This window comes from Passer domesticus, chromosome 2 (assembly GCF_036417665.1).
Source record: "Passer domesticus isolate bPasDom1 chromosome 2, bPasDom1.hap1, whole genome shotgun sequence".
Lineage (NCBI taxonomy): Eukaryota > Metazoa > Chordata > Aves > Passeriformes > Passeridae > Passer > Passer domesticus.
Genome location: NC_087475.1, coordinates 108,040,088 through 108,165,389, shown reverse-complemented (window position 1 = coordinate 108,165,389; position 125,302 = coordinate 108,040,088). Strand labels below are relative to the sequence as shown.

The window sequence follows — 125,302 nt, the reverse complement described above, 5'->3', positions numbered from 1 at the left end:
CATGGGCTGGCAGATGCCCAGGCTCAGTGTGTCCCAGGTGCCTGCCATGTGTTCTGTTGTTGTTGATATGCAGTTGCCCCATCCTGTTCCTGGGACCTTGCATTGGAGACTGGTATGGCTTTAGTTGTTGTCACACACCCTTTGTGCCTGTGAAATGGATAGGCAGTGTTCCTTTCATGGGTCTCAAACCTTGCCAAAGCTACAAAAAGTTTTGGAAGTGGCAAACTGAAAAACCTGTGTTATTATGTTTGTTTAGAAGAAAACACTGCCTTCTCGTATGCTGCAAATGGCAGCAATGCCAGAGGTGTTGCACTACCTTCATTAAAGCCTGAGGAACAATCTTGCTCCGGTGCTGAGGACTGCAAGTCCATAGCCTGACACAGGCAGTGGTCTGAGCAGACAAAACCAAACTCCTAGAACATCCTGTGTGAAATGCTGGGGTGCTCTCTCACCTGGCTCTTCCTGTAACACACCTCCCTGGGGAATTCAGACCTCCAGGGTCAAACTTAGGCTCAAGCACATGTTTTGAGATACCATCTTTAACATTTAAGGGCACCACACCTTATTCTTCTTTTCCTTAAGAGTCCTGGATGTGGTAGGACAGGAGAAGAATGAGCAGACACTAGCTGCTGGCCTTTCTCAAGCTCATACTTAGACCTCTGTCTCATTTCTGTCTATCAATCTGCTCTGTCCAGCAAGTCTCATCATTAATGCTGGTGCAGTTCCTTTCCTAACTCAAAGGTAGCTGGCATGTGTAACTGTGTCCCACAAGAGTTTTATGAGATGGGTTTCTGGCTGATTGGGTTTTTTCCAGACCTGATCGGTCTAGGAATAGAGTTGAAAGCTGCCTTTTAGTTTCAAAACACTTAACTAGGCTACTAAATTATTAGCATTGGCCAGATGCCACCACGTGGGACAGAGTCCAGTTCCAGCAAGGTGGTAGAACTGCTCTCTTACTTAGGTGTTTTTTATTGAACAACCATCCAAATTTTTCCTTCTGATCTGATGAGAGCGGGATGTATAAATAGCATTGAGTCTAAGGGAAATGTGGGCTTTTCTCTCCCATGCCTTTCTCTTTTGTGTGTGCCAAGTTAAGGAAGAGGAGAATTCAGAAAATGCAAAGAATTCTCTTTTCACTTTTCTCCTTGCTTCTTTTAAAGTGCCAGAGTGAGAAGCCAGTACCTTAACATGTCTTCTATTTATTACCCTAGACACACTTCTTTGTGATTTTGATACCTGGAGTGGGAACATCCTCCCCCAGGGGTATTTTGGACTCCTGTTATTGTATTTGCTGATGTTTGTAAAACTCCATTTGCTGTCCTGTCTGTTCATTGTTCTGTTTCAACACACCTTTAGCTGACCTATGCTCCAGAGAACTGTTAAACATTGCAGGCATGCTTGAGGAAGGAAACTGATCTTTCTTTCAACTTGTAGTGCAGCACTTAGATTCACTGGTGTAGCAGAAGGAGCAGTAGATGTGCTGTGGGTGGTGCTAAACTGGTTTGGAGAGAGCTGGGAACAGCATGAAGAGTAGAACAAAAAACTTTATGCTGTGATGGTATGGATAAGTTAGCATCTGTGAGCTAGCAGACTTTGTTGTGTGGAGGTGTTAGAGCTTTAAAAGCATTGTGGGCTATAGAAGGAGCATTTTGGAAAGTCTGTGAGCCCTGGCTATGCCTTTGCCTTGGAGAAAGCAAAGGAGAAGGTCACCAGAGATGGTTAATAAAGCTTTAGCTGCTGACCTCACTAAACATTCTTCCAGTTCAATGGCCTGTGCAGGATGATGTGTTTAGTCAATGTTTAATTCCTAAGCAACAAATGGTGATTGTCATACTAGAAGGCACTTGTGGTGTTGACTGAAGCAATGGAGGCCAAGGATTAAAAAGGTCATGCAGGGAGATCACTTTGGCAGCCTCAAAGCTCTCCCCTCTAGGTCAGGTCCCTTCTCAGCAGGAGAAAACAAGAAGAAGTTCATGCTGCCTTAAGGCCAGAAAAGGTTTTCCAATAAGAAAATAAACTAGCTATCTAAAAAAAATAATTGGCTGTAGGAAACAAAACAAAGGGAAATGTGAACTGTGGATATCTGAAGGAAGGCAGGGGAAAGCAGGAAATTAAGAGGCATTAACTCTTCCCCTGGTGATGGGAGAGCAGGAGTGGAGCATGTAGCTGGTTAGCAGAGGCAGCCTGTGACTGACAACAGGAGGAGAAATTGACAGCAGCTGCTGAGGAGGTTGAGGGCTGCTTAAATAGACCTGGAGAAGAGATGAGAGGACTGCAAACAATGCCTTCATGGAGCAGAAGACCTGGTTGAGATGTCAGGCAGAAAATTCAAGAAACCTTCTTGTTGAATGAGTCAGAACTGAGAAGAGCCCTCTTAGCTGAGAGCATCTTAACCCTGTGTCACCTTCAGCCTTCTCCAAGATTTGATTGTCAAGGCCTGGACCCTGGGCTCTGAGCTCTGAGCAGTCACCAGGGCTGTTTATCTCCAAGCCTGGCCTGGTTTTGTCTGAAGCTGCTTTATCCAAGGATTCTGTTAACTCAAGTTTATCTCCAAGCCTGGCCTGGTTTTGTCTGAAGCTGCTTTATCCAAGGGTTCTGTTAAGTTTGAAGGGGGTGGGGGGATAGGCATGTGACATTCCTGCCTCCTATGAAACTAACTCAAAGCATGTGAAGTTTACAAGTCTTTATAAAGTTTGGCCCAGGCCAGCAGGACTGGCTTAGTCCTTTCCTGCATATAGCAGTTCACGTCTGTATCAGTGCTAGGAGGATTGGGATGATTTCTCCTTTATTGTTGTTTATATTCTATGTTTTATACATCAACATGCATAATAGCAATTATTTTGTGCTTTTCCAACTCTGCTGGGTAAAGTACGCAGGGATTTTGTGATATAGGCAGACAAAGAGTTAAGTGCTGTTCAAACCACTGCACTTTCCAGGTTGTGACTCAGTCTTCAGGATTGCTTTGTTTTAAAGACAGATAGAGCTATAAAGCTATAACAAATTTTTCTTTTCCTTTTTTTTTTTTTTTTTTTTTTTGTTAGGCTGTTACTGAGCATGGACATGTGCAATGCAGACCAGAGTTTTAGAAGATTAAGGCAAGACTGAGTAGGTTTTCTTTGATCTACCAAGACCTCCATGCTGATCTACTAAGAGAGGGCAAGATTGCAAGCTAATAATAGGGCTTACTTGTGGCCAGGACACACTACTTCTTCCAAGCTGGATATTGGCTCCAGTACTTATTTACTGGGCACCAGGAATAAGTTTTCACCCATGCAATTTCCAGCTGCAAATGGGCTTAGTTCTAAATTACTGATCTGTGATGATTTCAGTCATGACAGTGATTAATTTTGCTGATGAGTTGATGGTTTTGTAAACATGTACAGCATCTCTGCAAAAGTCATTGTTTATGAGGTATTTGATGCTTTTCCTTTTCAAATTTCATGCTGTTTACCTTGAGAATGAAGAATGAATGCTGTATGAAAAAATGCTGTGTAAAAGTCGCATGTCCTATGAGCCAGCTTGCTCAGTGTTAGCAGGGCTGAGCTGTTCCTGCAGTAAGGGTGCACATTCCAAAGCAATTAGAGCAGTTTCATAAGTAAATACTGCTCAGTAGCTGATAAAATGCCTTTCAGATGTCTTCCTAAAATAGATCCAGGTGACCAGTAAAGAACTACTTTCTTTAATCTTTGCAGTCAAATGTGAAAATACTTATTTTGATTCTTAACAGCTTTTTCTTTTAAAAATTGCTATGAATTTAAAGTACTTAATTTATCTTGTTGAAATAGCCTGCAAGTGAGTCACAGGGAAAAGAAATTGTGACGATCATGGATTCCCCACCCTATGTGCTTTGTCAGGGTCTCTGCCCTCTCTGAGCATAACCAGACATTGAAATAATTTCATGTTTGGTTTACTGTGAGTATGAAAATCTTCTAGGGAAGAGGAAGAACAAGTGGGAGGGTGGAAACCAAATAAAAGAATTTCCTCTGCCTATAAACTGGTGTTCAAAATTGCAATTCATCTGGAAAGCTTTGCAAACTGAAGCATACCTGTTTTCTGCTCAGAATGAGTATGGCTTCAAGCTGCAGCACTGATTTCCAAACTTCTTGGACCAGCTTTTACTCATATTATCTCCTGTCATAGAGCTTTGAATTACCAACCTCAGAACAGGGGTGTGGTCTCCAGGTCCCTTTGCAGACCCACCTCACAACTATCTGTATTTCCAGCTGTAAGAACACCTGCCCTTGGGCACTCTTTGGATAAATGCATGGGATGTTTGCCATTATGTACGCCAAGACCAAAGCTAAAGATCTTTTCCCAGAAGCATTCTTTCAGAAACTAAACAAAACAATATTTTAGATGTGGGTTTGCTGTTCTCTTTCATTACCCATGTTTTCCTGATTTTCATTCTCTACTACCTTTTATACCTCTTGGCTAGTGTTACTTTCTGGGGATTGTTTCCTTTTGTTGAATCATAAAATAAATGGACTTTTGAAGGTCATCTAGTCAAAAAACTCCTGGAATAAGCAGGGCCATTCTTAACCAGACCAGGTTGCTCAGAGACCTGTCTAGCCTAACTTTGAATGTTTCTAAGAATGAGGTATCCACCACCTTTCTGGGCAAACCACTCCAGTGTTTAGTCACAGTCATTATAAAAAACTTGCTCTTTATAGCTGATCTAAATCAGCCTTCTTCTTGTTTAAAACCATCACCTCTCATCCTATCACAACAGTCCCTGCTAAAATGTTTGCCTTAGCTTTCTTATAATCAGAGAATCATCAAGGCTGGAAGAGACCTCTAAAATTATCAAGTCCAACCATTAACCCAGTACTGCTAAGACCCTTTTAAGTACCAAAAGACTGATCTAAGGCTTCCCCAGAGCCTTGTTCTCCCAGGAAGAACAACCATGACTCTTTTTGCTTATCCTCACAGCAGAGGGGTGCCAGCCTTTAGATCATCTTCATGGCTTCTCTGCACAAGAAGGCAGGCAGAGGGGAAGGCAGGACACTCACTGGAAACTCCACCTGCAAGAATGAAGGAGGCAGAACGTGTGAAGAGTGTGTAGGGCTGAGTGCTGGCCCTAAGGAGCTGTAGAGAGTGGAGGTGGACCTCAAGCAAGGACAATTGAGCTTCAGCCTGGACAGTGCATGAGCCAAACCCTAAGTCTGTTTGCTTTGACTGGGTAACTAAAGACCTGCACTTGAACACTGTAGTCCAGGCCCTGGCCAAGCATATGGAACATTACCCTGAGTGTTATAGATGGATAATGAAATGATTGTCTCTCTCAAATAAGGGATAGCTATTGTGTGAATATTAAGAAAAGCTTTAGTGATGTATAGTTATGTTATTATAGTTCAGATGTCCTCTGTTCTCCCCATAGTTCCTTTTTCTCCCCACCTCTGTATTGTGACCATCAGACAGTCCAGGTTGTCTAGGACAGGTAGAGAGAAGGCATGCACATGTGTCCCTTACCTGGGGCAGTTGGGAATGGAAAAGCTTGTTGCTTAGGGGGTGAGGCATGGCAACATCTGATCTCCAGTCAAGTTACAAGAAAGCAGTCTCCACTGCTTTCAAATGGCAAAGAAGAGATGACTAACAGACTTTAGGAGGGTCCAGGGCTGGCTGATGCAACCCCCAGGGGTATAAAAGACTGAGCATCCATCTTGAAGATGAACTGGACACATGGTATCCACAAGGGCAATTCCCAGTGCTGTGACATTTTCCTTATGTAGTCCTTTGTTGTATTTTGTTAAGTTTTAATAAACCTTTTTAAATTTTCAAAGTGAGGAGTTGTTTCTCACAAGACTGAGTATGAGGAAGAAATAATCAGCTTTGGCAGTCCCTGAGCTTTAAACCTATGTGTAGCCCTTTTTCCAGTACAGCATTTGAAAATGTGTGCTTGCTCCAATGCTTCGTTCTGATGAAGAAAACAGAATTTATATACAAGTTTTTAAGCATAAAGTTGCCTTTTGTTCTGTATTGTACTGGAGCACATAGATAGTCATCACACACAAAGGTCTGTTTAATTTCATTTACTCCAGTTAGCAGAAGCAGAGCTAGCATTGGTTTGGGCTCTTGTTTTGGTTGTTTGGTTTTTTGGTTGTTTGTTTGGTTTTTTTTGTTTTGTTTTGTTTTTTGGGATTTTTGTTTGTTTTTTTTTGTTTTGGTGTTTTGTTTTTTTTTTGTTGTTGTTGTTGTTGTTGGTTTTTTTTGTTTTTTTTTTCTTGTGTTTGTGAGGTTTTTTTGTGTTGGTCTTGCTCTGTTTTGATGTGGTTTTCCTGGCGTTGGTTGTATGTGATGTGGTAGCATGAGAATTGTCAGTCAAAGAACTGGCTTGGCAATTTTCTGTGGATATCCAGGAAGTTGTTAATGGCATGTATCTGGCAAGATTCCAGATGTGATCAGCTATCAGAAGATATTCCTCCCCTTTCTACCCCCCTCAAGCTTTGTTCCAGAACAGCACCTCATATTTATACTTGTTAAATCCCATTTCTGCTAGAAACCTTAGCCAGCTCTGTAGAGTACCTGATGTGATATCCAGATAAGTCAAATCCACTTTTTATATTCCTGCCTCCCAAGTCTAAATATAAAAATCTGTGTTTCCTTCTGGTGTTTCTTTTATAATCCCAAGCTAAACTAAATAGAGAATCCTGTTGATTATGCTGTGCAGTTGTATTTATGGTGTGATTGTCTTCCTCAGCTAGACTTAGCTTTTTTAAAATAAAAAACAATGAACCAGGTATTTCCAGAATGAGGCAACTAAAACTTTCCAACACTTCTGGGACCTTCAATTCACAAGAAGTGTCGTGATTCTGGTTTGCTGTTAGTTAAAACCTAAACCAAATCTTTAGATCAACTTTACTTCCACCACTCATCTCCACTACATTAGAGACAAAGTACATTAGAGTACAGATTTTACCTGGATTATTTCCCTGGAAGAGCTTTAAAGGACCTTCCTCAGTTTGGAAACCTTGTGGAAAAAGTAAAAGAAAGTTTCTCTAATTTTACATTTAGTTTCAAGCTGGAGTCAGAGCCTTCATGGTATTTTCTGGTTTTGGTTTGGAAAGGGAGATGCTTTTGCTGTCAGCCAGCTGGCACGGGGTAGCTTTCAGCCCTCCCCACGGAGCCCTGCTCTCTGCAGGTCAGCAGCTGAGCCACAGAGTCTGGCCACAGGCAGGAGAGTTGGGTCCTGGCCAACTTGGAATGCTACAGCCCTGCTGGGTAAGGATGCAGCTGGCCAAGAACTGAGCCTCTAGGAATCAGGAAAAGGACCTGTAAGGAGCCCAGCCCCTGCCTCCCTCGGGAGGGTGCTGCTGCTTCACACCAGCATTGGTGTGGCAGAAGGGGGTGTCTTACATCATTCAGGACTGGATGGGAGGATTTTTATGTCTCTGTTTCTTAATCCCACACTGAGTGGAACAGGGTTGAAATCTGCAGCAAAATTAGCTCTGAGTCCTACAGCCCTGAGTGATATTCAGACTGTTAAAAATTTTTTTAAAGTCCTGTAACGGGTCTTAAAATCCATGTGTTCTTACCTACTTCAAAGATCTTGTGTTGGCATGACCAGCAGAAGTCCTATATGTGGTCCTGTGTGATGAGCAATGTGATTCATCTGCAGAGGAGGAACCTCCAAAGTGCTCTTCTGTTACAGAAACAGAATCATAGAATGGTTCATCTGGAAGGGACCTTAAAGATAATTTAACACCTGTGCTACAGGCAGGGATACCACCCACTAGACTTTTTGCTCATGACCCTGGGGATCCAAGGTGGCCTTGAACACTTCAGTAGATGGGACAACTTCCCTAGGCAGCCTGTTCCAGTACCTCGTCACTCTCACAGAAAACAATTCCTTCTTAAGGTCTCATCTAAACCTTCCCTGTTTCACTTTAAACCATTGCTCATTGTCCTGTCACTGTCTGCCCATATAAAAACTCCTTCTCCCTCCTTTTTATGAGCCTCCATAAGGTACTGGAAGGCTGCAATGAGGTGTCCTTTGAGGCCTTCTCTTCTCCAGGCTAAACAGCCCTAGCTCTCTCAGCCTGTCTTTGTAGAGGAGGTGCTCCATCCCTCTGAGCATCTTCATGACCCTCCTCTGGATTTGCTCCAACAAGCTGATGCCTTTCCTGTGCTGGGGACCCCAGAGCTGGATGCTCCCACCCCTGGTGGGGTCTCAAAAGGGGAGAATCCTCTTCCTTGACCTGCTGGCTAGGCTGCTTTGGATGCAGCCCAGGATGTGTTTGGCTTTCTGGGCTGCAAGAGCACATTGCCAGGTCATGTCCAGTTTTTTGTCCATGAGAACCCCCAAGTCCTTCTCCACAGGGCTGCTCTCAATGATTGCTTGTTCCAGTCTATGCTTTTGTCTGGGATTGCCAATACTCCATCACTTGAAACCTGGATAGTCCTGGTGGATCAGTGTTGCTGTTTTGTTCTTTGCTGTGGGCCACAGACCTCAGGTACAAATGTGTGTGGTGAGATCTGCAGCTTTGGAATTCTGAATGTGGTCACTAAACCTGGCCTGTGTTCCTTGTCCTTTCTCATATTTAAACTTGTTGGTTTTCCACTTTGGTATGCTTCTGTTTGAATTGTTTCCTGGGAATGAGAATGCTCTTTCACCTTTAAATTGGTAAAGTAGGCTGAGTGCTGCTGATATGCAATGCTTAAAGGGATTAGTTCGAACATTAACAGTTTCAGTTGCTAATCTCCTGTAGAACACAGAGGTTTGGAAGGGAATAACTGCTTCTCCCTAGTGACTTTCAATTGCTTGTTCTGCATGGATACAGGTATTTCCTCAGTCTCTGCAGAAGGCTAGCAAGCAGTGTGCTGAGGTAACAAATGGTGTGATGCTTCCACAAAAATTGGTAGTTGGCTGAGGCGCTGAGTTAGCGTTAAAATCATCCTATGGAAGACCACTGGTCATGGTCAAAAATACTAAATGCCTTGGGGCATGACAGTGTCTTCACTTCTCAGGGAAGCCAAGAGCAGCTTCTCAGTCACACAAGGCTCATTATGCCTAATCACTTCTCATGACTAAGTTAGAACAAATAGCAAAAATCAATTTCTTCTGAGTTGCTGGTTTCACTTCCAGCTGGTTGAAAAGTCTGTGCTTGCCACACCCCCTTGAATTTGGTCCATGCATGCATGAACTCCATGGTATTACTTTGCATTTGTTCTGTGTAAAGCTACAGAATATCTGCATACACATTTTTCAGCTGGGATGGTAGAAAACTGCTCTCTTTTCCCCATGTGTTTTTAGTTTCAATGCACAATGATAATGGGGATCTTGAATCTCTGGGTTCCTGTGGAACAGCTGTCTGCTGCTCAGATGTGGTAGGTCGTGAAGCAGAATGCTGGAGGGCAGGATACCTTTGTGGTGGAAGATGGACAGAGGAAAATGAAGTCAAAGTTTCCTCCTTAAGGAAGTCTTTACATGGTGTTTACATGTAGACACAAATTATTCACCCTATCTCTTCTGCTTTAAATGTATTTAAATTTTTTTTTTCCATTAGAGAAACAGACATCTCTGGCTACTCCTTCAGAAGGAAGGTATTGAAGTTCAGTGGGAAGCCAGAATTAAAATCCTCTTGAGAAGTACAGTGTGTTATATAACATACTGCATTCCCTCTCATGTGCATTTCAGAAGAGTGTTTGCCTGTAATCCAGAGAATGTTCAATCAGTATCTCTCAGTGAATTACACCATTTTTATTTTGAGTAAAGCTTTAACACTGTTTTCTCCAGTATTGCTTCCTGCTCTCAACCATGGTCTCCTACTACATCTCCTTAAAGCTCACTTGTGTTCCAAAATACTTAATTGGAAAATAAATATTTATGAAAAAGTGATGAAATTAAGGCCTTGCAGCACCTTCTGATGTTTAACAAAAAGTTAACACATGCAAAAATGGCTCCTGAAAGCTTCAGGCAATCTCAAGCCAGGTTTGCATTTTTCAAATTCTTGCTTTACCTTATTTGGCCATGCAAAATGGGATCCAGCGGTCCCCAGGGATTTGGCTGTGCAGAGATTGGTCTTTGTTTAGAAGAAAGTATGTGTTTTTTCCTTGGGAGACACATGGCTAAATATGGGCTGTGTTAATAACAAATGAGTCTGTTTGCTGGCAGAGTGACAGACTACCAATGTCCTCCAAGTTAAAAAGGCAGGCACACAGGAGTCCTCTAGCATCAAGCTTTTTGGCTTTGACTGCAACTGAATTGAAAGGTAGGGGGAGTGGAGGGATGTGCCAACATCAACTGCCATGGATCTTGGGAAGTAGTTTGGGAACAAGACAGCTATATTTGTCTAAAACAACTTGAAATGAAACCAAACAGAGAATCACAGTTGAGTGATTTTTGTGGGCTGAGACTGTATGTCTTCTTTTCTTCTTTCTTGCAAAATTTTTCTCTTTTTTAATAGTCTTTCCTATGAACAATTCATCTGAAAAATACAAGTAGATTAAACAAGCTGGCCAAATAATATGCATAGTTTTAGGGAATAAATATTGACTTAGTATCTGATATTGGTCAAGTGATATGTTTGAGGTGTGCCCTATAAAATGTAGCTCTTGGGACAGGATTGGTATCAGATCAAGAGCTCTGCTGACTTCAGGTTTTATTTACCTATTCACAAGGGAGAATTTGTTAGGCATGAAACCTGTTGATGCTTGGGCTGAGGTGAAGAGTGTAAGGTGGACAGCAATGGAGAAGTATTGATTAAAGTGTGTTGCATAAAGCGGTAACTACATAGCCACATTTTCAAAATATAACAAAAGGTTGAAGAACTCTTGCAAGAGAAACAGGGAAAGTCACAGGCAGTCAGGGAGCCATCAGTACCCAGGCAGATGTTAGGAAAAAGGTGTAAGTAGTTAAACAGCTCCTACTGCTTACTTGGGCACTGCTGATGGAACAATTTGCTTTGGACTGTTCTTTCTATCTCTGTTCAAAATGTTTTCTGTGAAAAGAGGATTTTTAAGTTAAGGAATGTTGCTTTCAGACTTCCTGTGAATCTTTGTACTTTGTGGTGGGATGGTGAGGAATATTGGTTCCCTTAAGTGTTGTGTGGATTAAAGACTTGGCAGAACTATGAACAAGGGAAGCATTACAAAATTTCTTTTATTTTTGATGTGAATGACATTCTCAGTTATCATGCAAATGGTTTTGAAAGCCAGAGAGCAAAGAACTCGAAAAAAACCAAATGTATTTGCATATCCAAGGGAAACATAACTACCGACCACTGGTTTCTTTGTTTGTTTGTTTGTTTTTTGGTGCTCAAGTTTGTACCTGAATATTTGTAAGAGTGAATGATTTTGGTTGGAGTTGGAGGTGGTTCAGGATTATCTCAAGTTATGCTGAGGCATCTCAGGCTCCACACCTGCATTAGGGATATTGCCCTGGAAGTTTTGCTGCAATTTTTCCTCATAGCTGGTGCTGGGTTTTTACATCACTGTTGTATGATAGTGAGCTGATATTTGGAGAAGATGACTGTGTCTGCTGAGGACTGGTTTCACTTGGCTGTATGACTGTTATAATTTGGAAATGTGTGACCAGTTCAGGAGTCTGCTCTGGTTTAGGTCCTGAGGTAGCTGGAGAAAGGGTGAATGAAGGACTGAGACCTGAAGACAGTCAAAGTTCCCTTAAACAGTGGCTTGTTTTAGTCCCTGTGGCCTGTACCCAAGGCTAACAAATTTGACTATTTTTTCTGCATCCTTTCTATGGACAAGGTATAGGATTTTGATAAGCTGAATCTTCTCATGCCCTTGGAGACTGTCAAGGAACCAAGTACCTGTGCAAAAGTGAGGATGCAGCAGGCTTGTGGCTTTTCACAAGAGCCAATCTATTCCTCTAGCTCAGGCAAAATGTGCTACAGGAATGAAACCACTCCTGCAGCCCCTGTGGGCTTTTTAATAAGATTCAGTCAGGCAGTTACCAGATTTCTGTAATACTGATGTTATCACTGTTCGGCTGCCTCTGTTTTGATTCCTAGCACCACCCACGTTCTCAGAGATGGTTTGTGAGGCTTTCACCACCAGCTGCCTGTGCCCACATTCTGGGGTACATTGGGACAAGGATGGGATTCGTGCCTGAAATGCCTGGTGCATACCAACAAACCCACTCCCATTGCCTGTCTGTTTGGAGGAGGCACTTTAGACCAAAGGGCTCTCGTGGCCTCCTGTAAGTTAATTACTGGTGACTTAAATGTTTATGGAGTGGAATGTGCCTCCCATTCAGCATCTGACCTATTCTGAGAAGCTGCCTTTGACATGTTGTTTCATGGGTGAATGGTTTAAAGTGTCCATGCAAAGTTGAAAGTTGTTTGAATGATGTGTTATCAGTGATTCTTTGTAACACCAAAGCTTCTTTGCTTTCTGATTTAAAATATGAATAAGCCAAATACATTGGAGTTGGGGATGTAAGCTCATCTGGCACAAGGGTTTCTCTGAAGCAGTCGTGTAGCCCCTTCAAACCCAAAATTTTTTGTGTGGTTGCTAATTACAAGGTAGTCATTGTTTATATCCTCATCTACCCTTTTGGCTTCCTCTTGGAAGAACAGGCACAGTTCCAATCTCCCTGAGGCAACTGGAGGCTGATGGTGGTTGGTGGCACCAGCCAAAGCATGACACTTGAGAGAGGAATGTCTGAGTTGGAACCCAGGAGTTGCCCTCAGATCATCCTAACCCAGCACAGGACACAGAAGAATAGCCCCTCATGTGGAAGTGGAGGCTTCCAGGGTGAGCTTAGGGAATGAGATCTTGTGCAATGTACAAAACCCCCTTTATTCTGCAGTAAAGTAGAATATGAATGCCATCCGAACAGTTAATTTGAGATAACTCTGTGGATAATTGACTTGAATTCTTGAATCGGGGAGTGGTTTTGATTTTAGTTTTTCTAAAAAAAAAATAAAATTGTTTTTAAGGAAATGAGAAGAAAGAAGGGAAGCATGCTTTTCCTTTGGAAACAATAATGAGGGATTTGGATAATCAAATAGCAGCTGTGCTGATGCAGACACAATAGCTGTCTGTCAAGAGCATGCAGACAGCTTACAGATGAAACTGCTGTGCTTCCAGCTCCCAGCAAACACTGGTATCCATTGTGGAAAAAACTGATGATGCCATGGATGAGGCACTTCCTTAGTAGGTTTTCCAGCATTATAGCTTAACATGCTGGAAAATTTTTTGATGAAAAGATTTTCTGTAGAATAGAGAATGCAGTTTCATCAAAACTAAAATACCTTATATGAAACTGTGGATCCTGGAAAAAAATATTTAGGAAAAAAAAAAAGAGTGATTTGTTTTCTCTGTTTGGTGAAAGTGAAATGTCTATACCTAATCAACTGTGTTTTGAGAAAGCAGTATGTTTCATTTTGTTTGTTGAAGAGTATACTCAACCCCAACTGCATTGGGTATCTTCAGGTGGATTTGAAAGTGAAGAAAGAATGTTTGCCACAAGGTTTTGCTTGACTGAAATAAGAAATGTGAATCTGAAAGACTCACATTGGTCTTAGAATTGGGAATATTTCAGTATTTTTTGCTTATTAAGACTGAATTACTCTTGAACATCACAATGATTTTCAAGAACAAAACCTGATTCTTGACTGACTTATCCACCATAGCATTTCATTCAAGTAGCTATCTAACTGCTAAACAGCCTTCAGGACATTTGTGTTTTAATTATTTCATTTAGGCTGCTAACCTCTTCACTTGAAATAACACCCCCTCTCCAGTCAGTGTTTTGTCAGGAGTGTTTTGTACCACATGGAACAGGCAGAGAAGACAAAGGCAGCCCAACATCACATCTGAACTTGACTTGCTTTAGATTCTTGGAAGGAAAAGCCCAAATGGTGCTGCCCTGGCAAGCTGGACAAGATCAAACCCCCCACCTGTGTTAGTGTGAATAGAACTCCCTTTTAGTAGCATCCTGAAACACAAGGGAACTTAAAAATCATCGGATTTGTGGGCACCTCTTTGTATACTTGATATGCTCATTGTCCTCAGACACACAGGGAAGACAACATGGATGCAGGTCTTCTGTTGTGCTGCACTGGTCCTGGAGGATGCAACAGTCAGGTGGAAAAGCCATGAGAAGAAAAGATTAAAAGTATGTTTGTGATGGGGAAATGAAGTGTGAGAGACAAAGCAGGACAGGAAAGAAGTCCATGACCAGCTTTAGAAGAAGTCAGTAGAGACACCCTGGCAGCAGAACCACTGGCTTCCAGCAGAGCGGAATTTGATTATGGGCTGAGCAAAACATAGGGCCTGGGAAAGGACATATTCTTCAGTAGGGTTTGGGACAGTTATTTCCCTCTGTCTATTCCTGTCTTGCAAAAATACTTTAAACTGGCACCAGTCTGCAGCCTGTTGCAGCCAATGTTGCATGTTTTTCATGTACCACATTTTGAAAATGTGACTCAGAACTGCCTTGATCTGAAATGTAAGTTTAATTTTAAAACTGGGAGGAATGGCTTATAAGGCTTTGTGTAAAAGGAAATGTTTTAGGACACTTATTTTAAACATGTTATGGCATTGCAAAGTAGTGTGAATCAAGTGCTGATTCTCATGTTGTGCCTAGAAATAGGAAAGTATGTATTGAAGAGTCATATAACACTGAAATTTAAAAGGTTAAACTAGGAGCAAAAAGGGGGTTAATGCAAGTAAAAAAATAACATGATTTCTAAGGATACAGAGCTGTTTAATCAGACCTGCTACTGTATCTGCATGTCTTTTTCTGCCTGAAAACTCTTTTTATCTATTGTCCAACTTCAGGTGTGATAGTGGGAGGAAGATATTCAAAGTGATTAGTTTTTGTCAATGAAATGCAGTAAAAGGGCGAAGATACTGCTGCTCCCCAGAGAGGACTTAGAGGTGATTACAGTCTTGCATAGACCCCAGAGATTCCATGCAGAGGAGCCCTTGTGGCAGGGAAAGCCATCTTGGGAGGTTGCAGAGGTTCCACCTTTGTAGTAGGTTAGGCTCTACTCTTTTAGCATTTTTATGGAAATAGTTTTAGTAGGACAGTCACACAGTGATGTGCTCAGCAAAGTGCTGTTTGTTGGAGAACGGAGATGGTGGAGTGTAGCAATGGTGATGGGCACTGACATTTGCATGCAAGCCCAAAGGTATTACAAACCCAAAGTACTATAAACACGGAGCTGAGATTGGTCAGTTGTCTGAGCAATGAGAAGCATGGCATGGGGGGAAGATTTGTGCCTCTAGCAACAAATGTGAAGTCAAGATGCGCAAATTCCCGGTCTGGGAATTGTTTTAGAGTATGGAATGACTATTAAATTGCAGAGATTAAAGGCTACCTCTGTGTTTAAAAGTTGTGTAAATATGTAAAAAAATGAAAAAGATGGTGCAAAAGACTGTGTGATGTTTATAAGGCTGCATTTCACAGATGCAAAATGTAACACATTTTTTTTTCAGGTTTTTCCTTGTACTGCTTTCCTGTTACTAGATGGTGGAGCTGTTTACTGGACCTGCTAAAGAGAGGTGCAGGTTAAATGTCCTGCCTAAGTTGATTCTCAAGCATCACATTGCAGGGCTCAGTTTCAGAGCACTGAATTCTTCTTGCCATGGGGATTGGCCATGGCTGCTTTCAGGTGACATGTGTGACAGCAGTGTGGAGTGCTGGGTGATGAGCATGGCGTTGATACTGAGCCTTCCTTACAGCTGTTCTAAGTCTCATCTTTGTGCCTACAGGGAAGAAACCTGCTCCAAAGTATTCTATAGACTGTGTGAGGGCAGGATGTGACAGTGCTGGGACAATGCTCAACAAGTCTGAACTTCAGGTATTCCACACTGTGGTGGCCAATAGTGAAATGGCATAAAGCCTGTTCTTTAGAAAACAGAGCTTGTCTGTTCCTGTTGATGGCCAGAATCAGAATATTGAGCAATGGCAGGAAATCCTGCTGAAGCAATGGTACAATGTAAATGGCAGTTTTGCTGCTGACAGTTCTCATTGTGGAAAAGCAGTGCTCTCTCTTTAAAGATTCTCAAACAGACCGAGTTACTACTTTATTGTCTATTTCCTACACTGTGGAAGTGATGTGCTCACCATATTATTTTATGAGATAATATGTAACAGTGTTAAACATTTGGCTTTAGCAGAATTGTAAGATTTATGAAACACTGAAATTTACAAGTGAAAGGAAAAATCTCAGGGTAATAGGCAGTTTTTAAATCTCTCTGGACCTGTAAGGTTCTTAAGTTTTTGTTATGACCGAGTGTCTCTAGATTCCCGAATTTAAATGCCTTTTGCAGTCAAAGATAATTGTTTTCTCATGCAAATCAATGAGGACCATGCTTACTTTGGTCCTCAAAGTGAAAGATGTACCAACTAGTGTTTTTGAAGAATGATGCTATTAGAGTCAACAAGGAACAGTTTCTGTAATGCCGTGCTTGACTGTGGAAGAGAATAGTACAACTGTGAACACTAAAACAGAAAATTGCTGCAAAAGAGTTTAACTTAGCAGTTCTGGAAATCTGGAGATTTTGAGTTTCTGTGGGACTCAGGCGGTGGAATGTTTTGGGTGCATCAAATAATACTTTCAGATCCAGACCTCTTAAAATTCTGGTTTTATTGTGTTATTATATTTCCCTTGGAATTAAATGGGAAATAAAACCAAGCATGTGCAGAACATGTTGATCATGGACACTATCAGCTGATGTTTTTCAACTTGAGCTGCACTGTATTTTTGGTACTATTCCTTTCTTATTCTTTTTATGTTCTTTTTGGATCCTGGCTTTGTTGAAACTGGTCAGACCTTAAGCCTTTACACTTGTGAATGCAATTCTTACACTCTGCCTTTTGCAGGGTGCAGCAAGCAAAAATGTTTTTGTTCCACCCAGCACAAACACCAGACATGGCCTGGCTGTGCATGTGGGAAGGGGAGCAGGATCTTTTGTGCCAAGGAGCAGTGACTGCCTGCAAGGAGGGCTTGGCCCTTGTGAGCACTCATTGCTCTGAAGTTACTGTGGGCTGGGATGTGAGCCAAAATTCCTTAAACTGGAGGGAAAAAAGGAGTTTTGTATGATGCACTACAAGCAGCAAATCAAACCTCTGTGGTCCTCTTGAAGAATGACCATTATGATGAGGTTCCCTGAAGATTGTGGATGCCTCATCATTGACAGGGTTCAAGGCCACATTGGATGGGGGTTTGAGCAACCTTTCCTAGTGAAAGGTGTCCCTGCTGATGGCAGAGGAGCTAGAACTAGATTTTCTTCAAAAATTCTTTTCAATTCAAACCATTCTATAATTCTATGAAGAGCATCTTGGGACCTGTCTTTCAAGGCATTGGTGGAAGTAGATGAGCAGTGGCTAACCCCATTTGCTGCAGAGAAGCCTCGGGAAGAGATGTTAGGAGATCATCTTTTGGAAGAGAGGGCAAAAGGTGGCTGTGTCTTCTGAGAGGGAGCATGGGATACTTTTCACTTCTTCTTCTTGGTAAATTCATGCTTGCTGAAGTTGTTTTAATCTGCAAGTTTTCTGTCAGAATTCTGCAGGAAAAAGGGCTTTGATTGTCCCTTTTCAACACCACAGTAGATTACATCAGTCTTTAAAAGATGATACAGCCAAATGTGGATGTGTCCTTTGTTAATCAAACGTTCTATCTAAATGTTGGTGTTGTCTTGTTGATCCAATCAAACAACAGATCAGAGAAGTGCTCTTCAAGTACTAGCTGGGGTCATCATCCAAATGAAAACATTCATCAGAGAGGTCTGAAGTCAGTATTTTCCCTAAAGATTTGGATGATAGAACTGTGATTCATGATTAAGTATATTTGATAAAGTAATATTTGGGCTGGAAGTGGGGCTCAGGATTTCTAGGCAATGAGTGTCTGGTTCAAAATAACTGAAAGAAATTTTAAAAATTATTTGAAAACAGATTATGAAGGCCAGAGAAGACAAATGTGAATTTCTTCACTGTAACAAGCAATAATTGGTCAGTTGGTCACAAGGTTGGAAACAAATGAATAGATTGCAGTTCTGCAGAAAAATATCTTAAAATGTCAGTGAGATTATATATATATATATATATAGTATTTTTTTCTCAGTAATATATTTATATTTATCAGTAATACATATTGTCAGTTATTCCACAAGGTTAAACTGACAGAGGTGATAATACATGCAAAGGGATCCTGCTCCCTCTAAAACCCAGCTGTAGAGGCTTGAAAGGAATAAGAAGAAAGACTGGGGCCCTACACAGGGAAGAGAAAGACATAAGTTGTGGAATTTAAGGAAAGTAAGGCTGAAAGAAACCAAATGAGTTGTTTGCAAACACAAAAGCAATGCTCTGTTCTCTGGTCCATGGTGGCCAAAGAAGGCATTAAGATGGCTTTGCTGAAAGTAACAGTGGCTGGAAAAGGCAAGTTGCAGATTCTTTGTTCAAACCATGTAGGTGACATCTATCAGGGGTGGTGTATAGTCAGCTGATTCTGCCTGGAAACATGACTGTGTGGTGGGAATTCAAGGTCCTGCTTGGTCTTGTGCTTCTGATCGTGCTGGGAGGCAGTGAGGGAGGGAGGAACCCTCAACCTGTGTTGGTCTAACTTTTTGGCCAGTGTTTGCTTCTGCCTTTCTTCAATCTCATGCTTCTAATTCCTGAACTCAGACTCTGCTCTGCCTGCTTGTTGACACAAACTATGCAGCCAGTCCTTTCAGGCAGGGGCTGTGTTTACCTGCCTATTTATCTGGCATCAGTGGGGCTGCAGTGTGGATTGGTGCTCCAAGCATAAACAATAACCATTGTCAGAGTGGATTATTCAGAGCAGAGCAATCTGAAGTCATTTGGTTGCGAAAAGCTCCCCAGAGCATTCCTGCTTGCTGTGACCCAGAAATATTGGCACAAAATTCGATTATATGGTAGGATTTATGTGGCAAACTTGTGGCTCTTCCTTGTGCAGAAAGCACATGGTGTCATGGAGATGGTACCTATTGTGTGAAATGTATGTGCAGCCTTCCTAAAGGGAACAAACTCCAGCCATGGGAAAGACAGCTGAAAGAGCCCATTTGTTTGGAAAGGGGGTGATGAAAAGAAAGCCTTAGGATTTTCCAAAGTGGGATGGTATGAACAATATTTGCTGGGGAAAGAGTGAGATATAAGGGCTAAAGATGCAGGGTATGAAGCCAATTGACTCCCATTGGACATGGTCTCTGAAGGAATGGCAGCTCTGTTGCTTGAAAGCTGACTACAAAAAGCACTGAAGAATCCAGAGCTATTTGAAATGGGCCAAAAGCCCTTTTTCTTTTTCCATTTCTCTGCCCTCCTGCTTTCTACCTCTGATTAACGCTCCTGCCATATGCTGCTTGGTTTTTGGTTGGTGGGGAGAAACTGGGAAAAGTTATTCCTATCACCTGCCCTGTGTCAGAGAGCTTTGCTGCTGAAGGTACAATATGTCTTAAATAGGGATTCAGGCTCTTGAAACTGCTGTTATATTGCCCACTAAAATTGTGGAAACTGCTAAGGTCCTGTCAGGGTTTGAGGTGCCAATATTCAAATCCAAGCACTGATTGGTTTGATCACAACCTGCCAAAAACTTACTTCCTTCTTAACCTACGACAGGTCCTCAGCTATTTTGCCCTATGAGTTTCTCAGAGTTGTAAAGGACAGTCACCTGGACAGGCAGACTGTAGATGCACTACACCAAAAAATAAAAAAAATATTTATAAAGTTTTGATTTCCCTAAAATAGCTTTCAAATGCAAAATCTGTGCCTTTTCGTGCCAATCAAAACCCTTCAAAATCAAAACGCCCCAAAATGACTAAAGGTCTTTATGGATACTATGCTAAATCTTAATCTGAAATGATGAATCCGTGGACTGAATCCATCTGAAGATGATCAAAGCCATTCTTCCAGTGCATTCTAACTGGCAGAGCAAGGGAATTTCCTAGCAAGTCATTATTGCTATGTGAAAGTGCAATGTCTGGAATATCTAAAAGGTATGCTCAGCTCAGAGCAAGGAAACTTGTCTTAATTTCTGCTCTGGACAAGTTTCAGAAACACAGAGACACAGAGCTAGAAAAGTAAAGCAGCAAGAAGAAATGCATGTCCATCATCCACATCTCCCTCTAGGGCAAATACCTAATTTTTGAGCCTACAGCAGACAAACCACTTCCAGAGCTATGAATGTGTGTGAACATTTCATATGCCGTGAAATGCAGTTTCTTTCCTAATCCATATGATGATCAGTTTAAGCCATGAAGTGTGAAATGTGATTACCCTTGTCCAGAGCTTGAATTAGGGGGCTGCAAGGAAAGACTCATTGCTCTGGTTTCCATGAAGAAGGAGAGAACAGGCACAGAGACGGAGCTGCTTCTACATGTTTCTGTGAGGCAGGGCAGAAATATTCCTCTTCCATTTATTTTTTGACATTCAAGGATGCTGAAATAGATAACATTCCCTCAGCAGGGCTTTAATACAGATCTGCCATGCAGATGCAATGCACTGACTTGGAGCCCTTTCTCCTACCCTGTCCTGAAAGGTTTTCTAATAGAAAAAATAGTGGGCTTTGCTGTTGATCTAACACTGGTACTTTTCAGACTACAAGGCTGAGAAATTCACTTTGGGGTTGCATAAGCTTTCTTTTGAATCTGTGCTGCCATTGGAGCTGTCAGCTCCATAGAGAAATCCTACTATACTGTATGTAAACCTAGAATGTGTAAATGAGAACAGCTGAAAACCAGTGGTGTTTTTATTGAAACACCTAGTGTAATTTTCTGTTGCTTCTTTACTTGCTTCATTCTTGTAGACTGAATTTCCATGTTTCTTTAGCCAGTTATGGTAACCTTCTTGAATCAGAAGAGTCCTGCCCTGCTCTGGAAGCAGCTGTGTGAAATGCTTTGGTTTTAACTGTGGTTTCATCTTAGTGCACTGGCATCCCATGATTGCATTTAGAGAGACAAATCCCATCATAGCTCTGTGCTGTAATTGCCTGCTTGCAAATACTTGACTCTGCAGTTGCTTGGACTTGGACATGTTATAATATTCATGAGATATTGACGGTATGTATCAAAGGAAAATAATTCATTCTGCTAGCCAAGTCTGGAAGCTAGACTTAAGGAAATCCACACTGTACAAAAATCTGATCTTTAGTTTGGTGGGCTGTGAATACATGATTGGTTTATCTGAGAACAGAATTCTTCACCTGCCTATAAAATGCTACACAGCAAATACATTAGAACAGTAAAGTAGTCTTTGTGCTTATTCTCTCTTATAGGCTTTCTACTGGCCTTTGACAACAAATTTCTTTTCAACATTTCAGTATTCACTCCACGCAAGCTATTGTGTAGACTACTGGCAAGCTACTTACAAAGAAATTCCAGTCTGTTTGCCTGTTGCCTTTTCTGTCATATTATTGATGTATTAATATCTTTCCAAGCATAAATCTGTGCACTGAGATTTTTTTCATTCAGGGCATTTTTTCCCAAGTCTGCTGTGTCCTTGAGGAAATTCTGGAGGGATGCTGGAGAACTGTTGTCATGCTGGGTGAGTCTCATTACTGAGAACAGGGATTTTTACTCATAAGATGGAGCCTCAGACCTGCCTCCTTGATCCAGTTCCGTGACTCTGTTGCTCAATAAGAAAAGATGTTGGGAGAAAGAGAGTGGCTTTGGGCTGGGATCCAGGAAAGGTGGGAAGATCCCTGTGTTTGGCCTGCTGGGGATTTGGCTAGGGTTTTGGGATGTCTTTTAGTGAGCCTCCCTATTCAGCAACAACAGTGTTTCCTTCATTCATTCTCTGTCCTAGGCTTGAACGGCCAGCATGTGGCCCAGGCTATGGATCCCGTGCTAATTAGAATATAAAAGGTCCATTGTTTATTGCAAAATAAACAAGTACAGATAGGAATGTTACAGCTTGAGCTATGAATCACATCTGGCTCACCTAAAGGTTACAAGTCCAATTCTCCTTTCATCTGTATCAAGTGCTGTTCTGCTATTGGTGCTAATACATGCAAAAGCAGGCGTTAGTACAAGAAAGTATTTAATGTGAGGTATTCATCTTATCTTGTTTCAGACTAGGTATTTCCACTGTGTCATCACTTGTATTTAACAGCTGTCAAAATAGTTGAATATGGCAGAGGGGTTATTTCTCATCAGCAGACTTTGCAGCCTGCCTGACTTCAGATAATAAATACCTTCATAGCATAAAATAATTTCCTATGGAGGAACCAGTTATTAACTTTTGCCTTTCTCAAAGTTTTAATAATATGCTGCATAAGGGAGATATCTGTGGTTTGGATAGAATAGAGATGAGAAGAAATATAGCAATTTATTTTTACATATTAAGCAATATGTCTGGATGATGGGGGATGTGATAGAATTAATTATGTAGAGCTGCAGTGACAGCTAAAAAATGGAGCATACAAATATGGATGTATCTTTTGACTGTTGCTATTCTAGCCACCACAAATAATAGTGACTATAAAGCTGGCCCTGCTTGGTTTGTTTATTATTTCCAATTAGCTCTAATTTCTTCCAGATGTATGTGGCATTAGTCATTTTTGTATGGTGTGTATATGTGGTTTGCTTAATTTTTTTTTCAGATAATTTGCTATTTGTACTCTGGGCTTGGTTTAGTAATCCTTATTATGCTATTTCTATTTCCTTACTACATGACCAAAATGCACTGGCAGAAGAGCATTAAAGAAAGAAAAGAAAGGCATTTAGACATCCTAAAATTCATAATCTCGTTAATATTGATCACTGTTTTAGGAGCCATGAACAGTTTTACAAATACTCAGTAATCTCCAAACATTTTCAAGCCTTTAATATTCTTGTCTGGTAAATGAACACAAATTAAGCTACAGGTTTAATTTCTTTTTAAAGGTATGCTTTATTTTAAGCTTTCTTTCCCCATGCTACTGTATTTGATGAAATTGCTGCTAGGCACAGGCATGTGTGTTTGTCACAGGCTATCATTTTCCACAGGAAGCCAGGGCCTTTGGGTTCCTGAGGCTGGGAGCTCTCTCGCTGCATTGCTGTGCTTTGTTCCCAGGGTCTCTGCCGTGCACATGGCCGCACTCACCATTGCTGCCTGGCTGCTTTTCTCTTTCTTTCTTGTAGCAGGAGCTCGACTATGTTGGGTTTGCATAGCAAGGGTTTGGTAGCAGGGGCTCTACAGGTGGGGCTTCTCTGAGAAGCTGCCAGAAGCCTCCCCCATGTCTGATGGACCCAAAGGCACACGGCCCCCGGATGGACCTGCCATGGATCAAGGCTGAGCCCATTGATGCCTTGTGAAGGCTGACCTAGAACAGAGACTAGATGGAGCTAAAGTAGGTATTTATTATGAGACCTCAATAGATCCACCTTGGGCAACACAAGAGCCCAGCCAGGGCTACAGCCCAGGTGAACCCAAAATGGTCACAAAATGGACTACTGGTCATGGGGTCTCACACTTTTATAAGTTCTGATCTATTAGCATATTGGAGCTAATTGTCCACTTACAGCTCAAGCCCATGAAGTCCCATCTTTCTTGTTTTTCTCTCTTCAGTCCACTGTTGTTTATGCTCTTGGGCTTGAAATTTGGATCAGTTGTCCTTGGGTCCCCGGCTAGAGAAGGAATTGTTTTGTCTACTTACTCTGTGAAGAGAGCTTACCATCCCTTAATATGAAGCTCAGAACTACACACTAAAGCAGTACAGAATCTGAAAAATATAAAAACTAAAACCTGAGGCATCACCATCAGTGGTAATAGTAATGCCTCTGTTACAACATATGTAAGAAAGGGAAAAATTATTGTGCAGAAGCAAATTGCAGCCAGAAAAAAACAGAGTGAGAACATGTGAGAGAAACATCTCTGCAGACACCAAGGTCAGTGCAGAAGGAAGGCAGGAGATGCTCCAGGCATCAGAGCAGAGGTTTCCCTGCAGACCACAGTGAGGCAGGTTGTACCTCTGCAGCCCATGGAGGTCCATGATGGAGCAGCTATTCACCTGCAGCCCATGGAGCAGGCCATGCCAGAATGGGTGGATGCCCAAAGCAGGCAAACACTGTGGCAAGCCTGTACCTTTTGCTGTATTTTGTCTCTTCTGCCCAGCTGAGGAGGGGAGGGATAGAGCAGCTTTAATGGGCACCTGGTGTCCATGCAAGATTCAACCCACCACATCAGCTTAGTTCAAGAAATACATTTTTTGGCACTGGCAGTCACTCTTGTGGTCCTTGTGCCAACTGGCTGGTGCATAAAGCACAGAAATCTCCTGACCTGTGCCTCCAGGCAGCTCTCATGACTGCTATCAGCAAGTACCACCTTCCCACATAAATCCTTATCTCCTTCTTCCCTCCAGCATCTCCTAAATGTTTGCTGATACATCTTAATTTAGAAGTATGGTTCTTACAACTAGTTTACACCATTATTGAGGCTGGTAACAGCAGCAGCTTTGGACTCTGTGCTTTGTGCATGAAGAGTAAGAGATAGTTGTTTTTCAGCCCGAGCTTCTGTAACATCTGACGTGCAGCTTATCTAGAAAACCCTAATGAAGACCGTTGTTCATCTACAGCTGGATGGAGAAATGAGGAGATGTCATGGACCTACCTGGAGCCTCAACTGTGAGTCTCTTATTTTTGGTACCAGACTTACATTTTCTGCTTCTCTTGAATCCATAAAAGAAAGTTAAGAAACAACTGACATCTGTGTTGCACATCTCTTCACATGTGAGTAGTGGATCTAATGACTACCAAAGGAGACCTTGAGTGGATCAGGCAATAGAGAGGCACAGGTTCAACACTTTGCAAAGATTTTAACTGTCTAGCTCCTTAGGATGTCAGTTTTATTTGTGTGGCTCCTAAATTTTAGGGCTAATTATTTTAAATACAAACTAAGCAAGACACATAATTATGTAAGTCCCTTAGCATCCTTTGGAAATAAAAATCATTTTGCTGCTAGTTCCCACAAACTTCAAGAGGAAAATACATCTTCATAATATTAGGCATTAAAATGAAACTTTACCCTATAAGAGATCTCCTTGGTTATTTCTAGAACTTTGCATGATATCTTAGTCATGTCTGATGTATGCAAGCATAATAAACCTCCTGCAGTGTCTCAGCTGTAGGCAAATGGCTCCATCTCTGAATGGTCCATGCAAGTGGTTTTCTATATTGAGGGGTAAATTGTATGATTGGGCAATTAATAGTAAAACTTTTGCTCTTCAGTGCAGCAATATTCAGCTGAATGTATTGGTCATTTGTTCCTTGTAGTTCATTTTTCCTTCTTAAACAGTCAGCACTGTTTGAATAATATTTTTTTCATATGAGAAAAACAGCTCCGATTGCAGAGTCACCCCTTTCTGTAGTCCCATAAAACATGTCTCCAAAACATGTCACATTCATTTCTCCTTTTGAACCTACCTGTAGAGGAGCCAGCAATGCCAGATATTGCAATTACTTCTTCTTGTTCGGAGAAGGGAATTAAGCATGTGATTCTTCATCTTGTAAAGTGATGCTTTGTCTTAGTGGGCCATTTTCCAAACAAATTCTGATGATCCATGGAACACAGAGGTTCACATGCTGCAGTCTCATGCTAATACTGATGCAGCCATAGGTGATATATAGGGCAAAGGGATATATGGGCAGTAGCAGTCTTTCCATAAGGGCATGTGCTGTTGCTGAGGGAGAAAATATTAGCACTGAAGAAAAAGGCAGTCTTCCATTTCTCACTGAGTCACTGATATCCAGAAGTAAATAACTCCCTGTCCCACTCTTTCTAGTGTCATCACTTCTGATAATATGGGCCTGTCTGTAAGAAGCAGTAGAACTTGCCTAAACAGACTCAGCTTTTTGGCAAGCCATTTCTTCTCCTTAGAAAGGATTATGTGTATTTGCTGACTTATTTGGCATAGGTACTTGATTCTTTTACCTTGTTAGGTAGTATTTACAGGTGTTTTTTTGAGACTATTTGGCTTGTAAGTTTAAACATTTCTTTCACTGTTAAAGGGAATAAATAATCTGGAAGAGGATATTTAATCTGTCATCATTCTTTATTAGTAGACAAAAATCTAAAGAAAAGAGTGAGGATGGACCTTAGTATGGCTGCATTTGTTCTGGTCCTGTGATATATTGCCTGCTTATTCTATATAGCTTGGGTTTCTCTTGCAAGCAGAAGCCCTGCCCAGTGCCTCCCAGCCTCTAGGGATGGCTGCTTCTGATCAATTAAAAAATATGTTTTAGTCATTATTGAAGAGTCAGTCAGAAAACCAGTCTTCAATTTTAAAATGGAGATACACCTGCATAAAACCTGCAGGCAACTTAGAGTTTGAATCTATAGGAACATTCTTTAGGCTATTTCTGTCGATAGATGATTTTTGTATAGGAACTTCTTAACTTGTAGAAGATTTCATTTTTTCAGTTGGTTTTCTTTCTTATATAGTTTTGAATATATATATATATATTTAGCCAGCTTTAAACACTGACACTTCTGACACATTTATCTTCTTAATATGAGTCTTCTCACTCCACCTCCTTTTCTCTGCACTTCTAGAAGATATTCCAACAGGTCTGACTAGAAGACATTCTAACAGGTCTGACTATATTACTTGGACTCATTAATGATGTCAGTGAACATGGGCAGCTCTGGTATGTGGGGGAAGTAGAAAAGGAGGTGGTTGAACACCCCTTTCACAGGAGTTTAGAGGAGAGGGATGGCCAGAAGCTGGGAGAAGGCAGCGCATGTATGTGCACACCCATCGCTTTTCCTGGTTTCTCTACAGTACCTCTGCCACTTTTAGGGACATGAGCATGCAAGAGTTGGATGTGAGGACAGAAAGGCAGAACAGACATGAGGGGTGGTGGGAGAGGCTGAGGCACGTTCTAGCCCCCAGTGCACTTTGGATGCTGTCAAGGTCAGTGACTACACTCCTGAAGATGAATGTCAGCTGCCAAAAAATCCAGGGCTCAGGCTGGATGCCTGCAGATGTTTTGTATCTCCCCAGTAAGTGCCAGGGTCCACTTCAATAGTGGGGCAAGGCTGAGAAAGCCTCCCTCAGGCAGGCAGCTTGGAGCAGGAGCACTTGGCTATTCCTTACATCCAAGATGTCGGGGCCATCAGTGGGTGCTGTACAACACAGCAGGGCTTTGTTTGCCCATGGCAGCCCCATGGAGCTCACATATAGGGCTCAGGCCATTGCTGTCCCAACCAACATGTGCCAGGAAGGATCTACAGAAGCAATTATTTCATGCTGTCACTTCGCTCAGGGAATTAAAATCTCCCTTGGACCGAAGTTATTCCATGGTATGGGAGGGGTATCTGGCCGTTCACAAAGGAAACAAAAAGGGATTCTCCTGACACAGCTCCCGCATACTGTATCGTCTCCTGTTCAAAGATGTATTAGTGTCACTGTTCCCTAATATATCCTGGATGGAAAGATCAAAGATGAAGGGGGGTTGCATGAGGAGACTGGTCCTGTAATGTAACCTAGACAGTGAAATGACCCCATCCTTCCCTTGGCAATGAAAGTAGCTGTTTACAATTGACTTTAAGTGTTGTGACTGAAAACTGCACGTGGATTATGTGTAATCCACAATGAAGTCACTGCTGCAATGAAGTCACGGGCTAAAATTGCATAATGTAATTTTCTGAAGTGACAGCTGGTGGTGTCTTCTTGAAATACACTGTAGGATCTGGGTTTTCAGAGGGAAAGTCTTCAATGCTGTCTGAAAAACAAGATCATCTGAGCAGTTCTGTGTGTTGCATTTGGCAAATCAGAGATCTAAACTCAGAGGTACTTTAGAAAATATGGACTAAAATATAAGAAAATTTATTCTTCATGATTTTATTTCCAGGGTTAATTCTCCTGAGATCACTACTGACATGGATGCTGTCAGTATTTCAATTTCATTCTTGTTGCTCTGGGTACCTAAGCAATGGGAGTTTTGTAAGACTTCAAATTCTTGTAGTGCGAAGAAAATCTCAGCCTTTTTAATAAGGTTTCTTTGTTCTGACTGAATGCAGAGAAAAATCATAGTCTTTGGTTTAAATGTTTGGTTATATGGTGACTTTTGGCAGTCTTTTTCACAGAATGAGTCACAGGACCATTTAGGTGGGAAAAGACCTCTGAGAAAGAGTCCAACCTTTGGCTGAGCACCACCATGTGAACTAGAAAATGGCACTAAATTTTTGTAGACTTTTCTTTTTTTTTCTTTTTTCAAATCTAGATTTTCTTGTATATCACAAATCAAAACCTAAGTGAAGTGTAGCAAGACTTCAAAAATATTAATTTTTCCATATATGACAAGTGAGCAAAAGATGTTAAAATAAAAAACCTTTCCCTTTCTACCAAAATGTCAATACATTTGTGATGAATTCAAATAAATGTTGCTAGTTGACAAAAACTAAATGGGAAAAAGCAAGCATTTGCAGCTATAGAAAATTATTCTGACTCCTTTCCATTACACTGGATGATAAGGTCTAAATTCCCTACTCTGATTTATGCAGATCTATAATAATTCTTCCAAAATCAATACATAGCTCAAATTTACATATTTACAGGCAAGTGAATGAAATATTGCCCAGGTAACTTCTGCAGCTTTGATAAAGACTCCAGTTTTCTCAAATGAATCACCTCAGATTAAACTTTGAAAATGTTTACGTAGGTCTTAAAATGTATATTTACATTGTCATCATGGAAAATAAAGCCATGGTTTAATTGATACTGGTTACATCCTGTTAAAATATTTTCTGAAACATAATATTAAGTGGAACTATATACTTAAGGAAAAGCTGCTTATTTAGAGTTACATGGATGTCTAATATACTGTGAATTAAATTTTAACAGCCTGGTTGCAGGAATTGAGCATTAGGAGTTGTAACCAACAAGTAGGCAGACCTTAAAATGGCAATAGTGAAATTTCATTTTGCATTAATCTCTGAAAGGACAACCTGCTAGTTAAAAACAGAATAATGGATGTCTGTCCCCATAGAATCCTTACAATGGTTCCTAGAAAATGTGAGTTATTTGCTTCAAATGCCCATATTAATACTTTACCAAGCTTCCCAGGCCCAGCAGGATACACCTTGAGCTCACCTGCTGAGATAAAAGCTAACATTTGAAATTCCCCTAAACCATGTCACTCGGCCAAACTGTTGGTTCTGTGCCCATGTCAGTGTTTCCTTGGGGCTGTCCTTCCTGGCAGAATCCCTGCTAGAGGCCTTGCCTTTTTGGCACAGCTGCCTGGGTGCAACATGGCCATGTGACAATGACCTGTCCAAAGGGGTCCTGCTTAGAGATAGCAAAAATCACAGAGGTTGGCTGCTGGAGATACTGATTGAGAACTCCATCCTTCTGAAATGTGACAGTAACAGGCTCTGAATGAGACAGGCAAGAAAAATGTCATTAATTTGTCTTCTAAAAAATTTCAATGGTTTGATTTTTTTTTTCCAACAAGAATGCATCTGCTGTCCACGAAGAGTAGCACACAAAGCTAACTTGTTAGCCCTTGTGCTCTTGTCTATTTGGCCTAAAATGGTTTAGCAAATTTGATCTAAATTTGGTTTGAGTAAATTTCTCACTATATTGTGCTAATACTTCTTCTCTTGCTAATACTGAATAAAAAAATAATTTTATTTATGCATCAAATTTCATTAAACAGGAGGGTAGAGCATGCTCTTGGATTAAATTATTAAATATAATGTATAATACAAGTGACAAAACCAGCAGAGTGTATATTTATATATTTAAATATAGTATTTATTGTATATTAAACAAGAAAAAAACCACTTCAGCCATTGTTAATACAGATAATAAAATCAGAAAGCAGAAAAAAGGGACATAAGGCTAGGTTTTTAAATATTAGTTTAAGTTAATGATTAAACACCCAAACATCTGTAGGATAGGTTATGGTGGGAGAAGAAACCAAGTGATAACAAATCAGTGGCTGATGTAGTCTTAAGACTTAGAATCTGTGGCTCCTGGCTCCCAAAACTCATCTTTGGAAGGAACAAGTTTGGCCCTTCAGTGAAGCTGTGCTGGTTTCACAGGGTCCTACTGGCATGGGGCTTTCTGGAAATGTTTCCTGCTTTGGTGTCATCTGGGTGCCTGTTACTCTTAATTGGGTTTTGACACCGCTTCGGTGTTTTGCAGAAATTTGAGAATAAAAAACAAATACCTCATATTCTGGTTTTTCTCCACTTGATTATTTTTAATAGAAACCAAAAAAGCCTGCTTTTCAGTTTTAACTATGGAAGAAACTGGACTTCTCTGAGGAAAAAAACAGGATAGCATGAGAAATGGCATGTTTAAGTATTTGCATGTTTTACACTAGATGAAGATGACAGATATCACCTGTTTTCATTTAGAAGCTTCTTTTAGTTAGAGCTGCCCTCCTTTCAGCGTGGGCTTTACCCTTAGGCAGTAATTAACTGAGTAAAATTAATTAATTTAAAGGGTATTGTTTGTATTAAGGCCACAGAGGACAGTTTTTCATCTGGATCTTCAAAGAGTCTTTGACCTGAGAAATCTGTCTCTTTCTTCTCCTTTATATTCAATCCAGTGTCCATTCCATTTGCCTCACTGCCTCATTCAGATACTGAAACACATACTATTCTTGTTTACCTTGGGCTGTAATTTCTGTACCCCTGCGGGGTTTTTTCCACCACCCAGCCAGGAAACAAAAGACAGGGTGTGCTTTTAAAGGCAGGAAAGTAGCTTTAAATATCCTGATGGAAGAGCTGTGAGGTTTATTTATTTATTTATTGAAAGGTATAATTTTCTTGAAGACTTTCCAAATTTGTGCCTTTGTAAAACATTTATTTTAGAGTCCCTTTCTGAGTCTAGAAGTGAAGCTTCTAACAACATAAGCAGGACTTCCTTTTCTTGTCTCATCCCTCTGCCTTCCTGGGGCCTTAAAAAGGGCATTTTTCCTGTAGAATAAATAACTGAACAAAAATAGATATATAAATCCTCTGTGGAACTCAGTCTGTTTATAGCTGAAACTCAACTGTTATTTTGCAGCTGGTCTCTGTAGTTTATGTTGAAGAGCACAAAAAGTTGTCTTCTCTGAGATCTTTGTATTACATGTCAGTTCCTTTAAAATGAGAAATCAACCTTCCCCTGACCTAAGCAATAGGTACAGGGAGGCTCAATACTTTGTGAATACTTACAAAGTGTGTATGTACACTTTCCTAACTGGAAGTTGCACCAGAGGCAGGAGCTGATATCAGGGCTGGATGCAGCTCTGGCAGCCATCAAGGTAATGATGCAGAGGAAGGTGGCCAATGTGACTGTGTGCTAAAATAATACAGACAAAGAAAAATCTCTACATAATTATCATTATTCCTGCTCTACTAAGATATGCTGCTTCGCTTTTTTGCATTTTTGTGGTGGTGGAAGAGAGACAGAGACAAGATTTACCAATTAATCTGTGTATGACCTTTTGTGGGTGAGTTCAGGACAGAGCTAGCATCCTCATTTTGTAACAGACTGTAGTTTCTAAGCTGGAGGTCATGGTCATAAAAGGTTCGTGATCCTGGAGGTGATGTTATGTGCCTAGAAGCATGAATAAGAAATGTATTTACAGAGCAAAATTTTTTGGAAGCAGCCCTCTCTTTGTGCCAGAGCTGCTTTTAGGTTCCTGACCACAAGAAAGCAAAGAGTGCAAACAACTGGAAAATTATGTTGCTGTTCTAGTTCAGGTGGTGTTGTCAGAATATACAAGACCTAACAAGATTACAGTAGTTTTGCCCTTTAATTTGAACAGATGCAAGTTGAAGTTATTAGTAGATCTGCATCATCACTCTGGTTCAACCCTGAGTCATGGGATTATTTCATTCTGCTATACTCATTTTTGATGAACAACTTTGTTCCCTTTTTTTTTTTTTTTTTTGTTTTGTGAGGGTGGGTTAAACAAATGCTAATTTCTCAGTGAAATATTTTTCCCCTGTTGGAACTTGAATGGGATATTACAGAGTGCAAGATCAGAAACCACCCTTCATACAATAGCTGTGCCAGAAATGGCTCAACAGGAAAACAGATTGCCAAGGGGCGGGTAATGTGAATGAGAGGGGCAAGGGGGGGGCTTTTCAAGGAGTACTTATATTTTGATGTTTCATGTCTTGTGATATTAATCTAATTTTTTTTTTTTTTGCACTGAATCAAGTTGGATGTCACATATTTCTTTAATCCAAGTTGTTAAAATTCCCAGCTCTTGCTCAAGCATGCTGTCATTTCTGCTTTTCATTTGACTATTTCACGCCATGGAAAAAGAGGTTATTCACATCACAGCTTTCCTGGTTGTTGAGGAGCAGATGGGACCTCTAGCAGTATCTACCTGACTGCTAGAGCAGCTCCAGGACCCCACATGTTCAGGTGCCTACAAGGCCAAATGGGTAGAAGAGCAGAAGCACAGCACCCACTTCACCCCACTGAGGAGGAGGCTCAGGGCACTGTCAAAGTGTGAGTCACCTGTGCAATTCCAGCGTGCAGCTGCTACAGCACCATAGGAAAGCACTATACTGAAGCTAGAAAACTATGGGAAGGGACAAACTCAGCGTAGAAATAAACTGTAAGTTAGTTGAAGGGGTGCCAAGAGGATTTTAATAGAGATTTCTAAGATCTTCTTGTGACTTCTACCCTTTAATGAAGAGAAGCACTTTTCCCAGGATAGGGAACAAGATGCAGCTATGTGTATAGTCAAAGTAGGCTTGACTGTGGTTGCTAATACAAATGTAGAATGGATTTTTTTTTTTTTTAAGGTGCGATATTTAAAACAGTTTAAAGTATGAAGAAAAATACCATTCTTGCCCAGCGCTGATCTTCCCTTTGCATTTTACCTACGTTTAAATCTATTTTGCTTTCTCTCCTAGAAACCCAAGTCTCCCCAAAGCAGACTATGTATTTATAAGACTGCACTACTTGTGGAAAAATCTGCATACCTTTGTGCTTACATTCCCCTGCTTTTGCATTTGAGCTGAGCCCCTGACAACTGAAAATATTTAAAGAAGAAAAACTAAACCCTAATGAATGTGAAAGGCATCTGCACAAAAACACAAGCCTTCTTTCTTCTGTCTCAATTGTATAGGCTCTAAAAGTAAACATGGCTACTCATTCCCTCTATGCTGTTTTGCACCAGTTTTTAAGGTCTTTGAAACCGTTTTTGTGTCCTTATTCTTTACCTAATAAAGCTCCTTAAGTAAAATTTCTGTCTGTGTCTAAGCTCACCAGCTACATGGTCATGTCTCTCTGTATCATTTTTCCTGTGCACTTTCCCTTCCTTCTGCTTTACTTGGAATAAAATCAAGCATTCTGTTAATGTCCAGAGGCCTGCACCAGAAGGGCCATACTACAGCTCATCTGGGCCTGTGGATGCAATAGGTGAAATGCTATCAGTCTTCTGGAATGGTGATGAGTATCTGTAAAGTCATTTTCCTATAATAGAAACTTAGTTTAAGAGCAGGAAAAGCATTAGTCTCCTTCATGACTTCTCAAGACATGTTTTTGCCACATAAAGTCAACTGGCTGTAAGCTGTGGACCCAGCTTGGCTTCAAAGTGTGCCTGGTTCTTCATTCACAAGCTAAATGCTCTAGAGAGCTGCCAAACTGGGGAGATTACTTTGTCTCATTTTCTGGCAAGCTGCAGCTGCGTGTACCACTTCATTTATATGCTAATTGAGGCCAAGCCTCCACATAGGCTCCATACAATATCAGTGTGACTTGGCTCTGACTGTATGGTTATTCTGCCTGCAGCAGCCTCTGTGTGTGTGCTCTGAGCTGGACAGGGTTTAATATGTCTTCATCAATGAAGTCCTGGGTCCTAACCCCGGCTTTTGGAGAGTGACAGCTTAACTTGAGGAGTCATTCACACTGAGGATTACCACGTCTCTGTGAAGGTGAGCTCATACCACTTCTTGACCGGGACTCTACACTTTTCAGGTCCGAGGAGATTTTAATGTTTCTTAGGTCAGCTGGTGTAATAAGAGGTTGCAGAGGGCACAGCTAATTATGGGGACAACATGTTGACAAGCCAGCTAAGTTGAACAGCCGGTTTTGTTGTCTCCTCTTGAGCATTGCAAAAGCTCACTCTCTCCCAGACTGCCCATTACAGAAGTAAGCATCCATGATCTGTCAGCCATCCCTTGAGGAGCGCAGTATTGTTATAGAAAGAGCAGATACAAATATGTGCATTCAAGGATACTTTAAAAATATGTACATTAAGGGCTCCATTTGACTGTTTTGGATGTTATGAATTCCAAATGTCAAGCATGGACTATTCAGTAAGTGGGCATATGGCTCATGCTGAATATTATAGAATGAATATCACTGAGGGTCTCTCAGGTTAGGAAATGTACATACCTTTTCAGAGAGTAATATTAGTACCTCATGCTTTAAGGCAGAGATGTGACATGTACTTTGCCATTAACCCTGAATATCAGGGATTCACCCTAAGTTCTGAAATTTCTATGTGATATTATTTCCACCCTTTTTTAAACTTTCTTTTAGAAACATATTGAGGTGTGTTTTTAGAATCTCATTAAAAGAGAACTGAGTGCTTGAAAGTTAGAAAATTCCCAGCTTTCAGTCACCTGTGTGATTCGTCTGTGGGTCTACTCTGCAGCACATGCCATTTTGGAGAACAGCAGAATGGGAACACGGAGTAGCAACATGTCTAACTTTTAAAAGCTGAGGGCTTGGGCTGCATTTCCAAGTCCTGGTCCACGTGTCCAAAATGGGGCTACTAGCCATAGCCTAATGAAGAGAGCAAACAGCCCAGGAATGGGGCTGTTGACAAGAACAAAAATGTACAAAAAATTCCAGTGCTCTCCCAAGCTGATTGCCTGCTCACAACTTTGAAATAAGGGATTATATGAAATCAAGATTCATAGCCTGGGCTCAGGCACTTGCATTGTCACTTGGGGGATTTGCTGTTCTCTTTGGAGTTGTGTGCCCATCTCTCATCCACTAAGCAGGAGAATCAGTTCAGCATGAGTTTCCTCCCCTTCCTGAAGAAACTCAAACTTACACCCCCTGTGCAGGATAATTGGCTTTTCCAGTTAAAGAATTGACACAGAGATCCTCTTCACCTCACCTGTGGATGTGAAGTCATGATTTCTCCAGAAAAAGGAGATTCATCAAAACACAGAGCAAAAAGCTAGAGGTAGCATGACTACTCTGCCTAGTGATGAGGCAATTTCCTGGGATGGAGCAGTTACGGGATCGGGTACTTCCCAGAAGTATCTAAGTGTTTTTGCAATCTCCTTGTAATTCATCAGGTAAAACTTCCATGGGATTTCCAAAGCCTGCCCATGCATTCACTTTTCTTTGTTCATACAAACAGCTTATTTGCAGCAGCATGTTGCCTCTAGGTTATGACCTGTTGGTTGACAACAATAGGTACTAGGTGAGGCTCCTGCCAGGGCATGACTGCCAGGCTGAAGAATTCCAAGGAGGTGGCTCATTTATTTCCATGACACTGTGCTCCTTAGTGTGGTCCATGGAGCAGGTCCTGGCAAGCAGCATTGAAACAAGTCTCTGTTTAAAGTGGAAAAGCTCCAAAGCTGATAAATTTCCTCTGTCAAATGGGTCAGAGAAAGGACATCCCTGCTCTAGGCCAGGCTGGTGTCTTTAGGTAAACGAGGGTTGTTCCTCAGCCTTGGAAGTGGTCCAACACAGAGCTGAGTATCCGGAAGCTGCGCTAATGGGGATGATTGGAAAGGGCAGGGTCAGGGTGGAGGATCTGCAGCAGCGCAGGGAGGAGAGCTTGCTGCTGCACTCAGAGCACCATCCTGTGCTTTGTGAAGCTCTGCAAGGGGCAGCAGTCTTTGTTCCATCAGGTGTCAGCGTTTGCCCAGGAAGCGAAGGCAGTAAAGAAACCTGGACAAGTTGGGAAGAGACAAGTTGGCACAATTTGGCTTCTAGGAGACTCGTATCTGAAGAACCATCCAAAAGTCTGAAACACCCTATGAACAGTTGAATCTTAAGGGCTTCTGCCCAAAGCCCATTGCTACCAGTGCTGCAGTTCTGTTACTGCTGAAGTACAGTGCTTGCTCCTCAGCAGTATTGGAAGTTTGAAATTTGTTTATTCAGTGCTGGAGTGAAAAGAGAACTGTTTGAAATGTTCTTTTTTACATATGTGTTTTTCTTGTTAACTCAGTTGCACTAATGTTTGCTTTTGGATGCTAATGGGATGTTTTAATTCCTGAATATTTGTTTTGTGGTATCAGGCACTGACCTGACACAGTATCCCACTTAAAAGTTCTGCCCAAGTCGGACCAGAGGTTTTTACTCCAGACCCACTAAGATAAACAAAGCAGGAACGTGAATGTGGGTGTCCCAATGTCAAGAGCTTACCAGAGAATGAAGCCAGCTTCTACTCATTGCCATAAAAGACAGTTTTGACTGAAAGGTAAAAATCTCTTTACTCTGGCTATGCTGTATCTTACCGCATTAAGGCTAGCTGACAATACAGGTTAATTTTGAAATGTGTAGAGTCGCATTTCACAAAGTTATGGATCTACAGTTAAGGCAAAATCCAGATCTTTCAGCAAAGAAAACAGCCTGTTGGCATACTTAACTGGAAAATAGATTTAGCTGGGGATAGGAAAATTATTTATAGAGCAAGAGGTAGAGTGGAACGGGCCATTTTCCCAAAGCACTCAGAGTCTAGTTTTGTCAAAAACAAAGGGAGCCACTGCTTTTAAATACGAGGTTTCATTACTGTACAAATGTAGAGGGAGATTGTCTGCAGCTCTAGAAGTTCCCTGGGAAGAGATCTGTGTATATGAGCAAACTTGTAATCCATGGTTAGTGTCCTGCTGAGTAGTTCTGAGGGACATAAACACAGTGGCTTGCCTGGATACTAAAAATGCATATCTTGTGATGCTGGCACTTGCTGAAGATAGCGGGTGTAACAACCACCATTCATTTGAATCAACTGCAGAGTGCAATTAGGCTTTAAGGAATAGATAGCTGAAACAATAGGAGCCACCACCCCAAAAAGGAGTGTCTGTACAAAGCTGTTTAAGAAAATGCCGTGTAGGAGGAGGGTTTGACAACAGGCTGAATTAACATGCAGGTGGCTGAATACTGTTCATGTGGAAGAGAAACCAGAAAGACAACAGGGCAGCATGCAGAGAAGGCATAAACAAAGTCACAGCCAAATAAATACTTTCTTTCTGACTGAATAAAAGCTGAATTTCAGAAGTCAGGCACCTGGAGCTTCAGGAAAGCAAGGTGTTATCTGCTCTGAAGTTCTCACTGATATGTGAGAACTTCTGTTTAATGAGTTAATCCAAAATCACAAGGCTTTGCATCAAAAAAATGCAGTACCAGATTCAAACTCTTGTCCACGTGAAAAGAAGTTATGCAAAAATTATGCAAAGTATTAAAAAAAAAGTATTGACCAGTTAGAACATGGCAATGCTCTGACAGATCTCATTATTGCTGTGGCAAAGAAGCGGGTGTCTCAGTTTTTAATTGTAGTTAAGCAAGTGAACCTTTTATTTGGAATGCAACTTCAGATTCCAGTGTGGAAAATATAAATTAGCATCAATTAGAAGGAAAAGGCCAGGTAAGAATAGAACACAAACCAGCCCCACCTAGCCTAAATCAATTCTACTGAAGCTTTCTGTATAGCAATATTTACTTGTTAGAGTTGAAATGGCAAAGTGAGAGCTGCACTTGGAGCTTTTGGTTTTTTTTTTTTCCTTTACTGTACAGTCAGCATGATCACAGTTCAGTTTTACTCTTTGATTACTAGTATCCAGCACGGTCTCTTCCTTGAACGAGCTTTCCTTGGTTATTCTCCTACCTCACTGCCTAGAAGGTTTTTTGCACAATGTTTGTTTTGTTGACTAGATTTAGCATGTGAATGGGCTGTCTGCTGTGACAGAAAGGTTGTCCCTTGTGTCTTTATTTGAAAAAACAAGGCTTTTGACAGTGTATTTATATGCCTGACCTTAAGAGATTTCTAACATTAAGTTTGTGAGACAAAGTTCAAGACTCTCTGAACTGTGCCTTTCACAGATAGTTCCTCTAGTCTGAAAGTGTCTGCAAGCTCCACAAAATTTCCCCTGCAACCCAGTGCTTTTATTAAAGCGCTGTCTGCATCTGTCTTTCATTAGTCCCATGAATGATCACTCAGTGTAGATTTAGATTCTTCTTACACTGACATTGAAGAAAATGAAAAGCAAATGGGTTCAAGGTAAGACTGACACAAGGCTGCACATGATTCTGCTGCATTCTTCTAACCCCAGCTAGCTCTCTGGTGATGCACTGGCAGGAGTACTGGCTTTTCTGAGCTTTCCAGAAAGCATTACCCACAGTTCAACATCTAGACATTTTTTCATGTGCATTAAACAAGTTTTTAGTCAATTTTCAAAGTGAGAATACAAAAAAGCAATTATTTATTTCTGTTAAAATAGTGAGCAGTGTGACATGTACACTGTACATGGATTAAGCCACCACGGTCATCCCATCCAATGCCTCACAAGCACAGGGGTCAGACCCAGAAGGTCTAGAAATCACCCATTCTGCACACACCACAAGCCACAAAACCCTCCCCAATGCTCTGTAACAGCTTGAAGTTGTACAGCACAACCATTCAAAGACATAGACTGTTGTTTGCCACAGTTGCAATCAGGGCAATTCAGCGGCTCTTATCACATACCACAAGAGGATAGCAAAGAAATCTAAGGCATTTTCAACAACCTAAGCACCAAACACCCTGAAGACCTCTAAATGAAAATGCACTAAGCAATACATCCTACTCCACTCTTCAGCCCTACTTTTGCACTCTGTTGGTATGACACATGCTCAGTATAGGACTTGTACCTTGCACTCGAGCATGCACATAAACATAATCCCCAGGAAGCTTCCAAAAACTACTTTTCTGTCTTCACAGCACAGTTGTGGTATGTCTTCTTGCCTCTCCAGAGCCAGAGAAGAGAGGTGGCACCTCTCTGCCCAAGCACTTCCAAAGCCTGTCAGCAAGGCACCCAAGGCTCAGCAGCCTTGGATGTGGTCCAGCCCAGAGACTAAAGGCTTTTTGGTCTCTCTGATCACTGGAAAAAACAAAAACCTGTGTTTGAGAGGAACAAAGTTTTGGGTCTCAACCATCAGAGCAGACACATCTTCTGGGACTTCTGCTGCTCAAATGCAGAGCTTGCTTTCCTTCTCTTGTCCTGCTGGTGACTTTTATTCCCATGAATAATTAGGTGTGAATTGCCAGGAATGTTTCTTCTCTTATGCAGAACCACCTTCTGCAATTTCAGGAACAGCTGTGTGTGTTTAATATCTGGATGCTTCTACTAGAGTCACTGTGCCCTACTCTCTGTATATGTGCAGAAGAAATGCAGAGTACTCCCACTTGCTTTTCTCCCCCTCTCAGAGCAAAACATCAAATACAGTAACCAAAACATATGTGATATGGACCCTACAGAAAGTACGTGTGTACATATGTTTTCAAAATGATGTTTGGTTTGAATTTTGAGATTTAATCCAATTTAGGTCTTCACTTACTCAAAACAGTTGCATCCACCTTAATTAAAAAATGGAAATAGCAGCTCTGCTAGTGACCAGAAAATTGATTCTAGAAAGCTTGTTCCAAATAAAATGGTTCAGGAAAAAAATAATCCGATAGTAGTACTCTTCTGGTAGCAGGTAGATGAGAGCTTTGCTTCACATGGAGGATACGCTTGAACTATAGGCATCCAAACAGATCAGCAACGTGACATTTGTTTCTCACAGGAAAATCCTTTCCCTAGGGTACAGACAGGAAATCCAAAATGAGAGGAGGTAAATACCAAAGGATCACTGAGGAAAGGGGAGGAGAAAGAACAAAAAGCACAGTGTTCACTTGTGTCCACTAAAGAAAGGCTCAGGAAAAAAACTGCATGAGAAATAAGTGCTTATTTTGATATTAAATGAAGTGCAGGATGAACCACTTCCGTACTGCAAAGCTGTAGTTCAGATCACTGCACAGCCCAGTGAAGTCTTTATTTACTGTGTTGTTTCCCCAGAAATAATTTAAGTCCCTTGGGGAAAAAAATAAATCAAAATTCACCTTATTCAACTAAAGAGATGAGACCCTTAATCAACATGAGACAGACCCTTAAGTTTGTTCACAGCATTTGTTTTTCTGAGTGCTGCCCACTGTGAACCAGCAACTTTTGTGAAGCTCTTGACCTTTTTGTGATAGAAATTTTGGTGCAAACTTAGTGATCCAGTAGTAGGTGAGGATTACAGCAGCACACATGTATTTAACTCGGGGACCTTTTGCTGACCCTACTATGTCTAGGCTCACACAGCCTCTCAAGCTGCTTCCCTCTGAGTACAGGATGCTCTGTTTCAGATGTAATGAGTGCTGGGAGGCACAGGAGCTGGCCCACTGAGCCTTCCAGTTGCTCCTTGAACCCAGTGATAGGAGCTTTGTTTTGCACTGATGCTGTCACATCAGCCTCCCCCAGAGCTCAGCGCACAAACGCCAGGCAGCAACAGGTGGGGAACAAGAGCTCCGCACTGAAACACAAGGAACAGAGCAAGGATAATTCCCTTTGGAAGAAAGGGCAATGCAAGGCTCTTCTGTGTGGAGCTGCTGAGATGCTCTGTCACACGGATCCTGTGAAACGGGGGCTCTGAAAATGACATTCTTCACACTGGAATTGCTGACTTGAGGTTTTTGTCAGCTGGATCTTTGGGCTTCTTGCCAGCCCAGAAAAAGCTAACAAAGGCCGTTTCTGCTGTTGCATATGATCAGGGAAGAAGGAAAAAAGGAAGAAAATAAATGAGGGACTGTAGTACTTTTAAAAGAGAAACATTTTTTTCAGAGATGTAAAAATGGAAAGTTAGGACAGCTTTGAAACTGAAGCTACAATCCTGCTGTGGTAAAAACTTGGAAAAGATTAAGACTCAGATGCAATTGTTTGAACTGGATTTGTTAATCAAAGGCAAATTTATTTTGAAGTGTTATTTTCACTTACTCAACATTTTTTCATTCAGTTTCCTATGTTCTTTGGAGGGTTCATACTGTCTTCATGTTTATCAGAATTGCATGACTTCTGTGCCTTCCAATAAAGAAATAGGATACTCATACATCCCTATTTTTCAAACTTCCATTTCAGTTTCTTAGCCATTTAAAAGCTGTCCAACTGAGATCAAGGATTTCATGGTGCTCATAGCCCCTGGTCATGGCATATTTAACAAAAGTTGAGCTCTCAGATAACCTTTCCCAAACAAATTCCAGTACAGTTACATTTTGACATTCTCTTCCTGAGCTTTGACCAGATACAAGTGGCACCATTTCATTGCCAAATTCTATCCAACTTTTACAAAAAAATGGAGAGGTGAAAACAACATTTTTAATAGGGAAGTATAACTAACTGTTCCTGTCCTTTCTCTGTATAAACTGTTATCAAGACTTTGAAGTTCTGCCAGCTTGTTTCCATTACAAGGAAAACCTGATACCAGCTGGAATTTTTGGAGTACAGAGAGAGCAATGGCAATAGTCCTGTTGACTTAAAAACTATGCATAACGTCCTGGGGCTTAGGAACACAAAATAAAGAAACTAGAAACAATTTTCTTCTTAGAGGTCTCTGCTTTTTCAACACCCTAAGCAGCTTCATCTGTTCAAACTCCTTTCTAATGTGATATCCACAGGAATTTTTCTCATTCTCTCATTTTCCAGGCTTTCATTCCTCGTCTTTCCTGCCCATCAGTACTTCAGACTATCAAATGTTCCAGCCCTGTGCTTATCTGCCCCTCGAGAAGCCTCACTGCTCACACAGCATAACTTCATGTTTTGGGTATTAGCTTCTGGGATTTCTCAGGCATTGCTGCTCCTGAGAGTCCTCCAGTCTGCCTAATGCAAGCCTGGGATTGATGAAAAGGATGACTTAACACTTGCAGCCTAACAGCTGGCTGCAGCTAGGGACATAAAAACCAGCTGCCACATTCTGCTGATTGCATGCACCAGCGTGCAGGTAAAGCTTTTTAATCAGTATAATCTGTGGTAAAGGTCCTTCCTTGTACACACACACAAGCTATAGCCCCGCTTCATCTGCAAAACAGAATTTAGTTTCAGCATGTGTACTGTATTAGGCTTTCTTTGCATCAATGTAAAAAAAAATCTTCTGCAATATGTCATGACTGGAGCCATATGGTGTGTAAGAAACAGGTGGAGCAACAAGCACTGAAAGAAGAAAACAGACATTTTAAATAGTCAAGATAAAGGATTACGTTTGTGGCCATCACTCTCCAAACAATTATTAACAGAATAGTCAAGCCTGAGAGGTGTGCTGCTAACAGTTCTGTGCTGTATGTTGTCTATGGCCAGGACTGCTACAGGACAGTTTTCTCTCATATTTTGAGTGTTCACAATCTACTGGTTTTGTTATGATTTTTTCATCGCCATCAAGGAGATTTATTCAAGTGTCTCTATTGTGTGATTCTCAAATTCACTAATGCCCTTTTCAAAGCGGTCATTGGAGCATTTCCCAAGTAAATATTTGTTGAAATGCTTATTAGCAAGACAATTTTCTTGGATATTTTCTCTTTCCATGAATACTCATATTAGAAATGTTAACAGAAATAAGAGACAATTTCAAAATTTGTTGATATTTCTAGAGTAGTGCAAAAAGATGCTTTAATTGGGGCATTTACAGATGCAAGCCTCCTTTTTATTTTGCCTTTTGCTTGACATCTGTTTTGTTTTTATAACCAAAAATCCCCTATGCAGTTGTATGTTCCTATGGCAAGTAAAAGCCAAAGCAGTCATCCAGCTGTTAAAATTAGTGTTAGATTGGAATTTTCTATGGATTTCCCACTGCATGGCAGGAAATCAGCTTTCATTTCAGCTTCCCCCTCCTCCCCATCCAGCCTCCTATTAGATTAATACCAGAAGCATGAAGTAACGTTTAACAGAAAGTTGTTGCTTTTAGCTCTGGGAAAATTTGGCAGCCTCCCCAAAAAATGAAGGGGGAGGGGGAACCTGAAGCCTCCATTAACTAAAGAGGAGATTGGAGGCATAAATAAACATTTTTCTCCCATTAAAATTCTGAAGTTTAAAAAAATACACTAACGACAAACTGTTTCTAAGTCTAATGAGGATCTGCTGTCATTCCTCCTCTCTCTTTGTGCATTAATTGCCCAGGTCCTGTGGGCTACTTTTGTGTCGCCATTTCATATTGCTTAGTAATTTATGTCCTGTTAGCAAAGTGTATCACTGAAATAGTGCATTTCTCTTTTTGTTTAGAATGGGTTTCTAGTTTACAGGATGCTCTGAGGAGCTTGCAACTAAAAAGAAGGTTGTTGTTCACCAACACTGAGATGCCTCCCCTTGAGTGCTTTAAGGTTTCAGTAGTACAAATAAGAAAAAAAAGGAACATGTAAACAAGGCATTGTGACAAAGAAGTCAGACTACCCCCAGCTTCCTATCTCAGATTTTACAGTGATCTTCAAACTACAGTACAAAATTGGAATTTATTAAAACAATGTTCTAAATATTGTCATATGTTAATTTCCTGTGATACTGTGGGATCAGCAAGCATATTTTATTGCTTCCTGTGGGCCTAATCCTACATCAGTCAGTGGGAATTTCATGGGAAACACGTGGTGTCATGGCCACAGCAGTGCAACCCAGAGCAAAGAGCATACATGGGGCTCTGTGCAAAAGGGGTGCCCCAGCTCCAGGAGCAGCATGACAGGACAGGGACAAGTGCTCTGTGGGGACCAGTGTAGACAAGGACAAGTGCATAAGAAGCAGACTTTTCATGGCTCAGCTCCTGTAAAACAGCATTTTCAAACTACGCATATTCCCAAAACATCTGTGTTTATTTGCTTTTCAGTTTACCTTGTACCATTAGCTGGTGTGCTGCCCTGTAAAGCTTTGGCTTCTGGTTCAAGAGCAGAGTTCCCACTGACCACCAGCTGGGCAGATGGAGAGATGTAGAGCTCTGAAGTACCCAAGTGCTTTACTTTCTTTACACTAAGCTCAGGTACCAAAAGCTGTTCCAGCAGTTTTCAGCCTGCACAAAGAGCAAGGTGATCCAGAGCCCTCCCACAGTTTCATGCCCTGCCCAGGCTGCCAGAGCCCATTCCTGTTGCTGGCCTGTGACAGACCCTGTGAAGCAGGCTGCACATCCAACAGCAAGCACGGGGAACAGTGTTACTTGTAGGATGGCTGGGCATGGTCCCCCACTATTCCCCAGGGTAACCCAAACTGGGCATGATGCAAGGAGGAAAGGGAAGAACAGAATACAGATTAATCTGGCACAGGGCATACATATCCTGGTCTCAAGAGCCAAGGCTTGTACAGCACCCATCTGTTAAAAACCTGTGGGGAAGTGCTGGACCATCTTCCCCTTTCCCTTGCACGTTCTGTTTGGAGATGAACGTATTGCATTCTGTGACATTCTCCGCTATCCTGACGTACCCTTAGGGTTGAAGGGGGGTGCAAGTGCAGTGGGAAAGCCACGTGGTGGTGGGTTGTCATTTGACTTCTATTTTGGTTTAGGCTGATTTTACCTTGGGTATTAGCGCATCTTCAGGATGTCTGTCTTTGGGTTTAGTATATTTTGTCTAAGCAAAAATATTTAAGGCAATCTAAAGTAAGGGCTGTGCAGGGAGAGAATTGTTATCATTTACGTTTTTCAGATGCTTTTAATCCAGAAATCTGAGGCTAAAAATCTATCTCTGCATCTTATTCTGCCCCTACTACTATGAGAAATTAGTAGCAATATTGTATCATCCTTTGTGCTGCTAATGGGACATAATTCCACATTTGGGAGCCATCTGCTGAAAAGAAAATCTCTACAACCCTTCTGTATGCACGTTTGTAGCAAAAACAGCTTAATGAATAAGTTGTGATAATATATTTTATCTAAATTTCATTAGACAAAGCTTTTTCCTTTACAAAAGCCCAAATTACTCCAAACAGAATGAAAAAAGTTTTGGCAACCATTTTTCTTTTTGGTACAAATACATTGTGTTACCTCTTTTGACTCCATATTAATTAATTTAATTTCACTTGAAGGGAAAGAATACTTTTTTGCAGGAGGAAGAAAACAAATTTATTTATTTGTTTTGAGAGAATTTATTTCAGCAGAGAGAGATCCAACTTTACACAGATTAACTGTGAAATTAAAGTAGTAACTTTGGTTCTTCTGTTCCATACCATGCCCCTACTGAGATTTCTTGTGTAACCTTTGGCAAATAGCTTAAATTGCTTTAAATTTCGTCTCACTTCATATTAAATGAAATACTGTCTTACTGACACGACCCACAGTACTGTTATCTATGCATCCAGCTTTGATAAATAGAGACAAAAGGAGAATAGAAAACTTTCCTGGCTTGGAATCAGAAGGAAATCATACAGTCCCAAACTTTGGTGCATGTTAGGACTTATGAATCAGCTTATTGCTTGCTGGGTAAAAGATAAGACTAGAAGGGGAATGAAGGCAACTATGGAATGAAGGTACCCATGTATCCAACCACTACTAGTACTAACAGTGCAAAACTATTAGCTGTCCTCACCTGTGACTATAATTGTAAGCCAGTGTAGCTACAGAATTTGCACCATGTCTTGTGCCAACTGCTTTCCTACTGCTTTGGCATCAATGAGGAGCACTGACCAAGGTTTTGCTAGCAGTTTTGCTTGTAGTTTTCAACGGGTTTTCTCACAGATCATGTATCAAAAATGTACTTGTATACAGGAAAAAAACACTTTACTAGCACTGTCGAGAGCTTAGCAGCAGTAGCAGAGCTGGCTGATGAAGCCCGAAGCCACCCCCACTGACCAGTGCACACACTGATTCTAGGAAAGGGAAGCAATTAATCAGCTGTGAAGACAGAGAACCATACACAAGCTAATAGGGGAGTGCTCTTGTGATTTGAAGCAATGTCCATACTGTGGTAGCAAAAATTCTTTTGATTACTAAAGTACCCTATTCAATGAAGAAATAGCGTGCTCTTCTGTTGTATTAAATGGTCCAGTTGCTTAATAAAAATGGTTACCTCTCCGACAAATCTTGTCTTGTTTATATCTCTAGGCCATTAGGAATACAACAGTGCTGCTACTTAAATGAGTCATTATGAGTTGTGCAATTATAGACACAGGGATTTTTTCTAAGGTAAGTACTGATTATTAAGAGGAAAGTAATTGTCTAAATTAGTCTTCCTTTCATGGTAGTTCTGCAACAGAGTTTTACTGTGGACTCAGCAGTCAGCATAAAAGAAGAGCAAACCTCCCAAATGTACTTTAAATCTAGGCAAAAACTCACAGAAGTGCAACAAAACCCACCCACTAGACCTGTCCCTTAAGCTCTGAATTCAGCTGCAAAAGCAGTTAGTGCCTGATGATTCAGAAAACATGCAAAATATAATCGCTTTTTTTGCCTTGCAATTACAACCTAGTTAATTGTGTTCAACTGTGCAAAGGAAGAGAGTAAGGAAATTCCTTTCTTGAGCCTTCCAGCAATTGACTTGTGCCCTGAAGCATGAGATTTGATTACTCATGTAACTTATTTTCCCTAGGCAGTTTCTTCTTGGTAGCTCTTGTGTGACAGTTCAAGAAAGTTTCAGGATGAATCACAAGAACACTCCACTGGTTGCACCCCAACTTCTTTTATTACTGATATACACTTCTGTTGATTGCTACATTAAGAGCTTTTTAGATTTTTACTTAGGATGACCAGTGTAACTACAGGGTGTGAGGTTTTTTTTCACCAGAATTGTACTGATGAATGCAGTCATCCTCCACACTGCCTTTTGATTTTGCAGATTCCCAATGAACCTTAAAAATCAAGATTCTTTCATAACCTAGAATCCAGCCTACTACACTGCCTCAAAATGTCTTTGAGGAAGTTACAGCAGAGGAATCACTGCTTACTTTGAAGTTTCACTCAAAGTTCTGGTTTTCAAACTATAGTCTCGTGGTTCAAAATGCTCTGGTTACATCCTGGAAAGCACTGAATCCTTATGACTTCAATTGTTGCAACAGGTTTGTTCAAAAAGTGTGCAACTTAATAATCTATTGGTGGGTTGGTGATGCTGGTTCAAGAAACAAAGGTTCAGTCTCAAGCACAGTTGCTCAGATCTAGCTGTTTCTCTTCTAACCAATCACTCTAATGCAAGTAATTTTTTGACTGTTTACAGACAACGTAGAGGTGTTTGGAAGGAGGAGCTTTCACCTGGATCATTTTCTTGATCTGGTTTTAATAAATAATTGCATCACCCCACCAAAGAATGTAACAAATCATAGACTATTAATCCAAATGAGTAGTTAAGGCACAAAATGGAAGACACCAGACCAGTTCTGCCACCAAAGAAAAGGCTGGGTGTAACAACAGCACCCAGCCATCAATAGGAAGCTTTATTTCAACCTACTTTGTCAGGCTGGGAATGGCCTCTCCTCCTGCAGGTAACTGTCCTGAATGAGGGCAAATCTGGGAGAAAACCTCCAGAAGGGGCACCCCCCAGAAAGCAAACCCACACAGCCCCTTCCCCCCACTGGTTCGGGAAAGATTCCTCAGAGATAAGTGGAAAGAACCTGTTTATTTAACAGGCAAAACACCCCCAGCACACAAAATGAACAATACCAGATGACAACACTTGCACCAATCTGAAAAGGATGACAAATCCAGAAAGTCTTTCCTGGGAGTGGTCGCTCTGTTGTTGCTCCCTCCGGCACTGGGGATGGCTGCTGCAGCCACCAGATGTAAACTCTTGGTGTTTCCCAGGTCCCAGTCTGGAGCAGGTTTGAATGGTTCCAAAAAGGGAAGGGAAAAAACAGTCCAGGGAAAAAAATCTGGACCGCTTAGCTAAACTAACTAACAGAAGCAAAAAAAAAAAAGCAAAAGCAGAGCGGGAGCAAAGCAGGAGCGAAGCAGGAGCAAGAGCAAAGCAAGCAGCAAAAAGCAAAGCAAAAAGCAAAAGCCACACTATGTACTGCCCCGTCTCTGTGTCCCGCCAGCTGTGGGGGAGCAGGCTGATAACAAACCAAAACAAACCTTGCTCTTCAGAGCCAGTCTGAAGGCACAGTACATAATATCCAGCACTAACAGAACACACGATTGGGGATACAAGCTTCATAACCTCACCCTAGCACAGTAACAAAAGGCTGAACCAACTCCCAGCTGTGGGCTCTGGCTCATTTGGCAGAAATGCAGTCTTGTCCACACCTAATGTGGATAAAATCTGTGAAGGTTAGGGACCAGGTAATGCAGAGGTTGTGACTGTGGGTGCCTGCTCGGAGATTACTTCAGCTCTGAAGCAGCTGAAGTGACCTCACCTATCTTACAGAAGAATAGCATTGAAGTATGGTAACAAAATGGCATTTTGTTACCATTTGCAATGCTCCTGAATAAAGTATGCCTTTTGTAAACATTCCCACATTCGATTTCTACTTATATGAATTACCATGGAAACCAAACTTTTATTGGGCATGCTTGCATACTGAAGGGTGGAGAATTTTAAAAGCCTCTGCAATATGCAGTACTGGTGATGGTGAAGTACAATTGCCATGAAAACTGTTAATGCTAGCTAGACGGACTGTTGAACCCATCTATGACTCTATGCTCTCGTGCAAGTTTCCATACACTTTTTCCTGACATTTTTTAAAATAGTAGCATTGCTTCTTTTGCTCCAACAGGAGTTTACAGCTCTTTAGTTTATGGAGGTTCTCTTGTTTCCTAATTTTTAAGTATTTCCTATCCATAAAATGTAAGATGGGGTTTTTGTTGTTGTTTTATATTGCCAGACTCTTGCCTGTTATTTTAGATCTTCAGCTATGGCTGAGTACTTATTACTATTTTGAATATTTATTATTATTTTAGAAATAAGTCCTATTCTGTATTTTTATTTCTTTTGCTGAAAATAAGCAGATGATACTGATTTAGACAAAGTTTTCACAGCACACAGGTAGCAGGGGAAACACATGGTCTGCCTTACCCAGCTTTGCTGCCTCCTCACCTACTGGGTAGGAACTAAGTGAAGGAACATTTCAGCTGACTTATCACAAGTCCTTCAGAGCAACAGTTTGACCACAAGAGCAAAGTTGCAGCTTTCCATATTCCTAGGCTTCACATTCCCTAGGGAGATTTTTGCAGACTATTACTTACAGTTTTTCCCACTTAAAAGGAAGAGGAAGATCATGTGAAATGATGGGAAGGCTGGCTGCTTTTGGTTCTGGCTGTGGCAGCATTAGAAGTAATTCTCAGTTCTACCAACTGTGAGCATGCCCTTAACTCTGCATTTATTACACACATGTGCCTTTATTTTTTAAGTGCCTTGCTTGCTCAGTGAACCAAACAGAAGAGCCAGGTTCAATGCTAGTGGAAAATGAAACACTGGTATGTTTGTGGAGGTATCACAGAAGAGACCATCTAGGTTCTGGCCTTTTAGAGTAATTAGTCTCAATGCATGTCCTTTTATAGTAAACCAGAGTAGACACTAGGACAGTCAAGGGCATCTTTTTAAAAATATTCTCTAGTATTGTGAGTATCACTATACACGTTGCAGGTACTAATGAGTTATAGCAAAGTTTATACTGTAGGAAAGTTATGGTTCTAGCCAAGTAAAATATCCCCTGGAATACACAAGGCAGTAAGTGTATCATAGCAAATCCATTTGCTCGTGGCACACAGGAGCGGGCAGCAGCCGCGGCAGTGGCTTACCTGGCGGAGTGCTGGATGAGCTTTGACCCATCCCACAGGAAAGTGCATCTATTCCCGAATTCCCTCTTTGGGAAACAAACAGGGAAAGGTAATGTGACGAGGCCACACAGCACGAAACAAGATCTCTATGCAGGATACTCTGGCTCGCTGCCCTGAGTCCTCCAGGCTGGCTGGCATCTCTCACCGCCGGGGTTTCCTTACCAAGCCTGACACTGCACAGGTGCTCGGAAAGCAAAGCTTGGTCATACGCCCGGTGCTGCCAGCACCCAGTGATCCCGGGCGAGGGACGACCCCTCCCCGGGAGCTTTATTCCCTTTTCTTTCCCCCTTGTACCAGCTCCGAGCCCACCGGTGCAGCCTCCTGAGCCAGGACCCCTGAAGGTCAGGGCTGGCACCTCCAGCCGCTTGCAAAACACACTGCTCTGGCAAACACGCTTTGCCGAGCTGGTGCTGGTCTGTAGGATCGCTCTGGTGTGAAAACCCCTCCAGCAAGGGCCGGCCGGTCTCACCAGCCCGTTCCCGGCTTTGGGAACAGCAAAGAGCTGGTGGTGGCAACTACATTCTTCGGTGATGCATGGGGACTGGACGGGGGGTCTCTTGGGAGCCGCGTGTGTGTACACACACGAGGGTGTCTATGTATTACACACATACTTTCATGGGTGTATTCTTCTCAGGTGAGAGAAAATCCTGAATTTTTGGACATCTCAGGCACAGCAGGGTGTGACCCCCGGGCTGGGTGAGTGGCAGAGGCGCCCCAACCAGGGAGGCGACCCGGGAGGGCGGAGGGCAGCCCCTCTGAAACGTGGCTTCCCCAGGGATGAGGAGGAAGATGAGGCGCAGGGCGGGCGCAGGTAAAGCGCGCCCCAGGCACGGAAAACGGGGCCCGCGCCCTGCCAGCGCCTCCCTGTTTGCTCAGCTAATCTCGCGGGCAGGAAATTGCCTGGCGACTCATATTCACGGATCGCGAAGAGCTCCCCGGCGGCCCCTCCGGGGACACCCCTGTGCCCCTTTCCCGTTCTCGCCGGCCCACCCCCTGCTCCGCCTCCTCCCCCCCATCCCGGCCGCTCTCTGCCCGCCCAGCTCCCGCGACCCCGGCCCGGGGGGAGCGAACCATTCCGCCCGCGAGGGTGCCCGGGCCGCGCCGGGGGGCGGGCACTGCGGCGGGGGCGGCTCCCGCGGGCGGCGGCGCTCCTGCGGCCGGGCGGGCGCCGGGATGCGCGGGGAGCGGCGGCGGGAGGCGGCGGTGAGTGCGGGGGAAGCGCCGTCCCGCGGGGTGGGCGAAGCCCCCGCGGGCCGCCAGGATGAAAGGAGGCGGCGGGGCCCCGCGGGGATGGGGAGAGGGTCCCTCTCGGGCGCGCCGAGCCTGGGCTGACGCCGGCTCAGCTGCTTGCAGCCGTCCCCGGTTTTTGGGCTACTTTTAAGGGAGTTTGTGCCACCGTCACCCCCATCCACCCCCCCGGCTCTTCGCACGTCTGGCGGGTGGGGGCGGTGGAGTCCCCCCTCGCCGCCCGGCTCGGCAGGGTCCCCGCAGTCGATAGAGACGGGGCTCCCCTCTTCCCTATCCCTTTCGTCGCCAGGCGCTTCTCCCTCTTTGTCCGGGTGTTTCCCCCGGTTCTGCCGCGTCCCCGCTGGCGAACAAAACCTCTGCCCCGGGGGCGCCGGGGACATCCGTCCGAGGAAGCCAGGGAGGAACGGCGGGGCTTGGCTTTGCTTGGTTTGGTTTTCCATCGTAAATAATCTACCTGGTGGAGGGGAAGACGTGGGACAAGGCTGTTTGTCCGCGATCCTTTGTTCGGCTGGTGGCTTGTAAAGGCTCCTGCGGCTGTGCGAGGGCTGCCGTGCCCGGCGGGGATGGGTTCCCGGCGCCGAGCCGGCGATGGATGCCGTCTCGGCATCGCTGGAGTTTAGCGACAGGAGCACGGCGGATCGGCTTGCAGACGGAAATCGGGGTTTGGGCTCTATCTCTCCTGACAGATTCAGAGCTCTAAGTCCCCCCCGTGTAGCCCTGTCTGGTGAGTTCAGCTTGGAGATCAGAGCTTTTCTCGGGAAGATCCCTGCTGCCCACGAGCAGAGGGAGCAGCGGGCTGGAAACTATAATCCCCGCTCCTTCTCCTGCCCCAAAGGTACCTGAGGAATTTACCCATGTGCATAAGTGTAGACTGTCTGTGCTTACATAAAGACTCAAGAGATGGGCTTTCTGCTCCTGCCACGGAGTGCTTGCTTGCTCTCACACACACGGCTTTTGTCACCAGTTCCTTCTTCCCCCAAATGCTCAGCTTGTCAAGCTGTCATCGTGTCTCTGTGCCTTGACTCTGCACGTGCCTGAATCCTCTGTGTCTGCATCTTCAGGGCATCTGGGTGAACATGTTGTCAGTCAGCACATGGTGAATATTTCATTTTTGTGCCACACCTTCACTCTCTTTTGGAGGAAGAGCAACCTTTTTTTTTGCACATTTTCATGTTTAGTGAACTTTCTAGTTTTTGCATTCTCCATACTCTTGTGGATAAAGTCCTCAAAAATAAGTTATTAACTTGGGAAAGGATCAGAGATGGGAAGAAGTAAGGCATGATAGAATGGAATTCCAAAGGGTGAGGATGGACTTGCTTTCCCACAGCAGAAGGAAGCAGTGTAGGAAAGAAAGGAGATAAGTGATGAGAAGATGGGAGAGCGCCTACCTTTGTTGTCATGGGGAGGGGTAATCTGAACTAAGCAGGTTACAGAAAAAGAGATATATTTAAGGCTGTTAAGTAGTAACATCCTACACTTTCTATATCGTTCAATTTAAACAGTTCCTTTAACACACCAGTAATTTATTCCGCTTCCATTTTGACAAATTCTAAATCGACTCATTAGTGTGTCTCTTTTTACTGAGGAAATTGAAATCTTTACCATCAGCCAGGGCAGGAAGAGTGGTCATTTTTTTCCATGTCAGTTACTGCTTGTGCTTATCAGATACAATTATCAATCATGTCCTTGGAAGTAGTCAAAGGCATTAGTTGACTATTGTTGAGAAGCAATAATGAAAAATTTAAAGTATTTTGGGTTTAGATAGGAAGTGGAGATTGGGTGAGCTAAAGGTAGCAGATCCATCTTGAGGCTGGAGTTGGATGAGAAGGACTGAAGATGTTTAAATGGGAAGATCTTTTTTGTCTTTTCTACTTGAAGATCCAGAGAAAAGCTGAAATAATCAAAGTAGGTGTGGGCAAGTGCTGGTGATTGTTAACGAAGAGATTAATGCTGTGTTCTCTGCACATGTAGTGTATTATATACATTTTAATTTGTTAAAATGAATGGTTAAATCTGGTGTGTAGTAACTGCCAGCAAGACAAACAGTGTTTCCCACTGAATTAAACAAGTAGCTATAAAATTATGTTCGGGGTGTTTTGAGCAGGTGCTGTTCATTTAGGGTTTGTTTTAGACTGGTGGAGCACATCCAAGATGCCATAGAAATCCAAGGGGATTTTTCCCCCATAGAAAGGAGGTCCTCTAGAGACTAGAGTGAACTGTGTAAATATGACCAAGATTGGGTTTTTTTCTTGCTTGGGTCTCATGCAGGTGGAGTCAGTTTTCAAGTGAACTTCATTTAACTTCCTTTATTATAGTAAATAGCGTAACTGCAGGTGTAGCACCTCTGTCCCTCACCTGAGGGAACACAGTTCTGGGACCTGCTGATAAATGCTGCCCCGTGTTGGTGCAGCACAGCAGCCACGGCGGGTGCCACTCGAGCTGTCACTGCTGTGGTGGTGTTTGCCAAGCATGTGTGATGAGAAGCATTTAGTCTGGAGGCCTGCTTGCTGCCCTGAGAGAGAGCTGGGAAATGAAAGAAGTGTTAAAGAGCTAGAGGGAACGTTTGGAAATAGGCAGCGAGCATCCCAGGAAGGAGAGAAATTGAGGAGAAATGGATGAGCGAAACAGGGGAGACAGAAGCTGTCAGAGTAAGTGGGCACTAGAGACAACTGATTCGTGGAAGGAAGTGACAGGCACAAAGTAGCAGTGGAGGAAATCAGCGCAGAGGAAAGCAGATCATGGACAAAGGTTGCCTGAGAGTGGGAAAATGCAATAGATGGGAGAAAAATGGTAAGAACATGCAAGAAAAAAAATAGTAAGAGTGGATGAAGCTGTTTTTTTTATTAGTTTTTCTATCTGCTTAGATTTTCTGGGTCTTACCTAGCTGTTCTCATTGGATTTGTCAGGGGTGCCCTAGGGGCAAGTTCGTCATGTCAAGTAGGGTGGGAACAGAGAAACTTTTCTTTAAGGTCTTTCTGCTCTTGTACAGACAGAATTTTTGCTCCTGGATGATATGAATTTGGATACATAATTGTTTTGCACTCAATACCCTTCCTGAAATTTTAGATAAGAAAGTCTGTACTTATTTGGCTTCAAGAGTGAGAATTATATTGGTCTAGAGTATTTAAGTGTATTTATTTGTACACCAGCTATGTTGTTTGGTTTGGGTTTTCTTAGTCTGCACAGTAAGCAGTCACAGCTCACCAGCAAAGCTTTCTATTTGCCATCTCTGTGAAAATTTAAAGATTCAGTTTGCAGATCTTTTCAGCATATTCAACTTTCCAATAGAAAAGGAGTTAATGAAATAGCATCAGAATGATACCAGGGAGCTTGTCACTACTGTCATGAGATGATGCAGTCATTGGGTCAGATAACTGACTCTGGAACTTAACTACCAGAAAGGTACCAAAATAGAAGAGATGAGTGTGTCTGGAGTTTGGCTTGTCCTGTGTCAACCCTCTCTTTCTGCATGATGAAAGGAGTTCATTGTTTTAACAGGAATCTCTCCTAGTATGTTTCTGCCTGTCTGGGGCTTTTGTTCGAGCAGAAAAGAATTAACCCTCCTTCTTCCTTCAGTTTATCTCAGTGAGCTACTTCAGATGAAAAGGTGGTTAGTGTGACTCTAAGGTAAGGAGGGACAGTGATGTCTACTAAAGTGATGCTGTTTGAGTAGGTGGTCTAATATCTTGTTTTACCAAATGCATAGGAATTAGTTTAGATTCATTGAAATCACTGCTTTAACAGTTTCAGTTTCAGGTAGGAGTAGCTATGTTATGGCACAAAAGTTAGAAAGCTTCAGCATTTTTCCCAGCATTTTTATTTGTGTCTCATATGTCAATGGCTTGACCCTCAGTTTGCAGTCACCCAACCGTAGTGTTTACATGGTAATTAATGTTTTCATTTTTGATGCACATTTAAAATTGTCAGCTGTTGTGACCTGATTAAAATGATGATGTTCATCTATTGGAAAGAGCAATTGATGTGGCAACATCAATCCTTATGAAATAGGAGAGAATCATGTTATAACAGTAAGACAGAGTAACTAAAAATGTCATATTTAAGTGCAATTTTTGGAGTAGTCAGGTGGGTTGTTACAGTAAAATATATGTGGTTTATGAGTGGCATACTGTTATTCAGGGTGTTTTCTGTTGCACTGTTTTATTTCTTCTTCTTCTCCAGTATCCAATGTGACAATTTCTCAGAGAAAGAGATAAGCTGTAAGAGCGACTTCCTCTGCCACTCCCTCTTCCACATCGGAAACCTGCAGGGTTGCAAGGGAGTGACTTAGTCAAATATGATTCACAGATATTTGATTTTTAATTTGTTTAGTGTTGCTGAAGGTGCCAAGCTCAGTTTTAGGAACGAAAACAATCTGCCTGTAAGGAGACCTTATGCTCACTTGCATGCAAAGACCTATGTGTTGCAGGATTTATATCTTGAAAAGACAGGGACTGAACAGATTTCAGAACTATGCTGGCAAGATATTAGGTGTAGTTTAGAGTCTAGTGTATTATGTTGTGGGGTAAGAGGAGGAGGAAGTGAAGAAGGATGTTTAAGGCAACCTTTAGATCACAGCCTTGCTGAGTTGTCCAGTTTTTGGCAGAGATGACTGCTGTCTCATAAAGATGTGTCCTTTCATGGGTACAGAATCTCCACCAAATTATGCAGGTGCCTTTCTGTGAATATATTTTTTCTGTATGACAGTGGGCTTGGGGAAAGGTGGATTTCCACGTAAGTGTTTCAGAGGTAAACAGTAGATTCCAGTGAGTTTTACTTTGCCATGAGATCAAGCCTATCAAGACTTTTGTTTGTAAATAATCAGAGCAAATCAGGGATAAAAACAGGTTTGATTTAATCAGGAGTAAGTACATTGTCCTTGGATTATGCAGGGAAAAGGTAAATGAGCTTGGTGATGGAACAGTCTGTTTATGCACGTAGGTGTGCTATACTGTGGAAAAATGAAATCTCCAGGTGCTGAAGCCATCACCACTCATTCACCAAATTCTGTTCAGAGTGTGAAAATTCAAGAGGCTTTCTTGTTTCCAAAACAGTGTGTCTTTTATTGGAATAGTTGAAACAGATCCTAATAATTTGAAGATCTTGTGGCGGAACAAATGAAACTCTAATGATGTGCAGGCGGTGCCAGTGATGGGCTTTTGTCCTCGCCCTCCATCAGCTGGGGTTTCATCTGTTTTCCAAGAGTGGCAATACAGTGCTATAGGAGTTTCTGAACAGAAATGTCAGAGACAGTAGAGGTGCCAAGAGCTGTAGGGAGCCACTGTTAATGTTCAGCGAGAAACTGAAAATTAAAAAACAATGAAGAGCAAAAAAGCCTTAACAGATAGATGGCCAAGTATGAGAGTTTTGTTTAAAACTGTTTATTATCAGTCAGAGAAGGGCTTTGGCGATGCCTGGGGCACTGCAGCCCTATTGACTGGTAACATAAGAGCAAAGTGGGTGCCAGAGCAGACTCTGCTAAAGTGTGTATCAGCCCAGGTAAAGAATATGTGAGAAGCTTATGTGCTGGGAAAACTTCTCCCTAAATCTATGGATGAAATGCTGGGAAGGGCTGTGTACACATGTAGTGTACTTGTGGCTTGGTTGAGCTGCAGCTTTTGGCTCCTACACTAAAGTGTCCTGGTTTTGTCTGGGGTAGAGTTAATTTCTTCCTGCTAGCTGCTACAGCATTGTGTTTTGGATTCAGTATGAGAATAATGTTGATAACGCACTGATGTTTTCAGTTGTTGCTGTGTAGTGTTTCTGTTGAGTCAAGGACTGTTCACTTCTTATGCCACACCAGTGAGGAGGCTGAGGGGGCACGGGAAGTTCGAAGGGGATATAGCTGGGACAGCTGGCCCAAGGGATATCCCACATCCTATGGCATCACAATCAGCATATAAAGCTGGGAGAAGAAGGGTTTCCTAGGGGTTTAATTATTTATTTTGCTTTGCTTTGTACATGACTTTTGCTTTATCTATCAAACTGTCATTAATTTAATACATGTTTTCCCTCTTTTATGATTCTCTCCCCCATCCTGGGTAGGGATTAGCAAGCAACTGTGGGGCCTGAGTTGCCAGCTGGGGTTAAACCACTGCACAAGGGAAAGGAGTTCTTACTGTAAAGGCACCCAGTGTCATAATATCTTAAAATTTGAATCCTTTGTTTGACTCTCTGCTTGAGTTGTGAATCACTGTTTCTTCTGGTTGTTAGTGAAACAAAACTTAATTTGGCCTGGGCACTGTAGAGATGAAACATGATTGGTAATGCTGTATACATTCACTTCAGATGACTTTATAAATCCCAGATGAAATAATTTTGCTTCATTCCAGACACGGCAGACTGTGGCATGTGCTCTGTAACGAGAGTCAGCCTTGCTGGAGGCCCTGCATAACCTCATCTAAAAGAATATGATTTCATGAGAGCAGATATACTGTGGATTTTGAGCTCTTTGTTACATTAGTTCATTAATTTATTGGTTGTTTCTTGGCTTTTTTCACAGTGGAAAGTTTTTTAAAAAGTTCTTTCCCCCTTCAAATCCAATTATTACTAAGTGATGACTTCTCTGATCTCTCATTCTCTAGAAAAGGAGATGTGTAATGAGTTCTCAAACCTGAAATGAAACCATATAAATATTTAACCATAAAAAAGGTTATTAGAAAACCCATGTATTCACCAAACTGAATAAAAGATTGCATTTTTAATTGCATAGAAAATCTTCCCTTTCAGCTGTGCTCTCTTTAATGTTTGTCACATTGATTAAGTGGTAGCTGTCACCTCATGAGATAGGAAGGATGAGGTTTTTGGTGATTTTTACCATAAATCAGTAATATTAGAGACATGGGAAATGGAATGAATCTTCCTGTTTGTATCCAACCCTTTGTTCTCTCTTCTAATTTCAAGTTGTCCCTGTTTTGTTTTTCTGTTCAATGATACAGTGACAGCTTTGTTGCAGTCATCTGTGAAATGTTGAGTGTCACTAGCTTTCTGTGTTAAGTTGAACACGGCCTGAAAAATTAAATTTCTGGTTCTTTTCTGGGGACCTCTGGGCACAAAGTGCAGTATTTTTAATAGAGGCAACACAAGCAATATGCCAAGGTGTCAACATAGTGGCAGTATTAACTGGATTTGTGTCCTGATCCTTCAGTGTTTGGTCTGCAGACAAGTGGGAGAGCTGCTGTCACCTCTTGCTGGGGTCAGCTGCCTGTGGCTGCAGCCGTGCTGGGGGTCCAGGGACAGTCCCCAGCCCTGCTCCAGCAAAGCTGGGTGCCTGGGATGCTGTGCAGGCTTTGAGTTTGGAGGATGTGAAGCAAGCTGGGAGGAGCTAGGGATGGGGTCTGTCAATGGGTTGGAAGACAAATGAGGTAAAAAGGGTGGTAAATGTGTCATGTCAATAAAATAACCTTTTGTGGATGAAAATTGGGTTGAAAAGCTCTCTGCTGCCCAGGTTCTTCCCCATCAGCTGCTCTCAAGGATTTCAGTCCTGTTGTGCTGGAGAGCCTGGACATGTGGGTGACTCCCTTCCCTTTGGGGGGCTCCTGTTCTCTGGCTCCTTGGAGAGTAGTGCCATTTTTGGGGAACAGCGGATTTTGTGATCTTAAAGGAACCTGCATTTTGCTGTGAGGGGCAGAATATGCACAGTGGGGTTAAAACTTTCCTTAGGACTGAGAAATGACCTCTACAGAGAAAGAAGAAGCATTGCAAAGAGAGGCCAGCTCAGGGGGATTCCTGGGTGAACAGAGAGAAAGGTCTGGCCTCTCTTGGGGGAGCAGCTTGCAGGGAGCAGGAGAGGCAAAAGCCAGAGGTCAGAGAGAAGGAGCCTCCATCTGCAAGGATCAACAGCTAGCTGCCTTCTCCCAGGCCTGTCCTCCCAGGAGAAGAACATGAAAAAGCACGGCACAGAAAGTCTGTGCAGCACAGACCTGCAACCTTGAGGCTGTGATGACTGCAGTTAATTAAATAGGTGGCTTGTCTCTAGACAGTCCAGACATCTGTCTCCATTCTTTACTTGTTTTTTTGACACGTTTCTATTTGCTTGTCCAGAGCTAAGCCCAGAGGACCTACAGATGGTCATCATTAATTCTGTCACTTGATGCAATTAATTTTTTTTTTCTCAACCTTTTAAAAACAGATGTGTATAAAAAAAAAATAAATCTGTTAATAAAGCAACTCACTAGAGGTCTTCTATTTGGATTTAGATTTAATTTTCATTTTTAGTGGCTTTTCTTTTAAACCAAATCTCTCTTGTAGCCATATCAATTTTTAAATTTGATCTTAAATAAACTTTCAAGTTTCCCTTTGCATTCCTAGTCTGGCTTCTTTGGAAACTCAGAAATCATTGCATGCCAAAACATTTTCTTTGTTTTGGATCACATACCTGGTTTTGCATAGGTTTATTTGTGATTGCAGGATGCTGGTGTTGCATAGGCAGAACTTGGGCCGTGGCCTTTCCAAATAAAGTCTTCAGCAGCAAAGTGCAACCTTGTTAGTGATTTCTTAAGGAAGCCACAGGATTACAGACAAAACTCTGGAGCTGTGACTAGTAACTGCCTGTAGAGAGTCAGGATCATAGATAATGGCTTGTTATGAAAATGAATTATATATACTTTTAAAAGGATAAACTAGCTGCAGGCAAGTTTGGCACTTTTTTTTTTTCCACAGTCGCCCAATTAAACATGGAGTGTCCTTTACAAATAATTTTAACATATTTCCCTTTGAGTTGTCTCTAGAAATTTTACATAAGAAAAGCTAATTGTGTTGTATATTATGCACTTGAAAAATGTTCCCAGGATACACTTCTTAACACAATGCTGGTTATTGTCCCTTTTTTTACTTCATTTGCAGGTCAACATTTATCTGGTTCACTCAAATTAGTGGCATTTAAATCATCCAATAGAAGAGAAATATGATGCCAAACAGAAGTAACCTCTCCTCCTCCCAGAATGCTGGATCAGGTAATCAATTAAAATGAAGTTTATTTGTAATGCACTGAGATCTTTCAGAATTTCTTATTGACTTTGGCCCTTTAATTCTCCTGACACATGGATAAGATCAGTGCTTTGTTCTTATTCCATGTCTAACTCCATTTACCAGGCAGAACAAGGCACAGCTGGATATGCTGCAGACAGCCAACCCTCCCCCCTCACTTTAATGTCTGTCTGGAATAGACATCAGTGACCCCCAGCTAAACAACTCAGGAAAGGAAGAAAAGGAAGGAGGGAGGGAAAATAAAATTTTTTTAAAAAAGAAGAATTTCCTTCTGTAGCTGTAGGCAGCAAATACTTTGCTAAACAGAGGACCCTTGTGCTGAGCATGAAAGCTGGGTCTGACCTAGATGTAGGATGGGTTCAGGGCACGTCACGAGCTGAAGCTCCCATCCTCAGTCTCTAGATGCACGCAAAAACCGTATCAGCCTGGATGTTTGACACATCCTGGATGTTTGCCACATCCTGGCATATTCATCAAGTTTCTACTCAAACATTACCCTAAAAATAAACAAAATGAACAAGATCTGGTTGGTGGGAAACAGCTGTGATTTACTTAAACATGTGCTGTCCTCCATTTGGGATTTAACTGTATGACTGTGGGCACTGTGGCACTGGAAGCAAAAACACAGAAGGACTGGCATAAGGGATAGTAGAGAAAAGCTGAACTGGAGTGGCTACATGAAGGTGTCGTGACCTTTTCTTACTGTGCTTGCTTGGATTTTAAGTACAATGAACCCTTCACTGCTGTGGTGAACAGGCATGAAAGTTTCCACGAGCTAGCTTGTTTTTTGGCTAAAGCATCCAGTCATTGAAGGATTAAATGTGTCCTACTGCTGTTGCAAGGGAGTAATGAACAATTATTAAAGTCCCATTAATATGTCTGCCAAGCTATTTATAGAGGAGCCAGTGAAATTTATGCAAAATATTTGAACTTAGCTGTGTTACTTAAGGTTTGGACAGTACAATTGTCATACAAAATTAGATTTCAGTTTTAAGAAAGATTTGGAAGAGGCGAGGAGAAAGAGAGACTGAGATGGAAATTAGGGTCAGTTCCACAATGAAAGGTTAAGTATAAAAGGCATATACATCGTGCTTTACATCTGGGCTCTTAAATTCTACATCTTATTCTTTTTCCATAAAACACCACTAATATTATGAATACTTGATTTATCCAGAAGATGTTTTCTTGTCCTGACAAGAGTTCTTTTGAATTTGGGTCACATTTATCCTTTTATTCTTTTGAACTTCATCATTGCTGTTATCAAAATTTATGAAAATAGCTAAAAAATGTCAAGTAAAATATCACAATATAAGAAACTGCAGTTTCACTGCTCAAAGTGGTGATGGTGTGATGGAGAACTCTGTGAGCTCACTGGTTCAAAGGCGGCTTAGTTGTATCATCATAACGAGTGTGTTAAAATTACAAATATAATATAAATCCCATAATTACAGCCAGCATAAAAATATTAAATTCTGTGTAGTGATAGACTTGAGATTTAGTTTTGAAGGTGCAAGTTAATGCTTTTGGCTGCTACCAGAGCTTGTAATTAACGACAGTTTAACCAGGTCCACTGTGGTCAAGAAGGTGTTGTATTTTACTTTGATTTTTGTGTTTGTGTTCCCTAATGCTGGCTCCTTTTATCTTCTGCCTATCCAATTCCATTACTAGTGATGATTACCTTTGTTCTCAAATGTATGGCTTTCTTCCTTAATAACCAAGGAGAAGCTGTTGTTTCATACCTGGGTGGTGCAGGGGAAGCCTGGGCAGCAGAGCACTGCTGATGCCCTGGACAGTGGTGAATTTCGTGGCATTGTGCCTTATCAGCAAGGAAGGTCCCAGAAACCCCTGTGAAGAATGCATTGTCACCTTCCACAAGATCTGAACCTAGTGATTCTCAATGAAACCAGGTCATGTGAGCTCTGGTGGAAGACAGGAGTCCCAAATTCTGTCTCTTAGTTCATGTAATTGCCTGAAGCAGTACTTGGACTAAAGTGTTGCCTCTGAGGACGTTGAGGGCATTTTATACACCAGATTTTCCCATGGAGGAAAGCTGAAATTCAGTTTCTCATGAAGAAGCTGAAGTCACAGGTCAAGTGTGACTGAGCCAGGAGTAAATCCCAGAACTGACCCTTATTTTCAGAAACACTTGCTGGCACTGCAGTAGCTGACACTCAGGAGTGCTTTATGAGTTCAAAGTGTAGACTAGTACAAACCAGGAGCTGCTGTAAATATTAATGGTGTCATTTTTACATCAGCTGAGGTCTGAGTGTAAACCTGCTGGGGGTCCTGCTTATCTCCTGCAGTAACTGGCACTGTCAGGAGCTGAATTCCTTTCTTTGCTTTTGGCAAAGTGGATCTCAGAACTGTATGCTAGAGCTTGATACATTGTTGAACAATAACATCCACCAGAGAAAAGGCTTTTTTGGTCTGTGCTCTCTCCTGAGTATAAATTAGATTTTTGCAAAATCATTAGGATCTGTAACCTTTCCCCCAGCAGCATTTTTAAGTTATGTGGTTTTGTTGTTTTGAATGAAGTCATGCAACCTAGCATTCTGCTTCCTTAAGGTTATCTTTTAACCAAAGTGCTCTTTGCAGATGTAGTTGCAGCCTTGTATTTTTAAAGCAATAAGCTGAACCACCTTGAAAACTGTGCCTTGGTTTTGTACTTTCCCATTAAGCTTTGCAGGACCATCCACTAAGGAAAAAGGTGACAAACTTCTCCTGAGCTTTAAATTGAGCTCACTAGTGTGTCGGGGCTCAGATGCACTCTCTGCACAGATTAAAGGGAGAGGTGATCCACAGCAGTGTCTTATGTCTTTGGCCCTGGGAGACCTGAGTTGGGTTCTTTACTCTGCTGTCTGCGTTGCATATTCTCCCTGTGCCTCAGTTCCTCAGCTGTAAAACATCAGGGCAATAATTCTTCCTTATTCATCAATATCTCAAGAGGCTCAGTTATATAAAGCTAAGCCACAGGCTCCTGTAAAGGATAGGACGGCAAAGAAAGAGTCTAGCTTCTCTCCAGTTGTGTTGCTGATTTTGGTATGGTTTTGTGCCTCTACCCTTCTTTTTCAGTCTCCTATCTTTTGGAGAAACAGATGGGAAAACTGTGCATCTCCTCCTTTGCTTAGTGATCTGAGACACATTTACTACAAGCACAGTAATTATTGCAAAAAGTGTTCACATTATTTTGCAAGTATGCACATGCAAGAGGCTATTTACTTGCTAAATTTTTTTTCTTGTTTGGTCTTCTTTACAGATTCCAGTAAGATTATGGCAGACTATAACCACTCACAAAACCAGATGGAATTACAAAATGCTAGTTTGGGAAAGGGTTCTGTGGTGAATTCCCTTGAAAATGGTCTCCAGGATATTATGGAAAACCTCAACACGAAGAAATATTCATCAACTCTTAAATTTAAAACAAATGGGGACTATGCTGGCTCTTATTTAACCCTTTCACAACCTATGCCTATTAAACCTAATCCTTCCACCAATTTTAAAAATACACACTCTATTAACAAAATTCAAGGAGGGAAGCAGTTCCCCTGTGAAAGCCCATATCTTCCAGATAAAAGCATCTCTGTAAAGCATTTGGGTTCCATATCAGGCATGTCTCCATCCCTCAGCGGGTATAGTTCTGGAAGGACAGATTTTGACATTTATGCCAGCAGAGAAAATGAAAAATCCCTTGGACACATGGAAAAGTTTCACTACTCAAAGTACAGTCAGAGAAATAAATCCTATGACAACATCTATTTCCCAGGAATGCTGGAATCAAAGAAAATCTCAGGCTCTCTTCTGACTATGTGGAATGGAAGCTCAGGGAACGAGCTGATGCTTTCACCTGGCAGCAATTCTGGGGCAGCCAGCATGCCTTCCAGCCCAAAGCAAGGCAGGAGGATGAATACTGAAAACAGTCTGGCCCTTCACATAAAGCCAGTGAAGTACAAGGATGGGATGATGGAAACTTCAGGTCTGCGGCCTAGGAAATACTCTGGTGGATCTCTAAGTCATATGGGAATGTACAGTCGTTCCCTACCCAGACTTTATAAATCAACAGAAAACCAGCTGGTGCCATTAAGTTTGCCCCCCAGAAGCTCTCTGGGTAATAGTAAAAGGAAAAAACTTGGAGAAAAAGATCTACCTCAGAATGCTTGCGATGCTGATAATTACCTGAACTTTTCTTCTTGTAGCTCAGGGCTTTCACCACATGCAAACTCTGTCTCCAGGAGTAATCCCTATGTCAGTTCAACTCTTAGTGTTCCTGCAAGCCCTCGTATTGCTAAAAAAATGCTTTTAGCACCTTCTTCCCCATATCTCCCTGATGATTTTGACAGACTTGGACTCTCAGGAACAAGTCCCAGTAGTTCTTTCTCCCCAGTGGATTTTGACAGGTCGTTCTCTATGCGAAGAAACCTTTCCACCAGTTCCATGGAACTTGATGACCCAGATCTGGAAAGTTACAGGCAGACGCCAAATTCTCTGCAAACGTCCATGCGGGAGCGGAAGAACAGCATTAGCTCGATTTCAGGAAGGGAAGACCTCATGGACTATCACAGGAGGCAGAGGGAAGAGCGACTTCGGGAGCAGGAGATGGAACGGCTGGTAATTTTTTCTCTTCCTCTTAGTTATCTGTGATATTTAGCGTTTGCAAAACACCCATCCCTGGTCTAGCCATCAGGAAGGTACAGCAAAAATTAAGCTGCTCTGTTTTGAAAGTCAAATGCTGCCTGCTACAGAGACCTTGTTTATTATCACAGTCCATGAAGCTGACGCTTACAGAGCGTGCTGCTTGGATAGAAAGTACCATTCAGCCACCCTGGAAAAATGTTGGAACCCATGTAAATTGTGTTCAATTATCCTGCAGGCTGTGTTAAAATGTCTGCGTACATAAACCCCATAAATTATACTGCAGGGATCCTGCAGGACCTTTTGTTTTAGATTATGGCACTGTTTTGTGATCAGTGGGCAAAGAAAGAGAGACTCTGCTCAGCCTTGTTTGCTGCAGAGTCAGGTATACATTGGTGTGGGCTAAACAGGCATTTGCAGAGTTTTTTTCTGCTTAGTTTTCATTTTTTCCTTCTGAACATGTTCATTAAAATAGAGGCCTCCTTGCTTCTCCCTCTCCCAAGATGGAGAGTAGCAGAGGGGGGCAGTTTCTCTCTTTGTCTCAATCAGTGTAAAGTGGTGCATACTGCCTCAGTTTGGGATTATCTAGACAGTAAAATGTAATTTATGTATACTGAAACAACTTGTGTGCAGATGTAAAAAGATCTTCAGAACCCACAGAGGAGTTTGAAACACTTTTGTATTGAAACCGTCTCTGGAAGAACACGTAACAGTTCTTTCAAAGGGTTTTCAAAGTGGCTTTGGGACTCTCTGACCCTATTAACATGCATTCATATTTTATCATCCACATAGAAACAGAGGTCATTCGATGGGCCAGTTGGTATTCCTGAGTCTTAAATTTGAGACACTAATTTTACATTTGTGTGCCTTAATTCACATCTTATGAATTTGAGCAAAGTGGCAATAGGATACTCATGAACCTGTCTAGTTTGCATACAGACAGCAAGCCTGCAGGAAAATTCACTTCCTGGGCAGGCTGGAGGTGGAAAGCCATGGGGAAGATGGATGCAGGGTGGTGGGAATGTGGGAGAAGGGGATGCCTGTCAATGACCACTAGCAACAACCTGGTGCCTGTGCAGGGCCACAGTTCCCATCTGGAACCACACGAGTGAGCAGGTCAGGTTCAGGCTAAAGAACTGTAACCCAGTGAGATGCCTCCCCCTTCCCCATGTCACCTATGTCCTTGATGCCAGCTGGTGAGGAGCCTGTTACACAGACAGGAGCTGCCTTTCCCCCCAACCCCACTCCACTGATCATTGTAGTTTATAAGACACACTGTTGTTTGCAATATGTGAAAAAGTCTTTGCCTGCTCAAAGGCTGTAGTGTTGAGGCTCAGGTGTGAGAGGCAGGCAGGCACTGCCCCCTCCCCACTCCATGAGTGTCAGGGCAAGTCCACCCCTGCCCTGCTTTGCTCCCCAAAACTTCTGCTGGCTCCCCTTGAAGCTACAGCTTCTGGGGAGCAGAGCCCCCAGGGCAAGAATGACTAGCTGTGAGTGAAATGGCTGGATGGCTTAGGACAAGGGTTTTGGGAAACATCTTTCTCCCTCTTCTTGCTGCCTTTGTCCTGCCATTCCTCTGCTCTTTTCAGTAATCTTCTCCCATCCTGATGTGTTGTGTGTGCAGTGGTGTGCAGCTTCTTTGCTTCTTATCGGAAGGTTCTGCAGGCAGTCATGCTGTAAAACCTGGGATAATCAGTCTTAAAAGCAACGTACTTGTATTTCAGAGAGAAGTCCCTTTTTTTTTTTATTATTATTATTTGTAGTGAGGGATGAAATATACTGGGTTGTTTCAGTATTCATTGATGCTGATAATCGTTCACATATTTGGATGAAATGGCTACATTCCCACCCCTGAGTATTTCCTCTTGCTTCAACAATACTTCCATCAAGTCCCAATTCTTCAAAACGAGAATTTGCTTCCTGTTTTTCCAAAGCTTTTGAAAACAAGATGATGTTTTGTGTGTTGTGTATTTGAACATGAAGGATTTTCCTCCTGCTTGAGTTCATCTTATACTCAAGATACTGCTCCATATCTGCTCCATTCTCCATTTATCAGAGCTATCGGATGGAAGAGTGAAATATCAGGACAGTGCCTCCTTCCAATGGTTTGAGAGTCTGAAAAGTGCCATAAGCAGGTATCTAAATCTCTGAGAAGCAGAAAGATATATATTAAAAAATCCACACATCAGTTCTTTGTATATCAGGGTCTGTCCTGTTCTGGTGTTATTTTACTTTGTCCTTCTTTCTGTATGGATCCCTGTCCAAAGGATAGTCAAGGATCTGTCCACATAGGGTCTTGATATATCCAGCCAGAGCTTCCAAAACAGTTTTGTTTGCCCTTGTGTACTGACATGGGCACAGGATCTATGTCTGCTCAGGTCTCTCTTTTTTTATGGGGTTGAAGGAGGTGTGAATAAAAAACCCCAACTAAAGAAGCACTCATGGATATCAAAGCTCTGTGCTCTGAGCTTTCAGTACTGTGTAAAAGCCCAGGCTGAGTAACTGGTAGGTAAATAGCAGGGGAAAGGCAGTCTCTCTGTGCACAAGTGTTAGGATTTTTCCTACTGTGTTTTTGAAGACCAGTAGGGAGAAAAACAGTGTAGGAATAATCAAATAAGTCCGTCAGAAAAAATAACACCCTTTTTTAGAGGACTAGACTGCTCTGTGGCCCAGATAAGAAGTGGAGAGTGTCTTTCTTTGCACCAGCACTGCCCTTGTAGCTATTCTGCTGGCACAGAGTGGCTCGAAAGCGTTCTACTTGATAGCTGATATTCACTTCTGGATTTTTTTTGGTAGTAAAATCCCTGCACTTGTTGCAATTTGACCTAGTATCTGCCCTTGAACTCTTCTGTTTACTTTCACTTGTTTACTTTTTCTTTTCCATATAAATTATTTTATGAGTTTTACTTGTGTTTAGTTTGCTTTCAAGTGTCAGAGGCTCATCTGGAAGTTTGCGTTTAGAGTCGCTGCTGCAGCCTGCATATGAAAACAAATGATCTGCCGTCATTGCCCAAAGAAAAAACAGTACAAATAGTAAAAGTATGCAGGTTGTTTTTTTCTTTAATCATTTAAAAGTCCAAGTTTTAATCTGTTCCTGTGTACCAAATATAAAAGACATAAGTACTTGTGCAGGATTTGGTGGTTTTCCATATCAATTTCTTTAGATCTGCTGTCTGTGGCTGGATTCACATAAATTAGCTGAAGATTTGTGCTACTTCTGCCTTGCCAGCCTGATCCTTTGTGACATGAAGAGCAGGGGGAGCTGGCATTCTGATTCCTGCCATCTCCCTGCTGCTGGGGGCTGATGGGCTGTGGGAGCAGGTGGGGCAGCCACGGCTGCTCCTGGCGCAGGCAGCCAGGTCACGACCTGCTCCTGCTTCCTCTCCAGCCCAGCTGACCGGACATTGCATCCTGGCATGGGATGTTTATATGAGCTGTACAAAAGTAGAAGTTGGAGCAGCTATTGCTGACACTAGCCCAGGAGCATTATAAACAAGGGAGAAAGTTACTGCTGTGATCTAATAATGTTCCATGTGATTCAGTTAGCTTTTTTTTTTTCTTTTTTAAAAAATTATTATTTAAAGAGGAAATCTCACTCTTTTTTTCCCCCCTGAGATGAAAGCCCAATTGTAGCTGCTGGAACTAAAAGAGGCTCTTTTTCTTCAGCTGATAGGGTGGTTGGGAGTGGAACTCCACAGGCAACATATTTTACTAGAAATTAAGGGCCATCTGTTTTCTTTGATAGCTACTTGTTTAAATAGCACTAAAGTTTTCAGTGCTGGTTTTTAGGCAGTACAGTGTATTTCCTCTAGATGGTGGTAGTTACCTAAAAAGTGGATGTGCAGTAGGTTCATGATGCCTTCCATTGCCCAATTGTCTATAGGGATCTGTGAACATACATAAACATTGTTAATAAAGTTTTAGTAGACCCAGGATTTGTACTGCAAGAGGTTTCAAGTTATAAGTGCCTGAATGAGCAGTAATAAAATTCAAGGGGCTTATTCCACAGTCCACTTCATCACAGTCAGAAGAGCACTGAATTTCATTAGTTTATTCAGAAGTAGGCAGTAATACAGAATATCACTGTGCCTGGTTTGCATTGATGCCTTGCAATTTAGTAAGATGTGCTCACGCAAAGGGAAAATGAAATTAAACTATTTTGGAGTTTTTAAGATGGTACTGCCTTAAAATCATGGTTAATGGAGCTTATGTAAATCTTCATACAGTTTGTGGAAAACCTCATATACATGTTTTATAAATCTATATTGGCACTGTGTCTTTCTGTAGACCCTTTAAGCATAAAGTACCCAAGCTGTATGTAAAACTGTAAGTGATTAGCTCTTAAAGGAGCCCCAACCAAGTAGATAAAGGGTAGGTTCAATGTATTTTTTCCCACCACTAGTATTTGACAGTCTCTGTAGTTTTAAAGAATAGCTATTTAATATAATTTAGTTTTGTAATTGAACAAGTGCTGTATAATAGGATAAAACCCCCCACGGAATATAACTAATATTGATGACTCCATAACTTTCCAAGAACATTCAGTTTCGATTGTGTTGTTAAACATTTCTGTGGGGTCTTTAATAAGCCCAAATCTGGATTACATAAGCTTAATTTTTGCAGCTATACATATTATGCAAATTAACACTATGGTCCAGGAAGAAATCAATTACAGGAGACCTGTTCTCGTTTGCAGATCTTAAGTACTGCTCTGCAACTCTGGTCTTCAGGCTCCTGCCCCGAGTGTGGTTTGAAAAGGAGCATCTGCGTAGGTGCCATAGTGACAAAAGGGCTGAACAGTGCTGTTATTTTGGCAGCCAGTGGCATTCCCTCACCAGCAGAACACGTCTCGGGTACAGGAGCTCATTCTCGGAAAGTCACCTGCTCAACTCCTCCCTGCAGGCTGTCTCTGCTGTCTCTGCTCCGTGCCACTGTTCTCTCCTGCTTTTACCAGTCCGTTTCTCCTGTGCCTGCTCTGGGAAGGAAAGGGTGTGGCACAGCTCCTCTGCTGTCACCTGGGCCTCTCCTCACTGCTTCTCTGTGCAGGTGTCCCTGCTGTCACAGCTGCCTCTGAGAGTGGGACATGAAACACAGGTGCTGCTTCTGAAAGCTGCGCTGCTGCTGGTAACTTTGGAAGCTGAAGCACTAGCTATAGCAAAACAAGACTGGCAATGAGAAAACAAACTAGTACGGAGTGAGAAACTGGTGCAAACTGGAAGGAAGGGAAAGAACACTTGGCGAGCTGTTCTCAGTCCCAGTTCAAGTTTACTATTGAAATAAGCTCCTAGAAATGTAGCACAGAAAAAGAAAGCTTTCTCCTGCCTCTTCTTCATGAGGCAGTGAATCTACGTGTAAGAAATGTTTTAGGGGTTTTCTGCAGCTCTCTTCTCCAGTCTCTGCCTCTCTCCCCACCATCCTTTTTGACTAGCTGCTGTTGACAGGTTTTGCTGAGAAGGTGGTGGTTTGTCTGTCTGAGCAGCAGTAGGAAACGTTGTTCTTTGGCAGCTGAAAAATGCAACAGCTTCTTCAGGCAAAGGGAACCTGGATGCATGGACTAGCCATACTTCATGTTAGTCTTTGGCACAAGGGGTAGACTGCATATGTATTTTTAACGAAGTTTGAGGTTATCCATTCCTAGTGGCACTTACCTGCAAAGCTTCCTGTTTGCCACAGCTGATTAACCAAGGCTTGCCAGATATCAGTCACTTCTACACATTTGTAAAATTCATAAAGGTGATATGTAGCAGATGAACAAATCTAGGAATCACCACATGGTTGCTGTTAAAAAAGTGTGATATTTATCTCTGCTATTTTAGAAATTTTTTTACAAGGTACCAGGGATGTCTCTTAATGTCATTGATAATCAATGACAGAAGAAGGTTATTGTCTCCTTATCCCATCCTTGTCCTTCAGCACTTAAATTTGCAGCCAGCTATAGGTAATATGTAGTTTTCTCAAAGCCAAGAGTAGTGAAACTGCTCAGGCAGAAACTCAGACTTGTTACCCCTTTTTGTATTGGGGAAGAGAATTACAGAAAATAGACAGAGATGTTTAAATAAAGGACATTTTATAGGGAAACACACTGACCAGCTTACAAGGCTTGATTCAACATCCCCCCCATCCCACCAGAGCCAATTTTAAATCCATTTCCTGCTTTTGATGTACTTTTTTTTTTTTTCCCTCTGCTGTGTTCAGTGTCACAAATAACTTGTGTGGTATCTCTTGCAAAATTATTGACTGGATTTTCCATTTGCTACTCATTCTGTGTTCTTCATTGCAAGGGTGCTGTCCTACCTTGCTTCTTCACTGAGAAATTCATTCTGGAAACAGTTACATGCAGGTGTGAGGGAACTGGAACGAGCTGGCTGCTGAGATGAAATGATGAGAATAGTGTGTATAAAATAACCACAGAGCTTCCTGTCCATGAGCCTCTCAGCACATGTCAAAATAGAAGTGAGAAATATCAGTATTTCTGTAATGTGTCTGAAAGCTCATCGGGAATTTTTTGAAGACTGGTTTTCATGCAATTTTTAAGCTTCTTCAGAGCAACTGAGACTTGATGGGGGAAAAAAAATAATCCCTTTTTTTCCTGACTGCTTGGCAAAGGGCTGGTTTGCTGCCAGAGCCCCTCACCCGAGCACTTCGGCTGGAATGAGCAGTGGCCCGCTTTGAAATTTGCTGTTTCCTATTATTGCCCAAGAGATGGAAGCTTGGTGTGAGGAAACCCGATACAGCCTGTTGTCACAGGAGGGGTGAGACCTCCCTCGTGTCCTGATGTCCGTGTTCCCATCTGTAATCATTGCGACAGGCGCGATGCCGTCACAACAGGGAGAGCTGCATAATTACCGGCTGTCCCAGCCAGCACTTGCACAGGCCTTTAGGAATTAGGTTCCCTGGCCAAAACTTTTAGTGAGAGGGAGGATAGTGGTGTTGGAAGGGTAAGGGAAGAGGCTTATAGGGTCTGGCAGTAGTTGCCTGGAGGGAAGAAGGCTTTGGAGAGTTGTAATTATGTTGACTGTTTGGGGTTGAAGGATGCGTGAGAATCTGCTGGACCTATTCCTTGGAAAACAGAAGTTTTCAGTTTCTGCTCCTGGCTCTGTTATTTCAGCGGCTCATCTTGACACAGGAGGATTCCGAGGAAAGCTGCAGTGGGAACCTGGGAATAAGCCACCCAAAGGCAAAAGCGCTCTCTGGTTTGGGTAGTGCTTGGAAAGGGGTGGGTTCAGGCAGGTTCGCCAGCTCAGAGGTCTGAATTGCAGGTGATGTACACGTGCGGTGTACGCAGCCAGGTAATCTCTCAATAGCCCTATAAAACTCTGGGTGCATGTAACCAGTGTTGAGTTTTCATACCATGCAATGGATTGCTGCAGGGAAAGCTGAGGCAGGGCATTGCCTGCCTTGCTTTGCTTGATCCTCGCTTGCTGTTGGGCAGAGGAAGTGTTGGGGCTGGCAGAAGTAGCTGCTGTGCAAATCTTCCTTGCAAATGTAATGCCAGGTAGAGCTGGGAAAGAAGTCTGTCTGTGGTGATTCCTGGGGAAGGAGGCTGAGGACATTGGTTTTTTGGCATTTTAAAAAAATACTACTGTAGAAGGAATTCCTAGAAATCAGAAATTAGATCATTAGTGCAGATACTAATGCCAAGCATGAAACTCTCACAATGGTCTTTTTTCCAGCAAAATTTTCAATAGGCTTATGGTAAGCAATTTTTCTTTTTTTCTTTAACATAAATAACATGAAATTGCATAAATGCTTTACCTCTTAAAAATGAAAACCCCATTAAAATGAAAACCCCGTATAAAAAAACCCCATCTGAAATAGAAGTTACCAGAAGCTATGCATACAGTAAGATAAAACAAATATAACTTGCTAACAGTTGATAAAAGGTGTCATAGAGATCTAGAAATCCTTCAGAAATTAAATGTTTATCAAAACCTGAAGCATATCAAGTCAAAATGGCACAGCTACTCTGAATCTCAAGTTTGAAATGTTGGTATGAATCCATAGAGAATTTGAGTAAACTGGTAAATAAAGATTTCTTCCACTTCTGTACATTTGACAGATTCTGTATTTTAGATGTGATGCCTCTTTTTTCTGTTAATGCTCCTGAAACTGTGTTTTTCAAAACGTGGACTAATTTCTCTCAAAAGGAGGAATCATAGTTAACAAAATGGAAAATCTAAAAAAGTCGGGAATACGTGAGTTCATGGAAAATCTGTGCAATATTTTGCAGCTTGGTAGGAATATAGCATAAGTGTGAAGTGGAACAGTTAGTGATTTATGTAGTGAGATCACTGGATATGTGTACATACAAATGGGGTGTAGACACAGAAACCTCAATAAAAAATTTCAAAGTACATTTAATAGAAATTAATAGCTAGTTAAATAAGATGTCCTAACACTTATTTATTTTTCCAGTGTAGAAAGTTTGAATATTCTTAAAATCTTCTTTCACATTAATTTTGATTCTTCATCTTGCACCGTAATTTATTTATTGCAGTTTATTATCTCTAAGTGGTAGATGGACTTTTATCCTTCACTCTAAAACAAAAAAACCAAACCCAAAGCACCCAAACAAACAAAATCCTAACCCAAACAAAACAAAAAAGCCCAGAAAACTTTTTTAACTTCATCTTTATTTTAGCACACATGTGACACTCAGTGCTATTATCTTTTTCTGAACCAGGAACGACAGCGGCTCGAGACAATCCTCAATCTGTGTGCAGAATACTCCAAATCTGACAGCGATCCTACTGCAGCCACTACAGTTGCTGACGTTCAGAAAATTAACAAAGAACTCGAAAAACTTCAACTCTCTGATGAGGATTCCGTGTTTGAAGACTCCCAGGTGAATCTGGAAACGAGGTTCAGAAGCCACTTGAAATCATCTGTGAGCGACTCGGATTTCTCGGAGCTGAGCAGCCAGAGCCATGGCACTGCTGCTTACCTGCCCTCGCGGGGGCTGAGGGCTGAGGAGCACTTCAGTGAGAGCACCAAGCCTCCACCTTTTGCTGCTCACAGCTTCCTGAAGGATGCCACCGAGTCATCCTACCTAAGCATCACACCAAAGGTAGGTGTAGGGGGGGGACAGTGTCATCCAGGCTTGAAATCCTCCACTAGGAGTTGGCTGTCCTAGCAAGGGCCACAATTAGGCTGGCTTAGGTATGAGAATTAATCTCAGAACTCATACAGCTTTATAAGCCATCAAATGTAGAAGATAATAGCCAGCAAAATGTAGCAGCCAGCAAATAATTATTCCATATCTTGTGGAAGCTAATGGTACTGGAAGTTGGTTTGGTTTTTTAGTGGGATGTACTGTTCAGGAGGAGTTTTAAGATCTTCCAAGGGAGAAAGATTTACTTGAACAATTATAGCTACTTAAATAAAGGTTTCCAGAACCCTGCTTTTCATCCTACTGAGATGTAGGAGGGAAGAGATGCTCTGCTGGTTTTTCCCAACTTGATGCTCTTGTAAGAAGAATATGTTTTATCACACTCACCTGGGAGATGAAGAGGAGTTGCCTGAGCCGAATGTACTGTCCTGTCTCTTTCCTGGGGTTGGACCTGAGCCATTTGCCAGATCAGCTGTTATCTCTTGGGGATGATGCAGTAGCAGCAAGCCTTCTGCCCCTCCAACCCAACGGCTCCCTTTAATAAGCTGCACCTCCTTTCCTGTGTGCTTCTCATTGCTGTTTCATTACCAAAAGGAAGCTTTCCTTTAATAAAGGAGTTAACCATTTCCATGCTAGTGCAGCAGCAGCCTCCTCCTGGCTGTGCCAGAGCAGCAGTGTTGCAAATCCCAGTGGCAGGCAATGTGTTAAATAACTCGTCTAAAGAGCTGGAGTCAGGAGTGAAATGAGACCAAGCAAAGCCATAAAAGCAGGTTTCTGTTTAACAAGTTCACACCTTCAAAATACATTCTCTCTTCTATTTACTGTTATTTACACACTGTATGATCTTAAACATGGTTATATGCCTCAGGTGAACTGTATTTAACCTCTGTTACACTCACAACTTGAGAGTAGTGTGTGTGTGTGTGTGTGTGTGTGTGTGTAGAAGAAGAGAGAGGTGTGATAGTAACACATTTTCATTTCCAAAGGGTGATCTCTCTGGAAATCTGTCTGCCGAGTCTTCTGGTGTGAAATTGTGTTGAGCAGGAACATGCTGTTATGGCTTGACTTGCTCTTTCCACGTTGAAAACATGGTAACACATTTCACTAACAAGTTGTTGTGGTCTTGCATTTCTTTCCCGTTTGTTGCTTTCTTCATGCAAGTCAGAGATCCTATTTAAAATCCTTATTAGGAATTTGAAATCAAAGATGTTATGTCAGCATTATCCAAACAGGAGACAGGACAAAAAGAGGCTTTGCTGCTAGGACTACTATTGCTAAATCAAGGAATACCATTCATTCATTCATTAATTGTAAAGGGAGTTGTGTTAAGCCCTGAGAAAAGCACCAGCGAGCAACTGCATTAATGAAGTGCAGCTCGTTTTGAAATACTGAGCTCACATTTGTTCAGAATAAAATGCCTGCTCTCAGAGTAGCAATTCAGTAGCTGAACTGAGCCTCTCTTGAGCAAGGCTGTGTGGCCCAGAGGTGACTGCAAAGCCCTGCACGCAGCCCACCTCTAATCCTGGTTGGGGATAATGAGCCAGTAGCCTTCCCAGAGGAAGTGGATTGCAAACCCCTGGGGTCAGGTGAACGTGAAGAATGCATTTCAAACTCAGTACTTGGATCAAACACTCAGCGTTTGATCTAGTGTTGGATGGTGTAAGATCCCAGGTATTTTCTACCTAATCTTGTTTCATTCTTGACACAGGTATCTAGTAAGGAAATAGCAATGAAAAAAAAAGCAGCATTAAAGGTGCTACTTCCTCAGTGCTACCTGGGGAGATGGGACCAACTTTTGTCCTTATTTTACAGAAGCCACCCATCTTAAATGCTGGTTACAAAAATGTCCTATCCTACCTCCTGCCCTTTATTAAATGAACAGCTGAAATTTGCATAAAAAGCGTCTTCATCTGTCTGTGTTATTTTTATAATGGAAAAATTGGATTTTCACAACCTAAATAGCACAGCATGTAAAGTATTCTCAAAGGTTAAGTTTTAGTAATTCCTTTAGAATGAATAGTATTTACTGTTAAGTATGGTATCTACTTCCAATGCCTGGAAGTAAAGTATCGTGTTTGTTTCTCTTGTACACCTCCTAAATATAGAAATAGCACTATAGTAGATGGGAAATATGTAATGGGTTCAAAACCAACAGTGCCACACTTGTCTAAAATGAAAACCATATGAAAGGGGATAGAAAAGGCAGCACTTGCCTCTTTTTCTAATGAACCTCTTGTGATGTCCAACTGCAGATAGCAGAATGCACCAGTGAAGAGCAGAGAAGGCAGGAGCTTGGTCGACTGGAGGAGGAGCGCATAGTAATACTGAATAACTTGGAAGAACTTGAGCAGAAGATCAAAGATTTAAATGACCAGATGGATGAATCCTCACGAGAGGTATGAAAACATGTTTTTTGTTTTCCATGTCTTGGCTGTTACGTGTGCCTACATAGCAGAAGTCTGGTGGGTTCAGCAAGTACAACATGCAGGAACTTGTGGATGTGTGTAGTCTTCATATTCTGTGCTTTTTCACCAGAATCACAAACCTGGCAGTCTCCTGCTATGAAGGGTATTTTTCTCCAGCTGGGGGATGCTTATGGTGCTTGGATTAGCCTTTCCCAGCTGTAACCGTTACACTCTGAAGTGGAATTGGAACAATCTTGCTTGTTTAATGGTCACTCAGTTAATCCAAATACCTTGTGTCACTTGGGAGTTTTATGGTGGTATCTCCTGTGACTGTTTAAAGAGAAAGGAAGTGAGACAACTTCCTTTCAGTCCTCCTTGGCTTTACAGTGGCAAGAGGAGGTTGGCACCCTGTTGACTTCTGGAATCTCACAGTTGCAAACTAAGCTGGCCAGGCATTTGGGTTGTGCCTGTTCCAATTATCAGCAACAGGAAAGAAACAGCTGTTCCAGAAGGGTTTCCTATAGAGCCTGGACACAGAGACAGTATCATAACAGGAGGAAGCACAGAGAAGAGTTAGAAAACAAAAAGTTTTGGAAAAAAGAATCTTCAAGCTAAAGTTGGTTTGGACTTTATTTTACACTATTTTTTGCTGCAATTTCACTTTTTCTGAAATTTGTGACCTCTTTTTAACTTCCGTGGCAGAAAAACTTACGGGATTATTTTTCCCCTCCCCTTTTTAAAAAATATTTCTCTCTTGTGAACCAACTCATTCCCCTCCCCCCTGAAAATAATGTGTATCAAGATTTCTTCTGAATCTGGACTGCTTCTGAAAGATGTTTTGTGTTCCTAGTTGGATATGGAATGTGCCCTTTTGGATGGGGAACAGAAATCTGAAACAACAGAGCTGCTGAAAGAAAAGGAAATATTGGATCATCTAAACAGAAAAATAGCTGAACTGGAGAGAAATATTATTGGTGAAAAGACAAAGGTAATTCAGTTGTTGTTGCCTGATGTGTTCTCTGTTCCCCTTGATTTTCAAAATATTTTATAGGATTAATATTAATGGAGCTTATTTGATGAAATACTGCCTGTAAGTAAATTTGTTTGATAAATATGGAAGAAAAAATTATTGTTTCACTATCATTTCCCTTTCACAGTGTTATTTTCCAAGGTATGATTGACAAGCAAAATATAGTAAGCTAAAATAGAAAAACCTGACCTACTGTGAAGATATTTTTAATAATAAAAACACCTCATATAGAGCTTGTTCTTGGGTTATCAGTTGTTTAAAAGAACAGTATTAATTGAACTGTTCCAGTACCCTCCTTTATATAATTTGGAGGAAAAAAACCAAATTATTTTCTCAGCAAAGGAGCAAAATGAAAAAGGGTGCAAGTTTTTATCTAATATCATATAGAATATATAATATGAGACATCCATCAAGTATGTAATTTTAAAGTCATTATATTGTTTTGTTTGCTGACTGACAATTTAAGTACTGAAGAATATTCCCTCTGTAATTAAGTCTCAGAAATTAATTAGTTTTGATATACAGTCACCTACTTAATTGCTCTCAACTACACAAGAAATAGATAGGCATATACTTCCAAAATAAGATAGCAGTGTAAGAAGATTTTAAGTGCAGAAATGGAAAGGGCCTGCAAGATGAAGTTGCATCAAGCAAGTCAGGGAGTGCTGGTTCCCTCCAATGGGCTCTTTGCTGGCCTCTTCAGGCATTGCTCTTCCCTTCTCCACAGGGGATCTGCCATGGCCAATAATACCTCAAGGTCAGGAAGTTTTTCCTGGGATTTCAGTCAGTGTTGTTCCTTTTAAAATGTCATTCTCTACCTCATAATTTAGACCTGTCACTTGTGGAATTGCTCTAGCTAGTCTCTCTTCTTTTCTTAAGCTTTCCAGAAATATCTGGAAGTCGTCTGCATTTTTTGCTTAGAAAAGCTGCATGTTTTTAGCACGTTCACAGTTCCAATTCAATTCACATTTTACAGCTTGCATTGTTTTTCTCTGAGTTTTCTGTCCTCAATTTCTGCCTGTCCTGTCAGGGGCCTGGTTGCTGTTTCGTGGCTCTTCTTATCAAGCTTGTGTCTGAAAAGGAGAATGGTGCTCCCACATCTCCACTTTGTGGGGAGAGAGTGCACATCCAGTTTGAGTTTGAACCTCCCTGAACTTCCCTGTCTGCACTTTTCCTTGTGCTTGTGTACCCCTCACTGATCCTTCAGCTTTCAGTGTTGCTTGTGGTCACATTTTAAGTTGCCTACAGGACATGTTTCATACTTGCTTTTTAGCAGAAAGATGAGTTTAAACTGGGTATCAGCAGATAGGGTGTGAAACCACATGCTGTTCAAAAGAATGCTGCTGGAAGTTGTGGTTGGTAAGTGGTAATAAATAACACGTTCAGAAATTCAAGAGATCTTTTGTATTGGCTTTCCAGTAGCCTGAAAGTTCAGTTAAAGTAATGGAAGTTATTGTAAACTCTGCATGAAATTTAAATTTCCTTGCAGCCACCTGTTAATGTGTAGGTAACAAATGACAGGTCTAGTTTAAATTTTCAGGTGAAATGAAACATGGAAAGCAGCCTATAAAAAACACTTTTTGTTTAAAAGGCAAGTTCACTGAAAACATTTTTTTCAGTATGAGGCATGGCACCAGTCAGATCAGCTACAAAATTTTAGTTGTGTTTTCTTTTGTGTTCCTCTTTGTTTTAAACAAAGAAAGCCAGCTGTGATTGTGTGCTCTAAATGTTGAGCCATGACTCAGTTAATACTGAAATTATCTTTGCAGGAATACACTCACAGTTGGGTGTTTTTTTGGGGAATATGTCTGAAAGCATTGCATAAAAGTGAAAGTTGAAAATAGAAATGGGAGATGGGCTGCTACAAAGGGAGTAAAATTTAAAGTGACAGCTGAAGTGTTCTGGGGAAAGTAGTGTCAGCCAGCAAAACAGATGGCACTGATCCTGTCAACAAATAACAGTTCTGGCTGGCTTGAAATGGTAGCATTTTTTAAAGCTTGCTTATTGCATCTGTGTTGAAGTTCAAGCCATGCAGATCTGCTTCAAGATACATCTTGGCTCTGTAGTAATACAGGATCAACCCCCACCCTCAAAAAGGGGGCTCGGGTGGAGGTAATAGGTGGTCCCTTTCGCTGAAATAATTTGAATCTTAAGACAGAATTAAGGCTTGGGTTTTCACCAGGAATTTCTACTCTACTGATGGTACTTTTTGTGTTATGTCTTGCTAAAGCAAGTATCCCAGTGTCCACAAGTTGGTCACAGTTTCTATTAGTTGCCTGAATATTTCACCCCTACCGATAGCTGGGGTCTTGGTTTTGGTGGGGCTTCAAGGCAAGAAGCTGTTGGAGTCCCATATCTTGAACAATGGTTACATTTCTGCCAGGGTAAGGGAGTGATATCTGAATATACCACATGGTGTTCATGGTCTGGAGGTGAGAGGGAGAGTTCATTCCATGGTGGGGGCATTACTGCTGTATATGAGGGCACTTGTCTCTGGAGCAGCTTGAGCATCTCATGGAATTTGCCACTGATCTTGGCACCTGTTTGACAGGAAACTCCTGCCTGCTTGAGTCTCATCCTTAGCTGTATGCCTGTTTGAAGAACCTGTGAAATTCTTAAAAAGAGAGATAATAAACTACAATCGAATTTTTGGGCATGTTATGTACTTGAACTGTTTGTTGAAGCTCTTGCACTACCTTCTACCTAAATATTTGGGGGGTTTTAAATTATTTTTTAAATGCCCTGTGCACATTTCATTTAGGTGATGACACAAAGTTTTGCCAACTTTTTCAGAATATTAAAGCCACAATTTTTAGTCCTTGCAAGGCAAAAGAATTGACTGGAAAACATACTGGAAGTCAGAAGGCAGGAATAAGTTCAGGTTTGGGCTGTCAGTGTGTTTTTTGCTGTGGTGCAATATCTCAGTGTCCCAGTCCCTTGCTTGTAAATCAGGGATGTATTTTGTGAGTGGGTTTGTACATTATATTTTAAGGTGCATGCTGGTCTCACCCGAGTTCGTGCTCAGCCCTCTCAGATTATGAGGCAGGACTAATGGGGGGAGAGAACAATGAACCAGTGGGGAAGACGATCTAGTGCACACTCTCAGGGGAACTGGAAGCATTTCCCTTGCCATTGTGATTCTGCCACCACACACATTGGAAGCAACTTCTATTGGTTTACTTGGGTTTTGAAAATCAGAGCTATGGTTGATTGTCATTTCAGAAAGATAACAGAAACTTTCTGTCATCTTTCATGCCACCCCTGCTGGACTTGGCATAGTTTTGGTGTGGTACCTGGCCTGTCTATGAGCTACAAGTGCTGTCAGGACTCAGTTGTCCTGGCTGGAGTAGCTACTTCCAGAGCTGTTTTGCATAGCCTGTACTTTCAGCTATGCTGGAAACCATGCTAGGATGTGGAGAACAGTCCAACTTTGCTTCCTTGTCTGGCCTTCTTGAGATCAGCTTCCTTTCTTCTTCCTTTCTTCTTCCATTCTTCTCTACAGAAAAAGATGATGACCTACATATGTGAATATCCGTTATTAAGCTATTAATCACGAGTTCCATTTATGCAGAGAGAGCCCTGATAAGTCCTTCCTAACACAATTTGACAGATACAGCTTGAAGCTCTCTGGGAAAAAGCTTAGTTATGGATCTTGACAAAATTAGTTTGAGTGCAGCTTGCTCTAGAGGGAGCTGAGCTGGGCAGTAGCTGAAACAAGCAAGCAGGTGAAGCTTTTCCCTTTTCCCTGCCACCAGTGCGTAGCTCCCTGCAGTTACCATGGCAATACTGTGGGTGTGCAATAAGGATGCTGTTGTTTCCAGTGGAACAACACCTCAGGCCCAGGGTGCTGTTTATGTTTACAACTTCTCTCTGATGAGCCTTCGCTCGTGAGACCGGGATTGACATTTGTCCATAAGGAAATTGGAAAAATTGTATTTGCCTGGATGTCATCCAGCACTGCATTGTACTTTGTTTTCACACAATGGTTCAATAATCTGTGCCATCTTAAAACATGCAGTCCAGCATATGTGGAGAAGGATGGTTAATGATTCCCTACACCTTGTGTCTCCAAGTGAAGCATGAGGCTGAAAGTAACAGCATAGCCAGGGAAAGAAAAAATAGATCAGTAAGCATGAATAAACAAGAATAACTGAAAATTAGTAGTGATTTCTGCTTTCAGAATGTGCTTTGGGATCACAGCTAAATGGGAGTTTTGGGAGACCATTTCAAAACAAGTATTTATGCAAAAGTTGAGAGTCTTAAAAAAGAGAGGGAGATTATTCCTTTTCTTCTAGAGGACCTTTGCCTTATGTCATGGAGAAATATGTACTATGGAACTCCTTTATCAGCCTGGGTTTCCTGTCCTTTTTCAAGAGCAGAAATCAGAAGCAGCTGGCAGGGGATAACTCATCTTTTTTGGAATATGTTTAATTTTGTCCACATGCTTTAGTGGAAATATTTTTTCAGTCATTAACAGAATATATCAGACATGCCAAAACATTTGAAGCTCAGCTTCTGCTGAATTTGAACTGCAAAGACTTGCAAGAATAGAGTAAAGGAAAGAGCAGCTGTCTGATGAGCCATCAGCAATCAAAGTTAAATATATTGGTTGCCTCTCTCCTCAATCCTTCCTCTTCTGGATGCAAAATTCCCACTGCTGGATTTTATCCTGAAGAATGTGACAAATTTATGTCTTACAGCATAGCCTCTTAAATATTTACTGGTCAGATTCCAGTTCAGCAAGATGTAAGCAAGTATTTTAAAAGGATGAGCTACCATGCCCATAACATTATCTGCCTCCTTAAGATGCAATGAACAAGATTAGATATTTAGAGGAATACTTGTATCTGCTGGATATATCCACATAAGGATATCCTGTAGAGAGAACACTAATGACCACAAAGAGGAATACAAAGACTCATGGAGAAAAACCTGAATTCACGAGCTTTCTTTTAAAACATTCATGAGAGAAATATCAGAATGAGTTATACCCCTCATGGGAATTCCTCTTACTGTCATCTGGATATTGAAGACTATAAGAATATGAATTTTCTAACTTGAATGGTTTTTTCTTGTGGTTTGGATGATTGTTTCCTCTTTTATACTCATGAAGGAACAGTGCTTTAGAATCACAGACTTTCTTTTGTCCCTCCATGTGTTCACTGGGACTATGCATTGCAATGGTCAGAGAATGAGCTTAGAAATTCCAAAATACTGGAGTAGTCTTAGGAGCAGGTTAATGGGTGCACCTATTGGAATTTTTTTACTTGAAGCAGAGGGATCACTTACTCTGCTTTAAAATGCCTATTAGTAGATTAATACATGCATCTGAAACAAAACTCTTGAGATCTTCTGTATAGATGCCATCACTGAATACAAACTGTTATGTAATAAATTAGTTACCACTCACACAGGGAAAAAACCTACTATGAACAACCTTCTTCTGTCTTACTATGTTCCTTTTCATATGCCTGTTATTTTCTTAATAGCTTTTGTCATGAAACTGACTGGGATTTAGTGACAAAGAATAAAATTGTGACAAGTTTCATGCATCTGTCCTTAAAGAGATAGAGGAATGCAAGAAAGAGTAGTCAGCAAATACAGAAAAGGAGCATGTACAGTTTGCACAGGAGACTGTTTTATTTCAGTGGGGTTTTCTGGTCAGTAATATGCAATTACATTTCTTAGAAACCTGTGAGACTGGCTGATTCCATACAGAGAGGGACTGACTGTGCATGTCTGAAGTCTAATGTGGTTTATGAGATGTTGCTACCTTAAAACACGATGATTTATAGGTGAGTTGGACTGAGGAAGATCCTGGAGTATTTCAGACTAGATAATGAAAAGTATTAGAAGTGAATCATTCAGCTTGTTGGGATTTTTCTTTCATTTGCCTTGTAGGCTTATTTACAATTTCTCTCTGAAACTAACACATACCTTGGGGTTTGGAGAGGGTTTTTTTATTTGTTTGGAGGGTCTTGGGGGTTTTTTGTGTTGTTTTGGAGGACAGGGAGATATGGAACATTGGTGAGTAAGCCCAAATCACCAATGCATTTTACATTGAACTGATAAAATGATAGTGTTCTTACTTGTTTATGGAGGTTTTTGTCCCGTTTTTAGCTGGATTTTCATAAAGTTTTCTCTATTCCGTCCAATTTACTCTAATTTCTTCAGTTTCGATGAGTTTATGGTTGGTTCACAGAGCATATGTCCATGCAGCCACATGTTGGTCTACATTTTTAGCCAGCCAGCCTGCATGCAATAGGAGACTGGGACGAAAGACAAATTGAAAAGCAGCAGCTCTCTGCAGAAAGGGTGTGGAAAACCACTAAGGCTTAAAGTGGCAGTATTGATCAGGCATAGGGCATTTCAACCACTGGAGACAGCACTGAAGCAATTTTGTTTCTCCTTCCTATTCCCATTCCTGTAGGGGCTACGATTTACCTTTAATACATCCTTTTCTCTCCTCTCTGTCCTGATCATCTATGAGATGTGTATATATAGTATTTTTTTTTCTCTTTCTTTGCCCTCAAATCAATCTAAAGATTGGTTTCCTTTTCTGACTCACTTAATGGTTGGTATTCATACTGTGTATTCTCTGCTGACATCCCATCTCTGCCTCTGGGGACAGTGTCACATGTCAATTCTTTTTACTGCTGTCCTCCACAATTCCCAGAAGTCCTCCAAAACTGATCCAAGCACTGCCCCAAGCATGATCAAACCCCAAGTCAGTCCTGCTTTGTATTTGGGCTGATCCTCACGTTCGTTCATAACATTCATGTAGAGGCAGACCATAGGCCAAGTTGGGCAGTAGGCTAAGACCAAATGTTGCACTTGTTTTCTCTGGAAATAGGATGTTAAAAATTCGGCCAGACTGCAGCTGATGTGCCTCTAGCATCCACACTGGGGCTTTCTGTAGAGAGGTATTAACCAAGTCCCAGCTCCTGTGGTTAAATGAGGAGGAGCAGCGTGGCTTGGGTTCTGTTCTCAGCCAGTTGCTCTGGAGCAAACAGATATGGAGTCAGCCACAGACTGCGACAGCTGCATCTTGCACAGGCTTGCAAGGTCACAAATCTTTCCCCTTCTAGAAGAACTTGTCTTGATTCATTTATAGAAAACACTGTATGAAAAATTTCTCATTCAAATACTTTTTGTGAATTAAATGGACTTCACCAGTGCACAGCCTGAGCCATTGGTGAACTTAACTCCACAGCTGCAAAACATGTAATGCCTCTCATTGCTGAAAGTGATATTTCCTGTTAAGACTGCACATTTTGAAGGAGCCAGTTTGGCAGGATATTAGCACTTCCTATGCTATAAATAGACCAGGTGAGTATCGCTTTCAATCTCAAAGGAATACATTTCTAATTTCTTGAGGCATGTAACAGTATCTCCGGCAGGATTCTCAGGGAGTTTTATCCTTGTTGATGATGGCTCCTCACACTGGAGGTTCGACTTGCTTGTTGATGAATGAGCATGCTTATAGCAGTGCAAAGACATTTAGAGAGCTATTTATAGCTTCAGAGGCACTGCAGCTAAGGTGAGAGAAGTCCATGCTGCTCAGGATGGCTAGGTGGGCAGAAAAAGCAAGTGTGAAACAAGGTGGTAGGCTGTGGGCTGAATGTTAAATGGACAACAGAGTTTGTGAGGAGGGAAGCTACCAGTTTATTCATAGCTTTGTTTCTGTATTGGAAGTAAGGATGATTCAGCAAATGGGGCTTCTTGGGAACAGTGGTCTGGAGGTGACATCGCAGGAGTTGCATGCTTCTCCCTCATTGTGCAGATCCCTTGCATACATTCTCTATATTTCTGATGCCTGCTGCTGCTGTTGTAAGACAGAGTACAGGAAGTTCAGGTATAGAATATGCTGGCTCAGTTGCTCATTTTCACAAGCTTAATAAAATGTATTTATGTTCAGCATAATGTTCACTGATTGTATGAACTGAGGAGCTGCACATGTAAATGAACATAGTGGAGCTGGGACTCTGATTGATGTTGAACTTGAATAAAAATTCTTCCTGTTGTTTTTAAATACTGGGAAAACTGAATCCCAGCTCCTGGTCCCATTCAGAGACAAAACCATAAAGAAAGCAGGCAGCTAACACATGTTTATTACTATGCTTCTGCCATGCATAAGGGTTTGAGAAACATGTCAGGCATATCAAAGATGAAGTTCTCCCACAGTTTGAAATGGCAAGTACTGTGTACTGAAAGACATTACTTCTCTATGGCAAAGGGTGATGCAATGTCCAATCATACAGTACCTGCTGTACCACACATTTGATTTCAAAATTAAACAATAGTTGGGACTGGAAAAAGTGGAAATGAGTAGACGCTGTGAAAGAACTCAACTGTTTTTGGAATCATCAGAATACTGCTAATTCTTGAGTATTAAGGAGAGCTAGAGACCATCTGGAAGGAGATGCATTACCACAGAACAAGTTGGAAAAGAGAGCTCTACAGGTGTAATGGTAGAAGATAGCAGAGAGCCTGGCTTCAGGGACTTACCTGATTATTTACGCCTGTCATATCAGGCATAGATTGTTTTTTCCAGTTATTAATTTCTGAATTGGAGAAAATGCATCTGCCATGTTGGCTAGTGAAAGACATTGAAAAAACGGTCTGTGCTCTGATTTATTGGTTCCCAAACTTTGGTCTATAGATAAATAACAGTCTACAGCCAAGCTTTAAGTGATGTGCAGCCAGTCTTTGGAATAGTATTGCACAGGAAATCATGTAGTATTTGATTACAAAGATTAAAAGTCCAAAGGCTTGGGAGGGTGAGAAGCAGTGTTCTGAGTACTGCTGCTTGAGTGGAACAAAAGGAAAGCTGAATTAGTTGAAGGAGACCAGGAAAGCTGTCCCCTGTGATCCCCATGGACTGGTTGCAGTTCCTGTATCCTGAAGCAAATTTGCTGGATCACTTGGTGTTTCTGCTGCAACAGGATTTCCTGGTTGAGAGTTATTTCTTTATAATGCTCTGTCTCATTCTGGCTTTTCACTGCTTCCTGAATGTACAGAGCCACACAGGCATGAAATTGATTCTCCTAGGAAGGTCCATTTCTCTCTCTCTCTCTGCAAAACTGCAGTAATTTTCCATCTACTTTGCTTCCTAAAAGCTACTCTTTCTCTCTCAGCTTCATCAGTTACCTCACTGACATGGCTACAGTTCCCTTATTTATTTATTTTTTTACATTAGTTGAGACAAGTGTTTGGGTGTGGGTCTTTAACAGCATTGTCCAGGCACAGGTCCAAAGCACAGTGATGAGGGAGAGAATTAATCACCCCACTAAAATGATGAATGTTTTGTTTTGTTTCTTTTGCATCCCACCACTGCATTTCAACTAACGAGTTTTCTGTCTCCGACCTGCGTGCTTCAACTGTTTAGTAAGGTTTTGCCACACTGTCATAATCACTAACAACTGCTTGGGTTTGAAGGTAATTGTCTTTATTTTCTGGTTCATGCTTCAGGAAAAATTAAAACTTGATGCTGAGAGGGAAAAACTAGAGAGGCTTCAGGAGCTTTACTCCGAGCAGAAGACGCAGCTTGATAATTGCCCTGAGTCCATGAGGGAACAGTTACAGCAGCAGCTGAAGAGGGTCAGTAGCAAGTTTCAAGATTGCACTAATTTTTTTTTATTTTGTTAATTTTTAATTTTCTTTTTTTTTTTTCCTTGTAGCTAAGTGTAACATTTTCTCTTTCAAGTATCCAGTGTCTGAACATATTTGCAACTTAGAATTGTAATAGTCATGGGAGTTATGGCTTGGGGTTTTTTTGCAGAATGCTTGTAAGATATTATGTGCATGATTGCAAACAAGTAACGTGCAAATGTGTGGATTAGAAATCATTTGGTGTTGAATGCTTCTAAAGCTGTGCGTCACTTGCCTGTAATTAGCCCTTTAGGCCTACTGGGTGATGTGGAAGCTGTTGTGATGTTTAGATGGATGGTAGAACACAATTCTTTACCTGTGTGAACAAAGACAGGAATTGGCCTGTAAATTACCCTCTCAGTGAAGCTATGGATAACTTCTTTTTTTTCAATATATAACTTAGCTGTTAGCCTGAACTGTAGTTTGAAAATTTAATTTTAAGATTTTACCACTTTCTAAAATAGCTTTATTTTGTTCTGTATTTTCAACAGTGTCACACTGGTATAAATAAACTTTTCATAAAGTCTGATTGCAACTTGATTATAGTTTGTATTATTTGTAAGCAAAAAAATTAGAATATCGTCAGTGAAAGCACCCTTAGTTTCTGTGAAAAAAATATTAGTATTCATTAGGCTTAAGTACGTTATACAGCACATATAGTTAGCTTTAGTTGGTGGGGGAAATAATTTTAAAAGCATCAGTATGGGAAGCTCAAGAGGCCATCTAAATGTTAAATCTTTTTTTCTGTCTTGGGTGTTTGTATCAGGAATAAAGGCTGTAATAGCAATGATGAAAAAGGGTTTTCTGCTTTATAGGAAATGCTCTTTAGATGTTATTTTATTTGTAGAATTCTATTTTGTTTTTTCAAAGAAAAAAAAAAAAAGCCCAGCTTTGGAAACAACGTTAAATTCTCAGTTGCTACAGAAAATTTGCTTATTCTGAGACACTTAAAACTTTTGTGTGTTACCTTAAAAAAAAAGGGGGGAGGATTATGTAATATCTCATACATATTAAAAGGAAAGGAAGCTTTTCCTCTGCAGTCACATGCTTGAATGTATTAAATCATGAGATGCTGCAGTCTTGTTGCTGTGGGATGGTAGTAAATCTCTTTTCACTATTGACCACCAAGATTCTTCTAAAAATCTGTTTGGTTAAATTTTTTAATTTCTATTTTTCAAATTATTTTTGTTCCTTGCAAGTTGTCTTAACAATTAATTTGGATTTGAAACTGAGACAAAACTTGAAATGTGGAGGTATGGTTTAGTGTCCAGTTCTATTGCACATTGTTCTGGGCCAGTTGTAATGGGAGTTTGCTGTGGCTGCTGTGGCCCATGCAGTAGAAATTATCACTGAACTAGTGCCCGGTAGCTCTCAAACTGATCTCAAAATGTGAGGGCAGTCATGAAATGATTTTAAGTATTGTACCCAAAATAGGGAAAATACCTTCCCCAAAAATAACTGGGGCTCCCAACAAAAGAAGGACATGGACCTGTGTGAGTTCAGAGGAGGCCAGAAAGATGACCAGAGGGCTGGAGCACTGCTCTTGTGAGGAATGGCTGACAGAGCTGCATTCAGTCTGGAAAAGAAAAGGCTCCAGGGAGCCCTTACAGCTCCTTCCAGTTCCTAGAGAAGTCTTCTACAAAATTGGAGAGGCACCTTTTAAAAGAGCAGGTAGTGATAACCCAATCACTTTAAATTGAAAGAGGGGAGGCTCATATCAGATGTTAGGCAGAAATTTTTTACTTGGACATCAGTAAGGCTCTAGAACAGGTGGCCCAGAAAACTTGTAGACTCCTCATCCATGAAAGTGTTAAAAGCCAGCTTGGATGGAACTTTGAGCAGCTTGGTCTAATGTAAGGTACCCTGCCCATGGCAGGGATTTGGAATGAGGTCATCCTTATGGTCCCTTCCAACCCAAACCATCCTGTGAAATACCTGAGTCTGCAACATGTTCTGTTGTGCTACTTTACTGACAATGAGGAGGGCATGAAGGAGACAAATTACCGGTATCAGTAATTTTTGCCCAGAGGAGTGGGCTGCCAATTTCATTGTAGCAGCTAGCTGCAGGGTGGGTCTGGAGTATGGGTTGGAGTGGGCAGATGACAAATTCTTGCTTTCCTGTACCTGAAACACATATATCCTCTCCCTGTGGGGCAGGAAGGGTATTTTAAATGCCCCCAGTTGGCTTTTTCATCATCAGTTACCTTCTCTGAAGTCTGTTCTACTGCCTCAGTAGCAATTACTGTTGTGTACAATAGGCTGCATTCACTGACTTCCATGGCCCAGGCAAAGCCCTTTTGGTTTTTTTGGGCATGCTGAAGATGTCTGGCTAGTTCTGTATTGTAGGTAACTGCTTTCCTGTAAATTTTAGCCCACATCTTTGCTTTTGATCTCTTCACTATCTCCTGCAAGTGAAGAGCACATCTTTGGAGAGTAAGGGAAAGATGTTTGTATTCCATGTAGGAACTTGTATTCTTCAGTTTCTGCATCCTGTGTCTTTCTCTGGTACATTGGAACCTGCTTTTGAATTCCTTTTGTAGAGACCTATCTTAGTAGTAGCTTATCTTGGCCACTAACCTTTGCCTTAGGTTGAAATAAGAGAAGGAACAAGTTTGCATTCTTCCAGGATGTAGTTTTTCTTGTGTAGCAAGTCATGTGCTTGTTTTAAAGAGCCTTACCATTTACTAATGCTGCAATTATTGAATACACCCTTTTCTTCAGGACTCTGAAACTAGTAAGCAGGAATTCATATTATAAATGCACAGATGTTGCAGGAGGGAAGATTATCATTCATTTCTTGAGCTGAAAAGCGCCATGAGTTTTATCTCATCATCCCTAAGTGGAAGGCAGATGTGTTCTTTTTCTTGGTTCATTTCTGCAGCATTTGACTTATTCTTTTTCTGACAAAACATGGTATCAGTTCAGGAGAATGCATAACAAGTGGGCTGATACTTTTTCTGAATTACTGTCTGTACCTATTGGCTAGGGTGGATGACTAGAGTACTTAATTGCACAGAGAGCAATTTTCGGCAGTTAATTCCATGTGCAGTTTTCTGGGGTACTGGTGCAATACTTTGTCCTTTTTGGTTGGAAAGCAGATGTCCTCTGAGTATGGCATGTGACAACCTCACCAGGTGGGTTCAGGCTTTGGTGGTGTCCAGCCAGGCTACAGCAGAGCCCAGCCAGCCTGGGAGGCTGCACTTGCTCTGAATGCTGCAAAACAGCTCCCTTACAGTGCAGGTGCTTCTTAGCAAGAGGCACAGTAGGGGTGATGGAGAAAGCAACATCAAAATAATAATTAGCCCAGTTTACTCTCTTATTATGCAAGAAGGTCATTAAAAGTATTGAGATCCCGGTGAGATGTGTTGTAGGAAATATATAAATATAATTTTAGGTCAATTTTTGTGTTTGTTTGTAAGTACCTCTACTGTGGTGTCAGCAAAAGCATTATTATGTTTTTTTATATAACTTTTTTCTTTTTTTTTCCTTAAGGATGCTGATATTCTGGACATAGAAAGCAAACACTTTGAAGATTTAGAATTTCAGCAGCTTGAACATGAAAGCAGGTTAGATGAAGAGAAGGAAAACCTGACAAAACAGCTCCTGCATGAAGTAGCTGAATATCAGCGCAGCATTGTCAGTAGGAAGGTAACAGCACCAACACTCAATTAATTTGTTATTTGTTGTTGAGCATAAGGGCAAGGAAATGGATCTACAACCTGCCCATCTGCAAGAAATAATGCAAAAGGTTCCTCCTTGAAAGAGTTTTTGGAGCAGAGCAAAGACAATGGCCCAGTGACATCCCACACAGATCAAATAATGCACTCTTCTAAGAAGAAAGAAATTAATAACATTTCATGCCCTCTTTGCATATTTCATGTGAAAATCAAACCCTTTAATTTGCTCAAAAAAAGTACCAAAGTTGGTGGATTTTTTTTCCTCTTTAAGAAAGGAGATTTGTACTCTCAGGACAAAACTGCAGTTATTTTAGGCTTGATACTGATTTTGCTGTTAAATGGTTTTGTTAAAATAATAGTAGAACACAAAATTAAGAAAATACAGTAATTTAAAACATTGTTTGAAAGGTCCTATCTCAGTCAATTAATACCACTTTTTTCAGAAATCAGAGGTTGGATCTCTAAACCAGTTCTGTTCAGTATATAGATGCTTGTCACTATATTATCAAAGAATACATGCAATTATTCTTTTGTCTCTTGAATAAGTTTTCACTTTACTGTCTAATTCTTATTTAATTATCTCCTTCAGAGGAGTGAGCTGTCTTGTATAAACTTATTTTCCTGCTGCTTAGTCATGCATATGAATAAGTGAACTTTCATGAACAGGATCTTTGATGCAGGTTGTCTTGAGATTTGAAAATAAATCACATAAATTGTGATTTTCTTATATTAGGAAAAGATTTCTGCTCTCAAAAAACAAGCCAATCATATTGTCCAACAAGCACAAAGAGAACAAGATCATTTTGTAAAAGAGAAAAACAACTTAATAATGATGCTGCAAAGGGTAAGTATTTTTTGTATTTTTTTTAGCAATAAAGAGCATTTCATAGAATAAATAATGTAGAGCAGAAGCAGAGTATCAGTTGTGCAGAAGATAGCAAGTTGGTAATAATGTGACAGACATTCACCTTTAAAAAAAAGGAAATCTTTTGCAGTCAGTCAGCAGATGTTCTTAAGAGAAAACACTACTGGCATTTGATAATCAAGAGCGTTTTAGAAGTGCCCTCTTTCCCAAGGACTCAAGCAGAGTCCAGGTGCTAAAGCTGGAAGCCTGTGTTCCCTGTGTGGCTAGGGGGACTCTGTACAGAGTGCTGAGATTTTTGGCTTGTAATGGCCCCTGCAAGGCCATGAGATGAGCTACTTCCCATCAGCTAACATCTGCTTAATAAGAAGCTGGCATGAGCCCTTCATGTCCATTTTATGTTCTGCTTTTAATCATGAGAGAAACCATGTTTAGATCACCAAGCAGAATCATCATTTTCAAAATGCTGAAGGAGCACTTACTTGGTTTGGCTATGGTTGTTAAATAAAGCGTTTCATTTGTTTTTTGTTCTGTACATCCAATTTTGTTCAGTTCTGTTCTAAAAGGATGAAGCTGAAGCTCTGTAGTTTCAGTATCCCAGTGTGTTTCTTCACATAGTTAAGGAAATGGCTAACATTTATTTTCATTATGTGACTGTTGGTATTTAATATAAAGTGTTTGGTTTTAACAGGAAAAAGAAAATCTCTGTAATCTGGAAAAGAAATATTCCACACTTTCTGGAGGAAAGGGATTTCCTGTCAGTCTCAATAGTCTGAAAGAGGTAAAGAGTTTCTCTGCTTTTGACGTTACCATAACTAACTTTTAATAATGCTTCATACAAAAGCACTTCAGTATGTAGTATTGAGTGAAGTCCTAGTCATCAAATCTTTACAAAGTAATTTCATACAAATTTTTAAACTTATTCATAGAAGGCTAGATTCATTAGTGAGCAAAAATGAGCTTCTCTTAACATTCTTCCAAATGTAACTGGCATCACTTTAATCTCTTGCCGTGGAGAAATTATTGGTTTTATGTGTGTGGAGTGTGCATGTATGTCTAATTTTCTCAAAATAGACAATTAAACCTCATTGAAGAAGAATGAGATCTGGGAATAACTGTTCAAGTACAAATCCAGTTTGGTCTTATTTTTGCCCCGTAGATTTTATTATTGCCTCCCCTCCCTCATTCTAAGGCTCTTTACTAAAGCATGACAAATGTACATTTTGTTCTTTTTAAAAAGCATTGATTTGAAGACTTCAAGCTATTTCGGTTTCTAAGATACATATTGAGCTATTTATTTCACTTTTTTGAACAGTTAGAAGAAGCAGAAAATTTAACATTTAAAATACACTGACAGGCATCTATGGCTGCTTCATTAACTTCTGCTTAAGAATTTTGACTGAACTTGCTGGATGTGCTTGTATTGAAGGCCTGACCAAGGTCTGCCACATATAATGATGTAGGTGCTACTCTGGGAAGTTGGGCTCTCGAAGTCTAAAGCAACCACAACCTTTCAGCACCTGGGAACTGGTGTCTTACTTGTCTGATCTCTGAGTTCCAAGTGTGCAGTTTCACACTTGCCTGTGGGATTGAGCACCCTTCCTTGTTTGCTTAGACTTTTAGTGTCCTAGATTGTGTTCTGACCTGGACATCTGACAAGTCTAAGATTCATTTTTTTTCCTTTTGAGATGTATCTGCCCATTCTCTCACTAGAGAGAGGGTGCTGTCTGGTTGGTTTTTTTCACGTAGACTTGATGGCTTGTTTATTCACATACTGCAAAATGCAGCTACATTATGTGAGGCTACACTCTTTTAAATGAAATGGATTATTCAGTGGCGTCAGTGTAATCAACATAGTAAAGTCAGTCAGAACTTCCTCCAGGGTAAATAAGAGAAGGAAAAACACAGGTTATCTGTTTCATCCTCAGTGTTTCCATAGGCTCTATCCTACAAAAGAAATACGTTTGCCAGATGTCATGTTTGCCTTGGTCCAGTTTAATTCTTCTCTGACTGTCCTGGCACTTTTGAAATCAGGCACCAAAGACAGGCTTGCAGAGACTGCTGGCACAGCAGCTCATTTCACCATAGGGTTGCTATGCATCAGCCGAGTCTGTGGTCTAATGTTTGCCAGTCCTCTTCATCAAAGCACACATTTGTAACCCTCTGCCATCCATCGGGAGCTGACTCACAGCCTGCACAGCAAGAGAGTAACACTGCCTCACGTAAAGAAGCTGGATGCTTAGCCCAGTACTTAAATGAGCAAGGAAAATCAATGCTGTTTAAAAGTTCAGCACTGAAAAAATTACTTGGATGACTATTCTGACTTGAAGCCATTTATTTAATTAAATGTAAGAGGGGTCTGATCTAGTGCACAGCACAGTGATTTGTTCCTTACTTAGTTTTTTATTTTCCTTCTAAATCCTGACTGGCATTATGAGTCAGAACTGAATGTTCTTCATATAAAGGTGAACGTGTTTACAGCTTTAATATTAATCATAATATTGCATTGCAGAATTGCTGAGTTTTGGTTACTAATAAACTGTCACTACAAGTTGGTTAAGCAAGTTTCATGTTAATTCATGCTGGATTCTATTTTACTGTGCTGTAGTCATATGCTTTGAGAGATAAACTTTAGTATCTTAGCCAGTTTCCTCAATTAATGGCTTATCAAATTATATGAGAGTTAAGATTTGCCTCCTGTTTGTAGAGTGCTTTGTTCACTGTATGATACATAATTTTACAGGATTGTCTTCTATGCTTGAACCAACTTATATCATATATTGAAAATTATGCTAATAGATAGTAATGTTAGTATTTCTTTTCAAGTTGTCTTCTATGATCATTGGTAAATTTAGGCATTTCTAAAAAAAAGAAATAGTATAGCAGTCTGTGGCTTCTCTTACAGAATTGCTGAAGTATATGTTGGTGCAGTAATAGGAACACAGCCCTTGCCACACACTGTCAGTGTGAAAGCAGCTTTACATCTTGATTTAAAAATAATCATATTTCTAGCTCTTCTTTATGGCATTGCTTCAACGGTGATTTACTCTTAATTTTGTATAGCCTTGTTTTCTATGGATAAGAAATTAGGACATTTGACTTTTTACAGCCTGGTGTCCTATGCACAATGGATTAGAATCCATATTTTACTTTAAAAGAAAAAAAATGTGCAGTTAACACTGAAATACATGAAATGATCACGTTTTGCCCTCGTATCTTAAATCTGTTTACATAAATCTCAGCAGGCAGCAGCACACTGATGTTCCTGCCATCCCTTAGTCCATCACTTTCTGTATGACTGTTTAATTAAAAAAAAAAAAGGCAAATTGTAATGGCTGCAGGCTAACACTAACAGCATCTTACTTGGTTATTCTGGTAACAAATAAAACTTGGAAGTTTGTTCCAGGAGATGCAAATGGAAGATGTGTTAGTGTAATTTTTGAGAGTGGCTTGTCCTTATAGAAGTTCTTTCCAGTTCTGTTAGTCATTTGCTTTACTCAAATTAGCCTAATATTTAGGCAAGAAACAAATCAGGTTATTTAATCAGGGACAAAAAAAAATCTCAGAATAAGATTTATTCTTCCATTTCACCCAGTCTGCTTTCCTGAGAAAGAGCTACATAATTTCTAAAGGGTATTTGCATTTTAGTAAAATCTTTTGGACGCTTAATGTACATTTGCATTTTGATTATACAAATGTTTCTGGAATTAAATTAAGAACAATTTTCAGAATCCAAGTATTTAACGTTTGAAAATCTTGATGCTAATTTTATTTTACTTATTATTAAGTATTTCATTTATAACAAATATTTGGCTGAATCACTCTAAACTAACTTTCATTGTACTGAATACATTAATACTCTTGCATGTCTTTTTTGGCTTTTGCTGCTTTTAACTTCTGAATTCCTCCTTTTAGGGCTATATCAGTGTAAGTGAAATTAGTGAGCTGTATGGCAATTCCACGAATATATCCCCTTCCACTCAGACCCCCTCAGATGTTGAAGCAGTTGCCACTGAGTCTTCCACGGCTGTGCTGACGAGCCAGCCACAAAATAAAGAGGTTTGTTTGAGAGACATTTCCCTTTGTTTGCATTGCTCTTTCACAGCTGTCTTTTTTATTTTCTTTATTTTTTTATTTTTTGGTAATTCAACATGTAACAAACTGACGCTAAAGCAAACTGCCTCTGCCAGTTACCAAGTCAGGTAACAGGTTAATAGTAAAGCTGAAGGACTGCTCCAACTGTAAAGTGTCTTTAATGAAGTAGATGGGACTCTGAAGGCCAAAAAATGTGAATTCTTATGACTCAAGCAGCTCTAAGTGATAAACTTTGCCTGCCCAACACTATAATGTAATGCACCTTTGGGAAACCGTATGTGGACAAGCTTATGACAACTTGATTAGTGGTGTTCAAGTGTTCATTTTGTTTTGTGGCTTCTTTTTCTTCTCCCCCTGTAAGGTGGTAGAAGTATATCTTGAATAGTTGTGGGATATTAATAGTTTCTACCCATCTTAGCTGTTCCATGGAGTCTGTCTAGTCTGTTTTCTAGCTTACTTTCTCTTCCTCATTCTTTGTGAAATTTTTAATAAATCCCCTTTTAAAGGAATGGAATAACCTTATAATTGTAAATCAATGTACTTTTGCATTGCAGTAAGTCAGAAACTGGTTTAGAATTTGTCATTTATGTGCTGCTTCTGGTAGCTCAGTATGCCTTGAGAGTTGCAATAGAGTACACCTCCTTTCCTGCTAAACACTCCAACAAACAGTGCTAAAACTGCAGCTTTTATGTGCCATATCTTTTGAGAAATTCCAAAAAGAAAACTCTGTGTGTAATTTCTCTTTTTTCTATAAAGCTAAGATCACCTCTCTGTTCTGGATTTGTGTTTCCTCACTCTCTTTCTCCTCGCTCTATTGCTCAACTTCCATCAGTCCATTGGCCTGAGGTCATGGCTACTCATGTAGATCCTATTCCTTTATCTGATACACCTCCACCTCTGCCAGCTAAGAAACACCGCAGGCAACAACAGGTAACAGATTCAAAGCTGATCAGTTGGGATTATTTTGTTTTGTTTGCTTTTGAGGGCCAGAAAGTTGATTTATACATGAGGAGTTTAGTGTGATACACTGTAAGTTGAATGTGCTTGCAGAGTGTTGTACTTAAAGGCACTGCTCATTTAAAAATTAACATGATGTATTATAGAATGTTTCTGAACAAAAATTCACCTTAAAATGCAGAGGCAAATATTAATATTCAGGACCCATTGTAACTTTCAGAGGACTTGCAGCAATAATGTATGTGTGAAATCCTAAATTAATTTTTCGTATACATTTGAACAATGCCTTTCAAAAGCTATATTGGTTTTAAGTCACCAATTCATTAGAATAACTTATAAGGAAAAGTTTTCCTTTATAACTGGGTTCCACTTCTACACTAGACTTGAATATTTAACACAAAATAAAAGGTACAGGGACATTATTATAAAATGTGCACATGAATTTAATATGATGGAAATTATTTTAATGTTATGGAAAGCACTGTGAAGCAGGAGGTGCTCTGTATGTTAGATTTTGTTTTTTCCAGACTATTGGTATTTTCCATATAGAATATAACTGAGCAAGTGCATCAATTCATTTTGTCAAAACTGTAACAAATTCCCCGTGAAGCATTTCAGAAGCCTGGAGGAGCGCAAGAAGCAGCACAGGGAGGGCACGTACCTCAGCGATACCCTGCCCCGCAAGAAAACCACCCTGTCTGTGTCTCCCCACTTCAACAGTGCCACGCTGGGACGCAACATTGCCAACAAAGTACGTGCCTGCAGCTCTTTACAGCCTTCCAGCCTCTGCAGGAAATCCTGCACTGGGTTACAGGGAAGGCTGGGTACCACTCTAAGCATTATGTAACCCCCCCCAGATTCACACATGAAGTTGACTATGAAATTATTTGAGGGTTATTAACAAATGGGAATGTATGTGAAACCTTCTGTACTTCAGCCATTCTTCTGACCTCTGGAAATGCTGTGCTGTAGAACAATAATCATAAATACACAATTCCTGTATCAAGGAGTGTATTTTTGGGCTGGTTTAAATTGATTCTAGAGGCACAACTTGTTGTTTTCTTTCCTACTGAAGGCCTCTAAATGGTAAAGATAAAGTTTATATATAAAGTGGAAATACTCTTTATTTGTGATGTGGTCAATCACCAAACAGCAGGAAGGCGAAGCTACTGCTTTGAAAACATTTTTGCCTAATAGACACTGTACACAGCTGGCTAATTGATATGACGTGAAACTAATATCCATGACAAAGCACATTATTTTGCCATTGCTGATTAAAAAAAAAGTCTTGAAATACAGTTTTAAGCACCTATTTACAAAATTTCCTGCAGGGACATTTACCATTAGGACAGAGCAACAGCTGTGGCAGCGTACTTCCTCACTGCCTGGCAACTATGACCAAAGAGTCAGAGTCAAGAAGGATGCACAAAGGTAAGACCTTTTAATTGTTGCATTACTTTTTAAAATCAGTGTACAGTTTTCAAAAATAAGCCTGAAACTGGTGTTGCTATGATCAACAGGTCTGCAAAATAAAAGTTTACTTCTTGGTGACAAAAGCAAGCTCTAAATGTAACTGATTTTTTTGGATGTTGGTAAAGTAAGAGGTTAATATTATGATGTAGGTACATGTGTAGTTTTTAAGTACATGGTCACCAAATATAATCCTGTAAACAAGAAAAGTATATTGAAAATACACATTATGTTAACTGGGTAATTTCTGTGAGTGATTTTGAAGCAATATATTACATGTTCTTTCTTTTTCTTCCCTTTTTTTTAATGTTGGTATCTTAAAAATTGTATTTCACAGGCACATATTTTTGCCTGGATAAAATCCCCAGAGAGAGATAACTTTGAGAAGCTGTGACTTGGTATTATAAGTGGTCTTAAATATTTGGGCTACAAAACAGGAAGGGAGAGAGCCGTTCTGTTGTTTGATGGCTGGGTTTGTTAATACGGACACAGCAATTCTGGATCCAAAAAAAAACTACACCTCTGATGCATGATTTTCTAGGATATGGGATTCTGTGTGTGCTGTATGTCAACTTGAGTTGATACATATATTTTTTTGCTTTAGTGAAATGTATTATTCATAAGTAACACATTTTCAAAAAGAGGCACTCCTCAGTGCCATCTGTCAGTTTTATTTTCTTTCCAGCATCTGCATCACTATGGTTGATGCTTTGTGTGAGGAGACGCAAATCTTGACTCCATGTTTCAGAAGGCTGATTTATTATATTATGATAGATATTATAATAAAATGCTATATTAAAACTATACTAAAAGAATAGAGAGAAAAGAATTCATCGGAAGGCTAGAAAGAACAGGAATGGAATGAATAACAAAAGCTCGTGGCTCTCAGAGAGTCCGAGCCAGCTGACTTGATTGGCCATTAATTAGAAACAACCAACATGCACCAATCACAGATGCACTTGTTGCAGATAGTTAATTGTTTACATTTCTTTCCTGAGGCTCCTCAGCTTCTCAGGAGAAAAATCCTAGCAGAGGATTTTTCATAAAATATCATGGCTACACCATCACCCTTATCGATACCAGTGCAAGAGGTCCTCGTGAAGAACTGCACTAAGTGAGCCTGAGCTGAGCTAGATCCATCCCATTGTTACAGGACTTGTCAGAGCTTGCAGCTGTTAAAGGTCACAGCAGTGACTGAGGTCAGTCATATGCACCAAGATGACTCAACACAGGGATGGAACAAGCAAGCTGGAAAAGGATCATGACGTGCTCCTTTCCAGAGCTGATCCTGTTGTGATTTGTTGGTTTTGAGCTTTAGCTATGCAGCAGGCCTTACACAAACCTGCAGTGTTGTGCCTAACTTATCTCTACATATTTCAGGTACAATACAAAAGGAGCTTCATGCTCAGCTTGGAAAGTGCCTTCGATGTAATGTGTGCATAAAGGTGGAATGCTGGAAATTATGTTCAGAGTCATCATTGTGATGTTATTTCAGTCTGAAAATCAAGAGGGATATTTTGGCTAAACTCTAACAAGAGATCAAGTATTTAAAATTGGAAATATTTCTGTAAAATCATTGCAAAGAGTGTTAGTGTGTGCCCTAAAGCACATTTTTAAAGTGTTATCAAACCTAACACAGGCAAAGGTTTTAAAAAGAAATCACTTCTAATGTTTAATTTTTTGTCACTGTGCAATTAAGGCAATCTAAGAGTAGGGTCAGATTTCTTGTCTTAAGAATGGGAAAGAGAGAAACCTCACAAATCAAAATCTAATTATGGCCTGACAAAAATGAGAGGCAGGGGAGAAGGAGAGAGATGTATTCATTGAGGCAGGTGGCATAGCACTTTTCATATGCTGTTGAGGAATCAGGTGCTATACTGCTTGTCATACTAGTTGGCTGCTATTTTTTGAAAGATCCAGCAGTTTGAATAGAAATAGAAAATTATGAAGAGAGCCTTAAGGGATTAATTTGTACTGGGAAAGAGAACAGTTCTAGATGTCCTTTTCTGAAACATCAGGTTTGCCAAAGGGAAACAGCGCTGCTGACAGGTGCTTTATTTGAACTGTCACAGGATTTTCAAAGGATTGTTTCAAAGGAACACAAGGATCATTTGTGGCCTCTCTTAGTAGTTACTAAAGTGTTCATTTCCTTTTTGTTCAACCTCAAGCCCCTTGAATTTATTGGTATTGGAGGAATTTGGAGAGTGTAACTGCTTTTGCACTGCAGTGCCACATTTCTAGGTTGGGGAAAGCTCCTTTATCTGGGTAGCACCTCACAAAAGTATTTGCAGGGCTCTTTGTGCACTGCAGTGCAGAACTCAGCAAGGACAGGAATATCCAAGTCAGGAGGATGGGGTCAGATCCCAGAGTATTTCTATCCAGCTATACAGAAGGGTCTGAGAAACAGTCTTTAAGCACCTTTCATTCAGCCTTACAGGTAAAGCCTTAATAGAAATTTCTTTGTGGTTTGAGGAGGGAAGGGAGTGGGTTTATCTTGGTGGGATTTCTGGTTTCACCTCACACTTCACACCAATACTAAGCACGTGGAAGGAAAACAAACTTTCTTCAAAGTCAAAGGTAAAGAAAGTGCATTTCTGTGGAACAATGAGATTTGGGTAACGTTCTGAACATGTTGTACTGCTTCAACACACCACACAGGACTACTGAAATGGAATATCATTGTCCATTAAAATTATGAAATCTTACTTGTCTTTCACTAAAGTCAACAGGACTAGAATCTGAATAACGACGATTAATTTCATCAGGCATCTTTAAATACATATTTGAAAACCAAGTCAGATGGTATGTCAGTGGTCCTGTAGATCAGGTTTGCCTTTTCAGAATAAGTGAATACATTTCAGAAGATTTACTGAAAAATCAGGGGAACTTTGTAAATGTATAGAGACTAATTATACTGGTAAATATGAACTCTCTAATCTTCCTGCTCCAAAAGTTAGTTGTTCACCTAAAAAAAGGTGATGAATAGATAAAAAGTGTTCTCTACCTGTTATGTGTAGTGAGTCAGCACTTGCTTTCCTTGCATTTCTTTCCCCACTTGACAGGTTTTTCACTATGTCAGTTTTTACTCTGTCAGTTTTCCAAGGTGATCCATTGCAAATGACATGGGCATTTTGGCTTCCTGATACCTTTGGAACTGCGTTCAGTGGGGAGAGAGGGTCTCACATGATAAATGCCACTTCATCCACTCAGTCTGGAGCCCTGGCTATCAAGCAGTGACCCACACACTGCTATCCAAAGAGGATGATGTGCTCCAGATGTGGTGTTAGTACCTTCCTGTGCTCCTTAGAGCTTGATGGCACTGAGCAAAGTTCTAGAGCAGATGTTCTGATGTATGCATGTAGATCTGAAAACAAGTATATTCAAGGCTGGCTGGAGGCTCAGCTGGTTTAAAGATATTATCTGAAAGTTATCACTAAACTAGTCATGGTCTGAAGTGAGTTTTCTCTAATGTGCTTTCTCCAGTTTTTCTTATTTCAGCCCAAGAAGATAACTGTAAAAGTCTGAACCAAAAAAAAAAGGAAAGTTAAAAGTGAAACCAGAAAATTAAGAATAGCCTCTTGGGTTTTAATATGGAGTTCATTCTCATTTTCTTTATGCAGAAACAAGCAATATCTATGAATAAATTTTAGGCTGGATGCAGTAATAAATATTTTCATGGATTTTTAAATAATAAATAGTCCTTATTCTAGGATTACCAAACCATGTCAGTCATAGGAATTCAAGAATTGTTACTGAAAGAAACAGTCACAGTCAGTAATCATAGCCTGAGTTAAGGGCAACTTAAATGTTTTAGAGGACACATCTTTGTTGTAAGTCATTAGTGGAAAAAGGTATTTCTTAGCAGCCATTCCAGAGGTATTTTTATCAGACTGTATTTATAAACTGACCTCCTATGGACATGCCTTTGTAACCAAACCATATGCAAAAACAGAGTGAAGAAGCCACTGTTTGGTACCATCTCGAGACCTCACCCTGCACAGGTGGATGCCTGGAGCTCCCAGGGAGTGCTGGGTGCCAGAAGCTTGCACAAGGAGGGAGGGTTAGCCAATGCAGTCCCACTGACTGTAGGATGGACTCCAGAAGGGAAGAAGGAATTGTTAGCTTGGAGTTAAGGTGCAAGACCAGACACAGTGCTGGGAACAAAGCTGTTGAGACAGAGAACTTAGGTACCAGTAAAAGATTATTTGTGTCCTTTCTAAGCTCTGTACCAAAAAAAACAATATACTGCAAGCAAGGGATATTTGTACAAAAAATCTAGAAACTTTTCAAAGGAGTCAGCCTTTTTTGTTTGTTTGTCAGTCTTTTTCTTGTTAAACTCAGGAAAAACCAGAAAAGGTATGAAAACATCCCCTTCCCTGGCTGTATTTCTCATGTGATGTTTTTGCAAAAGTACCAGTTGCATCAGCACTGTCCTAGACTCCTGAAAAACTTTTAAATAATTGTAAAATAATGACAGCATTTCAAAAATTCTTTTTTTCCTGCTGTCAAATAACGTGTCACAACAAAACTTCTGACTCATGCTAATATCTGCAGAGCTATGGCTTTGCACAGGCCTAATTTTTTGCTTCTTTGCTCATAGCCGCTCAAATAGAGCAGAAAATTTTGAAATCATTGTAGCCCTGTGAGTGACAATGACAAGGTAGACAGACTTGGGTTTCCTACTTAGGCATGTTTCCACACAACAAATGTATCTTGACATGTTAATGTCAGTCTTTACAAAGGGGAAAGAAAAAGATAAAGAAGGAACAATACAAATAAAAGAAAAATAAAAGAAAAATGTAATGGGATCATTTTCATAAAATACTAGTGGGTTTTTTACATACTTGACAGTGCCACTTTTAATAACAGCTTTCACCTTTAGTTCTACCCTCACTATAGTTCTGTGGTGGTATGCCTGGATTTTGTGATTCTGCAGTAACTCCTCTGGAATATTTTTCTTTGATGAAATGGCTTTATGGGTTTTTGCAATATTTTTCTCAACAGTATGGCTGTTAACATTGTTGAGCTTACAGGTTTGCTGCAGAGCAGTGGAACTCTGTAGTAAAACCAATGCAACAACAAATATTTTAGCTCTTGTATCAGGTTAGACTTAACTGATAAAATCTTGGCTTGTGGGAAATTTTAGTTACATGCAGGATCTTACAAGGAGTCTAATATTTTTAAGTGCACGTTGTGTGAATAGGCACCTGAGCAGCTAAAAATTCCTTAAACCACAGGTTGTGCCTGCCCAATATGTAGTGGCTGTAATGGAGGCAGGTTGGTTTTGAAGGCTTGCAGTGTTGGTACACAGATGATCCTCAGCTTTGAGCTGTATGCTGCTTACAGCATGAAGATAAAAGGAGAACACTGAATTATGCTTTGTTTCTGTGAATGTATCTCATTTTGCAACCTAAGAAACGTTGATTTCTTCCAGTGTTTAGTTACATTTGCATGATTGCATAAATTTGACTGATAAATGTTTTCTTCAAAAATGGGTTCTTTATCTTAAGGTGTAGAGCGTTTGTAGCACTGCTATGCTGCTCTATGTCTTTTAGATGGGTTTATTTTTCATTGAAATATAAAATATGGAATTAAAGTTTCTGAGTAGGCAAGGATTTGTAGAGGGCTCAACAGAAAAACATGCATTTGAATAAAGTTTTTTCAGTAATTTATTTTTTTCTCTCTTTCCCTAATGAATCATTGATAACCATTTCACAGGAGCAATTAGTCATTCCAAAGGTTCGAGTATGAAAGGTAATTGCTTATCTGCAATAACAGAAGCATTTGCCAAAATAAGGGGGAAAAAGCAAACCACATATGTGAATCAGTAACACCTGTGTTGTGTGATGCTATTATTTATGACTGCTGAGGTGTATTTCTCTCCCTTTTGTCTCTTTTACTAATTGATGCAACTGAATTTTTGATTGAAATTCAGCATTCTTTTAAATGGCAGGTGAGTCCTATTAGTTCCTTAGAAACCAGCTTTAACTATCTCCAAGAAAGCTTTCTATGGTACAGAGGGAAGTGAGGAGAAAACTACCTTGGAAATGCTTGTAGGGCACAGTCTCTTTAATGACATGCTTTAATTATTCAGCTGAAGACACACTTTTCAGATAACTGCAGTTGTTGGCTCTCTGAACCGCAACTCTCCCAGCTCTGGCATGGCAAAAAATACCAGAGAGTAATATCCCTGGTATGCACAGATAGGGAATGAAAATAAGACAGAAAAACGCTGCAATTTAAGCATGCTTTCTTAACATCAGTGTCTCAATGGTGTCTAGTAAAAATTTCTGTTTGGACCTTGCTGCATTTGTACATTTGTCTGCATTTTTCCAATGTCTGTTTATCTTAAATATGAGGAATGTCAGTGGCTGCCTTCCTGTAAAAATGCGAGGTTTTCATGTAGTCTGTCAATCCTTCCTAATCTCCAGCTCTGCCAGCAGCTCAGAATTTGGGTCAGAAATGTGCAGAGAATATTACAAATCTAACAATCAGAACTACAAGAAAGTCTCACTTCTTGCATTCATTGAAGGAAAAGATGCAGTGCAGTTGCATTTGTAATCACATAGATGGAACAAAAGGGCACTGTAAAATACTTCAGCAGTTAAAATGACAACTCTTCCTCATCAGGCAAGCTCAACAACCTCTCTTAAAGTCTGCATTGCTTTCAAAGAGCAACAGAGACATGAGATAAAAATAATTGTGAAGAGACATTTTTAAAGGACACATAACCAAACAAAATTCCATATGTTCAAGGAGGATGACTTTTCAGAAAAAAAATGTTTTTGGGGAAAAATAACAAAAGAACCTTTGCATTAACCTTATTTTTCTTCAGAATCATTGAGCTACAAGAATCTGCTTCAATCTCATAGGGTGAACTGCAATTTCAAAACTCCAGTAAAGTACCTCTACACTAGTAACTGTGATTCTATAACAAGCAGCCTGTAATATTTCAGCTGAAACTAAGAGTCCCGTTGCAGTTACCAGAAAGCAAACTTTCCCAAATACACACCAAAAAAAAAAAAAAATCCATATTCTATAAAGTCAACCAGACAAGCACTTAAGAATATTGAATATCAGGACTTTATTCTTTTTTCTCTAATTTAGTCAGTGTCATTTCTTCTAAATTCCTGAATTTAACTACATTGCTTTCCAGATTAGGCCTAATTGTCATTTTAAAATATAAATTTTATTTTTTCAAATTAGAGTTTCAGAATACACACAGAAGAACATATATTGAAAAGTCAGTTGTACTAATGTGTATACATTTGAATCCATCATAGATTAAATAGGTATTTAAAGCTTTTTATTTCAGTGTGATTAACTTGTAAAATTAACTGTAATATTGTAGTACCTTGGTCACAGTGCAGTAAATTCTGAGGTGATGTTCAAAATGCTTGTGCTGCTAACAAGTTATGCTCCTGTGACGTAAGTTTTGTGCGAAATCAGTGTTTCCTCTGTATTTTATAGGTTATAACCATCAGCGCATCTGTGAAAACCAAAGGCAGAAGTCTCCAGAATTCTACAGCAGAACAGCATCAGAATCCAATGTATATTTGAACAGTTTCCATTACCCAGACTGTAGTTACAAGGACCATACCTTTGACACGTTAAGCTTAGACAGCTCTGACAGTATGGAGACGAGCATATCAGCATGCTCACCAGATAACATTTCCAGGTAAATACTCTTTCCTCCTGATCCTGCAATGATGATAGGGTCATAATGAAAAAAGAGAATATGTACATGTACACTGTGATAGTGTGAGTGCTGCTGATTGGTTAAGAAAATGTAAAATCATTAGACAGGCATCATATTTGTCTAGCTCCTCATAATTGGGTTAATCTACATCTCACCTGTTTATTGAAAGATGAAAATAAAACTATGGAAAACTTAAGTGATAATGCTGAAGTTTACAGAGCAATCAGTGCTTCCTCACCAGATGACTGTAGGGAAGGAATTTCCTCTGATAAGAAATTTTTCAGGGCCATGTGCCATTGATGACATATACTTGTTCTACAAGTCCAGCATGTTAACCAGCTAGGTGCTTAAGCTGAAACACTCAGGCTTCCTCCAAAAGTCTTATTGCCCTTTCCTTTATTGCCCTTTCCTCTCCCTTTTCTGGGTCAGTAAAAATGAAGAGATGACACTGAAAGGCTTGCTTTACTCATCTTCAGAGGCTGTCAGCTCAGACACCATTTCTCAGATGAAGGGAATTTCCATGATCTGTGTTAAAATTCCAGATGAGTCTCAAAATTGTGTGAAAAAAATTTTCTCCTGACAGTCTATTTTTTATTTCTGACATTATGGTAGTGCTTTCATTCCTGCTCACAGTCCTGCCCCAGCAGTTTCACAAGCATAACTAGCTAGAGGCTGATGATTAAGTACAGCCTTGTCACAGCACCGTGAACATCTTGTGAACACAAGGACAGCTTTTTTGGCTAGCATGTAATGTTTTACTTAGCATCTGTTTGCTGTGGCAGAGAAGCCTCTGATTTCCCCTTTATTGTCATTATCACTGCAGTGTTAAAAGTTTTAGAAAATACCACTGGCAGTCATTCTGCTGGTTCGTTTGCTTGGGCTTTTTTGCGTTGGTTGATGTTGGTTTTGGTTCTCTTAAAGGAAAAACATTAGGACTTGGGTTTTGAGGACTTCTATTTGAAATGGATAGTCAGCAAGTCTCTGATAGCTGGAGACAGGCTGGGAACTAACTCTGTGCATTGAACTAATGTTCCAGTGATATGAAACCTTTCTCTCTCTGACTTCCTGCTCTGACCATATGGAAGGAGGATGGTGTGTGTCTGATCTTACCATCCTGTAAGTCCAGTCTCCAGCCCAGGACTGGGAAGCCCCAACAGCTGTTGAATTTCACTGGTACTGCATTCTCTTCTGCTTCCCTCTGACTCTTGCAGTCAATGCCAGAAGGAAAACAACACAAAGAAAGAAACAGCCCAAATCAATAAAAAAACCATAGAAGGACCCTTTACAACAGATTGTTCTGTTTCTCACAAGGCAAACTTTGGTGAAAGAAGGAAAGAGTGTGAGCTGATTTTGTTGATAAAATCTGGAAGATAGGCAGTTAAATTTCCTTGACAATATTTCCCTTAAGTAAAATTAATTCAGAGTGTTTTAGATGGTGTTTGAGCATATTTTCAAGCCTTATCAGACTTTAAAGGAAAACTTTATGATGCTTTGTTCTGACCAATTAAAAATGTATGTTATATTTTACCATGTTTAAAGTGGGAGAAACACTTTTTTTGTAGAAATGCATAAAATTTCTGGGTGCTCAAAGTACAGAAGAAACAGAACTGTAGTCATTCATCAACTCACCAAACATACCTCTTTTTTTGTTAGTGGCTACTGCACTGAATTGGATCTGAACACTGTCAACTCCATTCTTAAATTGTTTGAATGCAAAATATTTCTTTAAATACCAGCTATTATTTTAAATAAGAAATAATGGGGTTTTTTGCAGTGCTAGCACTTCAAATGTTGCAAGAATAGAGGAGATGGAGAGACTTCTCAAACAAGCACACGCTGAAAAGACTCGGCTGCTTGAGACCAGGGTAAGTGTAATTTTGAGTAACTAAGACTAGGCATGTAAGTTTGGATAATATTCTCCTAATGCAACACAGAAACCTACCCACCTTCCACCTAATAGACGCTCCAAAAACACCTCTTCCCCCTTGGCTTCACCTCTCACTATAGCCTTGAGCCCATATGCAATATCTGCTATCTCAAAGGACAAGCTGATGGCAAAATCCCCAGAAACTTGTTCAGCATTGGTTTGACACCTGTTGGGGGAGCTGCTTAAGAAGAACCTTCATTTATATTTGCAATTCTTACTCCAAAATTCAGTCCAGTGTGCTGGATATATGTTTCTGCCTTCTTAAGGGACTAAAAGGTATTTAGCCCTAGCTTAGAAATTACATTGCCAACTACAGTTTTGCATATAATTGAAGTTCTCTTTGTGCTGTGGTATTTAGGAACGGGAGATGGAAGCTAAGAAACGAGCTCTGGAAGAGGAAAAACGCCGCAGGGAGCAACTGGAGAAAAGATTGGAAGAAGAAACGAGCCAGAGGCAAAAATTAATTGAAAAAGAAGTCAAAATACGTGAGAAACAAAGAGCACAGGTCAGATGTGGAGATGTGAAATGGTTTTGAAGTGCAAGACTTCCTCTTCATATACAGAACAGGACTAAGTGTATTTCTGCCAATGGTACACAGAGCTGCTTTCAGCTGAACAGATAGATTTAGTATTTCTGAGGTGCAATTTTTTTGCTAAAAGTATGTTTGAGCTCTTGGAGCCAAATATTCATTTAAAGTTAGACAATGGCATAGGTATCTATTTAGCATTTTATATATAAAGTATGAATATTAATCCTATAAAGTTTGTTACTGAATATAGGCACAGAACAACAGAAATTTTTGAGTGTGTTAATTTTATAAACCATTGGTGTGGAGTTGGTGGAGTTTTTGTTTTGTTTTGCTTTTTCTTTTAATACATAAAATGCCTTGAAATGTGAATTATTGCTTCCAAACATTTGACAGAAAAGAAAAAGACAAATAAGGAAGTTTTCTCAGCTCCATATCTACAGTACAGAGTAAATATTATTTTTTCTAAAGCTAATGGGACTGTACAACATGAGAAACATTACTTAATTTAAAAAGTGTTACCTCCTACATATTTTTGCTTCTTCTTTGGGCTTAGAGGTACCTTGAGTTTTCTTTAGGCTTAGTGTCTTACCTATTTGTTCATTCTTCCAAAACCAATAATATCTATAAGGTACAGCAAATGACTAGGCAGTCATTGCTAGTATACCAGAGCAGACAATGTCTCCATCTTAATAGATGGTTTTGAGTGCAGACAATTCCATATCTATGCTACCTTTGCTAATGTTTCACCAGCTGTTTCTAGTTAAATATATTCATTCATTTGTTTTTATATAAAATGTAATCAGAAATGCTAAATTTTACTTGCTTGCCTCCTTTTCTTCTAAGAAATTTGTTGACAAGTCAAGTATGACATGAAAACAATGCAATGCTGATAGTTTTATCCCAAATTAGAGCATGCATGTGTTGTAATAGAATGTCCTGTCAGTTACTGCTAATTGTCAGGCTTGGCAGAGAGAAGAAGACTGAGCTGGCAGGAAGACAAAAACTTATCTGCCAAAAATGACTGATTTTTTTTTCTTTGTAATTTCCTTTGTACAGTGAGACCAATTTTTTCCCCAGCAACTTTTGACACTTAGAAATGTAAACGAGAGGAAGGAACTCCATCTTTGCACTTGCCAGAGCTGGTGCCAGCTCGTATCATACAGGACTGCATAATTTTAGAAGGGTGCTGAGAGTTATTGTGAGCAACACAGCTCCTATTGCACCAAGAGGCTCTTAAGAATGCAATGAAGGAAAGTCCCTTTGATTTGAGACTCACAGTGGGATTTAATAGGCTAACTTGAGGATTGCAGCAAGGGCAGATTAGTTTCTCCAGGTCACTGATTTCTCTGGAGTCCAGGGGGAAAGAGACAGGGAGATGGTCCTTTCACAGATCCTTGAAAGCATCTAAAATTAGCTTCTGTTTCAAAGTAGCCTCTGGCTCAACTGCAGCAAGAGCCTTCTCTGGGAGACCTGTCTTCTGTGTTTAAAATGACAGGGTGATGATTGTGCATAGACCCTTCAGGCACAGAAAACAAGAATATTCCCTCAGTTGGCAGAGGTTCCAAATCATTATCTCCTCCTGCTTGTTCTCCCAACTGACATTATCCAGGCTTGGTGCAGGGCCTTGAACTGCAGTCAAGAAGGAGGCAACATCTCCTGCACTGCTTTGCTGTCTTTTGCAGAGGAATGTGAAGTAGTTATCACAGTTAATTTGTTCAGCAGAAAATAATTCTGTTTTGTTCACTGCAATCTGTGTGAAATGAACTGGTGATTACAGTTCATTCCCATTATTAATGTTTCCTGCAACAGCATGTTCTTATTATGTATATATTATACTCTGCATAAAAATGCCTGTAGCAGTAAATTAAAATTAAAGAGTGACATGTGTGCAGTGAGTATTTAGAGAAATAAAGGGTTTGTTTAATATCCTACATATGAAGTTCTTGGACTTCATCTAAGGCAGCAACACACCCTTACATTTAATTAATGTCTTAATTCTATGACAGCTTTTCTGTGCTATGGCCTCTGTTTTACCAGCTTATCAGCTGTTGATTTCAAGAAACTTCTATGCTCTATCTGGCTTTTGCAAAGTTGTCCAACACTGTAAAGTTGGAAGTTTAAAGGATTTTTCTTTTCAAGAAGATTATAGCTGCAGTAAAAGCTCTTTATTTTTCTTACATTTGTTCTTAGACTCTGTGAGCAGTTTTCATTTATATACCCACAGCAGAAAGAGTAGGAGATGATAAGGCTTCTCTTAAAAATAATATTATTTTCTTTTCTTTCCTGTAGGCCCGTCCCTTGACTCGCTATTTGCCCGTTAGAAAGGAAGACTTTGACCTACGAAGTCACATTGAAACAGCTGGGCACAACATAGAGACCTGTTACCACATTTCTCTCACTGAGAAGACCTGTCGAGGCTTTCTGATTAAAATGGGAGGGAAAATTAAAACATGGAAAAAACGGTGGTTTGTTTTTGACAGAAACAAGAGAACTTTTACTTATTATGCAGGTAAGTTGCAGGCTTGCTACTAGGGTACATCTATTCTTCTATTTTTTTATCAAACTCAGCTGAGTTATGAACAAGTAGGGAATCCAGATAAAACTTAGATTTCCATTTCATCCATTCCCTTAGATGGCATGTGAACCCTTCCCTATAGCCTTCAATCCTCATGCCAGGTAAGGCAGAATTGAGCATACAAAACAAAACAAAGGAGAAGATGCAGATGGCCAAGAGAAAAAATGGAAGATGATCAGGTTACAAGTACACAGAATAATGGTTCCACATATTTTATTTTTAAATATTATATACTTCCCTCAATGACTGAGTGATTTCTTGTACCCTTCATATCATAATATAATGTATTATACTTACCATGAAAATTGAAGTGAATGCTTCCACAGTCCTGTGCTTAATGTGAAGAAAAGGTTTTCAGGAAATTAAACATACAAGGATAGACTTTTTGAGTTTGCCTTATTTTGAAACTGTAAGGAATTTCAGATTAAGAATATGCAATAGTCCAAAAGTGTTTCTGTTCATGAAGTTGTGTTACACAATATCTGAAGCCATTATAAGCATGACATTACTTTGTTATTTTAGGGTAAACCCAGAAATGGAGAATTTAAGAACATACTTATTTCTCCAAATGCTGTGCAAATATACATGTGGTTTGACATTGAAATTTCCATTCTGAGGAAGCCACAAAAATAACATTGTGCTTTGAATATTTATTGTTCAGAGAGGCCAGAAAGAGGCATATGCAGGACAGCCATTGCTAAGATGCAGAAGAAAACACTGAGTACAAACAGTTTCATTTACTTTACTGACATAACTCCTTTCCAGCAACTTCTAAGGAATTGAATTCACTACATTCATTCACTACATACCCACTGAATATTTCTTACTAGTTTGCAGTAATACAATGAGGAATGTGAAAAACATTTTTTATTTTGTTCCAAACATTTGGTTTATTGGTTAGGAAGGCTTGTAACACACAGTACTGTTCTCATCTGGTACTGATCTTCTTTTGTTTTTTTTTAGTAGCTATGTTAACATTTAATGGTTTCACTTTTGAGTGCAGTATAGTTGCAATAATGGAATCTCAATTACCAAAGAAAACTTTTGCTAATATCTCAAGGACTCCAGCCAACAAGCATAGTTTTATGAGGAGTCTCAGCCACACTAAAATGCTGCTGCTTGTATGAGTGAGGATCTTCAGATCTTTAGATCTTTAAATACGTCGTAGATTTCCAAAACAAATATTGGTGCTGCAAATTCAGAGTAATTGAACTCTAAGTGAATGTCCTGAGATAATGCTTTAGTTTTGTCTGTGCATTGAACCAAGAACTTATCCTGAAGTCTGACAGCTTAGTGTGGTGACTGAAGCATTTGCACTTGCTGAATTGAAGCATTCAGGGAACTCTACCAACACACTTTCGATGGGAACTTGTGGATACCTGAAATAGTCTGGTAACCAAGGCCCCAGGTGGGGCTTGAAAAGAGAGTGGATCCCCTGCTTACTAGTAGTGCACAGACAGCACACTTTGTATAGTGCTATGTTTATCTCAGTGTAACATGTGCTGTGATCTCATAATCCTGTATCTCAGTGCTTCAGCACTGCTTTTCTGGGGGCTGGCAGGAAGATTCCCAAAGCTGCATTGTTTTCTCTGGGATTTCACTTTGCCATCATATGAAGTTTTAAGAATTGCTTGCAGCTACACACAGGATGTAAGCTGAGTTCCCCAAGTGTTTAAATGACAGCAGAATCCCTCATGGGTCTGATAAAGATGTTATGCATGACTATTCAGTGTTGAGATGACACTATGACTTGGGGACAGAAAACATTATATTCCCCTAATACAAAAGTGCTGGGAGTGAAAGGAAGTTTGCCTTTCAGTGTCCACATGCAATTGGGATGCTTCTTAACAATTACTCTCTCCACTACAGGACAGTGGAGGGTGGATGCTCCCCTGCCCTGCTCCTTTTCCTTGTGAAAAATTACAGTGGTGAATCTTAAGTTCACATGCGAAGAAGCATTTTTTAAAAAAAGTACATGCACAAACTATGTTCCAATATAAAGATTTTGCTGTCAGATTGTTGTTGTAGTTCGTTTTGGAGGGGGTCACCCCGGGGAGTCCCCGGAGGGCCCCCTAGGCTATGAGTTGGCTGGCAGCAGCAGGCAGGCAAGGAGACTCCACACGGCTTCTGAGGGTGCGGATTAGATGAGTGTTTGTTGGGGGTCCCATTCCCCAATAAATTCCCGGGAACAGCATGGTTACTGAGGGAAAAGGGGAGAAGGGGGAGGGGGAAGGAGGGGGAGAGGGAGAGGGCCTAGGGGATGGAAGGGCCAGAAAGGAGGAAGGCTAAGAAAGGGGAAAAGGCTAAGAGGGGGACTGGTCTCGCTCGCATGGTTTAAGAAGGAGAATGAAAATAGGCACAGAATCAGACTTGTGCCAATGGGATTACAGACACATGATGGTTCAGGGCAGGACCACAGGCTTGGGGATATACCATACATTTTGGAGGGGTGAGACAGAGCATAGCATTTAAATAAAATGCAATACTGCAGATTGTATTGAAAATTTGATTATCATTGCAGTTTTCTCTTGAAGGCAAAGTGGAGGTCTTAGCCTGTGAACTGTGTGAAGTCTGGCTGGTTTTCATGGAACTGGAAGAGTGGATATATCTGAGACATCTGTCCTTCTGTCGGCTAATACCCTCCATAACATTTAGACAACTCAGTGAAGGGAGTAGTGACTTGCAAATAGATGAGGAAATTACAAAAGCTTTTATCCTTAGAAACTAGGTGAAGAAGAAGACATATTAAAGTCAAAAATACATCTCTCAATAAAACCAACAAACTAGTAAGAAAATTTGAAGGTATCCATGGGATTTCAGAAGCAGAACTGTTAAGTCAATTACTTACCAGCTGAATATATAGGGAAATGCAAATTAAGCTTTTGCTTCTTACTGTTCTCAAGTCATTCTCTCTTTTCTGTTTTAGACAAACACGAAACTAAATTAAAAGGTGTAATATATTTTCAAGCTATTGAAGAAGTCTATTATGATCATCTAAAGAATGCATATAAGGTAAACTTTGTTATTGCTGTTTTAACCACATATCACATAGAGTACCCAAGTATGGTAGCTGTAAAATTAAAGGGAGAAGTAACATTATTGGATGGGGAAAAACCCAAACAAATATTTAAAAACAAACCCCAGAGTGGAGGAAAAGGAAGAGGAAGCTAATCAGTGATTAGCACTGTTTTGATGGCATTTTTTATACTGATGGAAGCAGAGATAAGTGTCTACCTGCAAAGTAGTTTTGCTGCAAGGAGTTCCTTGGTCAGTGGCAAGACCACTGAAATCAGTGGCTGCACAAGTCAAGGGCTAGCTGCACGCCTCAGTCCCAGGGAGGGAGTTAACTGTGCCAGCAGCTTATGGCACACCCTGCCTCTCATAGTAATTTAAATGAGCTGTGAACAGTTTGTGGAAGTCACTGGACAGGCTGGGGGAGTAACTTATTTGGGCATGAAACAACAGCTTGGAGCCCTGTAGTAGTGTATAGTAGTCTACTGGAAAAATGCTGTAGAAGGTGTTTATGGTGGCTACAAACACTTTAAATGCATCTCAGCTGCAATATAAGATGCAGTGGCACAGCATTTTATCTTTCTTCCTAACCCTATTCATAAATATCCCTGAAAGCAAATCCAATTCTGATACCAATAAATGGCTTTGGTTTCACTCTTCTGATATCTTCTTTGTGTTTTATTCAAGAGTCCCAACCCGCTGCTGACCTTCAGTGTTAAGACCCACGACCGCATCTACTACATGGTTGCTCCTTCTCCAGAAGCCATGAGGATATGGATGGATGTCATTGTTACAGGCGCAGAAGGCTACACCCACTTCATGTTATAACAAAAGGGAGCAATAGGGCAAATGCAATAACATAACTAATGAAGTTAGCCATAGCTGGTGACAGCTGAAAAGCCAGTGAATACCCTGAAATGTCCTCCTTATGATGTGCACCCAAAACCTCAGATTGAGAGGGGGTTACAAATGCATTGAAAAGGGGGGGGGGGTTTGCCTGTTGTATTTGATCTTTATAGGAATGAACAAGCTAAAGCTGTTGAGAGAATCATAGTGCTCCAAAATGGATAATCGGGCAATTTTAATTCCAGCATCTTGGTTTCTACAAATAAGTTTCTACAAATTCTCTTATACAGAGAATATCTTCATAAATTTATACTGAACAGTTTACAAGTGTGTGTGTTCTCATTGGTATGCAAAAATTCTAGTAGTGAAACAAAATGGTGTAACAAGCATATATTTTAATATGCTACATTTGACATTTATAGATGATGATTAGGTAACTTTTTAAAACCTTTAGTCAAGTATTTTATAGAAATACAAACAAAAAGAAGCCCTAAATTACACACAGTTCTTGCCTTAGTAGTTAAGTGTTACAACAGAACCAAAGAGTTACATCATTCCCTTATGTTTTCATATTGTTACTTGTACCTAACTTTATGTAAGGGGACAGTGCCAAAACTCTTAATGAATTTTAATGTAATTAAATTGTTATATTCTGTGTGTTCAAACACTTTGTGGCAACAACTCTGTGTTTAAAGGTCACATCTATGGAGCTCAACAAGAAAAAAAAACCAAAACCCTGAGAAGGATAGCGTTATAAAGATGCTTTTTTTCCCCACAAGGATGAGAAATGGAAACACATGTATTAACTTCCTCATAAAGAGGGATTTTTTTAATCCTCCCTGTTAAAGAGAATAAGCTGATTCTGGACTCTATAGCAATTTTCTTTTATATCATAAGGTCCCAGTGTGGTTCAAATCTTACTTTGTGCCAAGTGAATGCTCTATTGAAATCTCTCAAATATTGCCTGCCTTGAAGCCAGCACCAAAATCTCTACCTGTCTGAATTCTTTGGACCCAAGCTTTCAGTCCCAGAGAATTGTTTTGTTGTTTAATGTATATCTGCAAAGAATAATGCTGTCAAATGGAATAAAAAAGGAGGCGAGTTCTAAGAGTTTACACTAAGCAGTGTATGAATAAAAAACTCGGAAAGTTTGAAGTAGTAGGGATTGAGATTCCTAAAACAGCAAAAATACTGAGGGTACAGCGGTGTCCCATTTTAAAATCACCTCCAAGTCCTTGAGTAATATTGCAAAAATATAAATTATTTAATTGAAATGTACTTCAAGAAAGTGTCATATTATGACTTTAAAGAGTTTCTATTTGATTATAATTGAAACTTACACGGTCTGTGGTTTGTGTACTAGAAGAAAGCACATTAGCCTTTTTTCTCTTTGATGAAAAGTTAATGGCTTTTAATTGAACAAATAAACTGAAACCAGAATAGAAGTATGCTGGCAGAATATTTTTGTTATACTTTTACTGGTTTGTGGTATGTACAGGTCATGTGGTTCTAGCATGACAAACATCAGTTTCTACTAGAATCATAGAAGAGACTGTTGTTGCAAGATAATTGTTATCATCTGGGCAGATCACAGCCTGTAATTTATAATTTAAAACACTATCAAATAAATTGCTTTTGTTTATACAGTTATTATTTTTTCCTGATGTATTTTGATTTTATTCCAAAGTATAGTTATAAAGGTTTTCTCATACTGATTTTTGTATCCTGCATGACGCAATGAAGGCATTTCAATAAACACTTTTAAAAATACACTTGTTTCAAATATTTTTTTGTTGCATTATCATGAGACATTTGTGCTTGTCTTTTAAATAGTTGCATACAGTCATGCAAACAACACTGTATTTCTCAGTAACACTTAATTGAACTATTCCATGTATTTTCCCATAAAAGAGCTATGGAAAATAATCTCTCGCAGGGCAGTGAAATTAGGAGTGTAGTCTGTTTTCTGCATGTACATAATATAATAGCTTTTTCATTTTTTATGAACCTGTTTGAAAAATTTATTACCAGCTTCGGATATTGACAACTTCTTTTGTTTAACCGCAAACCAGAAACTGCTTGAGTTTAAGGATTTCAAAGTTTTCCCAATATTTGACTTAAACATGACCTGAATGGGAGTGTTAACTCACTGTGGAAATGAAAACAAGTGTGGTTTTATGATTGATTTGTTTTCAGTAAGTTTGGCATCATCATCATGAAGTGGGGTGGGTTCTGTAGTGATGTATATCAAGACAACATGAGTTGAATGGCGGTAGGCACCCCCTTCCATGATCAGTCTGCACTCATCACAAAAACCCTTCAAGCTTTCCTGCCTGGGAGTCAAGTCCTGCTTATCCTGAAGGTTCTTGGGCCATTGCAAACCATGGAGTCTGAGTCTTGAAAACCTCCTCAGCTTGTCCCATGACCTACAGGTGCCACCCTTCCCTTGGCAGGCACTGGCCTTTCCTAGCATTCATCTTCACATGCCAGGGGAGGTTGGACATCAGGATGGATTGTCAAGCATTGGAATGGGCTACCCAGGGAGGTGGTGGAGGGACATCCCTGGAGGTATTCAAGAAATGCCTGGACGTGACCACAGGTGATGCTATGGTCTAGTTGATGTGGTGGTATTTGTCAAAGGTTGGATTCAATGATATTTGAGATCTTTTCCAATCTAAATGATTTGGAGATTCTGTGATTATTTTCTTTGTGGCTGCCATGGCCTGTATATAAAAGATGTATGTGCATAAAGATGTCGTTTTGGCTCCTGTGCTCATATACCTAAGGCTGAGAGAAGACGAGGGGGTGAGAACCCGTTAATGATGTCCCTTCTCGAGGCTGAACAGGACCAGGCCTTTCCCTCGGCCTCTGTTCCTAAGAGAGGTGCTTCAGTCACCCTCATGGCCTGCCACTGGACCCGCTCCGGGAGCTCCGTGTCCCTCCCGTACTGAGGAGCCCAGACCTGGGCACGGGACTCCAGAGCTGCCTCACCAGGGCTGAGCCCAGGGGCTGAGTGACCTCCCTTGGCCTGCAGGCAGTGCTCTTCCCAGTGCACAACTCTGGCCTTCTCGGCTACAAGGCACAGCTAGCTGGGGGAAACACGCACGCTAGGAAACGCACGATCACTGCGTTGGCTTTTTTTATTGACAAAACTTTGCAGGTCCCCCGGGAGGCTCGGCCCTGACCGCAGAGCAGGGCCCGCCCCGCCCCCGGCCGCCCCTTCACTGACGGGGGAGGCGGGCGGCGCGTGCGCGGGCGGCAGCCATGGCGGGCGCGCTGGTGCGGGCCGGCCGTGCCTCGGCCCTGCGGGGATCGCTGTCGCCGCTGAGGGCGGCCCGGGCGCTCCTGGGTAAGGGAAAGGCCGCGGGGAGCTCGGAGCATCAGCGTTGCTAGTCGGAGGGGAGAGCGTGTGTGTCGGTGCCGACTGTGACGGCTCTCGGGCAGCTGCAGGTGGCACCCTTTCCTCCCCTTCGGCGCCGTCGGGAAGGGCCGGGGCGCGGCTCTCTCGTGGGAATGGGTATCTTAAACTCGATTCCCTTCGCACGGGGCTCCTGACAGGCTTCTCCTCCCCGCCTGGCCCGCAGCGGGGCTCGGTGGCCGTGCGCAGGGCAGGGCAGGGCAGCTGCTTTCCTGCGTGTGTTTGGTTGGCTCTAAGCTCTTGCCCCGGTAGGTTTTGGGGAGCTGGGAATAGTGCGCCAGTTCGCCTGATCGGGTGTGGAACGTGTCTGCCTCTAAAACCCCGCCAGGCACATGAAAAGCTTCCAGTTCTGAGGGAGCTCGGCCTCTGCCCAGACACGCAGTGTCCCTGCTGGGTGTGTCAGACCCCCTGCTTGTCTGAGCTGTTGAGTTTATTCCTTGCCTTTAATTGGAAAGGTGAATCTCATCTAAGGTTGCTCAGTGAGTAAAACTTAATTGCCACTACGGATGCACATTTTGTAGGTTATTGAAAGCTTGAATACAGTGAGTTTGTGCTGCTGTGTTCTCCGTTTCTGTGTGTTTATAAAGGTAATATTATCAGAGTCTCTTTTTATTTGAGTGTGTCTTTAGGTGCTCTGGATCAGGCCAAGCTGCAGTTTCTGCTGGAATGTGGGTGGTTGCAGGAAACCATGTGTGGACAGAGTTGAGTCCATTACCTGTCAGAGCAGCATTAATCTGCTGCTGCTGGGAGTGGGGAGATCTCAGTGCAGGAATATTGCCAGAGTTGTTCAGGGAACTTCTTTGGCTTTGATGTGTAATGTTACACTGTTCTCAGTCACAGTTTCTGGTGTTCATAAAAGTTCACAGTGACTCCGATATAAAGAGAATTCCATAGATACCATCAGGCAAGGGTCCTGTGGTGTTCCTGTAGCTATCACTTTCTGTCTGTGACTTGCTTTTATAAGCACTAATACCTGCCTTGCACCCTTCAGAAATGCTTCCCTGCTTTTACTAAGGTCTTTCGTAAAGCCAGGGGGAGAATTACTGGGTAGCTGCTGATGGTCTTGTCTGAGAGGGTGACTGCATTGAGCTTTGCTTTTGGGTTGGCTGCAGTGGTTGCTTTAGGGGTTTGCATTATTCAAGTTGGGATTGCTGCTGGTGCTTCCATTAACTTGTTAAATGGAAGACTAGTTTGTGAAATAGCTTAGGCAGTGGTCTTGTAGCTGCAGTTGGAACCCTGCCCAGTGTCAGAGTAATTTGAGGACGCTCCAGGGTGCTACAGCATGGAAGACATGGGGCGTCAGAAATGGCTATCGGGGCTTAAGGGGGAGAAAAATATTCCTGTTTATTTTTCTATTAAATTTAGTACTTCATCTCGTCTTGCTGGCACTTGCACTCTGCTCCTCCTGAAGAAGCGACTGGCTTAGTGAGAGACACACACAAATCAAAAGTCACAGAGTGGTTGCATCTGAGTACCTTTACTGTGAAAGTCATTCACCTGTATAAAAAACTCATGCCTGAGTAGGATAAAGAACTACCTCATTGTTTGAGGAGCAATTTAATGCTTTTAATCTGTAGTTCAAATTATGCCATTTCTGTTGAACTGTAGGAAAGTTCTGAATGCTAGCTGCACCCTGTATCTGTTATGTATCCACACTTACTCGTGCATATCCGAGTGTAACAACAAGCCAGCCCCCCAAAACTCCTTTAATGTAATCTCTTTGGTAGTGACAAAACAGAACTCAAGGCTGCAGGACAGTTAAGTGGTGTGATACTGTTGGGGCTTGGTTTTGCACTATTTTTCCACCCCTGACACTTTATTTTGGGTTGCATTGTTTCTGTGCCCCCCTGTTGAAGAGCCAGTGGTGTTCTAATCTAAGAATTAAGAGTGTCAAAATCTTTAGAAGACTTGACCAGGCTTTCAGTTTAACAGATTATCTTGCTGAGTTGGATAATAGAGTGGATTAAGTCTCCTTAATAGCTCTCTATTAATTACTTGTCCTCACCTGCAGTAGAGGTACAACTGACAGCTAAAGTTAGATTAAATCCTGTAGCAGCTGTTAAGATTCAGCAGAATCATTAATTAGTTAGCATTTCCTCTGTTAATTTCCTTGTTTGATGTTACTTATTTCATTTGGTTTAAACAATGCTAATGTGGTTTTATGCTCATCATGATGAAAAATTTAGGCACAGATTCTTTCTCAGTTCTTGATTATGAACTTGCCCCTATACTCCATATATTGTGTGGATCCAGGGCTTTGATAAAGGTGCAGTTTTATCCTTCAGTTTTAATTCTAATGAAAAGTTTGTCTCCTCATGTACTTGTAAACTTCCATTGCACAGAGTACACTAGTCTCAAAATTATGCTTTTTGAAAATAAAAGTTTAAAGTAAGCATATGTTAAGTGGGAAGATTTTTGGTGAAATGAGTAAATGTATTCAAGAATATGAAACATGAGAACTGATGACGTCTAGGAAGCATGAGAGTTTGTTTTCAGTCAACCACTTTGCTAATTGCTGAGTGAACTCTCCACATGGTTGGTGTTTAATGATTTGAGAATGAATCACAATAAACTTTGTCTTTCAGGTTCATCAGTACTTGTCAGTCATTAAAGAATATAGGAGATGCTTTTTTCTTCTCTCTTGAGCCAGAATCCCTTATTTCACGTAATGTGTCCATATTTGACAAACCCTGGGTTTATAAGAACTTGTGTTTCTGCCACTGTTAATCATGCTGATTGTACTGAATAGCTCCTCTTACCAGTTTGCAGGCTGAAGTCATCAGTCAGCTTTCTCACTCGACCAGACCGACCCAATATTGCTTATCAGAAGCTAAAAGGGAGGAATCCAGGGGTTATTTTCCTTCCAGGTTTCAATTCAAATATGAATGGTCAGAAAGCAACTGCCCTTGAAGATTTCTGCAAATCATTAGGTCATGCCTTCATCAGGTACATAGGGGAGTATTCTTGAGAAAATGAAACTAGTCTCATGGGTTGTGGGAAGGGGTTTTAACATAAGTACATAAATTTTGGCATTTGGATTGGGATGCTCTCTGTGCTAAGGGACAAGAAGACTTTCTTCTGTTTCCAAATGTAGGATTCTCTCAGTAGAGAGACTGAGAGAAATCAGGATACTGTATTCTGAAAATAATTCAGAAAATTCTTTAAAATTAAAAATTAAGGACCTGCAGTTCTGTTTTTTAAGTTACCACTATAAGCACTGTCCTTAGGGGCCAAGTCTGATTAAGTTACCCTGTGTCTTCTGTAGGTTTAGAGGAACATGCCCCTGCTTGGTGATGCTGTCCTTTGATAGACGAGATTGAATGCTGTCTGTCTGAATGTGTCATAAGCCTTTGTGTTTGGGTTCAGTGTTTGGAAGAGTTTGTACACCTTTAAAATTCAAGTGTCTGAGGTTTTTGGGTTTTTTTTTGTAAGGGAAATTTTTTTGCCTATTCTTGTAAATTATGATGTTCTATCAAATGATAGAGAATGCTGTATAACTTAGTTGTGTTTGTTGTATTTAAACTGTCTTTGTGTGATTTCTGGTCCTAGTGATAACAGGATCAAGTAAGAAAATACTCACTGTAGTGTCTTGTTCCCTGCTGATTTGATTATACAGTAGTATTTAGTTAGTGTCTGTGTTGCTGTAGACAGTACTATGACTTTCATGTTGATGGTTATTTTTGCAGATTTGACTATACAGGATGTGGAAGTTCAGATGGTAAATTTGAAGAGTGTACAATTGGGAAGTGGAGAAAAGATGTTCTGTCTATACTGGATGAACTTACAGATGGACCACAGGTTATATTTTATTTTTAAATATAGAATACTGTTTTTCCCTCAGGGTAGAACCTTGATCAAAAATATGCCATAATAGCTTTGGTCTGGTCAGCAGTAGCTTTTTGCTGAACAGCTGACACCTGCTCCCTACCAAGCTGAATCATTTGAGAGGTCATATAGGAGCTCTGTTGCAGGCAGGTAGGTCACAAAATCATGGAAGCATGGGTTGGCAGGACCTCCTGGAGGTTGGTTATTAGAATCTCCTGCTCAGAGCAGGGCTGTTGTCCCAGAGAGGCTGAGAAAGCCTCATGGTGGAGGTGCCACCTGACAGGGGACAGGGAATTGTTCCTGTGCAGTGCAGCCCTGCTAATGAAAAAGTGTGTCGCTGTCCCATGCTGATGCATTAATTAAAGGATTTGCAGGAAGACTAAAGACGCTCCATATGATCAAACAGCCTTAAAAAACAGGCAGGAGAAGCAGCATTTTATTTCTTCACTTACTTTAGAAATTACTGTGAGAAACTTGGAATCTCCTACAACCTAGAAATGCCCAGTATTGTGTTTAAAACAATTTTGTATTATGAATTGCTTTTGTTTACTACTTTCAATGCACTGAGTCTTTACCATGTGCATTTATCTTGAGAAGGAAACATATAAGTATGCATATGATACTGAATTGTTTCAACTCTCATTTTGTTTACAGTGTTTCAGTCTCAGACAGCAATAACCAGCCATGCCAAACAGAATAATAAATACCAGATCTTGTGGTGCTTACTCAGGCAAAATTTCCACTGGAGGTGACAGCAGTTCTGCCTGGGTAAGGACAGCAGGATTATGCCCAAGGTTTAAATAGTTAAACCAAGTGAAAACTAATATTTTGTGCAAGAAGAAAAAGAAAAATCTATTAGCCATTTCCTGTAAAACACTATATTTTCTTCTCCTTTTTGTTTTCCAGATTCTGGTGGGCTCCAGCATGGGTGGATGGTTGATGCTTCATGCTGCAATAGCACGTCCAGACAAAGTAGCTGCTCTGGTTGGAGTGGCTGTAGCAGCAGATCACGTTGTAACAACTTTTAAGAGGCTTCCTATTGAGGTAAATGTTGATGGTTGGCTTTTGTGCTATCTAAAAATCTTACCAAGAATTTAAGAAATGATGTTATTTAAACTGTACTTTTCCTGCAAATTTTAGTGCAAGTTTTCTGTGTTTGATTAATGTAAACTTACAGTATGAGACTAGTGTGAGCACACTAGCCAGAGTGTGCTTATATTATTGTGGTTTGGAGGATGTGAAGTCAGATCCCTGCTGTTTTCAGTCCATTCGATTTCAGTGTTGAATATCTTATATTTGCATTGGAATTGGATCCTTGTGCTTGGAAGGATGGAGAAGTAGCCACTAAAGTGGTTGAGGTGTCACTGGATGAGATGCATATGACCCAAGTTGTGCGCATAGAAAGGAAATTCTTCAGATTAGCGTGTTTGTAAAGACTGTGAGATTTAGGTAGTGGAAACTGCCCTTTTGAGATTCCTCCTTGATGGTAATAATGTCTAGTCTTCAGGAAAGTATAAATGAGGTGTTACATGGCAATAAATAATGTGTGCCTTAGAATAATGAAAATACTCTCCCATTTGTTTGAGTTTTTTCTAAGGTACTTTGTAGTATCAGTATTACTATTTAGGACTCAGAATCTGAAAATACTTTAGAATCTGGAAATATAATATTTAGAGACACTTCCTGTGGCAAAGACTGAAAAGACTGATCACTGGACAGTGTCTTTTTCCTAGGATTTCCCCTTGTTTGAGGATCAGTGAACTGACTGAAGCCAAGGAAATTTACTGTTCATGGTGGCTATACATCATCTTCTTTTTCTGATAGATTCTGGCTAAGAAATTAATTTCATTGGTGCATTTTTCATTGGCTTAATTTCATTGGTGAATTTTAACTAGATTAATTTGCAGGAGAGGTTTGGAGAGCAGCTTTTGTGACATGGTAGGGGATTTCTCCTCTCAGATGCTGTGAGGAGAAAGGGAATACACCTGTGATAATAAAAATCAACAAGGTGAAATTTTATGCTTGGGGGAGTGTTACTGCTTTTAGAACAGAAATAAGATGAGGTACTCTTAAGTACTCCTAACATGTGTTTTGTCTATTCTTTGCTCTCTTTTTATATAGGCACAAAAAGAAATAGAAGAAAAGGGTGAATGGAAGTACCAAACAAAGCATAATGAGGAAGGATATTACTCCTTGACCTATGACTTTATCAGAGAAGCAGAAAATCACTGTGTGCTGAATAGTCCTATTCCTGTGACATGTCCCATACGCCTTATCCACGGCATGAAGGATGGGGATGTCCCTTGGGAGATCTCTATGCAAGTTGCTGACCGTGTTTTGAGCAAGGACGTGGATGTTATCCTCCGCAAAATCGGCCAGCACCGGATGAGTGACAAGGAGGACACAAAGCTCCTTGTCAATACTGTTGATGATCTAATTGACAAGCTGTCAACAGTGTAGCATTAGTGCATGAACTCTACACCTGACTCTTTTCCTTGAGTAATGGAAGCTTTGTTCTTACCCAGATGGTGGCAGGCCTGTGACTGTCACAGTAGGAACTGAGCTTTATCTGCTGTTTCCTTACCTCTATTTCTTAAATACAGGAATTGTATTATTGCTGCATTTGCACACAGTCCAGAGTGTGAAGGAGTGCTGCTATTGTGTTCAGAACCTCTCCTTCACCACTTTACCCATTTTTTTCACAAATTCCTACAATTTTGTACTGATATGTTGATTACTTTTTGTTGCTATTGGCCTGTACAGTAAAACTTTCTTTTCACATCTTTGACATCTGTTACTGTCCTTCCACTGTAACATCATTGTATCTTATGTCTGAAACCATCTGTGCAAGGCAAAATACAACTTGAGTGTTTACTGAAGTTAGTTATTAGAATAGTGAGTACCATGAAACACAATAAACAGATTTCAGATAAATGGTTATTTTGTTCTGAATTGCTGTTAAAAGTGAAAGGCACCCTGATGGTGTGCTTGAGGTGCTACATAGGGAAGAATTTGAATTCTAAGAAAGCAGGGCTCAAAGCCTTAAGAGCTCTTTATCTGTGCTTATCAGGAGGGTGTATGTGATCTTCTCCAGGCTGCCATCTGTCGTTCATTTGTGGGCCTACTGTTAAGGAAACGATAAATAATCTTGGTGTGAACTGAAACTGGATCAATAAGATGATTTTAATAGCAACTTCTTCAAAGTGGTGAGTACAGTGCCACAGAGCACTGTTGCCTCTTTCCCATGACTTGAGAGCTGTGGATTGCTGGGCACAGTGTCTCTTCAGCTGCGTGAGTCCAACCCTGAGAAGTTGTAAATGGAACTTGACAGTTGAATAAGTCTTACAATGTAAATCCATGGAATTTAATAGGAAATGGATTTAATTGCAAATATGACTGTTACCTGGGTTTTGTACAGAAGTACAGTACCCTTCGTACACTTGAGAGAGAGGCTGGAATTAGTTCAGGCTGGCCTTTATGTGTAACATCAGTGAAAAGCATATAATTGTTTCTGGGTTTATGATTTGAAGTAGTAAATGGCATCACTGTTGTTACCTTAAAAGACTAGAGCTGCTGGGGGTAAGGTATTTCTAGAGAGTTTGTCATTTTCAGTTTTAGCTATGTCAGTAGAAGTATGCTGAACAGGATTTTGCTGAGGTGTAGTGGGTTTTAATTAAAAAAAATCAAACACAAACAAATAACTAAAGTTAGGAAAAAACCCGGAAAAAATGCAGCAACAACAA

General features: G+C 40.7%; 2 protein-coding genes and 1 long non-coding RNA gene across 13 annotated transcripts; 2 read left to right on the top strand and 1 right to left on the bottom strand.

Moving 5' to 3' along the window:
- Positions 1-10,117: 10,117 nt before the first annotated feature.
- PHLDB2 (pleckstrin homology like domain family B member 2) lies at positions 10,118-116,086 on the top strand. 8 transcript variants are annotated; one of them, XM_064410546.1, is made up of 20 exons: positions 10,118-10,208; positions 59,700-59,809; positions 63,100-64,448; positions 73,156-73,539; positions 75,834-75,977; positions 76,837-76,974; positions 86,488-86,616; positions 90,160-90,315; positions 91,078-91,188; positions 91,898-91,987; positions 95,122-95,265; positions 96,058-96,231; positions 96,869-97,009; positions 97,590-97,689; positions 105,199-105,406; positions 107,202-107,292; positions 107,713-107,859; positions 110,173-110,392; positions 113,385-113,470; positions 114,158-116,086. In XM_064410546.1, exons 2-20 carry the CDS (start codon positions 59,761-59,763, stop codon positions 114,296-114,298), a joined length of 4,002 nt encoding a protein of 1,333 aa, XP_064266616.1. In that variant the 5' UTR covers positions 10,118-10,208; positions 59,700-59,760; the 3' UTR covers positions 114,299-116,086. The 8 variants fall into 8 exon arrangements, with proteins under 8 accessions (XP_064266616.1, XP_064266614.1, XP_064266617.1 ...); XM_064410544.1 differs by lacking the exon at positions 10,118-10,208 and adding an exon at positions 50,691-50,813; XM_064410545.1 differs by lacking the exon at positions 10,118-10,208 and adding an exon at positions 50,882-51,582.
- Positions 105,355-111,894, bottom strand: LOC135294809 (uncharacterized). The gene is made up of 3 exons (XR_010356824.1): positions 111,838-111,894; positions 106,538-106,631; positions 105,355-105,429 (listed from the first exon to the last, which is right to left on the bottom strand). It is a non-coding gene; the product is annotated as an uncharacterized LOC135294809 (long non-coding RNA).
- Positions 116,087-116,785: 699 nt separating the features above from the next.
- Positions 116,786-124,493, top strand: ABHD10 (abhydrolase domain containing 10, depalmitoylase). 4 transcript variants are annotated; one of them, XM_064410553.1, is made up of 5 exons: positions 116,786-116,915; positions 120,497-120,680; positions 121,421-121,532; positions 122,466-122,603; positions 123,681-124,493. In XM_064410553.1, exons 1-5 carry the CDS (start codon positions 116,825-116,827, stop codon positions 124,017-124,019), a joined length of 864 nt encoding a protein of 287 aa, XP_064266623.1. In that variant the 5' UTR covers positions 116,786-116,824; the 3' UTR covers positions 124,020-124,493. The 4 variants fall into 4 exon arrangements, with proteins under 4 accessions (XP_064266623.1, XP_064266624.1, XP_064266625.1 ...); XM_064410554.1 differs by lacking the exon at positions 116,786-116,915 and adding an exon at positions 117,515-117,665; XM_064410555.1 differs by lacking the exon at positions 116,786-116,915 and adding an exon at positions 117,664-117,766.
- Positions 124,494-125,302: the final 809 nt, after the last annotated feature.

Coding starts and splice junctions, on each gene's coding strand:
- PHLDB2 (XM_064410546.1), top strand. CDS start 59,761: ATGATGCCAAACAGAAGTAACCTCTCCTCCTCCCAGAATGCTGGATCA. Junction 64,449..73,155: donor AGCAGGAGATGGAACGGCTG/GTAATTTTTTCT, acceptor TTTCTGAACCAG/GAACGACAGCGGCTCGAGAC. Junction 96,232..96,868: donor AACACCGCAGGCAACAACAG/GTAACAGATTCA, acceptor TTCCCCGTGAAG/CATTTCAGAAGCCTGGAGGA.
- ABHD10 (XM_064410553.1), top strand. CDS start 116,825: ATGGATTGTCAAGCATTGGAATGGGCTACCCAGGGAGGTGGTGGAGGG. Junction 116,916..120,496: donor ATGCCTGGACGTGACCACAG/GTGATGCTATGG, acceptor TCCTCTTACCAG/TTTGCAGGCTGAAGTCATCA. Junction 120,681..121,420: donor TTAGGTCATGCCTTCATCAG/GTACATAGGGGA, acceptor TTATTTTTGCAG/ATTTGACTATACAGGATGTG.